Source organism: Mauremys mutica, chromosome 14 (genome assembly GCF_020497125.1).
Source record: "Mauremys mutica isolate MM-2020 ecotype Southern chromosome 14, ASM2049712v1, whole genome shotgun sequence".
NCBI classification, from domain to species: domain Eukaryota; kingdom Metazoa; phylum Chordata; order Testudines; family Geoemydidae; genus Mauremys; species Mauremys mutica.
In genome coordinates this window covers 13,034,409-13,177,733 of record NC_059085.1, presented here as the reverse complement: position 1 = coordinate 13,177,733, position 143,325 = coordinate 13,034,409, and the positions used below count along the sequence as shown (strand labels likewise).

Genomic DNA, 143,325 nt, shown 5'->3' with positions numbered 1-143,325 from the left:
ACAAAAATTGGGTGCATGGTAAATAATGAAGAGAACAGGTCACTGGTATAGAGCTATCTGGATTGCTGGGAAGCTGGGCGAAAATAAACAGTATGCATTTTAATATGACCAAACGTAAAGTCATGAATCTAGGAAAAAAGAATGTAGCCCATACTTACAGGATCAACTGAACATGAGCTTACAGTGATATACTATGGCCAAAAGGGCTGATACAATTCTTGGATGTATGAACAGGGAAATCTCAAATAAGAGTATTTAGGGTATGCTACCTCTATATTTGGCACTGGTGTGACAAATTGGAGAGAGTTCAAAGGAAGACACACAAAAGCAATTAAAGGATTGGAAAACATGCTTTATAGCGAGAGAATCAAGGCACTAAATTCACTGACCTTAATTAAGAGAAGATTATGGGCTGACTTGATCACAGTTTATAATACTTACATGAAGAACAATTATTTGATAACAGGCTTGTTAGTAATGATAATATAGTATTTAGGCCTGTTTATTTGCCTGAGATAAAATTTTAGGTTTTGTTTGCCCGTTTGTATTTTGAAGTTTTTAAAATACAACTGTTTGTGTCTTATATTCTTACTGACATAAGTGAACAAAGGCAGTGTGTGTTGCTTCTGCCTACAGCCAGATGGGTTTTTAGTAAAATGAGAAAAGATAAGAAATAGAGTTAAAGTGTTGCTGGGTAGGGTGGGAGTTTAATATACAAATGTACAATTGAAGGAAAGTTCTGCCTCAACTACTCTCCCAAGACAAGGTTAAGCAACCAGTTGGGAGGGGCAAGGAGGATGAGGGGAGAGGTATAAGAAACACAAAAAGTAAAAGAAACGGTCCCCCGGCTGGTACATAATCTCACTCCCTACCCCTCCCCATGGGGTACAAAAGAGGTGATACCAAAGCCCCCATATTCAAGACCCTCCAAAACAGAACATGACCATAAATTGTAAGGGATGAGCACTACAGGTAGAGTTAAGCCTGTTAATGGGGGGGAAGAGCTCTAAGGATGTACAGAGATGTACATATGCTTGCTTGTTAATCCCAATAAACATCACATTGCCTGCACTTTGGTCTATGACCTTCTGCTTTCTTTCTGCGGGACAAGACCCAAGAGAGGGTGTGGGAGCCCTAGTGGGCTCTGCAAGCTAGCAACTTGCCAACTGTCTAATCACACAAACCCAAACACCCTTGCCCCACCCCTACACTGAGGCCCCTTCCCCTGCTACACACTTTCCCCAAGGCTCTGCCCTGCTTACTCCATCCCCTCTTCCTCTGTCGCTCGCTCTACCCCATCCTCACTCACTTTCACCAGGCTGAGGCTGGAGGTTGGGGTATAGAGGGGGTGCAGGGTGCAAGCTCTTGGAGGGAGTTTGGATGCTGGATGGGGCTCAAGGCTCAGGCAGGGGATTGAGGTGCAGGAGGGCATGAGGGGTGCAGGCTCCAGAAGAGAGTTTTGGTGCAGGAGGGGGTGGGGTACAGGAGAGGGTGCAGGCTCTGGAAGGGGGTTAGGGGTGCAGAAGGGGGCTCAGGGCTGGGGGTTGGGGTGCAGGCTCTGGAAGGGAGTTTGGGTACAGGAGAGGACTCAGGGCTGGGGCAGGGGTGCAGGAGGGGGTGGGCTCCAGCCAGGAGGCGCTTACCTCAGGAGGCTCCTGGTTGGCGGCGCAGCAGAGCTAAGGCAGGCTCCCTGCCTACCCTGGCCCTGCGCCGCTCCCGGAAGAGGCTGACATGTCCCTCTGGCAACGGCTCCTAGGTTGCGGGGAGCAGGGGATCTTCCACACACTGTCTATGCTCACAGGCACCACCCCCACAGCTCAAATTGGTTGCAGTTCCCAGCCAATGGGAGCTGTGGAGTCAGCACACAGGACAGGGGCAGTGCATGGAGCCCCAAACCCCCTGTCCCCACCCCTCCTCCCACCTAGGAGCCAGACCCCCCCCTTCCCCTCTGCCCAGACCCCCCTCCCCAATGCACTGTCTCCCTAGACCAGGGGTCAGCAACCTTTCAGAAGTGCTGTGCCAAGTCTTCATTTATTCACTCTCATTTAAGATTTCACATGCCAGTGATACATTTTTAGAAGGTCTCTTTCTATAAGTCTATAATATATAACTACACTATCATTGTATGTAAAGTAAATAAGGTTTGTAAAATATTTAAGAAGCTTTAATTAAAATTAAATTAAATGCAGAGCCCCCCGGACCGGTGGCCTGGACCCAAGCAGTGTGAGTGCCAGTGAAAATCAGCTTGTGTGCTGCCTTCGGCACACGTGCCATAGGTTGCCTACCCCTGCCCTGGACCCTCACTCCCCATATATCCCACACCCTGTCCAGACCTCTCCTTCCCCTCACCCAGACCCTCCTCCTCCACCTATACCCCCTAAAACCAGACCCCTCTACCCAGACCGCCCTTACCCAATCCCGTGTCTCCCTAGACCCTCACTCCCCACATATCCCACACCCTGTCCAGACCCCGCTTCCCCTCACCCAGACCCTCCTCCTCCCCCACACATGCCCCCTTCCCTTGTACCTCCCTCGCCCAGCCCCTGCTGACTCCCCGCCCACACCCCCGTACCTGCGCGCGCGGAGGACAGGGACTGGTCCGGCCTACTTCCAGTGCTCCTCCAGCACCGGCCCCGCCCACTCCCAGACCACCTGACTCCTTGTTGGTAAGGTCCGGGGGCGGGACGCTCCGGACGCCGTTGCTAGAGGGCGCCGCGCGGGGGCTTCTGGGTCCCGCCGTTGAGGTCGCCATGGTTACGGGAGAAGCGGTTGGTAGCGGTTGAGGCGGAGGGAAGCGGGTGAGTCTCCGCTGCGGGAAGGGGGAGGAAATTTGCCTGACCCCCCCCGCGGGGGAGGGTCTGTACCCTACACACACAGGGTGGGGAATCTGTGAGACGCCCATGGGCATCGTTTGATTTCTATGTTTGAGGGGAGCAGCTCCAGTCAGGCCAGTGGGACTGTGCGGGTGGGGGGGGAGGGGGAGCAGTGTATCTAATTCTTATATAAAGAAAGAAAATGAAATATTTAAAAAAAATTCGTCCCACTCAGCTCTAATACTAACATGTTCTGACATCCCCTGGTTAGGTTTAAAATTGTAATGACTATTCTTACTCGGCTACGCGTACTGAAGTCAGACGTTTCAGAGTGGCAGCCCTGTGAGTCCGTATCAGCAAAAAGAACAGGAGCGCTTGTGGCACCTTAGAGACTAACACGTTTATTTAAGCATAAGCTTTCGTGGGCTAAAACCCACTTCATCGGCTGCAAGTCTGTATCTGTATGAGTTTTTTTCATCAAGCTGATGGATTTCCACTTCATATGGCTAAATGCAGTGCCTTGCATGGTGACCGGTTTCAGAGTGGTAGCTGTGTTAGTCTGTATCAGCAAAAAGAACGAGGAGTCCTTGTGGCACCTAAGAGACTAACAAATTTAAGCTTATGCTTAAATAAATGTGTTAGTCTCTAAGGTACCACAAGTACTCCTCGTTCTTTTTGCTGAAATCAGAAGTGACCATCATGATCATCGAGTATGACCGTCTGCACCTTGCAGGCCATAGAACCTCACCCACTCAGTTCTGTAATAGACCCCTAACCTCTGGCTGAGTTACTGAAGTACTCACCTAATGTTTAAAGACTAGACTTACAGATAACTCATCATTTACACTAGTTTAAACCTGCAAGTGACCCATGCTGTAGAGGAAGGGGAAAAAAAACCTTAAGGTCTCTGCCAATCTGACCTGGGGGAAAATTCCTTCCCGACCCCAAATAAAGTTATCAGTTAGATCCTGAGAAAGTGGGCAAGACCCACCAGGAAGATACCTGGGAAAGAATTCTCTGTAGTAACTCAGAGCCCTCCCGCTCTAGTGTTGCGTCTCTATCTGTTGGGGAGTTCTGCTACAGGCATCAATGATGGGCCACATGCCATTGGTAGGCAGTCCTGTCATACCATCCCCTTTATAAAGTTATCAAGCTCAGTTTTGAAGTCAGGTTTTTTGCTCCCACTGCTCCCTTTGGGAGGCTGGTCCAGAACTTCACTCCTCTAATGGTTACAAACCTTCGCCTAATTTAAAGCCTAAACTTGTTGATGACCAGTTTATATCTATTTGTTCTGGGGTCCACATTGGTGCTTAACTTAAAGAACTCCTCTCCCTCCCTGGTATTTATTCCTCTGATGTATTTATAGAAAGCAATCATCTCTCCGCTCAGCCTTCTTTTTGTTAAACTAAACAGGCCAAGCTCTCTGAGTTTCCTGTCATAAGGTAGGTTTTCCATTCCTCAGATCATCCTAGTAGCCCTTCTCTGCAACCAATTTGAATTCATCTTTCTTAAACATGGGAGACCAGAATTGCACACACTACTCCAGATGAGATATCACCAGTGCCTTGTATAATGGTACTAACACTTCCCTGTCTCTACTGGAAATACCTCATCTGGTGTACCCCAGGACCGTGTTGGCCTTTTTCACATCTGTATCACATTGATTGCTCATAGTCATCCTGTGATCAACCAATATACCGAGGTCTTTCTCTTCCTCTGTCACTTCCAACCGATAAATCCCCAGTTTATAGCAAAAATTCTTGTTAGTCCCCAAATGCATGACTTTGCACTATTGAGTTTCATTCCATTTCTGTTACTCCAGTTTACAAGGTCATCCAGATCTTCTTGTATGATATTCCGGTCCTCCTCCATATTGGCAATACCTCCCAACTTTGTGTCATTTGCAGACTTTATTAACACATGCCCATTTTTTGTGCTAAGATCAGTAATAAAAATGTTAAATGAGGAACTCCACTAGTAACCTCCCTTCATTCTGACAGTTCACCTTTCAGTATGACCTGTTGCAGTCTCCCCTTTAATCAGTTCTTTATCCACCTTTTGGTTCTCATATTAATCCAGATCTTCTCCAGTTTAATTAATAATTTCCCATGTGGAACTGTATCAGATGCCTTACTGACATCCAGGTAGATTATATCTACGCATTTCTTTTGTCTAAAAAATCATCTTCTCAAAGAAAGATATTAGTAATTTTGTTACTATCTCTTGAATACAACAATTGAAACAGTTGTAGAAAAATCTACAATTACTTTCTATCATTTAGGCTACTTACTTTTTGCAGTTCACTGAGCTTGGAAGAGATCATTTAACTTTAGGAAACATCCTAACAGCTCTTTCTTATCTTATCTTAATTCCCTATTAATCAATATGTTTATAAACAAAATTCTGACTCCCTGCTTCAGGGGCATAAGCTGGGAGCAGTCTTCTGTCTCCTCTGCAGAACTCGTTATATTGCACACTCAGGCTGCCTTGCCCCACTCCAAATCTGCCCATGATGACACCCCCCATATGTGGATGAAAGCTGTTCATGTGATACCCCTGTATAGGAAGGAAGGTTTGGTACCTCCACCCACAGGGTAGGGAATTTGTGTGACACCTCATATGGGAAGCAGGAGGTTAGGTGATACACCCCACAAGAGAGGGAGATGGATGGAACCCCTACAGAGTAGGGGATCTGTGAGGGACACCCTCTTGAGATGGGCATGTAGTACGTTAGTGTGGGTGAGATTCATATGACACGCCCAGCCTAGCCCAGCTGCTATTAGAAATAAATAAAAATATTAATTTCAGGTTCAAAATGACCCAACAGCCTCTACGCAGGACTCGGACCCATAGTAGTTCATGTCTTCTGATATTGGCGAAACATTACAAGCTCAGAGCTGTGTATGGTTTCCAAGCTTCATATCACCACTGTCTGTTTTATACAGCACTCATCATCATATCTAAGAATTATAATTCAGCCCAGTTTTGATCAAGAAGTCAAAATGAACCTTTGTCATTTAATATTTATACTGTGGTAATGCCCACTGCCACCATTCTGCAGCTGTAGAAGAAGATATGGACCTGCACCAAAGAGTTTACAATCTAAAATGATAAAAGATAAAGAAAGTGGGGGAAAGGATCCACATACAAGCAATGGGTTAAATTGTCCCTGGCATTTACTCAGATACACAGAGGAGTAAGATTCCACCCTCTTACTTCCCCATCTGACTGAGTTCATAGAATCAATCATAGATTATTAGGGTTTGGAAGGGACCTCAGGAGATCATCTAGTCCAGCCCCTGCTCAAAGCTGGACCAATCCCCAAATGGCCCCCTCAAGGATTGAACTCAGAACCCTGGGTTTTTCCTTGCAACTCACTTTGTTGCTCTGGCCCTGGGAGTGTGGTGAGGGGAGAGTAAAGGCTGTTCATCCAGTAATCCCTCCAGCAAGCAAGTGGTCAGGAGAAAGTTGGAGAGGGCTAGAGAAGTGGGAGGAGATTTTGGTTATTCCCCAGCCAGAATAGCCACTCAAGTACATAAGGGGCAGTAAATAACACCCTGAAAAGGGATGAAGAAACTTACTTCCTCTTAGGACAAGAGAGGAATTATGTCTCCTTGAGGCACAATTCTTTCCTGTGCTCCTTTTGCTCTTCAATTATACACCTTTTTCATACCATGAACACATAAACAGTACTGTTATACAGTACAGAAGTATTATCATTCAATGTATGCCACATATACCCTTTCACTAAAATAACCTTATTACAGAACTTTGGAAGAACAAGCCAGGACAAGCACACCCACTTTGAGAAGTTCACTTAATATAACTTCTAGTCCAATAGCTATCCACCATCCCCAGCCCTCTGGCTAAAAGTCTGAGGTAGCCAGAAGGATCCCTCGTACAATATGGGGAGTGGGTTAACTTTTCATGTCCTTGCTTCCAAAGACTGTCAGTATGCAAATTTTAACAACAATTCTCAATTAAAAGATTTGGCCAAATGTTTTCCCATTTATCTGGTTCTGTGGGGAAGATATTTTTGCTGTATCTTTTTGCAGATGCCTTCTACTTTATTCTAAATGTATGTAAATTTCACTACAGTCGTATTTCGGCTACATTTGGCCAATGTAGTTTCTTTCTCTTACTTAAGAAAATGTATTAGACTTTAGTATATCACATTTTTCTGATGTAACCAAACACTTTGTATTCTAAGTTGAACAAAACAAGTATCTGCATCTCAATCAGTTAGTTAATTTGCAGTAACACAGATTATTTCTGGCTTGCTTTTTATTTCTGTTAACTCCTGCTTTTAAACACTGACAGAAAACATCACCTCTTACAGTGCCGTTAGAGCTTAATACAATTCTAATTACATAGCACTGTATCCATTTTTCAGCTAATTCAACAAAAGTGGTCACAGCCAAATTATTACAATCTAAAAATTTATTTGCCTGAATTTATTCACAAACATGTCAAAGACACCAAAAAACTGTTCTCTTTAGCATTTTCACAAAGTTCAACTGCTGTTCCCCCCAGCAAACACAGAGTCAAATTTTCATTTTCCCTTAAAAATCAATTGCTTTTTCCTTTTCAACAGCCACTTTACCAATGCAAATCACCATTCCAAATATCCTTCTGAGTATTTGAAATCCTCATGCTTATATTCACTTACTCCTTCTTTCCACTACACCCTCAAAAGTTTCCAACCTGTTTTCCAATCACTCTGTCTGTTGCCCTCCCGCTTGGGCCCGATCCTTTTTTCCTCACTGAATCGTCCCGTCCATGGACACTAGCTTGTTCCACAACCAGTTCTTAGCTAGGAGGGTGGGCTACTCAACTAGCCCCCGCCCTTCTGGTCTTGTCCCCAAAACATTTCTACTCACAAGACTACCTGAGTCCTTCCTAGTAAGGCTTGCCACCTGGGCAAAAATACATGGCCATTCACTTAACACATAATCCAAACCCCTTTGGGGGTCTACCCAGAGACCCACCCATTTGTCTGCTGACACTTAAACAGAAAAGAAAATTACACAGAGAGCAAAGAAAATTACAGTCTAAGCCAGATTTTTCCTACTTCTGTTACATTGTCCGTTACGGGGGGGGGCGGGACTGTAAAATCTCAGGACAACCTCAGAGCTTCATCGCACACATGGCTTCCACCGTGAGGAATTACGAACGAGAAGTTCAGTTCCGCTCACACACCTAACGCCCAAATGAACAGAGCAGAAAAACAACAGTAACCGGTTAAACAAAACAGAGCCAAAGCTAAATAGTGCACCAAAACCAAATAGTGTTTCCTTATTCTATACACCTTTAATCATGCAATCCTTATCAGATAATACCAACAATACCAAACAAAGCAAACACAAAATAACAAGGGTAAAACAGATAGATGGTGTAAATTCTGCAGGGCCCCCCCATTATTAATTGCTCACCAAACTGTGACAAATTCCTGTTACTAATTTATCCCTCATGTCAGGTGATCAGACCAACAGAGCATATAATCAAATTTTAAAGCTTCATTAAAAATAATAAAACAACAATGGAGAGTATTGGGAATGCTCCCACCTCACACAGGAAAAACATGAATGCCCCAAGCCTTAAACCACTTTAATACTCACACATGTCTCACTGGGAAGTTAAGCTTTGCAAATATAATTCCAATTCTGCAATTTGTACTGCCTTTTGTTTGCCTGTCTCTATTTTCCACAAGCAGCTGGGGCTGAAAGCAGTTTTCCGCACTGATTTTCGACCTTGAACACAAAACAACTTCTCCTATCTCTGGGTGAAGCCGAATTTCAAATTAACCCGTTCCTAGACAAATTGCTCACACTGTGTCAGAGGTTGTTCTTTGTGATTAAAAGCTCCTCTTAGATATATGATCTTATCTAGATTGAAGGTGCCTTCTAATGGGCATTGTTTAAATGAATTTTCACGCGTGTACAGATTCCAATCATTTAAATACCTGCAGGTTTTAGGACCATAATGTACGTACATGTAATATGCTGGGGCACCCTTAGGGGGTGAGGTGGAATATTTAGACAGTCCCTTACCCATTTTCTACTAAGGAGATGATCAGACTGTCAGTAGCCCACACGGAAAGGAAAGGGGAGGGAAGATGGGTTCACACACCCCTAGACCCAGGCAGCTTCCTCGCCGGACTATGCCAGGCTGAGTCAGCCCACCGTGGGTCGGATCTCCTAAAGATCCACTAGTTACCGGGCTAGCCCGGTAACAGCCACTCACACTGGTGTACACACACACACACACCAAGGCCTCTTTTTCTTCCTTTTCCTTTTTTTTAACCCTTTTTTAACCTTTTTTAATTTTTTTTTTGTTTATTTTTTTTTTAACCACGATGCATCTTTACCTGGTCCAGACCAATACCATGAGGCGGTATGACAACCCCTCTTGAGGCGGTAAAAACCCCTCAGCACCGGTGCATTCTAATGCATTTACCTATGCATTACCTTATGCATTACCTTATGCATTTCCTTGGCCAACTCAGCAGTTCCCAGTACTGCTATAAACTAACCTTATTGGGGCCTCTCCCCAATACCACTTTGCATCTGATCCTGCTGCACAGTCAATAAGTTCAGATGGCGTGAGCCCAACAGAGAGACAGACGTCCTCACGGAAAGTCCTCCTCCGATACCCCAATAGAGATTTCAAAAGGTCTCATACCTCTCATGTGGCGCCATGGGGTTCGAAGGGGAATGATCCGTAGTAGTTGTCTGTGGGTCCGTGGGCGTTGCCATCCCGGACGAGCCCCCAAATTGTCGAAGAAAAACTTAGTTCTCGCTTTTTGTTTGGGTGCAGCAAAATTAAATACTTTATTATTTCTCCAGTAATTACAATGGAGGGAGAGAGTGCCATAGGACACAGGGTCCTGGACAGGTCTCTCAACTGGTAAACAATTACATCAAGCCTTTATACCGTTGTTTCAGACAATTTCTAGCAATAATACAGACAGTAAAAAGCAACAACTACATTTTGTTTATACATAAGCTTTTCTGCTATCTTACTAGAAAAAGCAAGACTGCACATTGCAAGGTCGTAATACTTTCACACAGTTCACTCTGTCTTACATTATCTTGCTTCTACAAATCTCACGTCATAAGGGTCACAGTATGGCCTGACTCTTGCTAACTAACATTCATTAAGATCTCTTCAAACCTTGTTAATTATTTACTGGCTTCCACACTCCCATTGAAGCCACTGGAAATTTTGTATGCGTAAAAGTAATAGGATTGGCTAATAGGTCATACCCTAACTTGTCATCCATCTAAATGGCAGAGCTTAAAATGCGACCACCAAATGAAGAGACTGGTCCAGAAAAGGGAATCAAGGAGGAAGTTAATGAGCAAGATATGTCAGAAGAGTCTCCAAGTGATTGCAGAAATGGAGATATCCAGACAAACAATGAAAATAGTCTTGTAAAAACAGGTAATAAAGGAAAAGCTACATTAACACTTGACCATAGTGTTTTCTGCTAGTATGAATTTACTGATCATGTGGCTACTTAATTTTTGTTTTCTTAAGCAGGTGATATTTTACCAATTGAACTCTTAATGTCCAGTCCTGCCCTTACTCACAGGGATACCGCTTGCATTGGGCTATATCCTGCTCTGTTATGCTAGTGTAATTGGGATCAAAATATGGTTCCTGCTCCCACCAAACTCAGTGAGTTTTGCCCTAACTGAGGCCAGAATAGGAACCTTAATGACAGGGTGGATAAAAATCAATGATTTAAAAAAAAAAATCTGATATTTTTTATTTAAATCAGATTTTTTTTGAGAAAATGCTTTTCGAGGGAAAAAAATATCTAAGGATAGTTTTAATTAAGATACCTGATAGCTCAAAGATCTCTCATCATGGGATAGGGATTATAAATTCTAATTCTATAGTATGAGACAATATATTAATGTAATGTTTAAGAAAAGTTTTGTAAATGAGTTCCAATAGTTCATGGATTAGGGACCCATCTTACGGAGTTCCAGGAGCTTCTGTATAGATCAGGGGTCGGCAACCTTTCAGAAGTGGTGTCACTCTGATTTAAGGTTTTGCATGCCAGTAATACATTTTAATGTTTTTAGAAGGTGTCTTTCTATAAGTCTATAATATATATAACTAAATTCTTGTTGTAAGTAAAGAAAATAAGGTTTTTAAAATGTTTAAGAAGTTTCATTTAAAATTAAATTAAAATGCAGAGCCCGCCCCAGACTGGTGGCCAGGACCCTGACGGTGTGAGTGCCACTGAAAATCAGCTCACGTGACGTCTTCGGCACGCGTGCCATATGTTGCCTACCCCGGTATAGATTATTTAGGTTAATCTTTCTATTTATCCAATGGGACTCAGTGCTCAGTCTAGAAGATACCATCAGAGATGCTTAGTTTTGCAGTTCTCAAATTGTGAATTTGTGTCTCCAGAGATAACATGCTTATTGACAGCAAAAATGTTTTAAAATAAATAACTACATAGAGGTGAGAAATAACAGACCTCAACCCTATTGTCCCTCTGCAAATTTGTGTACACAGAGTTAATCCCTTATCTCTCTCTAGAAGTGCAAAGTTTCAAAAAGTTCAATGAATAGAACAGTGGTTCCCAAACTGGGGTTCATGAACCCCTGGGGGTTCGCGAAATGTTACAGGGGGTTCTCGGGAAAAAATTCCCTAATGGTGGACAGAGCTGTCCCTAGGGACCCCAGACAACACAGGGCCAGCAGCCTGGAACCCCTGGACTTCCAAGAGCTAAGCAGATCAAAGCAAGCCTATCTATCACACTGAGGAGATTTCAACTTCAAGACTCTTTATAAGAAATGGAAAGGGAGGTGAATTTTTTTTGCTGTTTTTAAAATGAAATAGGCAGCTAGTATTGTTTTTAAAATTATTATGAAGAACAAGTTTAAGCTTTGTTGTAATGTGCACTATTTGCCTGGACTGCTCAAGACCTGAATGCTTGTGTAGGAGGAACTCTTTTGAGTTGGCGTCTTAAATACCTTCATGCTGTTTCACATCTGATACTCCTTGATGAAACATAGGAGCCTTGTCTTATAACAGGCTTATTCAAAGTGATACAAGCTACGAAAGTGAGATCTTGGAAGAGTGTTGCCATTTTCATAATGTAATAAAAATACTGTAATGATAAATAATAATTAATAATAAATAGTGTGTGATAAGCATGTCATAAAACAAATTTTATATTTCCAAGATCACTGCTTTTATAATTTATACTCGGGTAAAAGAGAAAATCCCCGCAAATATTCATTTTTCAGAGGGGGTTTGCGAGACTTGACTTGCTAATGAAAGGGGTTCACAGGCTGTTAAAGTTTGGGAACCACTGGAATAGAAGATTGTTGGGGCGGAATAGATCTGGACAAGGAGAAGAAGTCTAGAGATAAATGTGAGAAGGGAGGGACAGGCAGTAGAAACAAAAGTAAAACTGTTTGAGCAACATATTCCAGAAGTCTTGAGGTCTTTCTGAGCAGGGGCGGCTCTAGAAATTCCACCGCCCCAAGCAGGGCGGCGTGCAGCGCCGCTCGCGCCGCCCTTCCCCGGTCCCGCGGCCGGGGCAGAAGTGCCTGCGGGCGGTCCCGTGTTCCCGCGGCTCCGGTGGAGCGTCCGCAGGCATGCCTGCGGGAGCTCCGTCCGAGCCGCGGGACCAGCGCACCCGCCGCAGTCATGCCTGCGGGAGCTCAAGCGGAGCCGCGGGAAGAGGGGATCCTCCGCAGTCATGCCTGCGGCAGGTCCGCTCGTCCCGGGGCTCCGGTGGACCTCCCACAGGCATGACTGCGGAAGGTCCGCCGGAGCCAAATGCCGCCCTGCCAGGACAATGCCGCCCCACGCGCCTGCTTGGCGCGCTGGGGTCTGGAGCCGGCCCTGTTTCTGAGTGTAGCCTTCATTGATTTGAGATCTACCATACCATTCTCTCACTAAAAGGGAAAACCTATAATGGCAGCAGACCGTAAAAGATACCCAATTTGGGAATATTTTAATGTAGTTCATCTACCTGTGGGTAAGACAGGCATGCGTGCAAAATGCAAACAAGTGCAACAAAGAAATGCAAGGCCTGGTTGTCTAAATGAAACAACATCATGAGAAGTATTCCTTCTCAGGAGGAAGCTGTGTTGAAGATGATGAAAGGAACATGTCTGAACATGCAAGATCTTCAGGTTGGTAAACTTTTTCATTTCATACTTCTTTCTTAAGGACTGCCTGTCTTCCTTCTGGACTATTCTTGAATTCTCATGTTTGAGCAAAGAATATAGTTGTTACTCTATGGTACTATCATTTTAGATGCAGTTGTGATAAAAAATAAACAGCTGGAATAGGCAGATCTTCCTTTTACAATTTCACCTTTAAAGTAGTACTGAGTGGCAGTGAATGCAATTCTAAATTGTAAGTCATTCTAAATGAACAGTATGGTGGTAATAATTAAATAATTGCATTGACTTATTTTGTTTAGGAGAATCCATCCTCAACATACAGGATTCTGAAGACTATCCACCTTCAAGATCATCATAGTTTTCTATAGTTTCTGAGTTATCTGCCAATGGTAGTGTTTCAGTCACATCATGTATGTCACATAGCCACAGTATATCACCTATAGCAAAAAGAAAAAAAAATCTCCATCATCCAGAAACAACCATAGATAAGTTTGTGATAAAAATCAGCAGTATACAAAAAGAGGTTATTGATGAAAAAATTGCCCGGTTTGTTTATGCAACAAACTCGCCTTTCCATATGATTGAGGACCCACACTTCATTAACATGGTTCAGTCATTAAAACTAGGATACAGTCCACCCAACGGAGCAGATGTTGCAGGCAAATTGCTGGATAAAGTGTATGAAAGAGAAACTGAGTAGTGTGCAAAAGGTCTAGAGGGTAAAATTGTTAACCCGTGTCTTGATGGATGGAGCAGTGTCCACAATGATCCTGTTGTAGTTGCTTGTCTGACAACAGAAGAAGGGAATGTCTTCCTTACAGAAACAATTGATACATCAGGAAACACACACAGCAGAATACTTACAAGAAGTAGCAGTAAAAGCTATAACAAACTGTGAAAAAAAATTCAAATGTCTAGTACACAGCTTGGTCACAGACAATGCTGCAAATATATCCAAGATGAGGAGAAATTATTTAGAAGAGAGTGACAAGAGTCCCAAGCTAATAACATACGGTTGCAGTGCTCATTTGATGCATCTCCTAACCAAATACTTCAGTGTTCCAGAAATAAAGGTTAATGTTGTTGAAATTGCAAAATACTTATGTAACAACCACTTTGCAGCAGCTGCTCTGAAAAAACAAGGGAGGAACCAAGCTAACTCTCCCACAAGATGTGCAATGGAACTCAGTAGTGGACTGTTTTGAGCACTATGTCAAGAACTGGCCTAATCTGATGACAGTTTGTGAACAAAATCGTGAAAAATAGATGGCACTGTCACAACCAAAGTTCTCAACATTGGGCTTAAAAGAAACGTTGAACACATGCTGAGTACCCTGAAGCCTATTACTGTAACCTTGAACAAAATGCAGGGAAATAGCTATTTTATTGCTGACGCTGTTGAAATTTGGAAGGAACCGAGTGAGATCTTAAAAAGAGAAATATGCAATGACAGAGTTAAATTACAAGCATTAAAAACAAGCACTATCTCCAGCTAATTTTCTTGCAAATATTCTCAATACTTGGTACCAGGGTCAAACCTTAACTGCTGAAGAAGAGGAGTTGGCTATGACTTGGACATCCAGAAATCATCCCTCTGTAATGCCAGCTATAATAAACTTCAGAGCTAAGGGTAAAGCATTCAAGAAATATATCTTTGCTGATGATGTTTTAAAGAAAGTCACACCAGTGAACTAGTGGAAGTCACTTAAGCACTTGGATACAGAAGCTGTTGAAGTGAATTAGTCCACTTAATCTCACTTTTAACAGCAGTAGCTTCTTCTGCTAGTCTAGAAAAAAAAATTCTTCCTTTGGACTAATTCATTCCAAACTGAGAAATCGTTTGGGACCTGAAAAAGCAGGAAAGCTTGTTTTTCTTTTCCAGATTATGAACAAAGAGGAAAATGAAGGTGAAGACGACTGAGTTAGCTGCAGAAGCCAATATTTTAAGTTTCTCATGTTGACCTGGCTGACATAGTCAATTTAATTTTTGGGTTTTTTTAAATAGTTCATTTAACTATTTTAGTTAAAAACAATTTTAACAAAAACAAACCTGATTTTAAAAAACTTCAATGTTTAACTAAATTCAAAAATTCATATGCTTGTTTTGTTAAAATATTATATGTTTGCTGATGAAAAAAAATCCAGAATACATAGTGTTGTTGTTTTAGTTAAATAAAACAATTTAAATGTCTGTCTGGTGATGTTCTCCTCCTAATACAGCATGGCAAGAAAATCCTCCAAATATTAATGATTAACCTGTTGAATTGGAGACAGTTCACCTCCCAATGACTTCATAAATATCTTCTTCAGTTACCTTTGGTAAATGAAATAACCAAACAATCATTCATTTTCTGATATAGCTGAAAAGTTTTCAAAATAAATCACTTAAAAAATGTATAGCATGTACCTTCTAAAAATGAAACCTACATCTATCTCTGAGTTGTGAAGAATATGTATTAAGGTTATAACAACTAACAAGAATGAACTTTTATGATCAAATCAAGTCTCCCTGACTAGTGATTTAAATCAAATCCACCCTGCTTAATGACTTTCCAATTTTTACTGTGGAATTAATTCTGCCCTTTGTTATAATCAGACAGCTTCCATGAATTCCCAGCTGGTGTAACTGAAAGCCTAATTTAGCTCTGTACACACCTCTACCCCAATAGAACGCGACCTGATATAACACAAATTCAGATATAATGTGATAAAGCAGCGGGGAGCCCCAGGCCTTTTAAAGTGCCACCCGAGCCCCTCTGCTTTACCGCATTATATCCGAATTCATGTGGAGCCCCGGGCCCTTTAAATCACTGCCCGAGCCCCACTGCCAGAACTCCGGCGGTGATTTAAAGGGCCCAGGGATCCCCACAGCTGCTGTAGCACCAGGCCCTTTAAATCCCTGCTGGGGCTTAGGCAGCCGGGCTCAGGTGGTGATTTAAAGGGCCCGGGGCTCTGGCTGCTGTGAGGAGCCCTGGGCCCTTTAAATCCCCGCCCAAGCTCCGCTGCCAGAGCTCCGGCTTTGATTTAAAGGGCCCAGGGCTCCCTGCAGTGGCTGGAGCACTGGGCCCTTTAAATCCCTACCGGGGCTCTAGCAGCCGGCTTTCCCAGTGTGATTTAAAGGTCCCGGTGCTCCAGCCACTGTGGGGAGCCCTGGGCCCTTTAAATCACTGTCAGAGCTCTGGCAGCAGGGCTCAGGCGGGGATTTAAAAGGCCCGGGGCTCCCCTGCAGTGGCTGGAGCACTGGGCCCTTTAAATCCCCACCTGGGCTCTGGCGGTGATTTAAAGGGCCAGAGGCTCCAGCTGCTGAGGCGAGCTCCAGGCCCTTTAAATCCCCGCACAAGCCCTGCTGCCAGAGCTCCGGCAGTGATTTAAAGGGCTCAAGGCTCCCCGCAGCGGCTGGAGCACCGGGACCTTTAAATCACCGCTGGGGAAGCCAGTCCAGTCTGGCACAGCATACCGGCTCTTGCCGGTACACCGTACCAGACCAAACCCAATATAATGCGGTCTCACCTATAAGGCGGTGAGATTTTTTGGCTCCTGAGGACCATGTTATATCGGGGTAGATGTGTATTTATATATTTGCTGAGGCCATCTTGTTTATCTCTAAATGGCAGAACTACAGTCCCAATCACAAGATGTAGAGCCAGAGCCTGAAGAGGGAATCAAAGATGATGTGACTGTACAAAGGAAGTCAGAAGAGATTTTGAATGATTACAGTACTGGAGATACCATGATAGCTGTAAAAACAGGTAATTGTATGGAAAAGCTACATTAACAATTAAGGTGCTCTGTAATAATATGGATGTACTATTATTTTAGTTTCTTTACATGCAAGGTTGGCAGTCCTATACTAATACCAAATCACCAGTAATTAAGAGGATAGCTGTAATATGCAGCAATCATATATCATTGCAACAAGAAACTACAAGAGCTCTGATACTAATGCTCCCATTGTTACCATTCTTTTTGGAGTCATAGATACTACCATATCAAAGCTCACTTCAAGTTTATCTAGAGGTAAGCAATACATAAAATATTGGAATATTCTTAGTCTGTGATTAATAGCTACTGCTTCTAAAAAAGGTGCAATTTTCTTTAATTAAAAAAAGTTAACAAAAATGTTTTTTTGCAACAGACTACTTTTACTTGAACATTTTTATGGAAATGGACTTTTTAAAAATTAATATTTCTCTTTAGAAAGTAAACAATGTAAATTTCACATTCATACTGTTATATGGCAATATTTTTTCTTACATAAAACAAGAAGATACTAAATCTGAAGAGAAAACCGTGTACACTGTGTCCAAAATATATCAACATAATGAGCAGCAGTCAGGTGGTGATCATAAACCAGTGACCAATTCATCCAGTGTCAAGGCAGAAGAAAACAAAGGTTGCCTTCGGTAATTTATTTTAATGTTATTAATGAGTGAAACTGTGGTTCCATTGAAGTAAATGGAAGTTTTGCCATTGACTTGAGTAGAGCCAAGATCTCGCTGTCTGTGTTTATCTTAAATTATGCAGCAGAATGGTATATAAGATGAACCTGATGCCAATCAAGAAATCAAAAATTGTCCTTGACATTTTACAGAATTCATACTGCTTTTTGATGTCCGTAGTAGCAAACTACATTTTGAATACACCATGAAGGGTTATTTAATGGCTTCAGGGACAATTGCGCAAACTTAATGGTAGCTTTGTCTGTAGGATTGGACCCTTTCTCAGTACCATTTCAGACAATACATTGTTTAGCAACCTGAGTATGAATATTTCAAATTCAGAGAAAATTTTTAACAAAGGAAACGTAGTAAGTGGCTCAAAGGGATGGAATGTAAATCTTTTCTTTTTCTCTAAGGATTCTGGTTCAAATCTGTCCTGAGTTAGTATAGATTTTTACCATCTGAAGGTTATGCAGTGGCAAATGTGAAATGAGCTAGTTTTCTTAGTCCATTTCCCCTCTCTGGACAGATGTGCACATCACAAAATCTGCCACTATAACTAGTACTAATTGGTAACCTTGTTGAAAGTTTCAGCAGGCAGATCAATTACTAAATGGACATGATATATGAATTACAGTTGTTAACGTGTTGGTAGGAGATAATATGGGGAACATTGCATTTCTGTTAGCTCTAACATACCTGTTCTGCAGCGTTTTTTAAAGTGAAAGGAAAGAGTGCAACTGACTTCATCAGGATGTGGATCAGGCTGTAGATATATACAGAATTTCAGTCCCTTGGGTTACCAGCCAACACCTTTCAGAAGAACTGAAGGGAACATATGCTGTATATAGTGGCATTATTTGTGTTTCCAAAGGAAGTAGCATATTTTATTATGAGCCTATACATTGCCTGGAGGTGCCAAGAATTTAATTCAAGAGCTTCAAATAGTGTAGATTCATACCCAAAAGCAGTGAAATGTTACAAATAAATAAAACAAAACACTATGATCTATCATGCATAAAATAGTTTGTATTGTCTACTAACACTAAAGAATGATCTAGATGTAGAGGTTTTGCTCAATGTTTATAAACCCCTTCAGTTCTTATTGAATCTTCAGTCCTTCTGGGATTATTTCAGCCCCATAATGTTTATAGGGACTTAGTTACATTCTGACAGTTGCCCACATTTTATATTGCCTCATGAATTCAAGTGACCAGTCAATTGTGTCAGAACTATTTGTTTCTCAGAAATATTGAATTATTCCAGTGTAATAATTAAACTCTAAATGCAGTTTATTAAGGTCCTGATTCTACCAGTTTTCCTCAGCTTTACTGTGTTAGTTTGGGCCTGCCTTCCTGCCAAGAATATCTTACCATTTTAAGCCCCAATCCTGCAAAAATGTAAGCAATTGAGTAGTGCCATTCAATGTATAAAGTTAAGCACATGCTTAAATCTTTGCAGGACTGGGGCTTTAAGGTTCAACCTGTGCGGTTTTTGTATTAACAGGAATATACAGTAGTAATGCTGAAATATGATTTTGTAATGTCTAATACAGGGGTCCCCAACATGGCGCCCACGGGCGCCATGGCGCCCGTGGGGGCATCTAAATCCGCCTGCGTTCTGGCCAGCGGTGGAGCACCCGCCGAAATGCCGCTGAATTTCTGTGAGAGGCGGCGATGCCAAAATGCCGCAGAAATTCGGCGGGTGCTCCACCGCCGCCATGGTCCTTCGTCTGGCGCCCGCCAGACGAAAAGGTTGGGGACCACTGGTCTAATACTTGTTATAAACTAATCACAACAAAACTAGATACAAGTTTGTACTGTATGTAGGGATAAATTAATAAAGTTTTCTTTTAACCTTTTAGACAGGTTTATTTTAGTAAAATCTAGTCTTCTCAAAGACAAAAATATTTTCAGCTTGTTTCAAATACAGTAACTCTTCACTTAACGTTGTAGTTATGTTCCTGAAAAATGTGACTAAGCAAAACGATGTTAAGTGAATCCAATTTCCCCATAAGAATTAATTATCAGAGGGGTAGCCATGTTAGTCTGGATCTGTAAAAGCAGCAAAGAGTCTTGTGGCACCTTATAGACTAACAGACGTTTGGAAGCATGAGCTTTCGTGGGTGAATACATCCGACGAAGTGGGTATTCACCCACGAAAGCTCATGCTCCCAAACGTCTGTTAGTCTATAAGGTGCCATAAGAATTAATGTAAATGGTGTGGGGGAAGGTTAGGTTCCAGGGAAAAAATTTTCACCAGACAAAAAACTATATAGTATATAGATACACACAGTATATGTTTTAAACAAACAATTTAATACTGTTCACAGCTATGATGATTGTGAAGCTTGGTTGAGGTGGTGAAGTTAGAGGGTAGAAGAGGGAGAGATATTTCCCAGGGAATGCCTTGCTGCTAAATGATGAACTAGCACTCGGCTGAGCCCTCAAGGGTTAACAGGTTGTTGTTAATGTAGCCTCTCACACAAGGCAGCACGAACACAGGGGGAGGGGAGACAGCCTAGCAGACAGAGACAGACACACACCTTGTGTGTGGGAGAGAGGAGAGATGCATACTGCCCCTGTAAGTAAGCTGACCCACTCTTAAGTGCATTGTCTTTTTAATTGGATCATGAAGTTAAGGCACCAGCTGCTGCCCCAAGCTCTCTATGTCTCTCTCCCTCCATGTCCCCTCCCTGCTCTATATGGAGAAGGGGTAAGCGGGGTGCAGGAGCAGGGGGAAGGGGGACACCCTGACATTAGCCCTCCCTTTCTGCCCCTGCAGAGCAAGCAGGAGTCTTTGGGAGAAGCTCCAAGGCAGAGGGCAGGAGCAGCACATGGCAGTGGGGGGAGGGACAGCTGAACTGCCGGTAATTGATAGCCTGCTGGGCAGCTGCAGCATAGGGAACTTAGGGGAGCGGGGAGCTGATGGGGGGCTGCCAGTCCACCCTGGCTACAAGCCGCCACCAGCTAGCTGCTACGGGCTGTTCTTCCTGCAAGCACTGGACAAAGCAGGCAGCTGCCAAACCACGTTAGAGGGGAGCATTGCACAACTTTAAACCAGCATGTTCCCTAATTGATCAGCAATGTAACAATGAAACAACGTTAACAGGGACAACTTTAAGTGAGGAGTTACTGTATATTCTATATATGTTAAATATTTAAGTTTAAAAGCTTACATATTAAAACAGTTCTGTTTTTTATAATACCCAACATGTGTTAGATGATACACAGATTACTAAAAGAGACAGGGGCACTGATCCTGCATGTGGGGCTCCACATGGGTAGATCACTGTGCCCATGCAGAGCCTCGTTTACTTCAATGGGGCTGTACATGGACACTGGGGTCTGCCTGCCAGTAATAGATTCAGGGGCTAAATAACAACAAGACACAACAAATGGAAACAAAAAAATTAAGGGGTGGGTAGAGGAAGAGAAAAAGAAGTTCTAACAAAAAGGATCATGTGGTTGCTTAACTAATTAAATTCATGAGGAAATATTAATAGCCTATGTAATTTCTTGTTTGTTTTCTTTTTTTAGCAGCATAGAAATGATAAGCAAAACATCTGCAATCTAAACAAGCAGAAATGGAAAGCAGTTCTAAAATAACTACTATATGATTCCTCTGAGTAATGTTCCGAAAGGGTAAAGCAGCTAATGAGTTACATGTCGTTGAGGAAGCAGATTGTTCAGCTATATGAAGTCAGGCAGATATTAAAGCTTTCAGAATGTGTTTTATAATTTAAAGGTTTTTTATGTTGTTCATACTTCCTGTTAATAATTTTAGAATGACGAAAAAGCTCCTGCGAGACATCTGCAAACAGCAAAAATTATACATGACCCCAAGTTTGAATGATACACTATATTTACATTATAAAGGTAAGCCACACACACACACACACACAAAAATCACATTTCAGAATTATTGTTCTAACTAGCAATATAGCAGGGGATCTGGATAAGGTTCATTGAGGGAAGGTATCTGAAAATTGTATTAGAAATATAATTTAATTTGATGGGAAAATTTAATTAGGGGTGGAGCTGAGTCAATAGCAATGTACAAAAGTACTTCAGCATCAGTGTTAAGGCCTGATCCTGGAAGATCTTACAGCTTCCATTAAATTCACCGGGAGCTGAGGATGTTCAATGTAGCGTAGGATAAGATTCTAATGACCAAGGCTAGCGGATTCAGCAACAACTTTGATTAATTTTGTGGCATTTGTGTATCAGCCAGTTATGTGATTCTTCATTTAAAGACAACAAATTTAAAATTGATATAAGGAAATGCTCGTTCTTTACACACTGTTTAGTCAGCTGTGATATTCATCATCAGCTGAAATCAATCGGATTTATGGCTTTTTTGGAATTTTGAGAGAGAGTTTATATACATATATGAAAAAAACCCAGCACATGTAGCTACATGAGCTGGCTAGATAGACAAAAAATACTAAGGTTATTATGCCTCATGGTTAAGGTTATACTACTTTCTGTGGGGGTTAGAAAGCAATTTTTTCTGTTATGATAAAATATTGCACTGTTGCCTAGGTGCCTTTTTGGAGTGTTTTCAACTTATTTTGAAACATGCCAGTATTGGAGGCAAGATACTGGAACTGAGGGAGTACTGACATGTTCTGGTTTGACAATTTTGATGTTGCTACAGACAACCAGTTAATCTAAATTTGAATCTTACTCTTTTAAATGTACTTTTAACTTCTATAGAAGCAGCAAAGAATCCTGTGGCACCTTATAGACTAACAGACTTTTGCAGCATGAGCTTTCGTGGCACGGCTACCCCTCTGATACTTTTAACTTCTAAACTGTGACCAACAATATTCATGAAAAACAAGTTACTATAAATTAAGGAGGGATCTAGGTGGCACATTGAATCAAAACACTAGCTTCTCACTTCTAAAGACCTGGTTTAAAATATTGGTCCTGAATATCTCATGAGCAAAAATGAACCTTATTCCTTCTTAAATGTTCTTTTAGAAAAAGACTGTTTTTCAGCTACAGGATCCTATGTACTGATGCATAAAGAATGCCCAGAAAAAAAAATATAAGCACATTGCATTCACATACCATCAGTTTTATTATTAGTGAACAATACCCAAATGTGGATACTTCACTTTCTGCATTCTAGTATTAATAAAGGGAAAAAAGAGTTCCTAGAGCTAATGTGAATGGTGCCCTTTGTTGTCTTTAAGGACATTTTTATGTGGTATAGCCAGGGGCGGCTCTAGGAATTTGGCCGCCCCAAGCACGCCGGCATGCCGCGGGGGGCGCGCTGCCGGTCGCCGGTCCCGCGGCTCCGGGGGACCTCTTGCAGACGTGCCTACAGAGGGTGCGCTGGTCCCGCGGCTCCGGTGGAGCATCCGCAGGCATGCCTGCGGGAGGTCCACCCAAGCCACGGGACCAGCGAACCCTCCGCAGTCATGCCTGCGGGAGGTCCACCGGAGCCGCGGGACCAGCGGACCCTCCGCAGTCATGCCTGGGGGAGGTCTGCTGGTCCGCGGCTCCGGTGGACCTCCCGCAGGCATGACTGCGGAAGGTCCGCTGGAGCTGTCTGCCGCCCTGCCGGCAAAATGCCGCCCCAAGCACGCGCTTGACGCGCTGGGGTCTGGAGCCGGCCCTGGGTATAGCTAGCCTTTCCATAACAGCTTAAAAGTGGTTATATATATATGACATGCTAGTCTCTAGAGAGCCCATCTCCCATTTAGTGGCACTATTTGTGCCATTATGCCAACATATTTTCTTTGACATTTAAAATCATTACCTTTGTAAATCTTTAAGCTTCCTTTCTGATGGGCCTGATTCTTGAAGTCACTGGGAGTTTTGCCATTGACTTCAATGGGAGCAGTTCCTAGATTCCAAAGCCAGAAAAGACCATTGTGATCATCTAGTCTGACCTCCTGTGTAACAAAGGCCATAGGACTTCCCTGAATTAATTCCTGTTTGTTTGATTCTAATCTTGATTTTAAAATTGCCAGTAATGAGAATCCACTACAACCTTTGATAAATTGTACCGGTGGCTAATTACACTTGTAGCAATTAGTTTATTTAATCATTTTATAGAGATTTATTGTTGTGACTAAGTATATAATTAATTATAATGTGTGATGGTCAGGTTTAAGTAGGATAGGATCATAGGAGTATAAGATTGACAAGCCTGCATGAGCGATGAATGTGTATTAGATATATAAGCAAAGTAAAGCTATAATACTAGGCCTACACGCTAAACTGAAATCTTATAGGCCTCAGCCATACTGGGCCTAAAGACAGTTGACATAAGTAGGTGACCCAGAAATAATCCTTAACCAGTAAAGTTACAGGATTACTGTAAAGAATGTGCTAATGGGTAATGTTTGGGAAAACAACCACAACAATAAATCTTCTAAGAAATTATTAAATACACTAATTGACTACAAGCCCCCTTCTTTGATGGGATGAATATTATGGAAAAATAAAAAATTCATCACACACAAATTATATATCAATAGGAAGCAAACACTATAATTCACTACAAATATAATTTAAAACTTGTATATGTTTAATTAAGGGATAGTAGTTTCTTCATATGGAAGCTGGGGGGATTGATACAGTGTTTCTTCAGGCTGTTGGTGATGTACAGAAACATATGGAGGTTCTGGTACTTGATATGGTTTTATGCTATACATATCTTCATAAATACTCTCTACTGTGACTATGGATACTGCTGCTGGATTAATTGTGGCTTGAAGAGGGATAGAAACAGGTTGGACTGAACCAGGCTGGTCTCTGTGCATTTCTTCGCTTAAAGTCCTAATCTTTCCTCCCATATAACATAAGGCAAAAATAATGCCTGTAGTGAGGATACTTTGGACAACAATCCATCCCTTCCATCCCTACAGGGGTGGTTAATACTGCATCCGTTCCATCTAATAATTTGTTCAATGTTTGCTTTGCTTGATCCATATTACTAATTTCAATTAGATGCCAATTTTTCCTTTCTAACACCTGTTTTAGCTGTAAATCTAATGGTCATATGTGCAGGGCCGGCTCCAGAGCCCAGCGGGGCAAGCACCCGCCTGGGGCGGCCCTTTCCCGGGGGGGCGGCAGGCTGGGCCGGCGGACCTGCCGCAGTCATGCTTGCGGGAGGTCCACCGGAGCCCCGGGAGCAGCGGACCTGCCACAGGCATGACTGCGGACGGTTCGCTGGTCCCGCGGCTCGGCTGGACCTCCCGCAGGCATGACTGCAGCAGCTCAACCGGAGCCGCCGGACCAGCGAACCGCCCGCAGCTGCGGGAAGTCCAGCCGAGCCGCGCGACCAGCGGACCCTCCGCAGTCATGCCCGCGGGAGGTCCGCTGCTCCCGCGGCTCGGGGGCGCCTCCCGGGCATGACTGCTTGGGGCAGCCAAATTTGTAGAGCCGCCCCTGCATATGTGTACAGAATACCGTGCTGGGTATTGCATGGGCTCTTTCAGGTTTTGTATATGTGTTGGTGATTGTAACATTGATTATCTGTTTAGTGAAACTTATAATATGGACAAAATTCCTTACTTGTGACTGTGTGGCCATTGTATTAATTCTTTGTGTGCTCCTAGGGAGTCTCCAGACCTAAGAAAATCTCTCAGGGTCACTCTCACCCCGCTGATTTTAAAACTGTAGCTTCACAGGTGACAGACTCACTCACTAGGGACACTGTGGTTTAACACAGAACTATTGATCACTATGTCAATTCAATTGAAATACTGTAAAAGCTATACCCTCACTGTCATGGATCACAGGTTACATCAGCATCATTACTTAATTTTTCTCTATACTCATTTTCAGCCAATCTCTTCTTATTTAAACCCTGTTTTCTGCAGGATTTGACCGCCTTGAGAATCTTGAAGAGTATACAGGATTAAAGTGTCTATGGCTTGAATGCAATGGTTTAACAAAAATTGAGAACCTGGAGGCTCAGACAGAGTTGCGCTGCCTGTACTTGCACCTCAATTTAATTAATAAAATTGAAAACCTGGAACCTCTGCAAAAGCTGGATTCGCTCAACCTCAGTAACAATTATATCAAGATTATTGAAAACCTCTGTAAGTATTTCTAGTGTAGTGTTTCATTTATGTTGTATTCATTTTTCCATGCATCAACTTACTAATTACTAGTGATCATATTTTGCAGGGTTTTTTTAACTGGGTTAAAATATTTGCAAAAAGTGCAGAAGCAATTTCAGGGAGGCTTTTGGATGGAAAGTCAAACCTATGTGTTTAAAATTTAAATTTTGGAGGGGTTAATTGATCAAAAGAACAGGTTTTACAGTTACTGACAGTGATGACTTGAACAATTTATATAAAGTTATTCCTTATCTTGGAATACCTACTGAATCCTTTGGTTTCATTCCTCTTTACCTAGCATTTTTTCATTTGTGTTTTAAGTTGGATGTGCACTAGTGGCCAAGGACATGATAGCCAAATCTTTCCTGACTACAGAGTAATTTATGCCATGTTGAGGTAGCTACACTTGACATGATAAAGAGGGATTTCTGTGCACCACCACTTGTGTGTTTTAGAATTAACTTGAAATAGTGGCTCTTGCTTCTGTGTAATTGACTATTTCAAAAGATAAATATGCATTTAAAACATACTCAGGCATTCTAGGCTTTGTGATAAAGAAACAGAAATGGTGTGGGGGGGAAAGGCTTGAAAATACATTGCCAGACATCAAATATATATGAAACAGTCACAAAGTGAAAAATAGTCATGATATTTAAAGCAGCAGTTTTCTACTCTGTCCAGAAAATTATCCTTGCACAGAAGGCTGTGAATTAATTTTCCGTTCATTGTATTGTTATTGTCCAACAGCTTGTCTGAGTGTTCTGCACACTCTGCAGATTGCTCACAATAAGTTACAAACAGTGGAAGACATACAGCACCTGCAGGAGTGCCCAACCATCTGTGTCCTTGACCTTTCTCACAACAAGTTAGATGATCCAAATATTCTAAATATCCTGGAGACCATGCCTGATTTGGTAAGCAAAATATACATGAGGATTTTGTATATGTTCACCTACATGAGTTAGAGACAATAGCCTCATTAAATTGTCTTATCAGAGAGAACCCAATACACAATAATAGTAGAACTTCATCTTCATTAGACGAAGGTGTTTTAGAGAAAAAGTATATGGTTAGTAGCACTGGGCAAATAATTGAATTTTTGGTTCACTGAAAAAGTCACATATCGTTTTGGGTTGAACAAAATGTTTTGCCCCAAAATGATACATTTAGACATCAGGTGTTTTTGGTTATTTTTAAACACACAGCTCCCCCACCCCCTTTTTTAGTTTTTAGTTAAACCTAGCTAAAATTCAAAATAAAATGTTTCATCTTCTTTGGAATAATTTTTCCTCATCTGAAACTGTTCACTAAATTCAACCCAAATTCATAAACAGTTTCAGTCAACCTGAAGCTGCATTTTTCGGCAAATAAAGTATTTTCCCAAAAAAAATCACCCAGCTCCATTGATTTGTTATAGTCTCTAAATATTTTCTCTGATTCTTCCCCTGAACTTTTAACAGAAGTTCCATAGATTATTTGAATTCTAGGGAAAAAAACTAAGTATTGTACAGTTAGAAAAGCTCCAAATTGTTGTCAAAGACCCTTATTGTAATCTTAATGCTACCTACTGTAGTCTCATGGACATTTTTTTCTCTGTATTGTATGTGCAAGTTTGGTTTCTTTGTAAAAACAAAGATAGCCCTGATGAGATGGAAAATAATTTTTATACTGTAATTTAAACTGAACCTTAACTACCAAAAAACTGCTTGGAGATAGCTAGATTGAATAGGAAATTAGTAAGATTAGGTCTGTGATTATCAGCAAATACTACTGTAGCAATTTTTTTAAAAATTAAATGTTATTATAAATGCAAGTTTGTCCATGATTGGAGGTTTTCCCCATGTTGTTTGCATTCTGGGGTAAATCACTCTTTTTTTTAAAGCCTCTTCGGGTTCACAGATTATAGAGAAAGTGCCTATCAGAAGTTAATTTTTACCTCTTTTTAAAAAACTATGTACCTTGCTTTTATAGCGTGTGCTGAATTTGATGGGAAATGAAGTGATTAAGAAAATTCCTAATTATAGAAGGACACTTACTATTCGACTAAAACAGTTAACATACCTGGATGATAGGCCAGTTTTTCCAAAGGACAGGTGAGAAATAGTGAAGTCTTCTTTACATAGCAATGCAGATTAAATACTAATTACCACACATTCCATTTTTATCAATATTTTTGTCATGCATGGAGAAGAAGAATGTGACCAAAGTAAGGCATCACAGGATAAGAGGGAAGGCCCTTTTGTTTATGAGTAACTGGTTAAAAGGCAGAAAACAAAGAATAGGAATAAATGGTCAGTTTTCAGAATGGAAAGAGGTAAATAGTGGAGTCTCCCAGGAGTCTGTTCTCAGACCAGTGCTGTTCAATATATCCATAAATGATCTGGAAAAAGGGGTAAATCAGTGAGGTGCCAAAATTTAAAAATGATAAAAAATTACTCAAGATAGTTAAGTCAAAAGCAGACCGTGAAGAGTTACAAAGGGATCTCACAAAACTGGGTGACCGGGTAACAAACTGGCAGAAGAAATTCAGTGTTGATAAGTATTGCACATTGGAAAACATATAATCCCAGCTACATGTACAAAATGATGAGGTCTAAATTAGCTCTTAACTGTCAAGAAAGAGATCTTGGAATTCTTGTGGATAGTTCTCTGAAAACTTCTGCTCAATATCCAGCAGCAGTCAAAAAAAGCAAACATGATGTTAGGAACCATTAAGAAAGGGATAGATAATAAGACAGTAAATATCATAATGCCACTATAGAAATCCATGGTATGTCCACACCTTAAATACTGTGTGCCGTTCTGGTCGCTCCATCTCAAAAAAGATACGTTGGAATTGGAAAAGATACAGAGAAGGGCAACAAAAATTATTAGAGATATGGAACAGCTTTTGTATGAAGAGAGATTAAAAAGACTTGGACTGTTCAGCTTGGGAAAGAGATGACCAAGGAGATATGACAGAGGTCTATAAAATTGTGACTGGTGTGAAGAAAATGAATAAGGAAGTGTTATTTAGTCTTTCACATAACACAAGAACTAGGGGGCACCCAATAAAATCAATAGGCAGCAAGTTTAAAACAAAGGGAAGTATTTCATACAATGCAGTCAACCTGTGGAACTCATTGCCAGGGGATGTTGTGAAGGCTAAAACTATAACAGGGTTGAAAAAAGAACTAGATGAGCTCATGGAGGATAGGCTATTAGCCACGATGGTCAGGGATGCAACCCCATGCTCTGAGTGTCCCTAGCCTCTGTTTGCTAAAAGCTGGGAGTGGAAGACAGGGGATGGATCACTCTTTGATTGCCTGTTCTGTTCATTCCCTCTGAAGCACATGGCATTTGCCACTGTTGGAAGACAGGATACAGGGCTAGATGGACCCTTGGTCTGACCCAGTGTGGCCAGTCTTATGTTCTTATGACCATAGGTTATAAGTGGGGATAGGTGGCCTTGTGTACACTAGTATCTTACAGTTAAGAGCTCTGCATTCTAAATTCTTAATATAAGGAAACACAATATCTTCCTCAGAATGTGGTATATTCCTATACACAATTGCCTTTCTCCATAATCAGTAGCCCAAACTCTGCTCATGATGTCAGAGTGCTAGCACAGAAGGCATAAAGATCAGAATTTGGGACTTATTTAAAATTTTACTAACAAAAGATGCAAACTCTGTTGTTGTAATCACTAGCCTTTACAAACTTGTGTTCCTTATCTGTTCTGTTTCACCTACAAAATATCTGTACCTTACATAGCAGTCCTTGCTGCTCAGGGAAGCATTTTTTCTGATGCTCATCTGCTCAGTAACTTTTCTTCTCTTGCAAATAGACATTTGAAGGCTCCCTTCCCTCATGAACACACTGTGCCACTAGTATTTACAAAACTATGTTACAGTGGTCTTGTCTATTGTCATTAGAGCCTGTGCAGAAGCCTGGGCCATGGGTGGGCGTGAAGCAGAGAAGAGTGAAAGGGAAAAATGGGAGACCAGGGAGAGAAAGAAGATCCAAGACAGCATTGATGCGCTAACAGCGATCAGGCGAAAAGCTGAAGAGAAGAAAAGACAAAGAGAAAAGGAAGAAAGAGATGTACTTAGAAAGTGTGAAAATAGAGGCACAACAGAGGCCCAGGAAGGTTTGTGATAAGCTTTTTGATAAAGCTCCTGTTTCTCTCTGCTTTAAGTCTAATTGACATTCTAACTGCCTAATATTACCTTACTTTGACATTACTTTTTATCAAGCAATGATCAGTGCACAAAATTCTCATCTTATTTTCATGAGTGTACATCCAGAGTAATTCTACTGACTTCAGTGGAGTTACAACAGTATATGTCTGTAGAAAATGAGAACAGAATTTGACAAGTTGACTATAGCTTAGAGGATTTAATGCAGCCCTGATGCTGCAATAATAAAGATGATATCTTACACTGATCTAAAAGACAAGGTGGGTTAGGTAATATCTTTTATTGGACTAGCTCCAGTTGGTGAGAGAGAGAAGCTTTGGAGTTACACAGGTCTGGGAAAGACACTCAGAGAGTACCAACACCCACCTTGTATCTCTAATATCCTGGGACTGACACAGCTACACCAACACTGCATAGAAAGTGATTTTAGAAGGAATCAAGCAGTTATTTTCCCCATATATTGATATTTTAAAATAAATCAATATTCCCAAAGATTCCTAAATACATTAAGGTAAAAAGGATCTTTAAAAAAAAACAGTTTTCTGTCCGTGTCTCAGCTATCATTCTCTACTGTATTAATTGACAGTCAGGACTGGCGCCTGTAACTTATCAGCAGTCACTGTTATGCAAGCTGTGTGTGGATGATTTTAACAACTCACTTCACTTTCTGCCATCTCTACACCATGAAATCTCCTTCCACATTACTTCACATAACCAGTGTATGAATAGTAAAACTTCCCAACTGAGACTTCGGGTAACAGCAAATAGGTTGCAAGATGGCCAAAACACAGGTCTGGGAAAGACACTCAGAGAGTACCAACACCCACCTTGTATCTCTAATATCCTGGGACTGACACAGCTACACCAACACTGCATAGAAAGTGATTTTAGAAGGAATCAAGCAGTTATTTTCCCCATATATTGATATTTTAAAATAAATCAATATTCCCAAAGATTCCTAAATACATTAAGGTAAAAAGGATCTTTAAAAAAAAACAGTTTTCTGTCCGTGTCTCAGCTATCATTCTCTACTGTATTAATTGACAGTCAGGACTGGCGCCTGTAACTTATCAGCAGTCACTGTTATGCAAGCTGTGTGTGGATGATTTTAACAACTCACTTCACTTTCTGCCATCTCTACACCATGAAATCTCCTTCCACATTACTTCACATAACCAGTGTATGAATAGTAAAACTTCCCAACTGAGACTTCGGGTAACAGCAAATAGGTTGCAAGATGGCCAAAACACCGCCCACAAGCCAACTGTAGCCAGAGTGTTTGCCTACAAAGCATATTTTCAGGGATCTACCCACTGATTAAAATTTTAGAGATTAGAGGCAGTTTTGCAACAAATAGATGAGATCTCAGAGTTATGAAATTTATGTAAGGAACTCCCTCTTTGGTTCTTATCCAGAAAAATGCTGAACCATGTACTTAATTTCAGGTACATAAGTAATCCTTTTGAAATCATTGGCTTAAATTCAAATACTTAAAGTTAAGCATTTGCTTAAATGCTTTTCCTGGATCAGCTCTTTTGACTGGGCACTGGCAGATGGGCAAACCACTTGCACAACATGTCTATAGCCACCTGAGAGATATTGATTCCTGAATGACAGACCAAATAGAAAAGAGCTTTTTGGTGTGTGTTTGAGAGCTAAGGGTGAAGACCATATATTACAGCCTGAATACTCTTACCCTGCAAGAACTTGCTCTACTGCTTTACTTTTATTGACTTTCCTACTGCTTTAGGAGAGGTTCCACCCACAAGTTACAGCAGCGATGTGACTAACAATACTTCAGGGATTTCAAATGCTTCTGAAGAGACAGAAACTCAGAAGATTAAGAAATTTGTAAATGAAAGCGTGGAGGCCCATGATGAAGTTTTAGCTGAAACATCAAGTAAAGAAGAGCTGGATCGCCTGCATACTAACGTTACCGGTAACATTCAGAAGGATGGGCAAGAAGCTAATTCTCACAAATACCCAAATTTCAGTACTAATGAAGAAGGTAATGTATGCTGTAAAGAGCCACACAGAAGTGAAAAGAGCAGGGCCGGCTCCAGACCCCAGCACGCCAAGCACGCGCGTGGGGCGGCATTTTAACGGGAGGGCGGCAGGCGGGTCCGGCGGACCTTCTGCAGTCATGCCTGCAGGAGGTCCAACGGAGCCACGGGACGACCGGACCTCCCGCAGGCATGACTGCGGCGGGTGCGCTGGTCCCGCGGCTCGGGTGGACCTCCCGCAGGCATGACTGCGGAAGCTCCACCGTAGGCGCAGGACCAGCGGCACGTCTGCGGGAGGTCCCGCGAAGGCGCGGGACCGGCGCCCGGCAGCGCGAGCGGTGCAGCGCGCCGCCCTGCTTGGGGCGGCGGAATTCGTAGAGCCGCCCCTGGAAAAGAGAAACAGATGATGAGCCAAACTTTTTGCTGATATACATCCCCAGTGACCTGATTGAATTCATTGGGGTTGCCTGGGATGTAAGAATGAGGAACTTGGCTTAGCATCTTTCCACAGTATGAAACTGAGGAAAATGGAGTTTTGGGTAACATGGCATTAAACACCAATAAAGTTTTTTTTAAAAAGGGGGAAGGGGGCTGATACTTTGGTGCCTTTATAAGTGAAACAATTACGTTGACCTACATTTCAATTTCTTTCTTTCAAAATGCAAAAATCAACTTATATAATTCAAAGGTGTTCACTGGTATGATGTAAAGACAGAAAAGTGAGATACGGCTGGATTGGGTGCAAAACTTTGGAAATCTATAATGAAAGAAAAGATTCATCATGTCGGGTCTAATAACACTTTCCTAATCTTAAAAATTTCTCATGTACTTTGGACCTAATTCTGCAAGTTAGACATACCCTTATATTTTCTAACACATTGAGTTTCATGAATGCAGAAAAATCCAAATTTCCTTAGCATAGACAAGGCCAGAGCCTGGAGATAAGATGAATTTAGATCAGTGATAGCTTTGAATATCGGAAGGGAGACAGACCTGAATTAGGGACTTAACAGACAAATAACTGACTAAATATTTTTCCTTTTTCCTTAGCGATACTAGTAGGGAATATGGCTACCGAAGGTGCCCTGGTTACTGAACTGGATGAGTCTGCAGAAACAGAGCAAATTAAACTGGAGATACCAGAGAAGCTTTTCATTGATGTATGTATTAGGGCTGAGTATATAATCATTTGTTTTGTATTTTGAGGGATCCAAATTTAAATCACATCTGTTGCCCACAAATTCACTCCTCTTATATACTAGCTAAACAATTGTGTGAGGCCCAGGTTTTGTAGAAACTTTTCACTGCCAACAAAAATTCCCTGGAAAAAAATATGAAGGATAATGCAACATCTCCTGCTAGGAACTTCATGGCATCTGGCGAGGTTTTCTGAAGTTCCCTTGGTAAATTTCTTGACACATCTTCCACATCTCATCTGCTCTGTTACAAATAGTAGTTCTAAAGTCAAACTCTTTAGAACTCTGAAATCTACTTTCATTTTGTAAAATAAAATAAAAAAAAAGTTTTCAATTTTAAAAACATCTCAATTACAATATAATTATTCTCATTGGGAAAAAATGTATCCAAGAGTTAGCCAAAACTCAAATCTAATGTACAATGAAAAATATAAACTACTGAACAAAAAATTATGAGGAATAAATAGCCACCCAGTCATTTTGTATACATATTATTTGAGTCTAGAGCAATAGGTAATCCTTCAACAATAGTTATATTTAAAAAAAATAAAGAAATATACATTAGCCAGTATATATAATGAAAGATTACCAATCTAATACCCTTTTTCTGTTATTTGGGCCCTGAGTATGTAGATAATTATAGTTCTGTATTTGTTTAACTTTAAGGATATGAGTAATCCCACTGAAAAAAATCTCTCTATATGTAATAGCATAGAGAATCTAAAGTAACCAAAAAAGAAAAAAAAATCATTTTTAAAACTTTAAGGGATGCAGATTCTGCCCCTACTGACAAACCCAGAATTCTGAAATTATTATTTTTCAAAGCACTCTGTCTGTTCTCTTATTTAGAATCAGGATGCAGTGAATTGTGTTTTATTAGCAATGTATCTTTTAATTGTCTTTTAGTTTCTCTTTCCCTAAGGGGGGGGGCACTTTTTGCCTTGGTGGAATGCTCGCTACAATGTACTCCCACTGGTTACTTTATACTTTATCTAGCTGTGAATATTTGCTGGATCAAGCCCTTAATCTGCAATTTGTATGGTATCAGTTTAGAGTGCAGATTTTGAAGCCACTCAAAAACTAGCTTAAAAGCAATCCCAGTATTGTGTGCACCCTCACTGGGAAAATCACCTGGGCTATGAGTCGGGCCCTACCAAATTCATGGCCATGAAAAACACGTCATGAACTGTGAAATCTGGTCTCCCCCCATGAAATCTGGTCTTTTGTGTGTTTTTGCCCTATACTATACAGATTTCATGGGGGAGACCAGCATTTCTCAAATTGGTGGTCCTGACCCAAAAGGGAGTTGCAGGGGGGTCACAAGGTTATTTTAGGGGGGTCATGGTATTGCCACCCTTACTTCTGCACTGACATCAGAGCAGGGCGGCCGGAGAGCAGTGGCTGTTGGCTAGGTGCCCAGCTCTGAAGGCAGTGCCACACCACCAGCAGCACAGAAGTAAGGGTGGCAATACCATACCATGCCATCCTTACTTCTTCGCTGCAGCTGGCAGTGGTTCTGCCTTCAGAGCTGGGCTCCCAGCCAGCAGCCGCTGCTGCTCTCCAGCTGTCCAGCACTGAAGGCAGTGCCTCCACCAGCTGCAGCACAGAAGTAAGGGTAGCAGTTCTGCACCGCCCCCTACAATAACCTTGCAAAAAAAAAACCAAAAAACTTCTTTTTGGGTCAGGACCCCTACAATTACACCACAGTGACACTTCAGTTTTAAATAGCTATAATAATGAAATTTACCATTTTTTAAATCTCATGACCATGAAATTGCCCAAAATGGACCATGAATTTGGTAGGGCCCTAGCTATGAAGGATTTCTTTTCATGGGGCTACCTGTCCGCAGATCAAGCCCCTTTGCTGTTGCCCTCATAGTTGGTTAAAAAGTATTCAATACCATTCTCTTGAATTTGTTTCATTCAGATTGAGAAAGATATGTTTAAAAGAACTCAGTGATGCATGGAAAATAAAAATAGGTACTATATCTTCCTCCTAAAAAAAGAGTATAACAACGTCTTATTGCATGAGTTTCCTTTTGACTCTTAGGAGACATTCATCTCTGAGCTATACAGACAAAGAAACAAGACCGAGATAAAATGCTAACAAATGCCAGTGCCCTACAGTACTCTATTCTGCAGCTGTTTTCAGAATTGCTCAACAGTAGAGACGCATTCTGGCAGCAACATCCAATACTCGTGCTACTGCACTCAACAGTGACATCAATAGGAAGGACAGTGATGAGATCAGTGTTGAGAAGCTCTACCAATAGTACAATACCCAGCACTCCTGCCATGGTGTTTACAGTGGTACTTAGAAGTGACTTAAGTAGGAAGGATAGAGGGAACCCTTTGGAAAGGGGCTGTGCCAGTGCCAGCCAGCAGATCCCTTTATCCTGCAGCAGTTCCACATCATTTTATCAACCAGTAACAAGCAGGAAGAGCAGGGAGTGTGGGAGCCTAGAAGCTCCAGCAGCAACCCCCTTCATTTTTAAAAATTAATCTGTGCGTTCTATTGCTTCAGTATTGCCAACCTCAAGAGATCAAAAATCACGAGTTGGACCCAAAAATCATGAGATTTAAAAAAAATCAAATCAAGTTTTTTGGTCAGTCTTTGGATTTTTAAACTCCCCTCTACTACTCTGCCAATGTGTGTGAGATAATGTGAGGTTGAAGAGTTAACCTTGAACTTACGTAAAAATGCATGCCTCTCCCTGGGTGCTCAGATGGAGACTCCACTTACCCTTTCCTGATCTCTATGCAAGGGGAACTGCCATCCATTTCCTATTATTGTGTTGGCTCTCTCCTCTCTTAGTTTATTTCCTTTGATAAAAGAAGGGCTGAATGGTAAATCGTTTGAGAACACTCACATGTAGAATTTATATTACTTTTTCACGTTGCTGAGTCATGGATATACATATTACAGACCTTTCCATTGACTTCTGCTTTCTGAATTTAGCTGAGCAGGGTGCAGAGGAGTGTCAGGAGATGGGGGGCTCCATTCTGTTATCTCTGTTGTCTACTGGCTTGTAAATTCCTTTGGGTCACTTATCCCTCTTGTGTAGTACCTTTATATGACCTGGGTACCACTGTGCTTTAACGTTGGCTGCATAGGGGCTGGTACCGGCGGCCTCGTCTTACCAGTACGCCATACCGGCCCACTTTCACCCCTGCATAGTACTGCAATAAAAGAACAGGTGACTAATCAATATTAGCTAATGGGCAGCTAACGAGTAACCAGCATCTTTAGGGAGCACAGTGTTATGAAAATATTTGTAAATGATCTTATATAACGGCAGTGTTTGTGTGCAAAAATGTAGGTCAGTCATTCATATAAGCAATAATTTCATAGTAAAAGCAATACGGGATTGGGTGAGCCTTTTGCAAGAAGCTACACTTCCCTCACTCCCACCTGCCTTCCATTCCTCATAGAGCTTACCCAGAAGCCATGCTGCTATTACATCCCCCCACTGTAGTTGCAGATGACTACCTCTGAGAAGAATAGATGTCACAAAAGGGGAGTTGAGTAGGAAGCAGCATTAACATTTCTATCTAGAAATCTCTTGGGTTTGAGTGGCACATACACAGTGCAGATATTCCCTGGAGAGCCCCAAATCAGCCTATGCCCTAGAGATCCCCCCATACCTGACAGTGGGCATGTAGATGGGTTTCTGTGGGCTGACATGCAGGAGTGAACACTGCTGCTTCTTCTTCTTCTTCACTATCTTTTTAGAGCTGGCCTATCCTTTTCTCTTTCCTTCCTCCTGCATGGTAGTAGAGTGGATTTGGCACTCTAAACTATTGCTAGCCTGATTTTGGAAGCAGATATTCTATTCCATACTAGGCATGCATTTGAAAGACAAGGCTGCCATTTTGGAGGGGGGACACAATTGTGGGGAGTTCTAATTCAAGTGTCAGTTTTAAAAGTTTTGCTTCAGAGCTCAGGTTTCAAATAGGGTTTTGCTTTTTCGGAGTTAGAAATTGCCTATACGGTTGATAAGCTATTTTGTGATCTTCTTCAGGAACTGCCTGATTTAGAAGATGTGGATGTTAGTGAATTCTCACCAGTAGAGGAAAACTCAATCAGAAAGGTGAGCTTCTTGCTAATTATTCTTATCAGGCTGGTGCTCTTCTACTCACATTTACTAATACGTTATAATATGTACAATAAAGTACAAATGGTGCATTTCTGTTTGAGAGGTGAAATAGTGATTTAATTTATAAAATGTGATTGGCAAAATTTACCAGCACATTTTCTATACATTAAAACGATGAATTGCATGTTACCTTTCAATTTGAATTGCCATATTATCACACTGTAACAATAAAAGGATAGTAATGTGAAACCTAAATAAGATGAACCTCTTAAGAGTGTATTGTATTTCATTTTTACTTATAAAATGTAAAAGAATGATATACATTTACTGTAATGAACTGGTTTGATTGACAAACTGCCCTCTACCGAATAAAAGTGCTCAAGAAGTGCTCAATTGGATTTCGTAGGCCCAATGCTGCGAACAGCCATAAGATATAGTCTTATTCTGCTCTGTTGGTAGGAGCCTGCAGTTAGTTTTAAACCCACAGTTGCCAATGAGATTCCAAATGAGCAAAATGTGCAGCATAGTGGCAGCTGTCAAGTCCCAGGTGAATGTCAGTTTTTATAGCATTACATATAAATGATACAATATGGTATTTTTCTGTCCTGGTGTTATATAGAAGCTATTAATATTGGCTTAATTGGATACACTGTATAACTAGATACATTACAATTGGAAAGCTACCTAAGAAAATATTTCTCATCACTAGTCACCTCCCCATTCGTCAGTCACATATACCCAGGGGATGGCAACAATAGAAGCACCTTCAGAAACTTTCCAGAATTTTTAGTCCCCCTTCACATGAGGCAGGAGTCTGCTTTATGCAATCTTAAAAGGACCTTTGATTCGCCTACAACAGAAAAATCCATGTGGTTTTTTCTTCTCCTCTGGACATGAATCTGGAAACATAGAAACAATTTATTTGGGAATGCTCTAATCCTCAATTAATAATTTGTTCTGATATACTGTATGCAAATACTTGACCAGATCTACTATTTGGTCAGCTTGCACTGCATTTTAATCTGTTAGAATAGTGCCATCTTGTGAAAGAAAGACTCAGTACACATTTGTACAGGCAGTGCTGGGGAATGAGACACGATCATTTACGCATAGTTATTGAGGTTAACAGCTGACAGAAAATCAAATAGGGAGAAAAACTAGCAAGATAGCAGCCTTATACTCTAACTAGTCCCATGTGTAATTTTCCATGCTGGCCTCATCCCTTCCTTCTTTACATGGACCGTTGGGAGTAAGCCCACTCCCCAAAATTTTCCCTCCTGCAAAAAACAAACGTCCATCGAAAGGATGTCCAGTTTGTATTTAGCTTAATAGCCCTCCATCCATAGAAATCAAAACTGCGGTTCTAAGCCCAAATTTACCCCCATTCTTGTATGTGGGACTGGCATAGGTAAATGGCTCTTTCAGGGCCCCCCACTGCACTGTATTGATCCCACATCACCTGTCCCTCCAGGGGAAGAGGAGGAGAATCAGGAGCTGGAGGGATCCTTGGGCACCTGCTTCCCACAGCACACTGTAACTCACCCACAGGTGCTAATGAAGGGTCCCTACCAGGATCATCCTCAATTTGTCCACCCTCTCTCACTTGTCCCTGGATTAGGGGAAGCCAACCAGCACTCTGACTCCAGCAGAGCTGAAGCCAAGTGCAAGATAAAGGCTGTCATTCAGACACAAACCCCAATGGAGAGCACTTCCAGGAGGGCCCCACAGGGTCACCCTGGGGCTGCCGCAGTACCCTAGCTCTGATCAAAAGTCCCAATGGAGATCCCATGCTGCTGCTCTGCCTGTAGCCCCAAGTGTATCCTGGTCTTGTTCCATGTCATCTCTGCCCCCTGACATCATGTGACTGCTGAGCTTTGATGCAAATGACCTGACATAGAGCAGGCTGAATCCCTGGGGAGCTGGGATCAGGGAGCCAGCCAACTTCCCCGTGGCCCAGGAATGGGCCAATCAGAACCACTGGAGACAGGCAAGAGAGCCTGACAAGACAGCCAGAAATACTGCATGAGAACCTCTCCCCTAAGGCTGGAAAAAAGCACAGGGCCCAAGAAGTCCCACTCCATAAGTGGGACAGGCACAAGTAACCTCAACTGCTTTGCCATTTATACAGCTTTGATTTGTTTTGATTGTTTTAATTAAAAAATCTGAAAGACATAATCTATTGGTACTTCAATTTGGTGACTGATTCCTGGCATACATTAGAAATTTATATTCTTTAAAAACAAAAAAACAAATAGTTTTTTATGAATAGTTTCTGATCATTTTAGTTAGTGGCGGCATCTAGAAAGTTTTATAGGCTGTAGATCCTCCAACATTGAAAACTGCTTAATCAAGTGTGCCTCCTGAACTGTAATTAATTTATGACATGCCAGTTAAGACTGATGTCTGATAACTGATTGGGGGAAAAATCAGCTCTTTTCTACCAGGCAACCCTGATATTTCTACTTTCCTTGATCTCTGTATGAAGTGGATGTTGCGTGGGGAAGCAGGGTATTAAAACTGAGAACTGTCTCCTGGATCTAAGAGCAGAAGTTTCCCTTTGAATTGTAATAGTCCATCCCTTAGTGGCTACTTCAGTAGTAACAGATTATTTTCAATTATGTTGTCTACCTTTATAGCAAGCATGTCATCCAAAGATTGAAATCATTTCTGAAGTGAGTGATGACAAGGACTCTGCTTCAGAGGAAAACAAAACCTTATTTGGGGTCTCAATAACAGAAGAGATCCCAACAGCCATATTTTCAAATATATGTAAGATACCTGAAGACAGTCAAAGGGAAACCACAAAACTCCTTGTAGAAGGTTTAGCAGAGCCTTGGAGTCCAGAGAGAGACTTAGAGATCAAAGTCAAACAAGCCAAACCTTTGAAACCATTGATACAAGAGATTATTGCTGAACCAATAGATGAGATACTGACATCAGCAGCCTACAGTAAAGTGGATGACCTAACCCCAGAGGAATTGGACAACAAAGACAGTCACATCAAACCCTCCTGCCCTGGTAAGATTATAACAGAATTTAAAAGGGGGGACAAAGCAGGTAAACAAGGGGGGAAATGGGAGATGATGGCTGTATTTTGAAAGAAGGCGTTTGTTCACCCATTGTCAGTGACTTTAGCTAGTTAGGACTGGGGGGAAGAAGGGACTGAGGAAATCCCTGAGTGCTCTCTTCCCCCCAGTTTGTTGTACCCTACAGTAGGTTGATATAGAGTATTTTTCTGTGACTATTTCCATGCAAATATTCATAGTAGGTTTCAATAACTGGGATTTGTTTCTTTTTCCAGTAATAAAGATGATTAATCACAATTTCACTTGTCTTCATGCTTTAACAGAGAATAGCACTGAGGACAAAATGGTGCAGTGCCTGGCAGAAAATGGAGGATCCCAACATAAACCACAACAAGATAACGAGGACATCGAGTATGGGTTAGATTAAGTGATGAATAAAAATGGACCAAATATGGAATACACCATCCGGCCCACTATTTGTGGTTACTCCTACTGTGGGTCCCTCAGTAAAACACCTGAAAATACACTTTGTGTGATGTCATTCATCAAATGACTGCCTTAATATAGGAACTTTGGTTCTATCACAAAGTCAGCCAGTCATGGCCAACATAACAGTATAGCCCTCAGCAGCACTACATTAAAATCAAGTATTTCTGTGAATGATGCCAGACAAAACTGTGCCACACTGCTATGCAGAAGAGAGGGGCTAATTGCCAGCTTACCCACCAGTATCAAGTGCATTGTGGTCTGATTTTCAAAGGTGCTGAGCACCTATAGCGCCCATTGCAGTCAATCACTTGTGAGCGCTCCGTACCTTTAAAAATCAGGTCAGTAATGTTTAAAGGTTGAATTCAGGTTTCTTTTGAGAAGTTATTTCTTTCAAAAAATAGGGACGTTAAATGTTTCATTTATTGCTGTAGTTTTAATCCACTGTTACATTTATTTTTGTTCGGTCTAAAGAAAATCCTGTTATTAAGGTGTTGCATTGTTAATTTGTACAATTTCCATGTGTGTATATTCCAGCAAATACTTATCAAACATGCTCACTGAAAATAAAGTTAGTTTGCTTCTTAGTAAGATATGTTAAGACTGTAAAGCTCTGATATTCATAATTATATGCAGAAAGTGTACAGAAATACTGTGTTCCTGCATGCAAATTATGGGTGGACATTTTTGCACACAGAGTTAGGGCCACTTGAACCTAACTTATCAAAGAACTGTGGGCTAGTCTACACTTACCGTCCGGGTCGACGCGGTGAGTTCGACTTCTCGGAGTTCGAACTATCGCGTCTGATCTAGACGCGATAGTTCGAACTCCGGAAGCGCCGCGGTCGACTCCGGTACTCCACCACTGAAAAAGGCGGTGGCGGAGTCGACCTTGGAGCCGCAGACTTCGATCCCGCGGCGTCTGGACGGGTAAGTAGTTCGAACTAGGGTACTTCGAGTTCAGCTACGCTATTCACATAGCTGAACTTGCGTACCCTAGTTCGACCCCCGCCCTTAGTGTAGACCTGCCCTGTGATGAAGATGCACCCCCACATCACACTTCTATACATGGAACAAGTCTCAGCTCCGAGAATTAAGACTTTTCAGTTCATTTTAAAAAAATTAAAATAGATTAAAATATTTACCTGCTAGGGACATCTGAGATGAAGAGAGCACACAATGTTGTTGGGCTCTCTCTAAACTGCCCAAATTCTGGGACTAGCTCCACAAATCTTTTAGGGAAATAAGTCAGTCAGCAACAACAGGCCTGAAGTTTCTGCTATTATGTTGGAGGCCAGAAGAAAGCTGTACCGAGGGGAACCATTTCTTCTGTTCTAGGCTTCTCTTTTACCCTGTAGTGGCAGCCTTGTGCCAAAATTAAGTGTGGGCTCAGCTGAGACTCTGAGTTCTGGCCCCTCCTCATTCAGTACTGCTGAACAATAAGACAGGATTGCAGGAATTTATGCAAGGGGTTCACTCTAGTGCTTTGCTTCCCTTGTGCCACTGTAGAGGGGAAGTTTGGGAGAACAACCAGTGGAAACACAATATCATGGATCCACTTAGCTCATGGCCTCCAAAATCTATGTGGTTAAATTCCTTCTTCACCCCCACACTCCCTCTGTACCTCACCACACACATTGAATTGCTGCATAAGGTGATTCCCTTGCAAATCCCAATCTGATGAAGCACTACACCCAGCTAATCAGAAACAGCTAAGTTCCTCTCATGAGTGGAGGTGGCAGGGCACCTAGAAATCCTGTAGTAGGAAATTAAAAAAGAGGGAGAGGGAGAGATTGCTAGAAACTCCAACCAATTCCTCACATACCACCCTGTGAAAAGCATTCCCACTGCTTCTTTCAGTGATTGCACATGTCCCATCCACTTCAGGTGTGTGTGCACTTCCAGTTCACCCAAACTGGCTAGTTTTTCCTCATAATGGTAGCCATTGGAGCATCCATGAATTCCCCACTTGCTTGTGCTTCTAAGCTGGTGGTATAAAGGGGAGGGGCCTCCCTGACCTTCTCTCAGTTCCATCTCACGACCTGTGGCCGGTAGAGTGTGTGTACCTGCTCACACAAATTCCTGAATCGGGTGTCCTCAAGTAGTATTTGCAAGGCTGCAACCTGTTCATTGGTACATACTTGCACTAGTCATTATGCTATTTCCCAAGCATCAAGGGCTGATGCTGCTAGATTTGGAAATTGTGTTGCAGTTCTTGTTCAGCCTTCGAAACCCTCCTCTTTATCATATTGCTCGTGAGTTGCCTGAAGTGGGATGGACATGTGCAGTCATTTGAAATCTAGCAAACTATCTTTCTGTGGAGTCTTCTCCCTGTGGGGTTAGCCTCTGGATGGTTTTTTGTCTTTCCATTCTGTTATGATCTCTGTAGGCTCTCTGGGTCTTGTCTGCTGGCTCGTAAGTGTCTCCTGTTCCTTTGGGTCACTATCCCTCTTGTGTAGTTCCCTTGTATGACCTGGGTGCCACTGCATCCCTCATGACTCCTTCTGCCCACTCCTGGTGACTCTAATGGCTGGATTCTCACAGGAGTGCCTGTGTCCAGGGCCAGTATCGCCTTGGCTGAACTTTCATCTAGCTAGGAACACTATGTGAAGCGCCCAGTAGTCCTGGATTTTTCCAGACACACACATCTAGCCCAGCAAGGGACCTGGTGGCAGGAGGCATTCGAGGTGTTCACTAACCTAACCCTTCAGGAACATGACAACACTGGAAAGTAAAACTGCTATTTTACCTTATTGGGGAGGAAGCCAGAGCAGTCTGCACCACTGCCTCAAGTATCACAGTAATTCTAGGAGCCCTGGATACCTATTGCTCCCCAAAGCAGAATGAAACTGGAGTGACACAGGTTTTTCACTAGATACCAATCTGAAGCGGAGGGGATAAACCCCTATGTTACTGCCTTATGCCCATTGGTTGTTACATGCAATATTTGGGGACTTGACAGACTCCTTAATTTCAGACAGGATCATTTGCAGAACTTGGGACCACCACACACGAGCCGCTGCTCTAGGAATGCACCCTCACATTAGACAGATGTTTAGTCATGGGGCATGCAGTGGAAGCCTCAAGAGAGAAGGCCTAGGAGGCACAACTCCCGTACGTGCCATGAAACAATAGCAAAGGAGAGCAAATGGCCAGGTTTCCATAGATTGCAAGGCCAGAAAGGGACCGTTATGATCATCTAGTCTGACCACCCTGCATAGCACAGGCCATAGAACTTCTAAAAAATAATGTCTAGACTTCATCTTTCAGGAAAACATCCAATCTTGAGTTAAAAATGGTCAGAAATGGAGAATCCAACATTAACCATTGGAACAATTTACCAAGGGTCATTTCCAATCTGAACTTCCTTAGCTTCAACTTCCAGCCATTGGATCAAGTTATAACTTTCTATGCTAGATTGAAGAGGCCATTATTAAATATTTGTTCCCTGTGTAGATACGTCTAGACTGTAATCAAGTCACCCCTTGACCTTCTCTTTATTAAGCTAAACAGATTGAGCACTTTGAGTCTATCACTATAACCATGCTTTTTAATCCTGTAATCATTCTCGTGGTTCTTCTCTGTATTGTCTCCAATTCATCAACGTCCTTCTTGAATTGTTGGCACCAAAACTGAACATGGTATTTCAGCAGTGGGTAGCACATGTTCAGCTGATTATCCATCACAACCTCCATTTCAGAGTCATTGCTTCCCAGAATAGTATTCCAGCCTGTAAGTATGGTCTGCTTTCTTTGTTCCTAGATGTACATTTAGCTGTATTAAAAGCCATATTTGTTGGCTGTGGCCAGTTTACCAATCAATCCAAATCACTGTGAATCAGTGACCTGTCCTCTTCACTGCATACCACTCCCCCACTTTTTGTGTCATCTGCAAACTTTATCTGTGATGATTTTATGTTTCTTCCAGGATATTGATTAAAAATGTTAAATAGCATAGGGCCAAGAACCAATCCCTGTGGGACCCCACTGAAAATACACTAGCTCAATGACTATTCCCCGTTTACAGTTACATTTTGAGACCTATCACTTAGCCAGTTTTAAGCCCTTTAATATGTCATGTTAATTTTATATCATTCTAGGTTTTTTAATCAAAACGCCATGCAGTCCCAAAGTAAAATGCCTTACAGAAGTCTAAGGGTTTGGCTACACTTGCAGCTGTACAGCGCTGGGAGTTACAGCTGTCTTCGTACAGCTGTGTAGGGAAAGCGCTGCAGTGTGGCCACACTGACAGCTACCAGTGCTGCAGTGTGGCCACATTTGCAGCATTTGCAGCGGTGTGGTGCATTATGGGCAGCTATCCCACAGAGCACCTCTTCCCATTCTGGCGCCGTGGGTTGTGGGAAGGAGTCGGAGGGTGCGGGTCATTCTGGTTCCTGTCCCAATGCCCCGTGATGCATCGCTTCACATTCCAGCAATCCCTGTGTTTCCGTCCACACTTGGCGCCACCTTTGCACGGTTTCAGTGCAGCGCGATTCTGTGTTCCGTTTTAGTCTGTGGGAAACGGAGCCCGACCTGCTGAGGCGTATGCTGACGAATCTCGCCAGCACATCACGTTTGGCAGTTGAGCTATTCCTTAAGATCCAAAGTGACAGTGAGGAGTCCGACGATGATAGCGAGTCGCGTAATGCGTACGACACGAAATTGCTTGTGGCATTCACAGACATGCTCAGCACCGTGGAACACCGCTTTTGGGCTCGGGAAACAAGCACTGAGTGGTGGGATCACATCGTCATGCAAGTCTGGGATGATGAGCAGTGGCTGCAGAACTTTCAGATGAGAAAAGCCACTTTCATGGGACTGTGTGAGGAGCTCGCCCCCACCCTGTGGCGCAAAGACACGAGATTGAGAGCTGCCCTGCCGGTGGAGAAGCGGGTGGCTATTGCAATCTGGAAGCTGGCAACTCCAGACAGCTACCGATCGGTCGCAAACCAGTTTGGAGTGGGAAAGTCGACCGTTGGAATTGTGTTGATGCAAGTTTGCAGGGCCATTAATCGCATCCTGCTAAGAAGAACCTTGACTCTGGGGAAGGTGCAGGACATTGTGGATGGCTTTGCACAAATGGGTTTCCCTAACTGTGGAGGGGCGATAGATGGGATGCATATTCCTATTCTGGCACCACCCCACCTAGAATCCGAGTACGTTAATCGGAAGGGGTATTTCTCTATGGTTCTCCAGGCGCTTGTGGATCATCGTGGGCATTTCATTGACATTAACGCAGACTGGCCCGGAAAGGTGCATGACGCATGCATCTTTCGGAACCCTGGCCTCTTCAGGAAGCTGCAGGCAGGGACTTTTTTCCCAGACCGGAAGATCACATTAGGGGACGTCGAAATGCCCATTGTGATCCTTGGAGACCCCACTTACCCGTTAATGCCGTGGCTCATGAAACCGTACACAGGGAGACTTGACAGCAGCAAGGAACGGTTCAACTACAGCCTGAGCCGGTGCCGAATGACTGTGGAGTGTGCTTTTGGCCATTTAAAGGGGCGCTGGTGATCTCAGTATGGGAAGCTGGACTTGGGGGAAAGCAGCATCCTCGCGGTTATATCCGCGTGCTGTACCCTCCATAATATTTGTGAAGGGAAGGGTGAAAGATTCAGTCAGGCATGGACCTCCGAGGTTCAACGCCTGGAGGCTGAATTTGCACAGCCAGAGAGCAGAGCTACTAGAGAAGTCCAGCATATGGCTGCAAGGATTAGGGATGCCTTGAGGGAGGAATTTGAGGCTGAAAACCAACAGCAATGTTTGCTGCCTTGCATGGGAGTGAAGTGCAGTGGTTACAATGTTAGTAGGAATCTGTGTTTCCGAAGCTGATTTGCAGTGCCTGTTTCTTTCCTGGGCTAAGGTATCTTTAACTTTCTGCAATAATAAAGACAGTTTTCAAAGCCAAAAATTCATTTATTGAAGACACACAACTTTTCTGGAATCTGACAGGGCAAGGGGGTGGGGTGGGGAACTGTACAATCATAGGTTTGCATATATCCTGTCTGGAGTGCTGTGCAATGACTGCTGCACTTCAGGATGGCTATACTGCATGGTGATGGGGTTTGAGTGCAGAGGGTAAGGGTCGTAGTTCTCAGGGCTGGTTGGTGAATGTACAGGTGTTGGAGGCAGCTGGTGGTGGTAAGAACCCGGATGCTGGGGTAGGGGGTGTGGAGCTAGCATGGGGGCACAAGGGAAAGAGCTTTGGGACAAGGGCGGCGGGGGGGGGGGCGGTGGCGGTAGTGCTCCGCCTGCATGGCTACAAGCGCTTGGAAAGAGTCCGCTTGGCGCTCCAGGATGCTTATCAGCTGCTCCGTGCTTTGCTTCTTTTGCGCTGCGTTTTCCTTGCGGATCCTGCTTTCCCTCTCCCTCCACTCCTGCGCTTTTTGATTCTCTGTGAGAGATTGGTGCATCACTTCTTGCAGCATGTCCTCTTCTCTTTTTCGCGGCCTCTTCTGGAGGTTTTGTAGTCTCTCAGCCGGTGATAACACAGACAGCCGAGATCTCAAGGTTGCATCTGTAAAGGCAAAATGCAACACTTAACAGAGGCAGCATTGTTTATACCAGACAGAGTAATTCCCCCGCATTGAAGCAGGGCACATTAACAGTCTTCACAATAGCATAATTTTCCCATCCCAAAGAGAGCGCACATAACCCACGGGAGCCCCGAAATGGTGAGTAAGGGGGACTGATTGGTTCAGGGCTGTACTGGGGTTTCTGTGCGTTGGGGAAAGCAAACAGCTGCAAGGGGCACCTACACTGAACACTATCCCAACAGTTTCCACAGGAGTTGATCCTGGAAGATATCTCGCTGCTGTGGGTCACCTGGGAAGCACGGGAGGGTCTTCTACTGCAATGCAGATTCCACCCTGGCCCCTATGCAGCTTTCCTGTGTGCAGCAATGGTCCCCCCACCCCTCGCGGCACAGTGGTGCAGACGCATTAGTTTGACTGGGACAAGGACCACAGTGGCTCTCCCAATAAACCTGTGCAAGCGCATTGCCCACGCTCTGACTGAAACTTTTGAAGAGATTACCGAGGCCGATTACTGCAACGTGATAGACCACATCAATGCACTATTCTGCATCTAGGCATGCATGCATGCAGCCCTAACCCTCCCTCCTCTCCTGAAAAATTTCCATCCTGAAAATAAAAGCCGCTTACCAGGAACCCACTCCTCTGTTTGTCCTCCACCAAGTACCGGCTGCTGCGACTGGCTACCTTCCTCCTGGCTTGAGAAGAGCTCCTGGCTGCATGCCTCCAGGGACTCCAAGGTGTCTCCCCCACCCCAGTACCCTCACTCTCGCTTTCCTCCTCCTCCTCATCCTCCCCCTGCTCTGAAGTGTCCATGGTGGTCCTCAGAGTGGAGGTGGGGTCACCCCCAAGTATCGCGTCCAGCTCTTTGTAGAAACGGCAGGTCATGGGGGCAGCGCCGGAGCAGCGGTTTCCCTCGCGGGTTTTGCAGTAGGCACTCCGCAGCTCCTTCACTTTAACCCTGCACTGCAGCGCGTCCCGGTCATGGTCCCTTTCCAGCATGGCCCTTGATATCTGCCCATAGGTATCGTAATTCCTATGGCTGGAGTGCAGCTGGGACTGCACAGCTTCCTCCCCCCAAACACTGATGAGGTCCAGCAACTCACCATTGCTCCATGCTGGGACTCGTTTGGAGCATGGAGGCATGATCACCTGGAAAGATTCACTGATTGCACTCCACACCTGGCTGAGCAAACAGGAAGGGGATTTTCCAAATTCCTGGGGAATTTAAAGGGCGGGTCTGATGATTGGTCACCTGAGGCCAGGGCAGTAGAGGTCGAACTGATGAGCAGAGTGGCTAGAACAGGCATTCTGGGATACCTCCGAACACTTCTGGAGGCCAATAACAGTGCTTTTGGTGGCCACACTGGCCGGGCAGCGCTGCATCAGCAGCGCTATAGTCTTTATTCCTCTTGTCGAGGTGGAGTACAGCCAGCGCTGTAGCCAGGGAGATACAGCGCTGTATGTGCCTTGCAAGTGTGGACGGTGATTCAGTTGCAGCGCTGTAAAGCCACCACCAGCGCTGCAACTCTCCAGTGTAGCCAAGCCCCAAGTATATTACATCAACAGTATTATCAACCAAACTTGTAATCTCATTAAAAAAATATCAAGTTAGTTTGACAGGATCTATTTTCCATACACCCATGTTGATTAGCATTAATTACATTACCCTTCTTTAGTTCTTTATTACTTGAGTCCCGTATCAGCCACTCCATTACTTTGCCCAGGATCAATGTCAGGCTGACAGGCCTATAATTACACAGGTCATTGTCTTTACCCTTTTTAAAAATTAGCATCACATTAGCTTTCTTCCAGTTTTCTGGAACTTCCCCAGTCCTCCAAGATTTATTGTAAATCAGCATTAATGTTGAGTGTGGTCCCAGCCAGCTCCATATCCAAAGCAAGATGAATTTATTGTGGGAGATAGCTTGAGCAGGTAAAGGAGATGTGCCCCACATTAGGACAGCATTGCAAGGAATGTGACAAGTTGAACCATTTTAGCCATGTGTGCAAGAGCAGTGGAAGATCTCAGAAAGACTGCTGCAGACTTGCACAAGAGTGGGATTCCATGTCAGACAGTAGTGATGACATCATGACTCCCCTTGAGTGCAAGAGCATATCAAGTTAAAGCTGGACAGGAAAACAACAAGTGATAGTACCAACCTCCGTGCATGTGACAATGTTAATAGGGAAACCGCCCTGTGCAATTTCAGCAGGATAGCAATCTAATAATGTACAAAGAGAGCTTAATGCAGCCCATAAGAAAATATGATCTCTTAGTAACTAACCCAAAAAAATAACAGTCCCCCCAGGGAACATGGGCGTCTGACTAATTCCACAGATCAAGATATAATGTCCATTCCACTGTGCCCCAGGTGAGATGACAACAGATTGAGAGACAGGAATAGTTTTAAGCCAGTGGAGTTTTGTCTTGAAGCTAAACCCCCCCACATGCTAATGTGGGTTAGGCCTGGTCATTATTTGGATGGAGGACCTCCCGGGAAAACCCAGTAGTTGCAGAAAATGGACTTGGTGATTCAGCACATGGCCTTGTTCCTTGTGAACTGGTACTGGAGCAGCCTGGTGTTGGGGGTGCTGCTATCCTTTGGCTCAGATGTCAGTCATGGTCAAAGAGAGCAAATCATGGCAATTACAGATCCCATAGAACCATTCTTACACCCAGGGATGTTAATCCCAATGTCCTTGCTACAGTCCACATTCCACCTCCCTAAACTGGCAAAATGCCACTGGGACCTGCTGACTTGAACTCCCTAAGGGCTAGTCTACACTTACCTGCCGGGTCGACGCGGTGAGTTCGACTTCTCGGAGTTCGAACTATCGCGTCTAATCTAGACGCAATAGTTCGAACTCTCCGCGCGCTCCGGTCGACCCTGGAACTCCACCACTGCAAACGGCGGTGGCGGAGTCGACCTTGGAGCCGCGGACTTCGATCTCGCCGCGTCTGGACGGGTAAGTCAGTCGAACTAGGGTACTTCGAGTTCAGCTACGCTATTCCCGTAGCTGAACTTGCGTACCCTAGTTCGACCCCCGCCCTTAGTGTAGACCTGCCCTAAGAGTCCAGGAGGCATTGTGCCTACTGGATGCTTCTTCCCACCCTTGCATACCACAGGGAGGGTTGAGTCCTCATGGTATAAAGTATATAAGGTCAAGTTGGGGCGAAGTCTGCCCTGAGGGCTGGGAACAGGTTGAACAACTCTGGTGATATTGTTCTGTTCCTTTCCTGTGTGATGGGAACTTAATGGAAACCTGCCACTCCCTTTAAGTAGACAGGTCTGAGGAAGACAGCAAAGAAAAATCCAGTGTTAGATCAGTACAGGAGCTGATCAGGCACTTAGTGCCTACAGTCTATGCAACAACTATGACAAAATGGCTTATATTTATACTGGTCAATTACGTGGCATTAGGTAAGTCTTGGACTTAAACCTTCATTTGAAATTGAGCACAAAGCCTTAGAAACCGGACTGAGTAAAGGCCTGTCTGTCTCTTTTCATGCTTCTGTTATCATACATTTATGAAAACAGTCAGAGGGAAAGACATTTATGAAAACAGTCAGAGGGAAAGGCGTACATTTTGATATAGACAGGGGCATCCCTTCTCCAGAAGGGGACTATGTCAGCAGTGTCAGCCCAGTTCAAAACAGGTCTGGGATAATTTTTCTTGGATCTGGTTTGCATGTTTGTTCCTGCTGCGTTTGCTTAAATGGTTCAGTGAAATGAAACTTAGCTTGAAGTTGACACATTTTGTTACATTCTCTGCGTGAAACTGTTTAGTTTGGATCAATGTCAGAAGTAGAATAGCGGCCATTGTGGGAAGTGTTTTTTTATGGGTTGATGTTCGGTAGGGAGCCTTGACTTCCATCCTGTGGCTTGTTCTACTGAACATGGCTCAAACTCAAAACACAGCTACAAAGCACAGCCCCAGAAAGCTGTGGATATCCAAACAGAGCAAAGCATTTGCATCTAGTTTCAAAGAATGGATGAAAATTTCACATTAACCACTGGTGATTCATGAATGCAGACAAAACACAACCCTAGGTTGATTAGGAAGGAGATCAAGGGTTAGATTGTTCTGTTATTTACAATATTATTTTCTGTCAAGTTCTGACTGGAGCCTGTGATGGAGGATAGTCACTTCCATGAGCGTCACTTGTCAGCTGGATGCAAACCTGCACTCTTCTCTGCTCCCAGTTCCCCCTGTTGGCTGTTTCCCTTGCTGGGTGGGACTTCATTGGCTCAGCCCTCCAGCTAAGTCACCTGGTTAATAGGTGACTGGATGACCCCTTCTGGGGTAACAAAGTTCAACATATGGTTGGCCCTCAACAGGGTCTTTGGCCCCAATTCTGGGCCTGTTTAAACTCCAGCCCCTTTCTCAGGCTTTCAGCAGAGTCTTGTCCCCTTTTGGGACTTAGGTCACTTTCTCCATGGCCAGTCGGGGAACTCAGCCCACTCCAGGTCCCAACCCAGGGGCCCTATAACAGCAGCCATGTACTGCTTCCCTTAATAGTTGCTGCTGCTATTCTCCCTGGGCTGCTTCCCACTCAGTCCCGTCACTTCACCAGTTACCTTAGGGTTACAGTCCTTGGGTTCTCTCTGTCTAATCCCTGGTCGATCAGGGTCTCTCCCAGGTCTCCTTGCCTAGAGAGTTTCTCTGTTTTCCAGCCCTTCCTCACCCTTCTGGTTCCAGCCAGCAACTCATGTACTCAAGCGCTGCAGCTCCTTTTAACTGAGCCTGCTGCACTCTGAGTGGCCACTTCCCTGCAGACTTTCTCGGCAGGCCTGGAGGACCCACCTTCAATGCTCCTTTCTTGGGGTGGGGTGCAATAGGACCACCAGGCCTCCAGCAGGGCCCCTCAAAGGGCTTGGTACACCCCATCACACAGGCTAACTAATGACTAGCATTCTTCAGGAAATACAATGGCTGTTTTTCTTGTTTGATCCATTGTAGCCCCATATATAAGAAATATTAACTTAATACGTATGTACATAAATAAATAGGTAAAGTAGGGAGATAACTTTCCTTTGGAGAACAAGGCTAGGATGAAGATTTTGCAGGGTTAGGAATGATCGAAGTGTTGTAAATAATTATAATTATGCTTCTTTCAGGGGGTATTTTGCAAGTGCATCCATTTGATTGCCCACTTTGCTGGTAATACAGAATTCTCTAGGTCTGGGTTATTACCAGCTGAAGGCTGTTGGGTGCCTTATGTGAAATGAGTTGGTGATCTCAGTCTAGGATTTATTGCAGCAGTTAGTGGTGGCAAAGTGATTTGAAGATGGAAATGCCATATAAGTGCAAACTATGAATATAGGTTCCTCCTGGGGCAAGTGTCTTCGCCCCAAAACTCCCCATCACAGCTGGTGCGAGTTAGTACCCTTCTTCACAGACTAAGCAGAGAGGCCAAGCATGGAGTTGAGACTGTGGAGTGAATTATCCTCATACCCTCTCAGGAGTTGAGGGCCGAGTCCCACTGCAGGGGAGATGTGATGGTGTTTGCCCTACTGCTCCCTGTGCTGCATTGTACATTACCTGGCCTACGCACAGAGAGAGGGTGTCCGTTTTCAAGGGTCTCAAATCAGGACCATCAACAGCACTAAATTTACCCACAACTTCTAAAACAATAAGAGAAGAGCTAGTCCTAGAACTAGATGCATGCAGTCCATTTGAGAGCTCCAGGATGAGAGCCCAGCCACCCTCACCAGTAGCACTCAAGGCCCCTCTCGGTTTCTCTGGGAACAGGTCTGACAGCCAGCCAGGAGACCTGCAGTTATTGGGATGTGATGAACAACCTGAGTATTGCAGATGCTAATCCTCGCCTGATGAGCGTGCGCCCAGTGACTGACTGGAGAGAGCCCTCCATCGTCAGAATTGATGTCACCTTACACGCCACCCTGGACTTGGTGAGGGACTCTACCAGTGCATGGGTGAAAATTCTTGCATCTTCTTGTCTCAACTCAGGGACCTGCACTGACGCAGCTACACCGCTTGTTGGCCACTGATAAAGCACCAGTGCTATTCCCAAGTGCAGAAGTGGCCTTAATTTCTCTGTGCAACAGATCCTTCTTCCTTCTTTTCACCAGCCTGTAATCGGGTGTGAACACTCATAACTTTTTCTCTAACACCACTCAGCCACTCCCATTAGCTGCTGGTATCTCAACTTCCTTCCAGGTCTCACTAGCCTGTATCTAGCAGTCACTACCCATGCAGGAAATTTTCTGCATCTTTATTAAAGACACAAATAGATATGAACTCATTTTGTTTCTCTTCTTCTAGGATGAGAAGTTACAAATCCTTACGTCTCTAGTGAAATTCCAGATGGTGAGGATCATGTTCTTAACTTACTATGTCACTTTATCACACTCACTAAATGTGAATCTTCCCCTAACAATCCATTTTTTTTTCAGAGCTGGAAAAATCAGTTCCTCACTTGGGATCCCCAAAGCTTCTGTGGAATCTCTAAGATCTCCATCCCTGTGGACTCTGTATGGAAGCCTGACCTCTTTGTCTCTGAAATGTAAATTCTCAGTATTAAGTTGAGGAGAGGGGTCTCCTTTTTTTCAGTGTCAAAATTGGGGATGAGGCTATGAATGGCTGGTGAATAACGTGTGTGAGTAACATGCAGTAATTTATTGGGACTCTTGTCAGCTTTTGTATGAATGAAACTACACAAAAATAAACTGCATGGCATTGATCTTCTCAACCAGTATTACACACTGCAACTTACCACAGGGCATTATTTAACAGAACACAACAAATTAATCCTTTCCCCTCTTCCTTCAGTTGCTAGTTGCTATCATTTTAGGCTGCAAAATCGATTATTTGATATGAATCAAGGAAGGATCTAAACACCCATCATTATTACATATGCATGGACCAAAGGCTGTGTTAACAGTCTAGAAGCCCAATGATCTATTCCTTCCTACCTCTCTGTCTCCATTGGCAGTGCATTGGCAAAGACCTCTGCGTTCTTCAAGGAGCCAATGTTGATATTTCCAATGCATTTTTTTCCTTCTTTAGGACTGAAGATCCTCAATCCCCCACAGTTCCTTTCATGTCCCTCTCCAGTGATGGCACCATCAACCAATGGAAACCAATCAGGATAGTGAGCACTTGCAGCTTGGATATCTACAAGTTTCCATTTGACACCCAGAAGTGCAATCTGACCTTTGGTCCCTATGTGCATACAGGTACGTGGGTTGGTGCAGGATGGTGGGGGCTCCATTTAGCATTAATAATATGGGAAGGGCTGGTGAACAAAGTTGTCACCCTTGGAGACTATTTAGCAGAAATCTGACTGCCCATCGGGCACTTATAGATAGCTCCCTGGAGACGTTGTAGACAATTCCTAAAAGGGGTGAGGACTTCGTTCAGTCCTCTCCCAACCAACCCAGAGGATGCTCTTCTTGAAGACACAAAAATGCTTTGCCCAAACTGAAAATTAATGATGGGCTGACTCAATAGGCGTGGGGCATCCATTGACATACACATGCAGCCTGATAAAATGTTCTGCATGAGTCAGCTTTCAGCTAGCTCCTTAATTGCCACCTTCTCATTCTTCTGCTAATGGTTTAGGGCTAGATGGTGTCCAATCCTTGCATGAATGTGTGTGTGGGAAAATGTGCAATGGGCTCCTGTGTGAGTGCCAGGCACAACTGCATGCCACACTGAAGAAAGCATAGGGACTTCTCCTTCCTGGCACCCTCCAAGGGTGAAGGGCCCTCAAAGATGGAGAGGAGGAGCCATTCCCCTCCCTACCAACATGCAGACTCTGGGACCATCGTATTGTACTGTCCTAAGTGTTCCAACATCTCCTTCATGCTGGGGAACTCTGGGATCCCAACTGGAGCTCCCCCCAGCAGTGCTGCTCCTCCCTGTCCAGCACGGCCCTGTGACTCTGGCCCGATCTGCCCATTAATCTCGCAGTGCCATGCTGACTGTGAGAGAGCAGGATGGTGCCAATGCTCTAAGGCTATTTGAGGAGTGACTGCTGGGTGATCAAGCCCTCCACTCATTGACTGAACATGCCATCTTGGACACCTGCCCATCACGATCCCTGTGGAATATCCCTGCAGGAATGTGCAATGAGATTTTAACTCACACACCTAGGTGATCACGGACCACCTGCCTGTAACAGTTTTTGTCATTGGAAGAAGCCCTTCCAAATGCATCAAAGAGGAAATGAATCATATTCCCTGGGAATGGATTAACCCGTATCATTCTCCTTTCTAACTTAAAACAGTTCAGGACATAGTGGTGGTGCCAAAGTCCAACTCCTCTGCAGTTACACAAGCTTCCCAGGAGAATTATGCAAAAAGCGAATGGCTCCTTGGGAAAGTGGATGTTCTGAGCAATAACGTATCCACTGAGGAGAAAGAATGGAGTCAAGTCACATATCAGGTGGGACTGGAAACAATACACACCGCACCCCTACAGCTAGGGGATTTGATCCCAGATTATAATATATATTTAATAATCCAGTTAGCACAACTGTTGTCTATCCATCCCTAGTCTACTCAAAATCCATCCTACTCCTAAATCTAGCCTTTCCACTCGACTTTCTTCTTATAGAAGGAGGAGCTAGGGGAAATCTGTGTATCACAATCACTTTGGAACACAAAGCCGTGAAAAGGAAACTACACAGCTTTCCTTATATCATGTTGTATTTCCTTTCTTGGCTCGCTGATGTTAGAAAACATCTTATTGCAATAGATTTTTTTATAACTTGCTGGCTTGATGCAAGAATAGGACTGTTTGGCCTTAAAGTCCCACCACGATGATACACACAATTTTATAAATAAAGTTTTTTCAAACTTGTCACCCAAGAAATATTTTTGCCAAATCCCTTGTCCAACCTTGATCATCCTTCATCTTGACCAGGGGGTGGGCAAACTTTTTGGCCTGAGCGCCACATCGAGGAATAGAAATTGTATGGCGGGCCATGAATGCTCTCAAAATTGGGGTTCGGGTGCGGAAGGGGGTGCGGGCTCTGGTTGGGGGGTGTAGGCTCTGGGGTGGGGCTGAGGTGTTTGGGATGTAGGAGGGTGCTTTAGGCTGGGACCGAGGGGTTCGGAGGGCAGGAGGGGGATGAGGGCTGTGGCAGGGTTGCGGGAAGAGGAGCAGGTTCCATCTGGGGGTGTGGGCTCTGGGGTGGGGCTGGGGATGAGAGGTTTGGGGTGCAGGAGGGTGCTCCGTGCTGGGATCAAGGGGTTTGGAGAGTGGTAGGGGGATCAGGGCTGGGACAGAGGGTTGGAACATGGGGAGAAGCTCAGGGGTGCAGGCTCCGGGCGGTGCTTACCTCACGCAGCTCCCGGAAGCAGTGTCATGTCCCTTCTTCAGGTCCTACGCATGGAGCAGCCCCTGACCCTCGGAAAGGGGCCATGTTGTACTGGAGCGGGGCCGAGCCCCGTGATGTGGCCCCCGACCTGGCTCCCCAGAGGGAGCTTGCGGGCTGGCTTAAAATGGCTCGCAGGCTGTAGTTTGCCCACCCCCACCTTGACTGTTCCAGGCACCTAATCCCTGGCCTTCCACCTCTTGCCTCACCATCTCCAGTCTCTGCTTGAAGTTTCCAGCCTCTTTCACTTCTCCAGTCACAGCAATGATCATTGGTTCCCTTTAGTTGACTGCCTGTCTTTCACTGCATCAAGTTTGAGCCACTCACTCTTTCCTTCAAGGCCTCGTATTATTGTCTCCCTCTGGTTTAACCTACATCTCTGCTTTCGTTACGGTATAGTCTTCCTCTCTTTTTGTTTACTGCATCGCCTGCTTCTGCTCTCAGCTTTGGGCCTACTGTGTTGCTGTGCCTCACTCTGGGAATAACATTGCACCTCCTTTCGTCCCATGTCTCTTCTCCTTCAGACACTCCTTTATACTCACTTTGCCCAGGAATCCTTCCTAAACCGATGACCTCACATCATCTCCACAGCTTCTTGTGCTGAACTGTTCCTTTGTGGTTTGTTTTTGTCTATTAGATAATACATTCTCCAGGGCAGGAATCCTCCCTTATTCGCCTTCTAAAGCACAAGGTAAAAAAAGGTACATTTCTGGGGCTATATAAATAAATAACAACCACCAAGCGAGAGACCCAAGCAAAGTCCCATTCAGGTAGACTGTGTCCATCTTTCCGTTAGAATAGTGAGGTGGAACGTTTTAGTGCACTGCTCACAAGTGTTGCTCTTTAACAGATAACCATACGGAGGGTACCAATCCTATATGTCATCAATCTCATCGTCCCTGCCGGTTTCCTGGTGCTTGTGGATGTTGCCAGCATGTTCATACCGATGGAAGGAGGCGAGCGGCTGGGGTTTAAAATAACAGTTGTTCTAGGATTCTCTGTGCTCCTGCTGATATTGAACGATTTGCTTCCCAATTCAGAAGTCACGCCAATCTTGGGTAAGAGCTGCACAGTCTGTCATTACTATTGTGGTTTTTATACTGAAATAGCACCTAAAGCCGCCAACGGAGCTCAGGCCCCTATTAGACTATGCAACTGTACAAACACATTGTAAGAAACAGCCCCTGACCCCCAAGTTTACAATCTCAAGCCAGGCAAAGAGGGCGGGGGCACAGAGGCACAGAGCAGAGACATGACTTGCCCCAGGTCACACAGTAGCTTGGTGCCAAAGACAGGATTTGAATTCAGGGTTCTGGAATCCCAGTCCAGTGTCCTATCAACTGGCCCCCCCACAAAAGACTTCACGAAGTGCCCGAGGGATCTGGCAGTGCAGATCTAGTTTACCATTCAGATTTTTTGATGGCCACTATATAAAACTCTAAGATACACAGATACATTAGGTGGGATCCAAGAAGGGAGGTTGCAACACTGAGCGTCGCAGGGCCTAACCTTCAGGTGCCTAGCAAAATCACCGGAACAGCACTAAGGTCCACACAGGTGAGGCTCCTGATGCAGTGAATGGGGAGAGATAGGCACCTAAGAGTGCATTTCTCAAAAGCCAGCACACTAGATGTGGAGCCACGTAAGCCAGCCAATGGGAGATCATGCTGACAGGAGTGTGTGCTAAGCCCCACCCCTCTCTCAGAGATCAGCACCTTCCTGCAGCCCAGTTTTAGGTGCCTAGCTCTACGTAGCCATCCACACCCAGGAAGCAGCTTCCTGGAGCCAGACAGCTTAGGCACCTAAGGAGTTTCTTGCAGGAATGAGTTAGGCACCTGCCTTGTGCCATACAAAGTGGTCAGAGACAGAGGAGATGAGGCTGATGAACATTACAACTTTTAGCCCAGTGGTTATTGCATGCACTTGGGATGTGGGAGACCCAGGTTCCAATCCCCCCTCTTTGCCAAAGGTGGAGAAAGGATTTGAGCTATGGGATATTGTGAGGTGGGACGCCTGCCATCTCTCTGCTGCAGCTGTTCCACAGTGGCTAAATTATTAAATAATGACAGCATGATTGCAGCAGGGGCCTGGACCTGGGCTCTCCCATCTCCCAAGTGGTGCCTTACCTCTGGACTACAGAGTCATCCCTCCACACATTCTCTCTCTCTCTCTGGCCCACTGTGCATACATACATAAATAGTCACTGGGCTAGAAAGACAGAGAGTAAGTGACTCCATAGCTCAGTGATTAGAGCACTCTAAGAGGTGAGACCCCCCACTGTTCAGATCCTTTCTCCTCCTTAAAAAGGTGCGGGATTGAATCTGGGTTTTCCACATCCCAGGAGATAAAAGTTATAGGGTGGGCTGCTCCTCTTCTCCCCCTCCCCTTGGATTTTAAATAGAACCTGATCTGGTATGCACTCTCTGACCACACCTACTGGATCAGGCCCCACATGCATGTTAGGCAGAGGACCACCCGTCTTTAACTGGTTCATGGATCGCTCTGGGGCTTTGCTGGGAGATAGGCATCAGGATGCCTAGAGGGAGGCAGCAGTGCACAAGCTCAGAGGCAGAACCATAGGTGCTTAGGGAACTTTTATCCTGAAAACATAAGTGCCAAGTGGATTAGGCACCTACAGGCTTTGGTGGGAGTTTTGTGAATCACAACGGCGCCAATGCTGGGACTTTGGCAGTTAAGTGCCTTTGTGGATCTGGGCCATTGTGGGTAGGTGACATTCATGATCAAGGAGATGTGCTTTTTCTATTGCAATTATTTCCAGGTGTCTTCTGCGCCGTGTGCCTGGTGATCATGATAATCAGCATTGTCGATTCCATCTTTATCTCCTACATGCTGCATCTCTCAGCAGTGCGACCGGATGTGCCCCAGTGGCTGAAGATCTGGGTGCTGAAGCATTTGGCTTTCATACTTCGCATTAACACAGCAGAAGTTAGTGAAAGCAATGCTGCTGGAGTCAGGAACACAAACAAAGGTATCCACTGGTGTTAATCCAACAAGGCCAAGCTGGGCACCTAACTCCCTTAGGCTCCTTTGTGCAGCTCAGCCACTGACCAGGACCCTCCCCCTCCCAGGATGACTGTGGACTTCAGCTAGTTGTAGATAAGGTTTTTTTGAATGAGGGAAATGTGTGTTTCCTGCCATGGGCCGGGAGTGGGGGGGCTATTCGTTACTTTCCGTCATTACTAGGATCAATTCTCCCAACCCCTAGATGGCAGCAGAATCTAGCACATTAAATAACCAAAATTGGTTTTAGCAACAGTATGTTATTTTCACAAAGAACATGCCCAGAGATCCCATCTGGTGAGCTCTTGCTGATTTTGTATAGAAAAGAAACAGTGAGATCCAGGTAAGAAGTGACTTGCATGAAATGAGTGAACTCACCTCAGTAGGCAGGCTTTGAAATGGGAGGCTGATTTCATTCACCAGTAACCCACTGCATCAATGCAGGTGATTAATTGATTAGTTGATTTTGTTCATCAAAAACAACTGGTGGCTGTGTAGACTAATGGTTAGAGCACAGGCCTGGGCTGGGGGAGGGGTCCATTCCTTACTCTGCCACTGTCCTGCTGAGGGCAAGTCACTGAACCACTCTTCTTTGGAAGAATGAGGGGGGATTTGATAGCTGCTTTCAACTACCTGAAAGGGGGTTCCAAAGAGGATGGATCTAGACTGTTCTCAGTGGTACCTGGTGACAGAACAAGGAGTAATGGTCTCAAGTTGCAGTGGAGGAGGTTTAGGTTGGATATTAGGAAAAACTTTTTCACTAGGAAGGTGGTGAAGCACTGGAATGGGTTACCTAGGGAGGTGGTGGAATCTCCTTCCTTAGAGGTTTTTACGGTCAGGCTTGACAAAGCCCTGGCTGGGATGATTTAGTTGGTGTTGGTCCTGCTTTGAGCAGGGGGTTGGACTAGATGACCTCCTGAGGTCCCTTCCAACCCTGATATTCTATGATTCTAAGAGAATCAACATTTCTCAAACCATCTCTAATATATTGGAAATAATTGTCCCCCCCATCAATACCTTAACATACAAATTATTTTTCTGGTTGTGATTGTAGCTACTTCTGTGGTGGGAGAAGCAGCAGACATACAAACCAGGAGATGCTTACAAAAAGAACATGACAGTGCGGAAATTAAACTGTTGAAGAAGGTGCTCCTGGAGCTCTTAATGATCCGTCGTCACATGATCATGAGTAAGAGAGAAGAGGAGGCCAAATCAGAGTGGAATATGGTGGCGTTTGTCCTTGACAGATTCATCCTGATTTGCTACCTTCTAACAGTGTTCATTATTTTGATAACAGTTGTGGTAGTTTGGGCTTTCTAAGCTGTTTAACAGGCCATACTTGTAATTTGGGAAAGACGCTTCTTTTTCTGTGATGTGTCTACAAATCGAAAGTAGATAAGCAAATCTGAGATGAACTTTGTAAACAGAAGGGTGATAGCTCAATAGCTCTGATTACTGCCCGGAGCTTCCTGTGGGTCACTCTCACAGGTTTCCATTCCGGTTTCTAGAGGGTCTTACTATAACAGGCCATAACAACATCCTCTTGTCTGCTGTGCACCTGGGAAAACACAGCTCCTGTTCCAGTCTAGCTTGAGTTACTACCCAGCACAATTAAGTAACCTGGCAGAGGATATCCCAACACTGGCACAGCATTCAAAGCCAACTTCAGCTCTTGGAATGCCTAGCTCAGCCTGGCTCTCCACAAGAATGGTGACTTCTTCTCTGTTAGTCTATGTAATGGGGCAGCTATCCCAGCAAAGCTGGTGCATTATGTCATCCAAACAGCATGACACTGAACTCCCACAAGCCCTGTCCCTTGGTAAAGGTGGTCTTCACATGGGGTGACTTTCCCCCCTCACCTTGCCAGCACCCACTCTGTTGGGCCAGGGAAGAGAACCATTTGGATTCTGCTCACGTCTCCAGCATATTGTCAGTGTGGGGCATAAGATCTGAGTCCTTGTGAATCACCTCATTCAAATGTGGGTAATCGACACAGATCTGTGTTGTGCTGTCTTTCTTGCCCACCAGTGCCATGGGGGATAGTCAAGGACTTCTGGATGGTTCAAGTATCAGGGGGTAGCCATGTTAGCCTGTATCTACAAAAAAAACAAGGAGTCCAGTGGCACCTTAAAGACTAACAGATTTATTTGGGCATAAGCTTTCGTGGGTAAAAAACTTCACTTTTATCTGAAGAAGTGGGTTTTTTACCCACGAAAGCTTACGCCCAAATAAATCTGTTAGTCTTTAAGGTGCCACCAGACTCCTTGCTGTTTTTTGTGGATGGTTCAGTAATTCCTGCAGTTGCCATCTCATGAATCTTCCATTCAGTTTCCTCTCGGTGGACCAGACGCAAGTGATGTGGGCCTTCCTTAATAGGCCAGGCATTACCTGTATTGATCTCATGCTTAACTAGGTTGGTTTGACCCAAATCGTCTGACCCCTTGGAGAATACTCCCTATAATTTCACACCTACTGCCATAAAATCACCCTCTGACTTCATGTCAGTCGGGCTCCTGCACACTGATGCATCTCCTCTAACACACCTGTCAGAACCCCCAGGGCCTCTGTTCCTGGATAACACCTACCCTTCTTCCCAACTGTATTAAACCCACATGAAATAGGTGACCCTCAGTTCCAACAGTCAGATACCCAACTAGACCTGCAAAGAGACTGTTAAAGTTTCAGACAGTCCAAACCCGAACTGCAGCTATCCAGCTTTCCTGGGCCACCTTCATCTCTCCAATTCTAGTTTTCAGCAAGGCCTGTCCAAGTACTGGGGCCACCTCCCCCCATTTCATTCTTCCACTGCCAACTGGATGGGCCCAATCTTCTTCTTCAGGAAGTATCCCCATTTGTCCAAAACTGGAGGCTAAACGATAGTCACAGATGACCCTGTATCAATTAACCTGCTACAGTAAACACCAGTATACCCTGCTTCTATTGGCCTGCATAGGGGGTCGTTTCATCACCATCCCATCCTCACATCAATGGAGCAACACAGGATCCCAAATAAATGAGGTGAGATCGTATTATCAAAAATCCAATAAACATTTTAATGCAGGCAGTGTCCCCTCGAGACACTTGGAAGCTCCCCCCCAAAAGAACGCTTTGTTACCCTTTGCATTCCCCAGCCTCTCTCAAACCACACCCACCTATTCGCCCAACCAGCAGGGGAGGTGAAGCCCTGTACAATACCTTTTGAGTTTTATGTTCCATTGACATCTCTGCTCCAATTTCCATAAAACCGATGACAGCTTTAAAAAGAGAGGACGTGTGATTCCATGAACAGAGCGAGGAGGGGCCTGGAGCTAAGTCCCACAGGTTTTATTCCCTATGGTCTTTGTCTGAATTGTTGTATGTTGTTGGGCAAAGCACCTAGAGTAAAATTTTCAAGTGTGGCTAAGTGACTTTAGAGCTTAAGGGTTTCAGACCATTCAAAATTTATGTCTTTGCCTCCAAATCCCCATCGGTAGCAAAGGCACTAATGATACTTATCTAATTAAAGGTTTTTAACATGGATTATGATCATTGGAAGCGATGTAAATTGTAAATGCAAAGTAGTGTTGTGGTTGTGAAGGGGAACACTCACTGCTAGTGCCACCCAGGGGTCAGGTTGGGGGTGGCAGGTTGTCTTCCTCCAGAGCATTCCCCTTTCTTACTACAATTCCACCTTGCCATGGTCTGTCCTTTCAGTGACTCAGCCCTCCGGCCTGGTCATATTTTCAAGTTCACCCTTTTCGGGGTACATAAAAAGAGTCTGATAATAGGGAATGCTTCAGAATTCAGTGAGAGTTCAGGGATTCCTTCTTGGATTGGGGTCTTGTGGTCCATAACCCTTGTACTTTCAGGATCTTCTCCCAGTTAGGTTCCCCACCGAGGGATAGACTTATGTCATTGTCCATCTTCGGGTCTGGTAGGGGAGCCTGGGCCCATCCGCTCCATCAAGCTCCGATCCAGGGCCCAATGATAGGTAGCTAAATCCTGCACCTTGGGGTCCTATACTGCTACCTCACTGATCACTTCTACATCTCAGGTCCATTTTTTGTAGGCTAGGTCACATCACTATAGCCTGGCCTCAGGCAGCACAAGCCCCTTGTGGTGCTCCTTCTCAGTAGCTCATAGTGCAAGTCAGTTTATCTTCACTGTCTGCTACCCTCCTGAGCTGGACTGTTCTTCTTTTGAGCTCCTCCAAGACATGCATGCTTTGCAGGTGTGCAGGGTTGGGCTGCTTGGGCCCAGAGCAGCTACTGAACCCCTTCCTTACTGGGGTGGGGTTTGTATACCTAGTCACAGTGGCATTTTCACAAAAGAAATTTGGGATTAAATAGTTTCCCACTCTGTTTCGCTATAAAATTCATTCTTGGTCAGAGGAACCAAACAATATAGGCCTCAAATAAACCAAAACCTTTAAGTCCATTTGTATTCAGTAAAGCATTGAAATAATTATTTAACTTAAAGACTGAAGTCTATGTGACTTGAACACATGTTTAAAGTGTATTTCAGACCCATTGATTTAAGTGTGTGCTTAACTGCTTTGCTTCTCTCTCTCTCACCAACAGAAATTGGTCTAATTAAAGATATTACTTCAGCCACTTTGTCTTGCTAAACAGGAATGGATTTAAGCATGTGATTGAAATTAAATATGAGCATAAGTGTTTTGCTAATTCAGGGCAATACTTGTTACTGTCGCTCACGCTGTAGCACAAGGATAAGGCATTCCTTCAGAATATGAAATTGGCAAAGATGTAACCCTGAAACTAAATGTGAAATACTAGCCAACTGGAATTTTTAAGCCATAGACACTGCACACTGAGCATGCTCAGTTCATTTCTTGTTCCTTAAGCTGTTGATTATTTATGATCACTCCCACACTTCCCTTAGTTTTCTGCAGTTTATGCACCTCCCATCAAAATAAGCAGCAATTGACTGAACTCTGAGGGACTTCTGGCCAAAGTAACAGAACCAATACAAAGTCATTGAGAAACATATCGAGGACTCACTATGTATTATAATTGTCAGAGTAAAGATCTATATTGTAGCATGACTTTGGGGTGAAGAGAGCCTGCTGGAAAGGAGAGCTGCATATGATCAGCATATAATCTAGGTATGGCCCCAAAATAAAATTAATACTTTGATTTGATTTTCAGTAAGGATGATAATATGGAACAAAGGCATGAAGGCAGGATGGCTGATGGAAATGAATGTATAATAATGGAAATTATTACGTGAGGTAGAAGTAAACTCAAAGAGTTTAATATGCTCAAATCAGGGGGAATGGATAATTTCCATCTCAGAATACTGAAAGAACTGGCACATGAGATTGCTAGTCCAGTAGCAAGGATTTTTAATATATCCATGTATTTGGGTGTACCACCATATGACCAAAGAATGGTTAACATCATACCTATATTTAAGAAAAGGGGGAAAAAAGGGATCTCGGCAATTACAGATCTGTTTAACTTCAGCAGTATGCAAGACTTTGGAACACATTATGAAGAAAAGAATAATTAAATTCATGGACGTAAACGGAAAAGGGGATGTAATGCAACAAGGGTTTATCAAAGATAGATTGTGCCAGACTAACCTGATTTCCTTCTTTGAGAAAATAACTGATTTCTTTAGATAAGGGAAATGTGGTAGATCTGATATACTTGGATTTCAGTAAAGCATTTGACACAGTACAACATGGGAAATTATTAGTTAAATTAGATAAGATAGGGCTTAGTACAAGAATTGTAAGGTGAATGAGGAACTACAAAAGGAGAGACGGCAACAGGTTTTGCTGAAAGGTGAATATCAGACTGGAGGGAGATTACTAGAGGAGTTCCTAAAGAATTGGTCCTGGGACCAATCTTATTCAACAGTTTATTAATATCATTGGCACAAAAAGTAGGAGCGCGCTAATGAAATTTACTGATGATACAAAGTTGGGAGGCATCGTCAATACAGAGGAGGATCTGAATATTGTACAGGAAGATCTGGATGATCTTGAAGATGAGAATAAAAGAAATGGAATGAAATTCAATAGTACAAAGTGTAAGTGTTTTTAGGGTCTAATAATAAGAATTTCTGCTATAAGCTGGGGGCTCATCAGTTGTAAGTGACAGAGGAGGAGAAAGAACTAGGTATGTTGGTCGATCGCAGGATGATAAGGAGGCATGAACCACCAATGTGATAGCAGCAAAGAGTCTTGTGGCACCTTATAGACTAACAGACGTTTGGGAGCATGAGCTTTCGTGGGTGAATACTCACTTCGTCGGATGTATTCACCCACAAAAGCTCATGCTCCCAAATGTCTGTTAGTCTATAAGGTGCCACAAGACTCTTTGCTGCTTTTACAGATCCAGACTAACACGGCTACCCCTCTGATACTTGACACCAATGTGATGTGGCTGCAAAAAAGGCAAATGCAATCCTAGGATGCATCAGGCAAGGCATTTCCACTAGAGAGAGAGGAAGTATTAATCCCATTTTACAAGACCTCATCTGGAATACGGTGTACAGTTCTGATCACCTGTTTTCAAGAAACATGAATTCAAACTGGACCAGGTGCAGAGAAGAGTTACTAGGATGATCAGGAGAATAGAGTGTGTATCTTATGACAGGAGACTAGAAGAGCTTGGCTTGTTTAGTCTAGCAAAAAGAAGGCTGAGAGAGGATATGATTACTTTCTATAAAGAAATTGGGGGAGAGGAGGGAGCGAGTAAACACCAGGGAAGATGAAGGATGTTGGTCTAATTTTCGATGTTGGATTTAGGATGTGAGTGTTGGGTGGTGTTGGTGGCCTGTGATACATGAGAGGTCAGATTGGATGATTTGGTGGTCCCTTCTGGCCTTAAACTTATGACTAACCAAAGCAACAGCCCAAAATAGTGTGCCATCTATTGGTCAAACCTCACAATTACAATATTTTAATGTTCCAAACAGGCAGTAGGCCTTTTTTCAAGTAGGATATCCCTTTACTAATAAGTATTATTTCCCATCTTCCCTCCACACCACCACAGTAAAAGGTGTTGACTGTGAATATCAAATAGAAGAGAAAATGGGAAGATGAGAAAAATTTAGTCTAAAAAAATCCTACTGGCATAGAGCTGGTTAAAAACTACAAAAGTTATTCATGTGAATTTCAGCAAAATTCATCATGTTTTATAACAGTCCAATTTTTTTGAATTTTGCATAAAATTGTTTAATTAGAAATTAGAATTTTTAGAAAACTATTGCTGCACAAAAAAACCCCACCATCTGACTAAACCGACTAATCAAAATTTTCAGTGCAAAAAACAAAACAAAACACCCCCCAAAAAAACAAAAATCTACTGATGATAAATGAACCAAAAAACAACCCCTCCTCTAAAAATGACAAAGAGGCAACATGATTCCCTAAAAGTTTTTGTCAAAAAAAATTTGAAAAGTGAAGAATTTTGAAGCAACTGGAATGTTTCCACAGAAAAAGTGTTTAACTGTTTAAAGAACAAAAAACAGCCATATTTCAGTAACTAAACAGATTTAGACACTGATTTTCACTTTAATGGAGCTATTCACAGTGCATAAAGTTAAACATGTGTATAAGGCTTTGCAAGAAAAGGGTCTTAGTTTGAAAAATTCATCCAGATTTACTAGCTTTGTGTTAATATTCTTTTCTCATTTATTTATTATTTAAAGATTTGTGGAGCCAGCTGCCTGTTTGAAAAATAACAATTAGACTTCAGTGCAGTTGGTCCTATCCCACACGCAAGCCCCTTGAAACAGGAAGTCATAACCACTTATAAATTAAGAGGGAAAGGAGAATGGAGAGATGCCAAAGCAGGACTAAATGAGAAAAAGGAAATGTATTTAATTAGTGTTCTCTGTAAAACTTTACAAATGTACAGCATAGTGCAAAAATGCAGTCTCAATGCATCAACTTCAAGTAAAGTTAACAAAGTGTAAAAAGCCAGGAAATACAGTCACACTTCCTTGCAGGGGAGATTTCAGAAAAATGTCCCTAGGGGTTCCTTTCTACCGTGAATTTCCAATCTAATGCCTAGAATAGAGAGAGAGGGCTAAAGAAAAAGAGGGACTCTTCCCAGAGTAGCAGCTGGCAGTGGTCGCAGTATAATGTTTGGCAGTATGAAGGCTGGAATCTAACTGTTTATATAAGGGCTGTTTGGAATTGCTCATTCTTTTGGATTGTGTTTAGTCTATTCCTATTTGCAAGTAGCTATCCTAATATGGTTCATTTTCCTACCACAAATGGATTCTGGTTCAGAAAGGTGCTTAAGCACATGCCTAACTTTAAGCATGTGATAGTCCCATCAACTTCATTGGGATTACTCAGGTGGTTTAAATAAAAAATGTGCTTAATTACCTCACTGAATAAGGGCTGTAGACTGCCACACAAAGACCAATTTCAATGGAAGTTGTGTGTAAAGATCCAGGCAATTAAATAGTCCTTGAATAAGGAAACCAGAAGTTTGTCAGGTGGAACAAGCCTCCAGCTTATTTTAAGTTTTCTAATAAAAGAAAATAAGTAAATGGAATAAAAATCAACTCAATAAATTTCAGCTCAGTTCATTGCTGAAAATGATACACAGATAATCAAAGAACCATCTTTACTTGAATCATATAGGGATACCAGGTCCAACTGGGGTATATTTTCTAAATACCAAACCGGTGGGGACTGCCATGGGCTTCCCTTAGTCACAAGCATAGAAATACTGGATGGAATTTATGGAAATGCTGCTACATTATCATTTCTTAAAGGATTGTACCTTGTGGGATAGTGGATAGAGGCACTCAGTGAAACTCACAATGGTAGCACCCACAGTATTAAATCAGATGGCCAAAATTTGTTAACCAGCACAATGTTTCTCAACTCTTTTAGCTCTTTATTTATTGATAAATAGATGGAGGAAATGGCTCTGAGAGGAAGTCCATTTAAATTTTGAGGTGTTTTTCCCATTAATTTGACTGCAGTTATACCTTATCTCAATAAATATTTTGGGATGGATGCCACTTGACCATTCAAATTGCTCAGAAACATGGTTCAATACCATGGATCGTCATGGCAGTAAGAGTAGGCAGGGTTCTTCTTTCATTTGACATTGGCATGGCTTATGCCTTTCCTTTCTGTTTCAGCTTGAAGGCCTAAGTTAAGTCTGAATTGCTAGGTATTTGGGTTAGTAATTTCTCTAGGGAAACGCAACTTATTTAGAAAATTCTGAAATAACTGATACACAGTAAATTTCTGATTCTCCGTACTAAATCCCTTGTGTAACACTAGAACTACAGTATAAAAAACAAAGCTCTGCTTTGTTGAGAAACATAGTCTTCAGAAACCACACGAAAGAGAAGGTTGATTCAAGGTTTGGAGGCTGGTTTAGGTTGCACAAAGAATAGAAGAAAAGCTAGTGGGCAGAGTACACTGTACCTCTCAGCCCTCCTCTCCCGCAAGCAGGTATTTGCACTGAAAGTCTCACTCAATCAGGATCCCATTAAAGAAATCTGGGTCCTCTCATTTGTGTATATGAATAAAGCAACAGGCTAGCGAAATCTTATTCAGGGGACTCAGAATAACCTCCAGGTCAATGCGAACACACAGCAGATTAGACTGGATAAGGTATTGAAACGCCACTGAAAACCAAAATTATATCCAGCCCTTTGTCCTATTTTATCTACTATTCTATATAGGTTATTATACACCCCTCATCACAGTAGCATCTGAGTGCCTTCCAGAATTGCATTAAGTGATGTGACTAACATTCGTCACATTTGGTTCATTCTTTCTCATCCTTTTCCAGGGGGGAGAATTCTGTATGCAGTGGAGTGTTGTGGTTTGGTAGGTTTTTTTTTTTTAATTTAAATGTCCATGCTGCTCAGTGTTGATGTTGGAGAAGGCAGGTCAAAGAAGTGTATCTTGCACTTTGAACGGAAGGTGGTATGGTTTATGATGGTCCTTAGTTTCTATGGGAGTTTCTTTCACAGTCTAGGATGGGCCTTCAGAAAAAGTTCTATCTCCTGCACAGACTGACGTCAACTGAGGAATGTGCAAATTCAGGATATCCTGCTTAAACTGTGAGGATAAGGGAGAGATACAAGTATATATCATCATATCAAAAGAAAGAAATGGGTAAAAAAGAAAACACTTTTAGGGGGTGGACCAGTTGCAGAACTGATTTCCTGTAACTAGGCATTCACAAGACCCCATCCCATGCACATACACACTGTTCTTTGCTGCTCCATTGGAATCCATGCATCTGTCTTTATATTACATTAGCCAGTGCAGATTTATTTTCCAATGTCCATGACATAGTTTTATCATTTACTCTACTGTTAAAATCTTAGACTCTTTTCTTACAGAGTATAAAAAATTAAGAAAATGTACTGCTTTTGTGATTAAAGGAAATAACAAACCCTTGCTCTCCACGGGAGTGAGCAATGATTGCAGTTTGTTTCTTGAAAGAAGACTACCCATTGTAAAATTTGTCCTGGGTAAACATTGGAAAACATTGGGCAGTGCAAACAGTTATGGTGGCTGAGTTTTCCATCAATTCAAAAAAAAGCAACAACCACTCTTTCGTGTGTTTCTAAGTCACTGTTGTTTCTTTACATTCAAAACTGTAGATGTTTTGTAAGGGAGTAAAATGCACAATTGTCTTGTAAAGCTAAATAGATCACTAGTTACTTTCAGTTGGAGAGTTCAGGTTTAATGGAATATCTCCTTGGAGACCCACAGAGGACAGATAGGAAGCCATATTTTCAGATGGAATATAAAGAGCTGAACTTTCAGGTAGGTTTACAATGTTGCTCCCGAAGCCTGCTTCACGCTCAATGGGAAACTGCTGGGTGCATTCAAGAATGACATCTTTCCCTAGGAGTGCAGACAGAAAATGGAAAACATGGTGACCGACAGGCAAACTACTGGTCTTTATTAACTAAGCGCTGGATCCTAGGACGTGCTGAACTCCAATAGGACTTGAGGGAGTTCAGGACTTTGCCGGAAGTACTTGGAAACTTTCAGGATTGGAACTGGGACAGTCCAAAAGCCCATTAAAGTCAGTGGGAGTCTTTCCATTGGCTTCAGCTGACTTTGGATCATACTTCAATAGCTGAGATGTGTGGGAATAAGGAAATGGAAAAAGAGGCAAATGGCCTGAGGCCTTTGAGGACTGGGGAAGAGCAGCTGCTCTTCCTCACTTATACATGCGCTTTCAGCTTTTTTCCACCTCTGCTGCTGGAGGCACCCACCAGTTCCAATTTCTCCCTTATTTCACCCCTACTATCCTCACACTGCTACTTGTATAATAGGGACCTTGCAAAGAAGAGACTCGAATCACCAGGCCTTACCAGTACAGACATGCATGTTTCATGCAACATCACCTACAGTGCCAAGGAATTCTGTCTTCAATACATCTGCTTTTTAATGAATTTGTTGCTCATGGAAGCTCCTTGGCTGAGACTAAAGTCATTGGTCTATACACGACAGCTTTGATACATGGTGGGGGACACTACCAGAAAGCCGGAAGGCTCAGTTTAGAGCAAGGAAACAGATGGTTTTAAAACACGTTAGCTAACGTATTCCAATTAACATATTTCACGCACCACTGGGCACCTAGCATGGTCTCATGGCTGACCAGCTAATACATTTTTAAAACCCTGTCTACTCTAGGTCCTAAGTGGTGTTTTAAACACATTTTAAAAACCTCTTTCTACTCTAGACAGAGCGTAAGGCCTTGTTTACACGGGGAAGATTTTTCAATATAACATAAGGTGTGAATTTAAACCAATATAGTTATACTGGTATAGCCGCTCTATGTGGACACCGATTCTGTTCGAAGACCGCCTTTATTTTGGTTTAACTTATGATATTAGGGAAGGAATTTAAACTACACTGAAAAAAAAACGCCACTCTAATTCCAGAATATGAGTGTCCACATGAGGGGGTTATACTGGTATAATTATATGAATATACTTTCCCAGGCAGACAAGACCAATGGTACAGCACAGACAGCAGTAATGCAAGAATCATGACACTGCTGAACCAATGTGACTCAATCGTAGTTTGAAAAGACCAGCTCCAGGGGTAAAACAGAACTTAATTTCCATACCCATTCAGATGTCAGCCTCTCTGCTGAGACTGCTAACAAGGGTTTAAATGAGTGTTATTTATTTTAAAAATAGGGACATATCTCTAGTAGATCAAGAGGACAAGGGAGATTGAGACTATCAACATTTCACCTAGGTCACCACATAGCAATTAGATGCCAATGAACAATCGAAAAGAGACTGGCTACATTCTGATAGACACCACAGATGTTTGCAGTGTTATTGTCGCCTTGTTGGTTCCAGGATGCTAGAGAGACAAGATGGGTGATATCTTTTCTTGGACCAAATCTGTTGGTGAGAGAGACAAGCTTACACAGAACTCTTCTTCAGTTGGTCCAACAAAAGACATTAGCTCACCCATCTTGTCTCACCATAGATGCTAGCAGGAATAGATAGAGGTTGGTCATATTTAAATCTTGGCACATCTCCAATACAGCCTGCTCCATATAGAAACTATCTTAAACAGTTACTCTTAAAAAGATCATTGAGTAACAATCACTAAACTGAAACACAAAAGTTGCACTACTACAATAAGCCTGTGGTCTGCTAAAGGATCAGTACTGGACATTTCATCTAGCCATTAAAAATGCTTAACCATTAGTTTCATTACTGAATTCCCATTCCTTTGTTTGCATGAACAGCTATTGCTGGTACCTGAGCAGGTGGTGTTAAAGTGAGGATTTAACACTTTGGGAGACAGCTCATTTACATTCTTCTCCAGATCCACTGTGAGTTGCTGCATCTTGATGCAAAAATACAAACTACAATGTACAATTATACAAAGACAGGGAGATGGTTAGAACTAGGCTGTTTGTGAAGATCAGTGCTTTATTCATATAGCAAATGATAACACATAGAATTTATCATCACTGTCCTCCTAGTCCATTGAGCTGGCCTCTGTTCTAGTAAGCAAAATTATGAACACAAGAGGAATTGTTAGTAAATTGCCATGCTCCAGTCTATGTCAATCTTAGGTTATCTCAGGCTTGGCTTCTGCACCTGGAGAGCTACCCAGCACCAAATATGAGATGTCCTTGAGGAAGCTTTAAATAAAAAAAATTACCTGTGGTTGCTTTCTCTCTCCTCTGCCTCTCTATTCCATGTGGAATATGGGGCCAACCTGTGATTGCTACTTACAGCCAATTGGGGTGGGAAGGTGGGATTACTTTGCCCAATCCCACTCTTTTCAGGCTAACTTTGGAAGGTGAAAAATGAGGGGTTAAAATTCTTGTGCAACCAAGCATGACTAGCTGGGTTCATAGAGCCAGCAGCTAAGATAACAGGAATATTTCTCTTAATCACACTATACCATCTAACTAAGGGTCCTCATCGAAAGCCAAATACAACATGCCATCAAACAGAGGTTTTTCAAATTTCTAACCAAAAAAAAAAACCAACCATTTCTAGGAGTCCTCTCACATTTTCTAAGTTGCAAAGCTGGAAGGTGCCAAGAGAAGACTTAAAGTTGTTGTTGGAGGCCTAACTTTGAATTTCTTCTCTTTTGGAGCTATCCTGTGAGGTGAATAATGCCCTGTCAACTCCTACTGACTTCACTGCTCAGCAGCCCACAGAACAGTAGATCGGGGGGGTTGATGTATCCCCGGACCCCTTTTATGTGCTTGAAGGTACTTTGACTAGATTTTGTACTTGCTTGCACTGTCACTTTGGCATAAAGCTGGTCATATGACTATATGCTCTTTTGTATGCTCAGGGCGTCACCCTAGAAGGCTGCCTGAGGTACTGGAAAATCCTGTTGAGCGGAAGGATTGAATTACTAAGTACACAGCCTTCTTCTGCGTTTGGCCGAATGGGGAAAGCAACCTAGGAGTATGTTGGCCTTTGCTTTTATACAGAGTCCTCCATTTTGAAAGCAAGCTCCCACTCCTGTTGAGCCTTTGCATTATCAACTGGGCCTTCAGAGGCTCTATTTCCCTCCTGACAGCCAGGGGAAAAAAATTTACCTCAGAAAATGGCCAATTATGAAAGAAAAAACAAAAGTCAGCCAACAACGTTGATGTTATGATAATGGAATATTGCCACCTTAGCAGCACTGACACAGAGGAGCGAAATCCTGCCCTCTGGCTCTCTGAGGAGACAAAACAACCTGACTTGCAACTCTGCAGATAAAACTTGTCTGGAGGGTGATATTGTAGCTCTGAAATGCTGCCCCTGGTCTCAAGTAGGAGAAGAAACCCCAGTAGTGAAACCTAACATCCTCTGACTGTTACATTTCTACCTGTGTGTAATATTACTTTAGTGATATTAGTCCCAGTGTCAAATTCCAGTGTCACCCTGCCTAATCACATTCCCCCACAGTTTCAACTGTATATATACTCTTCATTTTCTTTCCTAAATGGTTGTGTTACATGGCTGTGTGCTTTTAAACAATGGCATTATTACACCCCAGGGAGGGTGGCATTTCACACACATATTTTGTAAAGCACTTTCACATACATGGCACTCTATGCATTTGAGATATTATTTTTTTTCCTTTTAGAATATGTTGTAATTAAATCAGTTTTCCAAACTAAAAGTTAATTAACAGTGGATGAAGGGTCAACTCAAAGACTGGTACTTGGGCAGCTGGTTTCAACTGAAGACCACATAAAAAGCAACTCAGATTCCAGCACACTGCATTTTCATTATCCCAACCAGTCCTCCAAATAAGCTCAGGTTTCTTTTGAGTGGGAAATAGAGGTCCCAAGTCTAGTTTGAGTCACATGTGAAGAGTATTGATGCTCTCAGTTTCATCCCTGGTGAATGCTTATCCACTGTAAAATTCTCCTCCTGCTCCCCATAAAACAATTATTCATTCTCCACTAATGTACCAGCTCTGTTCATAAGAAATGCTGTTTCATATCTATAGTATTGTTTTCACACAGACACAAATATGCATCCCTTACCGGTGAAAAATTGGCTTCCATGTCAGTCAGATTCCACTCACTCACTGAAAGATTTGGATTAAAGACCTATTGGAAAAGAGACATTTATTTTCCTGGTAGAAAGTAAAAGGATTCTATAATGGCTTTATGATTCATATTCTTTTGTGAAGAACTGTCTTAAGACTTTGTAGCTGAGGGCAAGATTTTCAGAAGAGGCCAGCATCCAGCTGCTCCCGATGTGACACTCAATTTAGGATGCTAAGCTTTTTTGAAAATCAGGCCATTAATACTACGTTCTGATTCACCCAGAGAGAGAAGAAAGAAGTTGTATTATTAGCAGAAAAACTCCTACCAAGGAACAATAAGAAGAATAAACAATGATCACTGAATCTTTCCATTAAAGTCAAAGGAAGTCACAGGTTCTAGCACCTCTCAAGATTTGGCCGTGAGAGAATAAAGATGTCCTATTTTCATCTCCCATTCATAATTATCCAAACATGTTTATTATAAGGATAAATATGAAGCATCTAAGAGATCAACTCTCTTCTGACAAATATATTCTTTCCCTATATATGGAGCTATTTGAACACTGGAATAAAACATAAAATATACAAGGTATGGATGAAACCCTATTGCCAATTTGCAATTTAAAATGTCCCAGGAGTCCCAGACAGGTGAAGACCTTGGTAGGTACAACGTGGCCTCAGCAGCACTTCTAAGAACTGGAGGAAAAGGTGAAGATTTAATAGGTCCAGACATAATCTAATTGGATGAGGCAGGACCATATAGGATGCAGAATACTATGAAAAATATTAACTGGACCACTAGAGAATAGTATTAAAACTATTTTATGTAAGAGTGAGAGTGTTAAAACTATTTTAGATCTTATGACCTTGTCTTAGCCAAATGGATTGTGTTGTGTGATCCTAGGGTATAAGACCTAAGTATATTTGCCTTCACAAGAAATGAAAATGCTTGACAAAGTCTGAAGCTGCTCAAACTTACTGTTACAAGAATACTCTGCAGAGGAGATGTCTGTATATACATAGATAGTTAATAGATAAGATGCCAGTAGATGGTGCACAAGAATATGCTACATTGTTCACAGGTTTTTTTTTAGGAGCAATCAAAGTGATTGTCACACTCAAAAGTGTGCTCTTAACACTCACATCCAAAACGCTGGCAGGTTCCAGATTATACTGCTGGCTCCTCAGCAGCAGCTGCAGGCCTTCTAAACTCAAATCAGGGCCATCCATTGGGTCAGAAACTTCTGTTCTGAGGAAAGAGAAAAGGAAAATGTGTCATCGACATGAAATAGACACATTTATATAGAAAATACAATTTATTAACTTCCCAAGGTAAAGCATATGCCCAAATTTTACCTAGCCACCCTACGGGCCATACTCAGCCCTAGGTTATACCAGCTTTTATGGACTAACCTCAGGAGCATGACCCACCAGAATGGGGAGAAGACTATTGTGACACTAAGCAGTGGAGCCTGCTGTATGCCTTCTAAGGGGCCCATGTGTCTGGTCACATCCTCTCTGTGGCTACCAAAGACTGGCTCCTATGGAGTCTCTGGCAGAATTAAAGCTACCCTCCCTGGAGGAAATTCTGAGGGAGGAGCAGGTGGTTATACCTCCCTCCCTCCCTCCCCATCCCCCCAGATGGATCCCCTCTCGATCTGAAGTCGGAACATTGCACACCTTTCTATACCAGGCTCAGTTAATCTGATCCAAGAAGCTTTAACTCCTGTGATTAAATGGGAAGAGAGCCCATTATAGAAAGAGTTTTACAAGCTAACAGAAGAGTGACACCCTGCTAGGGAGGGAATCGTAAAAAGCAGCCAAAATCAGGGACTGCTTCACTCCATACCTGCCCTCCTATCTTCTCTTTCCCTGCCCCATCCTCCCTTCTCTTTCCTTTTAGCTGATCCCCCTCCTAATTATCCTCTCCCTCCAAAAAAAATCATGTCATTTACATGACATTGGCCACCATCACATTGTTCACTCTGCTGGTGTCTTCTACTTCCCCTACCGTGTGTGCCTGTCTTGTCTGTTTAGACTGTAAGCTCTTCAGGGCAGAGATCATCTGTGTTTGAACAGGGCCTACCAGAATAGAGCCCCATTCTCGGTCAGCTCTCAGGCACCAATAAACACGATTTGTAAGAATAGTATTACAGCTGATGAATTATTATGAACCCTTATGCAAAAATTCTGTAGAATACAATAGGGTTTAAAATCAACAGGATTCTAGAGAAACCACTCTACAAACCTACAACGTGTAAAAGAAAATTAGTTCTTTTTATAGACATTTGTAATTATCCTATAGAATTCTATAGCAGGGATTTGATTTTCTATTAAATTCTATAAAATTGTGTTCCCCCCACCATTTTCTCTTAAATTCTATCAGACTTTTCCATAAGAGACCATACAGAAAGGTCCAGGTTTGCAGCCATTCCTGCCCTGTCAGCAGGCGCCATAAATGAGATTTCCATACAAGGACAGGGTGAGTGCCCTCAGATTTTATGTAGACCCTTGTTTGCAGCAGTGGATCCAATTTCTCTCTCTGTGGCTCCACTGAAGTCAGCAAGTTACAACCGGGATTCACTTAACCTTCTCTCTTCCCCTTTCCCATGAGAGTTTTCATCCAGCCCAAGATGTGGTAAGAACTTCCTTCTCTGGGGCTGCCCAAGTCTTCTCAGATTCACTCAAAACCCTTGCGCCTTTCTGTTCATTTCTTACTGCTCTGTCTACCATGTGGTGGTCAGATGTGACAGGCAGGGCGGTTCTCCTTCTGCTGGTTGAACATGCTGTGTGTTTCCCGACATATCATCCTTGCAGCTGAGATTCAAGCCAGAGATGCTTATGGACCATATACAGCAGCTCTTTCAAGGGAGCGACGCAGGATGTCCCCTCTGGCTGAGCCAGGAAGAGCTGTACTAAAATGCCTTCTCAGCAGGGTACCAGTCTCTGTGTATCTTACAGGTCCTAGTATATTTATCTGCAATGGCGCCAAGATTCTCAGTGATCCTTCAGAGTTCAGGAGCAGAACTGTATTCATCTATACCTGGACCTCGTGGGTTCATTAACACACAGCTCTTTGTTCTCCATCCCCATTAACAATTTGGCTCGACACTTCATTGTTTCAAAATGTGTTTCAAAACCCAGTTATTTATAATGTAAAAACTATTTTTGAGTAACAGTGCCTAGATTTTAATTATCTCTTCCAAATAAAGGATAAAAGACCAATGAATAAATCTTTGGTCCTTTGCATGACAGGCTTGAGCTTTAGTCAAAGATGGTCAGGAATTAAAACATTCAGTCTGCCTGAAGGCTTGTGGCTACCCACACACACACTCTGAGGCAAGAGTCAGTGGATGAAGTGATCTTCCCAAAAACATGTGGGCTGAGAGCATGGTCTCTAAAGGAATAACCTGAATAATGACCTAGGGTTGGATCAGTTATTGGCTTGTGAGCATTGACTTGTGTGCCAGAGCATGGAGAGATGTTCCCGGCCATCAGGAATGTGATAGATGAGGAGATGAAAGGAGTGCAAACTGAAGGGGGAAGAACCCACATGCGTTCACAGAGCTGGAGAAGGGAGGAAAAAAGAGGAAGACATAACTGGCAGCTCTTTGCTAATGAAACATTCTTCCCGTGATCTAAACCTGTGTCTGATGGAGGTTTCTTGTCATCTCTTATCAGATATATTCCCTAGTATGACACAAGAGGATACAATGGGCACAGCATGCTATGTGCAGCCAGTGCCATGTTCCACTGGTTTTAGCACTGTACGCTGGCCCTTAAGCCCTTTGCAGCATGGAACTTGCATCACTACAGATGTTATTAGCAGACAAGATGTTAGCCAGCCACAAGCCATTCTGTGTAATTGGGTTGCCACCTCCAAGGTACAAAAAAAACAGGACATCCGGGATAATCCTGAGCCCATCAAACTGGACAGCTGGCAGCGTGTACTGAGCTGCTGTACAGTTCTCCCAGGATAATCCTGGGAAAACCTGGACAGGTGGCAACCCTCATGTGCAATGCGGTTGAATGTGCATAGCTGCTGTCCTCCCCTCACCTGTCTAGAGGTCCCCTTCTGCCTCTTCTTTCGGGTTGCTGTGAACTCGCAGACTGTGGCGCCCCGCAGCTCCCTTTGCCTTCTAAAACAGACTGAACCATTGCAACTGGTAACACAGGGGGTTCAGCACAGGCAGTACAGCCAGGCAGAGAGACATCTGGCTCAGATGTGGCTTTCACTCCAGGGCTAACTGGTTCTTCCTTGATCAGCATGTGGCATTTTTCCCTGAACCAAAGAAAAGTTTCAGCACCACACTCACACATACGTGCACCAACGGCTTTGCTATTCGCATGAATGGGAAGGGCAGTAGTGGCAAAGGGGCTGTTTCTGCTTTTGACCCAACTGCCATGCAGTGTTTATCCCCCACTGCGGCCAGCTGCACACGTGCATTCTGTCTACACCCAAGTTTAATATTTTAATTTTGGGCCTACTGAAGTCAGTAGAAAGACTCCCATTGACTTCAGTGGGCTTCGGAATAAGGACCGGCTTTTCTCAGAGATTTTTCCTTCTTGTGCATGCACATGGCTCTTCTTATTTCCTCTGCCAGGAGAAAATGAGGTGGCCTCTTTTAATCAGCAAGAACTGTCAAAGGCACAACCACATACAACACGTGCTGTGCCAGAAGGAAAACACCAACTGGGAAGTCTTAGATTTCAACTGTCAGATCAAGGGAAGGGCATTGACATTTCATGTAACCTCTCACACATGTGGGAAATACTACAGGGCATCCACCCTGGTGGTCCTGACCAGTGCTGCCACCCTGTCTATGTGTCTCTTTCTGTGAGACTGTGTGTTTTACATTTCAGTTCTATATCAGACACTGAGACCACACCGCTAAATGGATTAAAGGAATCCTGGAGTCTGCCGCGTTATTGATACTGTGTTAACCTCCCAACTGGAATGCTGCTGCTATTGCAAGCAAGTGGGATCAAGGTGCAGCACATTTCCTGGAGATGTAGGACCAGCTAGAAGGAATTCTTGGTTCAAGGTGCACGAGAGGGTCATTAACATCAGTGGGTCATTAATCTCCAGGGAGTGTCCTGCATTAAGATTGTTATTAATTATAATTATTATTCTTATTATAGTTGAAAATAGGAATATTGGGCCAAATTTTCTGCTGGTATAATTCCATTCACTTCAACAGAGTTATGCCAGAGGTGAATATGTCCCATCAGGTATTTTACATATGCAGAGAAGGTGGCATCCACATGGTACATCTATTTATCATGCTCTTTGGACCACCTCACCTGCACTCTGCCCATATCCTCAGCACTCAATCTAACATTCCAACCCCCTGGGAAGCTTCAAACAATAGCCCTGTTTCTTTAAATTAACCTGCCCGAGAAATATTTCCCTCTTCTCCTCCCTACTGTGTAGCTTCCTCCAATCTAACCCCTGTCTGAGGCCCAGGATGTGGGCAAGATTCGGACACAGACCAAAGACAGGTTTTCTATTAGTAAAAGTGGCCCTGTTCGTTATCTTGCGGCCCTGCAAGATTAGAAATGGAGATGTAGGTTTTCAAAACTGACTAAAGGATTGAGACACCCATCCTCATTAAAATTCCCACTAGGTCATCTAAATCCCATAGCTGCCTTGAAAGTCTCAGACAGAAACGTTATCCTATTGGGAATGGAAGATTTCCCCTTTTCCAATGGGACCAGCCTCCAATTCTAGCCCTTAAAGGATATGAGCCATTAGATTTTCAAATAGTGACATTTTTATGAGTAAAAAACTGCTACGTGCCATTTTTAGAAGTTTTTTATAAGCCCTGCACAGCTAGACTCAAAGTAACTAAGGCAACTAGCTCTACAGGCAGAGGGATACAAAAATGAACACTAAGAAAAAGTGATCAGACTCCACAACTTGCTGTTGTAACACACCTGGCACCTACGACATATGTGATGGGGTGGGATGTTACAAAGGATTCATCAACACAAATGTGGGATCGTCTGCAGAACTCATGAATGGCGAGCACCCATCAAAAGCTCATGCTAATAAAATCTTTACCATGCACCACACCATCATGTATTCATTATATCTCTGCCTTGTTATGAGACTTCTCTACAAAAGAGCTGTCCCTATATACGTAGATACTTTATTAATAAAGTGCCAGTAGATGGCACTCAAGAATAAGCAGCATTGTTATATACTGAAAACTGGTTTTAGGGAGCAGATCTTACCTGGAGCACATGGTTCTAACTAATTTTAGGGATAACACAGTTTAATCAGCATGCATAGGTCTTTTCTAGAGAGTAGCTGCCTTGTCTATTAGCTAGAGAGATTGATTATAGAGCTTTCACCATTCCATTCAGTTTGCATGGACATAATTATAGCTTATAATTTCGTCACTGTAATATAAAGCCTCTGAATGTCTAAAATGGACAATAGGAAGAGAGGAGCTACATAGTCTAACTCTGAAATATCTCTGTGTACTTGAATGTTGTAACTTTCTGGAATCTTTGCACATTGACCTAAAAGTTCTAGAGCACTTATGGCAGTCTTCTCTATTTTCTGGTTATAAGGACGATGTTCAGTTTAGTTCTTCCTCATTTAGTTCTTCCTCATCAAAACCAAATAGAAGCTCTCGCTTTCTTTTTCTCTGTGTCTCAAAATAAAACAAACAAATCCAGATCTCTTACTCTCTGATAAAGATTGAGACTTCCATTTTCTTGAGGAGAAAGTATCAGTAAAATGTTCTGGATAACTTTTCAAGGAAGTGCGTGGTAGCTCCCAGCACAAAATCTATGACTGATTATTGCAATCTGTGCGCATGCAAGGTCACAACCTGTTTTTTAAAATTACCCACATATGGCAAGTTGCAAACCAGATAAAATACACAGCTACTCTGTAAATACGTGAGGCATGTAGTATTGACTGAGGTGCATATGCCATAGTAGAATTAGGCCTACACAATATTCTGATGTAGTTATTTGTAGCCTGGCACAGATCTCTAAGGGTGTCTCTATCTTTTGAGCTAGGTATGTAATTCTCAGCTCAAGGAGACATACCCACTCTAGCTTTCATGGAGCTAGTGTGCTAAAAAGAGAGTGCAGCCACAGTGGTGAGAGGGGCTAGCCACCCGAGTATGTGTCTAGTGTCCTGGATGGGTCACGTTGCCATGGCTAGACTATTTTTAAACACACTAGCTAGCGTGGGTATGTCTCCCTGAGCTAGGAATTACACCCAGAGCCCAAAGTAGAGACACACTCTTAGTTTACGATCACAATAACGTTATTTACCTGTCACCCTCTGGAGGAGATTGAAGTGGCACGACATTCGGTGGTGATGCTTCAGTAACATCCGATATGACTGGCCCTCCAGCAATAGCAGGACTGGTTAAGCACGAGGCAGGTTCTGTAGATGGCTGCAAAAGAAAATACAAAATGATCAGTTTGTGATACAGCAAGAAGAATTAAAGACGTTTGTTAGGTCAGTTATACATTGGCTCAGCAAGGGGCAGAGATGGGTTACTTCCTTATGACAGGGATTCTGGCTCGTCTCCACCAAACTCCTTGAACTTCCACACATTGCCTTGCGGGACTCAGCAGCATTCGATCTCCTGGAGCACTCCCTGAGGTGGTGCAGCTACACCACTCCTACGGAGGGGCAGGGGGGAGGAGACACAGACTAAGTGGCAAAATCTAGTCCCTACTACTAGGCATATCCCCATTGAATTCAATGGAACTACATTTGGTACTAAGCACTCTCTCTGGTAGTAAGAGTTTACAGGATTGGGCCCTATGGGCAAATCCCTGCTTCTGTCACTCATGGTGCAATTCTCTTGCAGTCAATGAGGTAGATGGTGGAATACTCACATGAGGAAAGTGCATACAGCATCGTAATCCCCTCAATCCCCTCCCCCACCCACAGGCCTACTACAATACACCCTTTGCCAATTGGAATGACAGCTCCAGAGGGACTTTCATGTAGGCAGAATGAGATTAGAACATATTTAAATTTTCCAAGACCCCTTAACTTCCTCTTGGTTGAAGGATCCATGAGACCTTTAAATCACTGCAAGCAACCAGGACCTTATTTTTATGTCCCAACAACTCAGCGTAACCCTTTCTCTCTCCAGTTACGTACAGTCTTTGCTTACAGCACCCAGTGCCTGGGAATTCACCTTGTTTAAACAAATGGCATCTATGGCATCTGTTCTGCACTGGGCAGGGTAACCAAAGCAATCACAGGAGTTATGATGCTATGGATTACGCAGGGCTGTTGTCTTCTCATCTGGCCAGGAGAGCCTCTGTTTCTAGCTGCTCTCTGAACTTCTCCTGCCTTGGAGAGCTAGGAAGAGGCTATAGGCTGAATGTCTATATTTAGGGACGTTTTAGGTGAGATTTTTATACTCAGAGTCCAGAGGTGGGATTTTGGGACTTGTGCTCCTTAGTCATTTAGGTGCAACCCCAGGTTGTTAAGGATAGATTCCCAGCTGGGAGGACCCTAACCATAGAGATGTAGCCCAGAATATAGTCCCCCCCAGGCCACCCATGGCCAAACACCTGGCTAGAATGACACCGGGTTGTGCTCCAGTTGTATCTCCCTCCCTGACCACATGGGCCTGTGAGTAGTAACCAGGAAACAGAGGCCAGAATCTCTCTCCCCTACTCCAGCCAGAGCCCCTTCGCACTCTCATCCAGTCAGAGAACAGCAGGGAAGGGCAGCCAGAGAGCGGGATGGGCCCTCTTTCACTGCGGAGTAGTACATTTTCAGATAAAGAAAATGTAACTTTGCAAATCTCTCTCTCCACAATGCATTTTTGCCACATTGGGTCACTTTTAAACATTTGCTCTCATTTAAAAGAGTTACCTGTGCTAATAGGTCATGCACAGAAATGTCGCCTTTCTCACAGTGACACCATGACAAAAGAAGGAATGAAACAAGGGTCCGTGTTTGAAAGTGAACCTACCGACTGAATGAAATAGGAATCATGAAGAGGGTCCACAGACAAATGTCGGCTGAACTTGGGCACTTGCGGCGCTGAACTTCCATCATCTAACATCAGAGGTCTGTGGAGAGAAGGAGAAAAGATATTTTATCTCAGCCTTGTATTAACTGTCTGTCCCCTAAGTATGAGTGTAAGAAACATCTGAATCAGTGGCTGGCATCAGCTGGCAGCTTCTCAATGTGTGTGTCTTATTTTCTTTTGCTGTCAGGTGCTTTCCTGTCTTGTGTCATGGATGGTAAAGTGAAAAGATACAGTGTCAGAGCAGCTTTGGATAGATCACCAAGCACACGGGACCTTTCATGTCCATGCAGAGGATGCAGGATCTTGGTTTTCCAGGTCTTGGCTGAAAGATCCACACACGGTAAATGACGCAGAACTCTATAGCCCACAGAAGACAGAAAATCTGAAACACTCCCACCAGGATTAGAAGTTGCAGTTCCCAGTACTTCAAACCTGAGGCTTGGAACACCAAAGCATCCATCCCATTGATTTTCCTTTGCAGAGGCTGCAATATTTATTCTTTTAATAATTTAAATTAAGCGCTGGGAGGGGTTATATGACTAATACTAGAGAAAACCTATTACCTCAGCCACACTATTAAAGGGAAGTTCATTCTTAGCGAAAGCCCTGTCAAGCTACCAGATTCCAGTGAGACCCAATTATCCAGTAGAGACCTACCCAAGAGCAGCTTTCGCCTTTTCACCAGAGGTTTGAAAAGAAAATCTTTTCTCCATTCATCTTTGTGTGAATTTTTGCAATTTGCCTATTAGATCCAGTTGTCTCTTCTACATTCTGTGCTCTGTTTTGGAGTCTCATCCGCATTCTGCCCAAACATGCAACATAATCCAATGCCCAAGTATTTCAATAAACCAAATTTCAGCTCAGTTAGACTGGAGTCTACATTTCCTGGCAATCCAATCAGTATTACATACACATTTCACTAGAAAGGTAGAAGTCTGATGAGAAATAAAGTATTTATTAATGAATGGAATACAGAAAATGAATAGAATATATGGGAATGCAACTTTCCAGGTAAATCGCAACCTTAATTTTGGAGGACTGGGTGTTAATGCCAATTGCTGTTCCTCCATCCTCAGTGAAGCTTCCATTTTATACGATCCACAGTACCTAGCCCCCGAGTCCAGATGACACTCAGGAATGATTTAAAAAGTGACAAGTGATTATGGAGCTCTCGATTTTGCAAGGGGTGGGGGAAATGCAATACCTTAACAGGGCTTAATTAGTACAAAATGCTAAGCCCCCATTGTCTGAAAATCAGGTCCCTTTAAGGGGTCTCAAGCTGGGACCTTGAAAACTGAGGCAAACAAAACCACGAGACCCTTTTGAAAATTTTGGCCATAATTGATCTCTCTTGGGTACTAAGATACGGCCTTCATCACCATAACACTTGAGCACCCCACACTTATTTAGCATCACATTACCACTGTGAAATGGAGAAGTAGCACCCTCATTTTGCAGATCGGGAACTGAGGCACAGAGAAATTAAGTAACTTGCTTAAGGCCACACAGGATGTTTGTGGCAGAGCTAGAAACCAAGTCCCTGTCCACTAACCTAACAACAAGGCCGTCCATCCTTCCTCTCCTAAGAGCCTCTGTGCCTTTCTTTAGATCGCAAGTGCCATGGGGCAGGGAATGTCTTTGTTCTGTCTTATATGGTGTTGGCCGCATTGCAGGGCTTGATAATAGTAACAAATAATAAATGAGAAAGAGGGCAATGGACAGCTGGAAGTCCGAGTGGAAAGATTTCTTAGGTGGAGCCCAGCTGTTTTACTCTGGAAAGAACAATGGGGAACATTTCGAATTAGTATCCGGGAAACTGACTATTTCAGGAAACCTTAGCACGTTATTTTTTAAAAAGCAGCCAAGCATATTAATCTCCTCGAAAAACAGAACCTGATGCCAAATGGCAGACAGCTGAGCTTGCAAGGGGTTACAAATCCTCCTAACAATGAACTGACCTATAGGTCTAACTTTATAGGTTAGCCCATGATTACTGCATCCTCTTTTCATTGAGTTTCCTCATCACTGCTAATATTTAAAACAAAAACTAATAGACAAACAGCAAAACCCAACATTTGCCTGGCTTCTCCCTCTCATTTTCTTGTTTTAAAGAGAAATTGGCTCTAGTTCTCCTAGATCAGCTGATTGGTTAGTCAAGTAGAGCTCAGAAACACAGGAGGCCTAGAGGCTTATACCCATTCCATCTAGCAATAACAAGTGTGTCTTTATCTTTGTGCATTTCCACGCACTATCTACACTTTGTACGTTTTGTAAGTAGAATTATTTTCAAACCAGAGAGGACTTCCATCTTCTAGAGGTTATGGTCAGTGCCTGACTTTAATGATGCTACAGCCTCTGTGCTTTGCCTAGGCTTGGCGTAGAACAGGCAATTAGCTTCCCAGACCTGAAGAAGAGCTCTGGGCAAGTTTGAAAGCTTGTCTCCCTCTCACCAATAGAAGTTGTCCAATAAAAGACATTACCTCACCCATCTCGTCCCTCTAATATCCCGGGACCAACATGCCCACCGCTACACTGCATACAACATGGAAGCAGGCAGACAGTGCTTACCTCAGGGCTCAATATTTTATTAATTCTTAGACTCCATGAGCTTACTGCTAGCTAACTGCAGCTCGAACCCTTCATCGGAGAGACTGCCTGAGTGGCTGGGCTGCATTGCCAGGACTTGGGCAGCAGGTGTCCAATGCTTATGCCTACATCTGCCATCATTCCTGTGCCTGCCTTGTTCCCAGCTTGCTCCACCACTGTTCCTGCTTTGTTCTCAGTCCTGTGGCTTCCTTGCTCCTGCTCTGCTCCAGCCCTGCTTCCCAACTTGGCTCCGGACTTTTGAGTCCTGATCCTCGGCTCTGGATCCTGGATCTTGGCTCTAACCACAAGGCCAGTCCATGACACATTCAAAGACAATGTCTTTTTTTAACAAGATGCTTTCATTTAAGAACCACAGCAAGCTACAAAGCAGAGAGCAGAGCCCCTTCCCATGTGCTTGGTATTCTCCTTGCCATGAGCCAGAAAAGATCATTCCTAGTTCCTTCAATTCGTCCTGTGTGACGTTATTGATATGAACTGGGACCATATAGAACATGGTTTGCAACCAAGGTCCTGTAGTGGCACCAAATCTTAGGTAAAGGGGGTCAGATAAGGTGTCTAAGACCAGGTTATGGGTTGCTGGTTATGATTATGCTGTCTGTATGTCTGTATCATTTTGTAGTTGAAGTTATAAGTATTGGCTCTATACTGTCTGTATTTTGTATTTGTGCTGTGCTTTTGGGTGACACCGCAGACAAGTTGGTGTTAGCTCGGCCTAGCCTGCTTGATGGCCCATTAAGGACCATCAGCTACACAATTGACCCATGGAGAGAAGGCAGACACGCCTTGTGACTCAGCAAAGTATGCAGGGACTTGCCCATGTGACTCCAGACTCCATTTTGCTGTAATTTTCCACAGTAAGGACAAAGAGGTTCTTACACCTGGAAAAGCCTATATAAGGCTGATGCCTCATCTCCATCTTGTCTTCAATCCTGCTTCTTACCTCTGGAGGGACTTTGCTACAAGCTGAAGCTCTACACAAGGGACTGATGACCCATCCCAGCGGGGGATGTTCTCCAGAGACTTGGTTTGAATCTGCAGTTTACTCCATCACTGCTACAAGCCTGAACTAAGAACTTTGCCATTACTGTATGTAATTGATTCCATTTAACCAATTCTAGCTCTCATCCCTACCTTTTTCCCTTTATGAATAAACCTTTAGATTTTAGATTCTAAAGGATTGGCAACAGTGTGATTTGTGGGTAAGATCTGATGTGTATATTGACCTGGGTCTAGGGCTTGATTCTTTGGGATCGAGAGAACCTTTTTCTTTTATTGGGGTGTTGGTTTTTATAACCATTCATCCCCAGGACGAGTGGGACTGGTGGTGATACTGGGAGACTGGTATCAGAGGGGTAGCCGTGTTAGTCTGGTTCTGTAGAAGCAGCAAAGAATCCTGTGGCACCTTATAGACTAACAGACGTTTTGCAGCATGAGCTTTCGTGGGTGAATACCCACTTCTTCAGATGGGAGACTGGAGTGTCTAAGGAAATTGCTTGTGTGACTTGTGGTTAGCCAGTGGGGTGAAACCAAAGTCATTTTTGTCTGGCTGGTTTGGTTTGCCTTAGAGGTGGAAAAACCCCAGCCTTGGGCTGTGACTGCCCTGTTTGAGCAATTGGTCCTGAATTGGCACTCTCAGTTGGGTCCCGCCAAAACCTCATCGTCACATCCTGATACATGGAAGTGCTTCCTCTTGTGTCTGAATACTGTCACTGCAGCTACCATAGATCATAAATAGAGATGAGCTCAAACTGGAAGACAGGATCCACCTACCCATGAACTTGGAGAAGTTTGTATTTGGGTCTGGATCCAAACTTGACAACTCAGGCCCATCTCTAATCTTACACAGTCTTTACATTGAGGCAGAGAGCACAGACATGCAAGTTACAGAAGCTCTCAATAAGGGGTGAGTTCTCATCTAACACTCAGAGCCAAGAATCAATACACCAGGTTCTCCTCTCACTTACTCCCCCGATACGGTGGTGTACCTTAACTGACTTCAGTGGAGCTACTCCAGATTTATACCGGTTTAATTTAGAGCGAAATCAGGCCACATCTATCATATCAGCCCATCACTGTGGTAGCCAAGCACTTTGAATGAAGTTCACCCTTTGTGCCGAGGGCCAGCACACAGCCCGTTTCAAACCTCAAGATAAAGCCCGAATCTGACGCTCTGCACAGGGGCGAATTTTACCCTAACATAGGCTTATTCCCAAACATCAGAGCATGTCTCACAAGATGTACATGCCATCAATGACTTCCACACAACAGTAATTTACCCTTAAGATTATAGTTGTAGAAGCAGCATCCTAAGTGCAACCTGAACTATTTTATATGCATCCAAGTCCAGTGACCCTATTTTAATTAACTGATTATTTTAGTTAGCTAGGGCCCAATTCTGCTCCTGTTGATTTCAAATGGGAAAACGTCCATAGGCTTCAAAGGGAGCCAGATCAGGCCCGCAGTTAGTTCAGTGGTCCCTCTTTCCGCTCACTCTGTATTACTAAAATAAAGGTCAGAGCAAGCTGACATGCTGGTTCTCTAAAGGCCACTGAATGAGGAGTGTCAGCAGGTCTGACTCAGCAGTTCTGCCCCATTCATTTGTTATCACCATGGTGCCCGAGTCAGGTGACTTCCCACCCCACTCTGAGCTGAGCTGGTGTTTTTAATGAAGCGTGAGCATTATCTGTCCGTGTGCGTGCCACACCAGGGTACGTACAGTTTTCTCTTTATCCCAGCGCCGCTGGGGTTTGATTGGAGCTGGCCGAACAGAAACTGAATCAGCTGTTAGGGGAGATCAAAGTCAGGTGTTAATCAGCAGTGGTCCAGCATTCCACACTCCAGAGCACCTTTCTTATCATGTACATTCCCCCGTTTTACCGAAACCCCAAAGACATGGGATCTGCCATGCAGAATATAGAATCATAGAAATGGTGGGCTGGAAGGGTCCTGTGCTGAGGTAGGACCAAGCAGACCATTCCTGACAGGTGTTGTCAAACCTGTTCTCTAAAACCTCCAATGACGACGATTCCCCAGCCTCCCTATTCCAGAACTGAAACTACCCTTAGAGTTAGAAAGTTTTTCCTACTATGGAGTGGAATATCTGAATCAGAATGTATGAAATTACCTAGCTTGAAAAGGTTCAGGAGCAATTTGCGTAGTTAACACTCACGGGTTTGATTTTCAGGTAGTGCTTCCGTGAACGGAACCGTGCACATTCTTTCACTGCCAGGTGCGCATGAACAGGACTAGCTAGTGCAGCATGTGCATACGCAGTCCCCAACTAGCCCCATTATATCTGGAGGTATGTGTGCAAACAAGCACATAATTCCGTGTGCATCAATGCACACAGATCTGCTTGACCAGACTCAATCTCTATATAAGGTAACAGGCTATTTACACACCTACGGATGGTCCTGGACTGAGTGTCTCAGCCATTTCTGCTGAATTTTTAACCCTGTTTTGCTCAGGACACCAACCATAACGCAAGAATGCGTTCGTAGTGAGAAATCCTTCATCAGAGGACAGTTGACTCAAGCCTAATGCAACACTTTCACCACAGACCAGGTGCAAACTGTGTATTAGCATCATGTCTTGCATCCATCGCTTGCCTGTTTCTTGCAGTACAAGAAAGAGAGCAGCGAAAATGCAACCACAGTGTGTGTGGAGCTTCTACCTTGCCATCGTGTTAGAATCAGAATGTGTCTCCTCTTTGTTGGAAAGGGAATCACCGTGGGCTTCGCTGAGCCATTTACATGCAGCCCCATGGTGGGGGCTTTGTGGAGCCTCCCCTCCCCTGGGGAAGCTCCAGGAGGAATTCATAGATTTTTAAGGCCAGATGGGACTATTGTGATCATCCAGTTTGACCTCCTCAATAACTCAGACTCTAGAATTTCACCCAATAATTCCCCCTACCAGCCAGATAACTCTGGAGAACTCATCATGGAGCTGCCTGGCAGACTGGGGAACAGCCACCCGTACACTCCCTGGTATAACGGGCCAGTTCTGCTGTCCAGCATGGAGGAGGGACAGCTGGTCAATGCACTCAGAAATCACACTGAGAGACACAGAGACTGCAGCTGTGTCTGCATGCACAAGGGATGGGGAGGCTCTTTGCATCCTTTCACAGCCTTCTCACTGATGCATCAGGGCTCCATCTGGGCCTGGATTCTTTGAAATCTATGGAAAAACGCGACCTTCCCATCTCTTGAACTGTGCATAAAACAGAATGTGAACCACTCAACAGAAAGGCTGATGCAGTTTTTAACTGAGAAGGCCGAGAAGGACAAGCACAGCATTGCAGTGCAGTGACTGTAGTTGGAAACCATACAGTTCGGCCTATCCAAGGAGATAACATTGCTGCAGTATCTGTCATATTCCCTGTTCTTAGCATTGACTTCAGCGGGGGCAGGCTCAAGGATCTTATGCTTCGGGCTAGGTAGTGCAACCTTTTCTCCCTTGGTGAGTCCCGCCTCGCTCGCTGACCTCAGTGGCACCGCTTGTGTGCGTGAGCACTCACCGATGGGAGGAAGGGCTGCACGATCTAGGGAATGTACAGGCTTCGTGACCATTTTACTGCGACTTGCACAAAGAGCTAGGGAGAAATCTGGGCAAGCCCAAAAGTCTGTAGTCGACACCCATAGCCCAAGGCATTAATGGTGAGGACTATCTCCATAGAAAATAGAAAATGCATAAAATGATCCATCTTGCTCCCATTGAAACCAGTGAGAGCTTTGCCCCCGATTTCAATGTAAGCTGGATCAGGCTCAAAGCGCCCATGACTCCCCTACATACAGTGCAGCCTAAAGTCACTGTGGAGCAATACAAATTCATCTGCTTAAGGATTTTACCCTTCTTTATACATGGGCACAGAGCTAGATGCTGAGTCTGAGCTCCCCTAATGCTATCCTAGGGCTGCATGGCTGTAAAACCAGATATGGCCAAAGGTGATACAATTCTCCGCCTATCACGCAGAGCTCCTATTAGCACTCAGGAGAGCCATGTGCAATGCAATTAGGAAAGAGGGAAAATACATACATGGCAATGACAAAGACTGAACAAAATGTAATGAAGGCTCTGGACAGGAATAGTGAGACTTAACTACATCTTTCTGATAGTCTGCATAACACCGTTCAATACAACTTTACGGTTATCTGAGCCCGAGCTGGTCTGATCGCTACCTTGTTGATCACTTTCTGTTGTTGAGAATGATTCTGCCTGAGAGATACAACTTCCCGCCACAGGACTTCATTCTGTCTGAAAGGGAAACAGAAACATCCCCTAAGCACACAGACATCCCCACCCACAGGCCTGACGTTCGCTGCCGTGGCCGACTGTGTGAGATTTTTATCTTTTCTTAAAACCCCAGATACTGGAGACGTGATTATCTGAGCGTCTCAACCTTCATATTATATATATTTAAAATAAGTAGTTGGCCTTCCTGGTTGCAGAGAAAGCTTGAAAATACAACCCCCCAAAAGGTTCAACAAACGTAAGGCAAATAAAAAGAATCCAAAATCATTTTGTGATTTCTGACTGGTTTGGCTTGGCAATACTATACTTCTTTCCACTTCAACTGAAATGGTACTCCTGTAAATTCAATCCCTCCCAACCCCAATGAGACGATATTATTGAAGGGTCATATTTCAAAGGGACGTCTCCAATTGTGTCTGCAAATCAAATTGTCCACATACACACATAGCTTGTATGCAAACACAGGTTTTATGTGAGCAGTTTTACAGGGTTTCTTGAAAATTTGGCCTCAAAGGTCTTCATTTTAACACTAAGAACTAGTGAATACAGCATGGAGGCTCCACCCTTAGAGGATGCTTCTGTGCCTTCATTGTGCAGTGGTCTCAGAACAGCCATAATTCTCAGTGCCTTAGAACTTGGCACAAGTTATAGACAGAGCTGGTCGAGTAATTCATTGGGAAAAAAGAGCCAGCGAATACAGCCCTATTGCCCACCACTCATTTGTGACTGTATTCTGATACCATTATTTGTAGGTATTTGTGGAATAGTTTGGAAGTACAATTTTTCAGCCTGTGGGCTGTTTGCAGTCTGTTAATGTTGACTATTCACTTCTCATTATTTGTGGAATGTGATTTTAATTCATTGAATGCAATTTTTAAATTCCTTTTATAAATTCAAACTGGAAAGGAAGACCAAAACCCAGTACTTCATTGGACATAAAACAAATGTTTATAGCACAGAAGGGATTCATTTTAAAGATCGTATTGGATGTGCATGATACAATTCCCAGAGGTCTTACAAATACTCCCCAGGGTTTGCAACAATGTCATGAAGCAGACCCGTAGGAGCAATGTGAATGCGATCAACTCACTGCTTCATGTCCTGCATCTGACACTCCATGTTCTCCTGCTGACTTCTCAGAATCTGGACTTCGTAGAGCAACCTGCTGAGATCCTCCTGGCGCATCTTCGTTTCCTCGCTTTTCACAATAGATACCTGAGAAGAGCACATGAGGCAGAATTTACTACCGCAAGACGTTATGCACAGGGATAAGAGCTTTGCAATGGTTTCTAAGCAGGAGTATCAGCTACAGCCTGGGATTTTAAGTGATGATATATTGGAACAGGAGACACAGTTTTAAGAGTCTCGGGTGGCCCCAAAGGGTCATAGCTAGGGGCACTGTAAAGTAAACAGAGGCTGAAGAGCATGAAAAATTCTTTAATAGTGAGGTCTATTAGGCTAGGGACTAGCATCCTAGTAGCTGTGGTGAAAGACCCATCACTGGAGTTATTTAAAACTGAACTGGACAAAAATGGTACTTTAAGGATCAATCCAACACTAGCACTAAGGAGATGAACTAGATGGTCTACCCAGGCCTTCTACATCCCTAATGTCAGCGATTCTAGGAAGTGAGGTTAGCTAATGATGCAAGCTTTCTAGCAGCCTTCCATCATCCTGCCCATTCCTCTAATGACACCATTAGACCCCATGCACATCAGCACCCCAAGAGAAGAGGTGCAGCTCTCATTCAATTCCCACCTTCCTTTTGATGTGTTCCAAGAGGTGTTCGTGGCCTTGTAGGAAATAAAGATGCTGGAACTCAGTGTCATCACGTTCAGGCTTGACAAGGCCACCCTGCTCTATATTTACCACTTTCCTGAAGCCATCTAAACGTAAACAGAACTGGTGAGAACCATGTATAGCATATAGATTGGGAAGAACAAAGAAGCCCAATGTTTGAATTAACCTTCCCCACATTACCCACTGATTTTCAAGTGTCGTTTCCTTTTCCCTGCTCCTAATTTCTGCCTGACTGTTGTCCTAGACATTGCAAATATGCTGCAAGGAGCGAATCCTTCACTGGTTAGCTCACATGGTCCTTAACACGCCAATGGCAGAGATGGGCCAGAGATGCTAATTTGTCTAGCCAAATATGCCTCAAACCCCAAACCGGAGGCACCTGATGCTGAAATGGTAGTACAGTCTCTACTACCAATTCAACCCGGCACCTCTCTGCTGACTGGGGCTGCTAATCAGTGCCAGTTGTAATGATGGGGACCCTTGTTTGTGACCGACTTGCCCATTAGCACTCACTCCACATTGGCTACAGAAGAGATCTTGGATAGAAACAATTTTTTAACCGAGGCTGCATTTAAACTGCTGGCCTACAGCTGAAAGGGCCATTTCTAATCCTCATGTAAACATCCACAGCCCACCTTTACTTTGTAACGCTTTTGTGAAAAATAAAAATGTAATTAAGGCTGGAGTTCATCACCAGGCAGAGGACGAAGCACCTCTGACATTCTATGTAAGCCCTTAAAATAGGACAAACGCAGTGCTGAGGTGTTGTGCTGGCCTCTGCACAGGGGTGAATTTCACCCCCTAAATCCAGCACCTACTACTGGGATATTTTGTTACCCAAAAAACACTCTAACGACACAGATCACACGTTCTGTAGTTGCGTGAGGATTTTTAGGAATGGGACATGTGAAGTGCTGTTGAAACTTCAACCGGTGCTTCAAAATATTAATATCTTTCCGATGTATTAAAAATAAAGAAAGCACGTGATAGCGTGCTAGCAGCTAGTCACTGTTTGAGGCTCTGTGGGTGTTGCAGCTGGAAGTTGCAATTGAAGGTAAGCTGGTGCAGTTTTATTTACACAGAATGTGCAAAGTCCCATGTCTCCAAATGCAGCAGGAATCAAATGGCAGGACACAGCTTCTTTTACTCACAGTACCAAGAGCACCCATTTCAGCCTGCACCCCAGACCTATAAACCTCTCTCCAGGCTTCTTCCAGGGTCAACTTTCAGCTGGTCCTTTTGGATCTCTCTCTCTCTCGCTCTCTCTTTTGTGCCTGTTCTCAGTTTCTTTGTTTTCTGCCTTCCCTCACTTCCCCCTCCCTCTGCCATATACCCAGTGCTTAATTTGGGCCAGGGCTTTCCGGGGCTGAGCCCTGGCACCTTTACGCTTGGCAGTTCATAGCCCTGGCACCTCGGGGCTTGCTTAGTCACTTATGAAAGCAGGGCCGCCCAGAGGATTCAGGGGGCCTGGGGTCTTCCCGCCGCCGAATTGCCACCGAAGACTCGGCACTTCGGCGGTGGGTCCCAGGATGGAAGGACCCCCTGCCGTGGGTCTTCGGGGCACTTCAGCGGCGGGTCCTGGAGTGGAAGGACTCCCGCCGCCGAATTGCTAAGAAGACCCGCAGCAGAAAAAGCTCTGAGGGCCCGGGCCCCACGAGAGTTTTCCAGGGCCCCCACAGCGAGTGAAGGACCCCGCTCCAGGGCCCCCGAAAAATTCTCGTGGGGGCCCCTGCAGGGCCCGGGGCAAATTGCCCCACTTGCCCCCGCCTCTGGGCGGCCCTGTATGAAAGTAAAAAAATTGCTTGAGCCCTGGCACCTAATTGCTTGAGCAATTTTCATTGCAAATTAAGCACTGCATATACCCTTCCCCAAAATGATATTCAGCAAAGCTCCTGGGCAGGTTCATGCACTCCTTTTGCCTTAGGTCAACCTTATGCTTACAGATATGTAAGCTATAGGGTGAGTTCACACTAGAGAGTTTGAATCCCATGACAAGGTTTCACCCAGCTGATAACAATAGTTTACCTGCCATAGCGAAAAATACTCAATAAATCTTAAAATCTGTTTTTCGTTTCCTGCCCTGAACTGTTCTTCATAGTTTTGGCAAGCCTGGAAGTACCAAACTACTAGGAAGGGCTAGACCACTTCTCACAAAATCTCCACTCTGATTTTTTGACCAGAGAGATTTAGTAGGAGATTTTCAAAAGGTCAAAATCAGGTAGGTGCCATGGCCTTTCAGCCAAAGTTGGGCACCTAGCTGCCCTTTGTGCCTCTGAAAATCTTTCCTTGGATGCTTGTGTTCACTGATCTAAAGCATACCTGGGTCTCTCGGATATTGGCCTAAACTATGAGGTAGGCCAGAATATGCTATATAACATAGGGGAAAATGCATTAAGTGACCAGTCAAGGGGCATATAAAAACTGGTTTTCTAACAAAAATGACCTCCTACTAATTACGGAGGAGAACTGTTCTCAGTACAACCAAACCCTGGGCATGGGTGAAGATTGTGCTTTTAAGATTCTGTTGCAGGGCAAGAATATCAATAGGGTTTGTGAAGATTCTGATACAACATGATATATAAAGCAAATGACAAATTATGTGTCATCAGACTGACTGTAAGCCGAAAACGTTGGAATGGAAACTTTGTTTGTTTACAACGAAAGTAATCTGTGTGCTCGAATATGAATACAGCACAAGGAAATCTCACTCCTGTGTTCTGGTAACAAGCCTTTCTCATGACCTATGAATTCATCAGAAGCTTTTAATCAATCTGCAGCCTTCTATAACAATTCTTTATCCATATTGCACAACCTTCTGTCTTGACAAGGGAAGGCCTTCGTTTAGACACATAATTCAGGCCACACACCATTTCATTTATATTATTGTACATTAGTTGCTGCAGAAATGCTAAATCTTAATATGAAGGCAAAATTATTTAAGAAAAAGAATTTAATCCGTATCATTTTTCTTGTGTCCTTCACTTTGAGCCTCTGTGGAATGCTGAGTCTCATATCTGGGTCTTGGCTCTTATACTTAAATTTATTTGTTATTCTTATGCTTATTTTATTCTCTTCTTTCCCAGAGGATGTCTCCATTATAGTGCACTCCAGTACTGGAGTTTTACTTACACATGTTCAGCTGCCGGACAAAGCTGGCCATGTTGTTGTGTTTGAAATACTTAGGGAGCACCTCCTTGGCAAACTGACCTTGATCGAAAACGTGGAAGCTGGTGCCATTCTGCAGAAAAGATAGGAAAAAAAGAAAAAATTCACATGGTAGTTCTGGAATCCCCAGAGGCAAGTGCAAGCCAGTGAAATGGGAGATGGCCAGATGGAGTTAATTACTTAGAGCCATGACTGTCAAGGTGATCAGATACAATGAGGTTGAGATGCAATGGTGGGCGAGTATGGGGTAGCAGTGTGATCCAAGGGGTAGGATACTGAACTCAGGAAACCTGAGCTCTATTCTGGGCTCTGCCACTAGCTTGCAGGGTGACCCTGGGCAAGTCACTTCCCTGCTCCGTGCCTCAGTTTCCCCAACTGCAAAATGGAGATAATGATATGGACTTCCTTTCTAGGGTACTTTGAGATGGACTGAGGAAAAGTTGTATATTATTATTGCATGGTAGTTAAACCTAGACAGATTGCTTCCATGGGACTTTGACTTTAAGGCTCCCTTTCTGCACAGATGTGAGTATGGCAAAGCCATGCATGCTGGGACGCAAAGTTGAGTGTATGTGCCAGCCAGCCAGAAGGTGGAGGAATTAACCAGGGTGCCATTTTGGACTTGATTCTGACTCACAGAGGAACTGGTTGCAAATCAGAAGGTTGAAGTCAGCTTGGGTGAAAGTGATCATGAAATGATAAATGTCATGATTTTTAGGAAAGGAGCAGCAGGATAGGGACAATAGATTTCCAAAAGGCAGATTTAAACAAACTCAGAGAACTGGTAGGTAAAGTCCCATGGGAAAAAAATCTAATGGAAAAAGGAGTTCAGGACAGCAGGGAGTTTTTCAAAGAGACAATATTAAAAGTGTAACAGCAAACTATCCCATGCAAAGGAAAGATAGCAAGAATAGTAAGAGGCCAATATGGTTTCATCAGATTATTTAGGTAAATGGGATATATGCAAGTCAGGAGGGTCTGATGAAATTCATCCTAGTGCACTGAAGGGACTAGCTGAAGCGATCTCGGAACCGTTAGAGGTTTACCTTCAAGAACTTGGTGAGGTGTCAAAAGACTGGAGAAAGACAAACATACTGCCTATCTTTAAAAAGGAAAACAAAGAGAACTCAGGGAATTACAGACCAGTCAGCCTAACTTCAATACCTGGAAGGAAACTGGAGCAAATGATTAAACAATCAATTTGTAACGACCTAGAGGATAATAAAGACTGACCAGCATGGATTTGTCAAAAAAAAAAAAATGCAAAACCAACCTAATTTCCTTTTTTTAACAGGGTTACTGGCCTAATGGATGCAGGGAAGCAGTAGACATGATATATATTGATTTCAGTAAGGCATTTGACACAGTCCCACATGACATTCTCATATGCATACTAGGGAAATATGGTATAGATGCAATTACTATAAGGTGGGTGCACAACTGGTTGAAACACCATATTCAAAGTATAGTTATCAATGCTTTGCTACGAAAATAGGGAGACTTATGTAATTGGGTCCTACAAGGGTCTTTCCGGTAATATTCAATAATGACTTGGACAACGGAGTGGAGAGTATTCTTCTAAAATTTGTGGGAGAGGGGTTGCAAGCACTTTGGAAGACGGCATTTGAATTGAAAATGACCTTTACAAATCGGTCTGAAATCAACAAGATTAAAGACAAGTGCAAAGTACTACACTTAGGAAAGACAAATCAAATGCACAGCTACAAAACGGGGACTAACCGGCTGGGCAGCAGTAGCGACAGTAGAGAGCAACAAAAATGATAAAAGATTTAGAAAACCTGACCTGTGAGGAAAGGTTAAAAAACTGGGTATGTTTAGTCTTGAGAAGACGGGGGGCGGGGGGATATTTGATAACAGTCTTTAATGTCTGTCATAAAGAGGATGGGGATCAATTGCTCACCATGTCCACTGAAGGTAGGACAAAAAGCAATGGGCTTAATCTGCGGCAAGGGAGATTTAGGTTAGATATTAAGAAAAACGTTCTAACTACCTGGCTAGTTAAGCTCTGGAATAGGCTTTGAAGGGAGGTTGCGGAATCCTCATCACTGGAGGTTTTTAAGAGCAGGTTGGGCGAACACCTGTCAGGGATGATCTAGGTGTACTTGGTCCTGTCTCAGCGCAGGGGCTGGGCGAGGTGAGCTCCTGAGGTCCCGTCCAGCCCTACATTTCTATGACACTACATCTAACCCTAGATCTCCATGCCCCCATGCTCTTTGTTTAGATTATGCTTCAAGACAACTGTTGATAAGTCACAAATAGTATCCATGCAATGAAGACAGGGGAAGCTAAAACACGGGGAGTGGACTGGGATTCTCTGCTGTGAAAGCAATATGCACACAGCCCTTCGTGCTGATGTGGCTGCAGTTTTCCACTGCTGTGTTCAGTGTTACCATTCATGGTATCACCTGGGCTTCCTTGTCACAGCCAAACCTATTTTCTACAAAATTAACAACCACCATGATTGGGTATTTTGATTGTTACATAACAACAATATGCAGAAACCATGTGGACACAGTTGGGTTCCAAATAACGTTTTTACTGACATGCAAGGCCTCTAGGGTGACCAGACAGCACATGTGAAAAAAAAAAAGCCTATATAAGAAAAAGACCCCAAAATTGGGACTGTCCCTAAAAAATCGGGACATCTGGTCACCCTAAAGGCCTCTGTACATACACAGTGCTGGCTGGACTGGTTTTTGGCACCTTCTAAAACACAGAACAAGTAAATGCCACTAGAGGGGTCACAAATTATTTGAAGAGATGCTGCCTTATTTTCTTATACGCTCCGTATTGTCAGTCAAGGATGGGATACTGCCAGATCCTACTGCCTTAGTCATTTTCCTTATGATTTCTTTGCTGCAGTGGCAGATCTCGGTGTCTGAATGGGGCCTCTCGACCCAGCCGCTTCCATTAGCTATTGCAGTTAAGTCATAATTACGGCTGATTCAAGACTGCCAAGAAAATGCATGTTCAGAAACATGCAATCAAATTCTGACTGGCGGCTCGGCTCAGCCATGTTTGATCCCCTTATTATTCTCGATTTGCAAATATTTATATAGATGGTTTTTTGTTCAGACAAATATTTGGGAAATCGCTTCCCTTTATTAAAATATAATAGTATTCAAATATGGACAAGTGTATTCGCTAGGCATCATTACTTATTCCCCCTGCTATCCAGTTAGGGACCAGAAGCAATATCATGTGACTTCAGTGAGACATCAGGCACCATGAATGACTAGTCAAAACGAACAATTTGCTAATAATCCATAGGCTGAAAATGATTCATAGCAACTTCTCTGTTGATACTTACTAATAGGTTAGCAGAAGCCAGAATTCGCTAACATACGCAAAGGTGAAAATTGCAATTTCACTCATTCACGTGCTTAATAAAACACACCCCATTTAAAATCCTCTTGATGCTCTTACAGGCTGTAATCATTGACGTGATTGCGATATCACGGATTCAGCACTCTGATGTCACCGTACAATAGGTGGGCTAGAAAGAAGCAGGGGGAAGATCAAAAATAATAATGCACCATATGCAAGCGGGTCTGGAAAATTACAAAAAAAAAGTGTCAAGAAAAAGGGACTATTTCTAGATTAAAAATGTCTCCCCATTATGAAAGCTCTTCTTTAAAGTGAATTATGTATAAACCCCATGATAAAATGAAGTAAGGAAATGAGCCTATAACACAGGATTCATGTGGTGGTTAATGAACAAAATATAACTTTCTGTTTAGAGACAGAAATGCAACTTACATCCCATCCCATGCATTTGGAATGAAAACTGTGCTGAACAATGCTCCCGTGGCTAAAAACATGACAAAGAGGCTGGCATCAAAATATTTTTTTGTAAAGTATGCTTTAATTATAGTTCCTTTTGTGGAAAGTGAGTTTATAAACAACATACTGGATAATTCTCTGCTGAAAAATAAATCATGTCTATTTGAAACAACTGTTAATAAAGTCAAGTGCACAATATGATTTCAAAATGCTAGAGTCAAACAACGTTAGTCCTTTAATTGCACTTAGCGTTTAAAAGCCCCAAATGATAAACAGTAAGAAACATCACAAAAATAAAACAAACAAACCTATTAAAAATAAAAATAACCAAACTGCCAATAGATATGCATGTCACCGTGTCCACATACATACTAGTTCAAGTGCTTAGTAAAAGCGACTAGTGATTTGAGGGCCCAACCTGAGACCCTTTAAAGGAGCTTGATTTTCAGAGGGTTGGCACTTATTTTCAGAAAATCAGGCCCATTTAAGGTGTCAAGCTGGACACACAAAAAAACCCCAAAAAAACCCAAAACCAAGAATCCCCCCCCACCACCACCACAATCATTAGTCACTTGGAAAACCTTGGCCTGTCTAACACAAACAAGCATAATATTCCAGTATCTATAAAAGTCTCTCTAAAGAACATTCACTCTTTTCCAGCTAACGCTGGCAAGGTACTTTGAAAATGTAAAGTGCTAGATAAAGCTACAGAATATCATCTTTTAGATGCTTTAGACTTGTTTTTGTCCTTCTGTCCCGTGCAGTTTAAGTGACCTCCGGTATTAGCTTTACTTACAGTGCTCCAGCAAATTAGATGGTTTGTTTCAGGATCTTCCACCAGTGTCCACAGTTTAGTCAGGAATGCTGGCACATTACTGGAGTATCCATCCATTGCCAGGGAACTGGGTGAATCTTGCATTGTTTTTCAATGTTTTAGTTACACTAACTCCATCTCTTTCAATATGCCTGTCTTGCCGTGCGTGTGGGTCACAGGAAGACTGAACCATTTAGTTTCATCCAGGTCCAGCTGAGAGTAGGCCCCCACTCAGTCACATCAGCAGTGCTGTTCACACTCTTAAAAACTCAGCACAATGCAACGGCATCACCAGCCCCAGAGAACAATGCACAGAATTAAAATGCACTGCAGCCGATCGCACAATGCTGTGAATAAACATGCAGCGTCATGCAAAGAGAACACACGCTGTACACCTTAGGCTGGGAGGTTAACAAATCACTTAAATGAATTAAGAAAATACCTGGCTGGCATGTTTGCAGGATGGCAGGAAGCACCGACAATCGATTGTGAAGGTACTGAGTTTAAACATTAGTTAGGAGCTCCCTGTTCTGAACATTGGCAGCCCCAGATGGGCAAAATCAAGGCTGGTTTTAAGCATGCCAAACCTTAGTCAGGCTGGGCAAAACCAAAGCCGAGTCCCACATTATCTGAATCCCAGAGTTCAGTGAACTTTGGATAAACAGCTCTGGATTGGGTGAAAATAGATGATGAAAATAGATAGGCCCTGGGTGCCACAATCTGCTTTATTATTATTCCAGGTGTTTCACCCACTGCTAGTTATGAGCAGCTGGATTCATTTGCCCCAGACTCTGAAGCCCTTATTCATGTTGGTGAGCACTTACTCATGCGAGTACTCTCGTTGGCTTCCATGGGACATGACTTGTTGCTCACTCGGGTAAGTAAACGCACCACAATCTCGCCCTTTATTTGTTGTGTTAACACAGTCCACTACATGTTGTTTCCTGGGCACTTGATGACAATGTAATCAGAGCCCAGGATCATTTCAAACCAAATCAAGCTTTAAAAATCTCTCTCCAATATACACCAGGGATCTCTGACACATTCGACTGATGAACACACACATCATCTCACATAGAAGTGGGATTGTGGGATATTTTGTTGAAGTGAGAAGTAACTATCACTCCTGAAAGAGTGAAAGCTCCCTTGTGAAAAGACTGAGGAGAACGTGAGTGTCATTAGCATTCGTGCTTTTCCAAAGTGATGCCAGGGATAACAAAGGCACAGTTAGCTCGGAAATGGTTTTCTTTGAGGTCTTCGCATGAGATACTCAAACCATCATCTGGAAATTGCATTTTGCTGCAAGGAAAAGAATGCTCAGCCAGGAAGATTAATAGGGCATATGCGTTACTATTTTAAGGGTTGTTTCCCTGCCTTTATTTTACACTAGAAATTCAGGCCCTATCTAGGATGGAAGGTTTGCTGACTGGAGAACTAGTGAAGTGCTGGCACAAGAGCCAAGACAAGGAACATTGGGAATGGGTTTTTAGTCACACTCTTTAAAACGCTTTGGTTTTTGTACATTTTTGCTAGCACCTATTTAACTCAAATGACTAATTAACATTCTGGATAAATAAAGTCTTTGTTAATGTTTCAACAGCCTCACCCCTTCATTTAAGGTGTTCTACGGCACCTAATACTATGAGGCCGCAACCTGGTTGTCCTGTGGATGTTATCACAATGTAAGTGGTAAATAAATAAATCATCATCACCACCCCCGAGGTCCTCCAGAAATACCAAGAGCAAACATGACATTCCTGATGTTTCTAAGCTAATTAAAAAGCCGGGGAGGGTGGGGGGGAACCCATAAATATCATGCTTTCTTTATATGTAATAAACAAACAAACAAACAAAGCACTAGCCCCTTTCTTTTAAAACCCTTTGCTGATTGTCTTTAAGTGCTCCATTTCTACCGCAAAGCAAGAGAAATTGTGCTTTCTACAGCAGTCGGGCTGGGGTTGGAGAGAGAACGTTCCTGTGTGTGTCTGAATGTGAGTGTGTAAGTAGTATGGAAGCAACAGAAAGAGTCTGCGATAGCCCGAACCAATACCCCAGGTTCACCCGTCCTGCTCGGAAACACGTCTGTAATGTGGCAGAGTCTGTGGCTCCAGAATAGGCCTTATCAGCCATCAGCAGACCCACAGATAATTTGAAAGGGACAATCCGTGAAAAGACAATCATCCTCGACTGTGAGGGATTCCTGATGATGATGATGATGTAGTATGGGATGTGGTTTTTGAGGCATTACCCTAAAATCTCTGAAACTCCATTCACTTGGAATCTTTGTATCCGCATATTATTATTTTTTTTCAAACTGGCTTCAGTCGAAACAGGTACGTCACTGAACTACTGTCGGTTTCCAGGGGTGACGTTCTTTGGTAATCTTGAGAGTGTATCGTTTCAGACTGGGGCAGTGTACGAGGAAGGTATCTACCACTTCCTGACTAACCACACAGTAACAGTGAATCTCTGTTAGATTGACACACTTCCTCGCCAGGTCTATTAGCGAGGCGTTCAAATCGTCCGAGGGGGTCGTGTGGAGCACCAGCCTGGTTAAGGTCCTGCTGTAACTGCTGGTGACAAACCTCACCTGGTGCACCATGTATGTAAAAGTATTCAGTTGTAAAGTACCCACGGGTATATTGGGCTTTAGGATGCGTGGTATCTTCCAGGCAGGGACTGTGTGATCAAACTCCAGGTCTACACAGAGTTGAGGATGCTTCTGGATCACGGCAGCCCAAAGCTCTTCAGAGATGACTGGAATATATTTGTCCAAGCGCTCACAAAAAATATCTAAGCGTGTGAAAGCCCCTCTCTCTGGCTTGATCAGTTCCGCAAACACATCATTAGACAGGCTGGCATAGTAGACTCCCAAGGTAGACAACTTAGGACATACATTCAGAACCTCTTGGATGGTTTCTGGCTTCACGTTGCAAACCAGAGTGCGGTTGTTGATGAACAAGCTGCGCAGGTTTGGGCTGCTGGTGGCTATGAGTCCAACAAGCCCGTCATCCAGAGTGAACGGCATTCTCCGGAAATCAATATGCTGAAGGTCTATTTGGTTTTCTCTCTGGCATATCTTTCGTATGCTCTGCAGGATGTCCTGGCCAGAGTAGAAATAAGGGTTCTCCCCTTTGCACATGATGCACAGCTTCTGCAGCTTGTGGTTCTGTCCGGCCAACATGTCTAGAATGTGGGTGACATTCTTCCGATTTATCTCCTTGGACTGATCAAACACAATCCTCAGGTGTTTGATCTGGCTCAGGAACTGGTGTAAACTCTGCAGCATGCCCTCCTCGTTCTCCGAATCACAGCTGGAAGAGCATTATGAACACAATTAGCTGTTTTGCTGGAGCTGCAACAAGTGAACACAATGTCTATAGTTTGGCTCACTGTCCTTTATTATTAATTTATTTATTATCTATCTCCTCCACTGCCTTAGAGATCTGTTCTCACTTGGTTTAGAGGATCAGGCACCGGTCTGGGAGTCAGGGGACCTGGGGTTTACTCCCAAGCCAGCCACTGACTTGCTGTGTGATGCTGGACAAGTGACTTCCATGCTCTTTGCCTCTGTTTCTCCTCTCAACCCTTATCTGTCTGTTCTATTTAGATTATACGATCTTCAGGACGGACTCTCTCTATGTGTTTATACCGTGTATGGCACAACAGAGCCCCATCTCTGGTTGGTCCACTAGGTCCTATTGTAATACAAATAATAGATAACAACAATACAATTAGTTACGGGGCTCGATTACTATGTACAGACCGAGGTGAGTTCCAGTCCCATGGAGCTTACATTCAAACTCTCTTTTCACTCCGTCTCATACACTAGAGCTTGGATCACCAGCTTCAACAGCACCATGACAATCATTCCAGTGACCGTGGCTGAAGCTTTCCCTTTGCACCTGAATGTGGCCTAGTGTTACAGAGCACAGGAGTGGAATTCAGGGGCTATTCCCTGCTCTGCCTGCTGTCCCGGGGCAAGTCTCTTCCCCTTTCTGGGCTTCTGCTTCCCACTCTTTAAAATGGGGGTAACGACGCTGGCCGCCTTTGTAAATCCGTGGACGAAAAGCGCTATATCAAAGCTAGGTGAGGATTATGCTGATGGCATCTCCTTGACACTTTTCAAAGCACATTTAATGCCATGACTTATCCCTTTCCTTGACTTATGATTCTTAATGTGTTCTTTAAAAAACAACAATGGTCTAACCCTATTTTCTCTACCGCATACACAACCGCTACTTGTAGAGATACTGTTACTTACATAGTTGCATAGATTAGAAAGCCCGAAGGGACCACTGTGACCATCTAGCCCAGTGGTTCTCCTTTCGGGAGTCTGCTTTGTCTTGCGTACCCCCAAGTTTCACCTCACTTCAAAACTACTTACTTACAAAGTCAGACATAAAAATACAAGTGTCACAACCACACTGTTACTGAAAAACTGCTGACTCGCTCACTTTTACCATATAATTATAAACTAAATCAATTGGAATATAAATATTGTACTTGCATTTCAACGTGTGGTATATAGAACAGTATAAACAAGCAGGGGTGCTGGAACAATTTGTATAGTGGGGGTGCTGAGAGCCATTAAACCAAACTGTAAACCCCGTATACAATGGAAACCACTTCAAGCGAGGGAGTGCGGCAGCAACCCCAATACCACTAGTTCCACCACCTCTGTAAACAGGGCTAGCTCAGTGGTTTGAGCATTGGCCTGCTAAACCCAGGGTTGTGAGCTCAATCCTTGAGGGGGCCACTTAGGGATCTGGGGCAAAAATCAATACTGGGTCCTGCTAGTGAAGGCAGGGGGGTAGACTTGATGACCTTTCGGGGTCCCTTCCAGTTCTATGAGATCGGTATATCTCCATATATTTAAACAAGTCATTGTCCATATGAAATTTTAGTTTGTACTGACTTCGCTAATGCTTTCTATGTAGCCGGTTGCAAAACTAGGCAAATATCTAGATGAGTTGATGCACTCCCTGGAAGACCTCTGCATACCCTTGGTTGAGAACCACTGATCTAGTCTGACCTGTATAACACAGGCCATAGGACTTCCCTGTATTAATTCCTAATTAAACTAGAGCAGATCTTTTCGAAAAACATCCAATCTTGATTTTAAAATTGCTAGTGTTGTTCCAATGGTTTATAAGTATTCACATCTATAGGCTGTAATCAGCAATGCGGTTTTTGAATGAAGAACAGTGCTTTAAGATAAATAAGTTGTACTGCAAGATTTATACGAGATGCTGTATGCTTGACTGCACAGACACCTACAAACAGTAGAAACTACCTCCTCTCACCTGATCTCTGTGAAATGCCACACGGAGCTCGCGGAAACAGCTGCGGCCCAATGTTTGCACACTTGGAAGGCTGTGTATCTATCTCGGAGAGACAGGTAGTAAAATATATGGACAAGGATTTCTTCCGGGACGTAGTTCCAAAATTCTGATCTTGGAGCAGGCATCTTTCTGACCCAACAAGCGGCAGCACCGAGAACCACCTTCCAGACTGCAAATAATTCCCTAGATTACCTGGTGCAGAAAAAGAAAACACATTAACCCAACCCTAGTTTGATATAATGCTATTACAGCGGGTCAGAATTTTTTCTTACATTTTGAAAATTTCACCATAATTTTGACATGTGTAAAACAAACATTGAGGTGGCAAAGTTTGCAGACAATACAAAATTACTCAAGACAGTTAAGTTCAAAGCAGACTGCAAAGAGTTACAAAGGGAGCTCACAAAACTGGGTGACTGGGAAACAAAATGACGGATGAAATTCAGTATTGATAAATGGAAAGTACATTGGAAAACATAATCACAACTATACATATAAAATGATGGATTCTAAATTAGCCGCTACCGCTCAAGAAAGAGATCTTGGGAGACATTGTGGATAGTTCTCTGAAAACTTCCACTCAATTTGCAGCAGCAGTCAAAAAAATCTAACAATGTTAAGACCCATTAGGAAAGGGATAGATAAGGCAGCAAATATCATAATGCCACTATATAAATCCATGGTACGCCCATACCTGGAACACTGCTTGCAGTTCTGGTCACTTCACCTCAAAAATATATATTGGAATTGGAAAAGGTACAGAGAAGGGCAACAAAAATTATTAGGGGGATGGAACGGCTTCCATACGAGGAGAGGTTAAAAAGACTGGGGCTGTTCAGCTTGGAAAAGAGATGACTAAAGGGGCACATGAGAGGTCTATAAAATCAGGAACGGTGTGGAGAAATAGTGTTATGTACCTCTTCGTGTAACAGAAGACCCAGGGGTCACCCAATTAATAGGCAGCAGGCTTAAACAAACAAAAGGAAGTACTTCTTCACACAACGCACAGCCTGGGGATGCTGTAAAGAACAAAAGTATATCTGGGTTCCAAAAACAATTAGATGAGTTTATGGAGGATAGGCCCATCAATGGTTATTAGCCAAGATAGTCAGGGATGCCAACCCATGATCTGGTAAAGCCTCTGACTTCCAGAAGCTGGGACTGGATGGCAGGGGAGGGATCATTCGATAAATTGCCCTGTTCTGTTCATTCCCTATGAAGCATCTGGCACTGGCCACCATTGGAAGGCAGGGTACTGGGCTAGATACCTTTGTGGTCTTACCCAATATGGCCATTCTCATGTTCTTAAACACAAAAAAGTAAGTTTAGACAAACTTTGGCCAATTTCCTTTCCCCATCCACTCCATTTTTTGACCAAACATAGAAGCTGGCGGAAATTTTTTGTCAATTCCAAATTTCAAAATTCTGGGAAAAAAAGTTTCCCAGAAACTACCAGCTCTAAACACGATTAACTTTATATAATGCATTATTTAAAAATAACAATTTTCTACACTGATATTCAAACAGATGTAGGGATTTAGCTCAAACTGGGTGGGGGGGAAGAATCCCTCATTTTGGGGACAAAGGCCAAGCATGAAAAATTTAACCCAAAAGTTGAATTATCCAGTGTATGGCAAAACAAGGAGTTATAATGAAAACTAATTTGTGATTTTGACCACAGCAATTATTAGCTGCAATTGCTAATATAAGAAATGGCAGTTTGGTATAAGGATTTTATTGTGATGATCACACTAATCATACATTCATGTACGTGTGTTGCATATTGACATAGGACCTTTTCATTTAATTATGCTTCTGTGTAAATTATGATGCAAGAGAATGAATGCATGGGAAGTATACTGAAATGTAAAGCACAAAACCACACGTACATCTCTGCAATATTATTTCTCAGTGCTGCTTGGAGTATGCTCTGTGTCCAGCCACTGTACTGCTACACAAATAAAATTACCAGCGGTAAGTTTTTATTTGACTCTTTTCAACTTTCTTAACAACATAGTGGTGGACTTTAAAATGAAAGGCTAAAATCTTTAAAATCTGCAGGTTCTTTCCCTTTCAGATTACAGCAGCAGAATTGCCAATTCTCATGATTTTATTGTGAGTCTTGTGATATTTGGTTCTTTTCTTGATGCTCCAGCTCCTGGAGTCATGTTATTATTTTGTGAGCAATTCAGCTTTCATGTGAATAAAAAGGGAAATTTCTAGTTTTAAAAATTCAAAAATCAGAAGCCAGAGAAAGATCCCAATATATATATATATATATATATACTTTAAAAAAAATCTTGTAATTTTTAAGCCACTCATGATTGCTTTATGCTTGAGGGTGACAATACTGCAGCAACCATGCTCTCTTGTCAGATATCCCACCTGCTTATGCCCTGCCTCTCACCCCCTTACTGACTGCCCAGCAATGCGCTCCTGCTTCCTGCCTGGGAGATGCCTTCTTGCTTCCCCTGTTTCCTGCATATGTCCTCTTCATTATCTCCGACAGCTCACCCTCAGCAATCCTACTTCGAGCTCAGATGTAATAAACTCTCTCATTATTCCAGCACTTGCCTAAGTACTAAACTACTCATCATCACTCCTCCCCTATACACAACTGTTGTGATTTTATCATGAGCAGTGGTTTTCTTAAAGCCCCAGTTCCTGGAGTCATGTGAAAATCTCAGCTTTCATTCACAACATTTCCCCTCCTCCCCACCAGGATTGCACAGAAAAGCTTGAAAGCCTGATCTAAGTGCCTCCTAGAGACTCAGAAACCAGAAAGCAAAGGGAAAAAACCCCACGTATATTCCTTTTCTATAATCTCATTATCTTGGGACTGGCAATACTGGCTACTCGTTACTTTCCTGCAGAGTCTGAGGAGTTAATGGCCTGTTCTCGGGAAGGCTCAGCCGGATGGATGCGCCGCTCCCCCAGGCTTTGCTCCCCGCACATGCCCCCGAGAGGCGCCCAGGTCTGGGCTGTGCGGCGGTCCCAGCTGCCCCGCACCCCAGGGCGGCAGGGGGGGTAGGAGGAGCCGATCAGAGGGGCGGGTCGCCCCGGCCCAGCCGGCCCCGGGAAGCGGGCGCTGCGGCGCTGCCTTAGCGAAACACGGAGCAGCTTTTCCCCCCTGACGAGCTCTCCCCGCCGGGCAGGGACCGGCGCCGCGGCAGCGTCTCCGGGCCGCCCCCCCCCCCATTTGTTCCACCCCCCGGGCGCGGGGAGGGGGTGGGTGCAGCTTCCCGCGGGGGCACGGAGCGGCTACGGGACACCCCGGCTTTAGTGCCTCCCTCCCCGGGGAAGGGGCACCGCCTACCCGGCCAAGCGCAGCTGTTCTTCCCCCTCCCCGGCCTCGCTCACCGCTGCTCCGGGGCCCGGGCGGATCCGCCTGGCCGCCCCCGCCGGCCGGTTCCCGGGCGGAGCGGAGGGCGGGCTCCTGGCGTGGGAAGGAAATGGCCCTTCCCTGGCCTGGCCCCGCGGCGAGAGCCCGGCTGGGTTTGCAGCCGGTGCCCGCCCACCAGCGCACCGCCGCCCGGGGAGTCACCCGCCGGCTCCCCGGGAGATCCCTGGCTGGGCCGCTTCACTGGCGAAGGAAAGAGTTGCCAGGACCAGAACCGCACCCCTCTCAGCTGTTCTGTGAATCAGAGACTATCGGGGTTGGAAGGGACCTCAGGAGGTCATCTCGTCCCACCCCCCTGCTCAAAGAGAAGCGCTCTGGGGCTTTTCACCCCCAGAAACGGAGCCAACAAAAGATATTCCCTCACCCACCTGGTGTCGCTCATCATCTGGCACATACGTGACTTCATCGCTGTGTGCCTCAGTTCCCCCCTCTGAAAAACAGTCATTCACTAAACCAGCCAGCTGAAGCTCTGCTATCTGAGCCTCCTTTTTCAAGGAGCTGCCTGGTCCTCTTAACCCCTATCTGAAGTCACACGACAGACATTGCACAAGCCGTTTTAGAACTGGGGTACTGCTGTATTGCTGCCTTCACAGGGCTGCTATACAAGAATAGGTTTCAGAGTGGTAGCCGCATTAGTCTGTATCAGCAAAAAGAACAAGGAGTCCTTGTGGCACCTTAGAGACTAACAAATTTATTTGGGCATAAGCTTTTGTGGGCTAACGCCTACTTCATCAGATAATCTCAAAGTGCTTAACAGACGCTATCAGACAGAAGGTACTCGAAAAAGACAAATCATAATTGTAGTTCTGAAAAGGAAGTGGCAAGCTCTGGATCAACTAATTAAAGACTCAAAGGGCTGGTCTACACGGGGGGGGGGAGGTAATCGATCTAAGATATGCAACTTCAGCTACGTGAATAGCGTAGCTGAAGTCGAAGTATCTTAGATCAATTTACCTCGGTCCTCACGGCGCGGGATCGACATCCGCGGCTCCCCATGTCGATTCCGCTACCGCCGCTTGCTCCGGTGGAGTTCCAGAGTCGACGGGAGCGCGTTTGGGGATCGATATATCGCGTCTAGATGAGACGTGATATATCGATCCCCGAAAAATCAATCGCTACCCGCCGATACAGCGGGTAGTCTGGACGTACTTAAACATTAACTAGTGTCTTCTTTCTTTTTTTTTCCTTGTCTTTTCACACAGAATTTTACCTGCTCAGCAGAACTCTCTGGAGAGAAAGTTGATGTTTGACATTTGTCACCAATACTCCTGTTGAAAATTCACCCTTGAGTTATCAGGTGGAAATAATAGGCTAGCCGAGTAGTCTGCACTTATTCATGATCCCAGCTGTCTTCGTTTCTTATGCATAAAGCACAGAACTCCTGGGTTCTCTATCCAGCTGTGACACTCGCTGCTTGACCATTGTTAAATCATTAGACCCATATTTTCAGAAGTGCCCAATAAGTTTGGGTGTCCAGCTTCAATGCCTAGGGACCTGATCTTCAGAAATGCTAAGCACCCACAATTCTTCCCAATAGGCGTGTAGGATGCTCAGCATTTGAAAACTCAGATCCAAGATCTCTAAAATTGGGGCATCCAAACCTGAGGCACCCGGAAAAGGTGGCCACTTTTGAAAGTGGGGGCCCTACAAGGCTGTGCCGTAATGCCCCCACAGGGCCGGCTCCAGGCACCAGCATAGGAAGCAGGTGCTTGGGGTGGCCAATTCAAAGGGGCGGCACGTCCGGGTCCCTCATTCCCTCTCTTTCTCTTTGAGCTGCCGCCCAACTGCCGAAGAGGAAGCAAGGGAGGACCCGCCACCGAAGAAGCGGCGCGATTTAGCTGCCGCCGAAGTGCCGCCGCTCATCTTTTTGTTTTGAGGCAGCAGAAAAGCTGGAGCCGGCCCTGTGCCCCCATCTGTGAAACAGGGATAATAATACTTACCCACCCCTCATACGAAGCTCAGGCCCCAATTCTGAAACTGGATCCGCATTTGGCATTCCTCAGTGCCCATATGTAACTTCCAGGATCAGGGCTTTACATTGTGAAGTGCTTTGAGCAACTCGGATGGCAGCTGCTGTAGAACTGCAAGATTCTACTATTCAGTGTCTCCAAATGATCTTTTTGTGCCAAGAGGGAATGTACTTCCTGGGATGGGGTTACTCTATGGAAGGCGGGTCTCAAGAAATCCAGTCAAGGAGTACAGGTATACTAGGAATCCCCTCACCTTGTATTAGCACAATGTCCTACACAACGGGCTTAATCCTTTCAAAAACCAGGTCATTTTTGTGTTTAGTCTTAATCTCCAAACCAAGGCTGCTGCTGCTGCCAGGCTAACCTACCCTATGGACAGAAAGTTCTGAGACAAGAATTTGCACCATCTTTCTATGATCTGAGGCTAATTAATGTAGTTGCCGCCTATCCTTCAAGTACAGTTAGGTTTTAAAAAGATAGACGTGTGAAGAAAAGATCAGACCGGACTGCTACATCATATCAGACAGCAGCCGAGGAGCCATCTATGAGCCAGAGAAGATGGGAGTGTACCTGGGCTCACTTTTACAAGGTTCCCTCATGGGCTTAATTGGGGTAGATTAAGAGGAGGGCGTAGTTCACCTGTGGGATGTTTGGACTCTGCTTGCAGGAGCTCAGGATGTTTTCCCTTGCAGAATTTTTGTCTGGCAGGCTGTTTCCAACAAGCTCCTTTTCCTTAGCAGAGAAATCTGTTAGTTCTTCTGTTGTTTATTTGAAGGTATGTTTCATCAGGGGGAGGGATAGCTCACTGGTTTGAGCATTGGCCTGCTAAACCCAGGGATATGAGTTCAATCCTTGAGGGGGCCATTTGGGGATTGGTCCTGCTTTGAGCAGGGGGTTGGACTAGATATCATTTGAGGTCCCTTCCAACCCTAATATTCTATGATTAGGTGTGCTTTGTGACAGATTGTATGAAAGAACTTCACTGCAGCACAGGCTGGTTACAATCTTGGCACTAATGAGCTCAAAATAAGGTTGCTCTGATCCTGCAATGAGCTCTGTGTTTGTACAGCTTTGTTCCAAGATCGGGACCTTATTTCCCTGCCAGTCAATAGCTATTATGAGTAGGGCACTCCAGGCTTGGAAGCCAAAAGATTCCTCCACATTCTACGTGAATTCTCTGCATTTTACTTTGCAATCGTGCATTTTAAGAGATCTCCTCCTCCTCTATTTCTGCCCACTTCATCTTAAGCAATGCTGACGTTCGTCTCTTCCCAAGAAGTTTAACAAATACCTAAAGTAGAGCTGGTCAAAAATTCTCCATCAAAACTGTTTTTACTGATGGAAAATTGGGATTTTGATTAAAGTAGATTTTTGGTTAAAGTGCTTTCTGGAGGAAATTGATTTTTTTCTCAAGAACATGAACAAAAACTTTTCAATTTTTTGACTGAACTATTTCAAGGTTTATAAAAGATTTTGCCAAAAAGGCAAGATTTTCAGTGGAACCTGCCCCCCATTTTCTGACCAGCTCTACTTACAAGCAAACATGACTTCTAAAGTTCAACCATTCAACCATCACTTCAGCGATATGAATACATGCTGTGAGGCCCCCTGAATGTTGTATGTTCCAGTGCGACTCAGATCAGTGTAGCAACAGTACCAAGTGTCTCCTACAATGGGTAATTTGAAAAACATGCTTATGATCAACATACGGTTAAACCCTTTTCCTAGGCACTTAGCCTCAAGACAGCTAGTAAGTAATTTGCACACTGCTTTTAAAATAAATGCTGCACATTTCTATAGGAGAAATATGAACATATTAATATATCATGCACCTAGGAAAGCACTCCAGTTAGGAAGAGGTTAGATCGTAGCACCCTAATCACTGAACAATCACACTTTAAATTGAAGCATAGATGTACCCTAAGTGATTAATCCAACACCGCCTGGGAGGTCTGTGGCAGAGCAAGGAACACTGGAGACCCAACTTTGGTTCCTTGCTTTGCCACAAACCTCCTTTGTGATGTTAAGTGAATCTAGGGTGACCAGATGTCCCGATCTTATAGGGACAGTCCTGATTTTGGGGTCTTTTTCTTATATAGGCTCCTATTACACACACACCCCCCCCCCCGCCGCCCTCAATCCCCATCCATATTTTTCACATTTGCTGTCTGGTCACCCTAAGTGAATCACTTGGGTTTCAGGTGTGATTAGAGCAGGTACTCCCATTAGCTTTAATCCAGCTAATGAGGGGGAAATAGCGGAGAAGATATGGCAGCATGGGGTTCAGCGCAGGCTACCTGCCTGATTACAAGACTGGGGTTCCTGGCCTGTATCAGGATCAGTGCTGCCATGTCTTCACTGCTATTATTACCTACACTCACTCGATTAAAGTACACCTCCCTGTGCTACAGTTACATCTTAACCTGCATCCTCGGGGTATGCCCAGACGGCAGTCTCTGGGCATATCGGAGCTATGTGGCACAGCTGAGCTTTAATCTAGCTAGCTCAGGCCCCAGACTTGGCAGCGGGGGTGGCCCCGTGAGTATTACATAGGGATCCGAGTGAGTTTGAACAGCCTGCGCTGAAGCTCGCGCTGCCACAGCTTCACCAGTTCGGGACCTGAGCTAGCGAGGCTAAAGCGAGCTCCGGTACGTTGCAGTCGCACCCTGTGACAGCAGCCTGGATGGACACGCACGTCTCAGTTCCCCATCTGTACACTGGGGATAATAGTACTTCCCAGCCACACAGGGTGTTGTGAGGTGCTCAGTAAGGGGGCGGGGGATAAATACCTGAGATAAAAGTCATAGTCAACAGGCATGAGCTTTTCTCCTTGTCAGTTACATGGACACATTTAAACAGCTGCTAGCTTACCCGGCCTTTATCCTTCAAAAGGAGCCCAAGCAGCGCATTCTTACCAGCTCCTCAGGCTTTGCACTACGGGGCTTTCCCGTCACTAGGGCTGGTTCAAAATGTTCCCTGTTCCTTTGCTCCCCTCCACTGGCAACTGTTTTTATACGTGGATTGCTGAGTCTCACAGCTCTTTTCCTGGGGCTGTCTCTCTGGGTTGTCTCTCTTTCACTACGCTCCCGGTCTGCACAGATCTGCCAAGCCGCCCTCTTCTTTCAGAAAGAAAAGATGAGATCCCTGACCGCCACCAGATTAATTTCTCTGACTTCCTGGGTTCAGGGAAGTCTGTCTTCATCTCCGTTAGCAGATGTTTCGCAGATACTGAATCCCTGCTAGACATCTTGATGTCTTGGGCAGTCATTGTTTATATGATATCTAGGGCAAGGAAAAGTATTCAAACAGAACTTCCTGCCTCAGTCACTATGCGATCAGTATCTTGCCTGCCAAGTTCCCTGATATCTTTTCAGTCTGTACGAACAGTCTTATTCCTACAGGGGCGAGTTCTCTGCAAAAGCCAACCTGCTGGCCAGAAACTGTTGCCCTTATCACACAAGTATCCGAAGGCTGGACTAGTCGGGGGGCCTGATCTTGCAAGGTACTGAGCCCCCTCTGCCCCCGTTCAAGCCACCAGGCAATAGGAGCTGAAGGCACTTTGCAAGAGGCGCTCCATGCCTTATCGGATTTGGAGCCTAGTAAGGCAACAAGAATTTAGCCCCACCTTAGCAAACTATTCTCTTGTATCCTGTCATCACCTCGGGCTGGAGTTCTCATAAAGACCCAGATTTAAGGTCAGAAAGGATCGTCATGATCAGCTACTCTGACCTCCTGCACATCACAGGCCACAGAACCTCGCCCAGTCCCTCCTGTCATAGACCCCTAACCTCTTTCGTTGTAAATCAAGTGCTGCCAACTGGTGATTTTATCCTGTCTCTTGAGGTATTTGGTGCTGCTCTGAAAGCAAAGACCCAGCTGCTGAGGTTATATGAGGACATTAGACTCCCAGCTTTCATGCTAAAAGAAGAGGAAGCTACTAGTCCTTGTGATCTTAGGGAAAAGCCCAACAACCAGCAAGCAAATAACCCAACATGTATTTTTTTAAAAAAACCTCATGATTTTTAAGCCACTCCTGATTTTTTAGGGTCTGACTCTCAATTTTTGAATCATGGTGTTGGCACTACAGCAACACCACAGCCTTACCTTCGAATGAAGAGGCCAACAAAGCTCCTTTATCATGACATTGAGAACAATCCATCAGGTGTTCAAAACCCATCTTCTGCTGCCTGGTTCCTTAGTTCTCCAATGTGTGTGTGTTGGCGGAGAAGACAGGGGGGACTACTTAAAACAATTGTATGCAGAGAGAGAGATTACAGGATTCTCTCCTGAATCCCAAGTGCACTCCTATCCCACGGTGACTGGACCCCCAAGGGAGCCAACTGAGGTTACTCAATTAGGGTGAAGTGCAAAGAATGGGGAATACAATCCACAAAACAGCTTCTATAATACCTCACTGGTTACCCAGAAGCCAACAACACAGTCCCCTTAAAGTAACCCAGCCTCAGGCCTCCACCCCGACACCAAAGTCAAATATGCTGAGGATTACTGAAAATCTTATTCATTATATGAAAAAGTTCTACCAATCCCAAAGGATCGGACACATTACCTCCCAGGTTAATGAATACTCCAGATTTTACCCAAATACACGCTTACAGCCAATTCTCATTAACTAAACTAAAATTTATAAAAAGGAAAAGAGAGAGAATTGGTTAAAAGATCCGTATACATACAGACATGAGTACAGCTCTTGAGATTAGATTCATAGTAGAGATGGTGAGCTTTGTAGTTGCAAAGAGTTCTTTCAGAAATAGTCCATAGTTTATAGTTCAATGTTCATAGTCATGGTGATTCCAGATTAGAACTAGAGATCTCAATCTTGGGTTTAATCTTCCCCTGCATGAAGCATCAAGCAGATATGAGATCAAAAGGATCAGGACCCTAGACATTCTTATACAGTTTCAGGTCTTCTTTGGCAACTCGGAGTCCTCTGGCGAACAATAGGCAATTTTGGAGATTTTGAAGTAGACCTATTTCCTAAGCATCACCAGTAATTAGCTGCACAGATTAACATATGGAAATATATCTATTAGGCAGTCTGTCACAAATTTTAAAGAAACATCTAGACAATGATATTATTTCACCCAAGATTCATCTAAATGTTAATACTCCTTTTTGATCTCTGAATCAATAGATACAGTGACAGACAGGAACTGTCTGTTTACATGGCTAACATTTTGCTGACAAATCACTTTTTAGTGAAAATGTTCATTTAAAATAGGTGTGAACCTTTTTCAATATTTTCCCCAAAACATCATTAAAAAAATCTTCAATTTACCAAAACCCAAGTTTTGAGCAAATGAAAAATGTTAATAACCAGTTTAATACAAAAATTGTGGGAGAATTAAAATAAAAAAACTCAAGAAAAATTAAAACAAAAATAAGGGGTCAGTGTCAAACCCTTTGAAACTAAAACAACTTCAACGCCTGGAATTTCTTTCCCCCAAATAGGCTTGCATTTCTCACAATCCTGGTCATTTTTTGTGGCTCTTCAAAGAGGACATGATTGGGCCCAAGAGCAGGACTAGGGGATGCACTTTTCTACAGTTCCCTGGTGTGATGTGTATGTTCTATTTTTATGAGGAACATAAATGAGTATACGTTGGTGCACACCGTTCTGCATTCACTGTGAGGCATGGAAAGCCATTTCACATCAGAGCAAAGAGATCTCCTTAAACTCACAACCCTAAACCCACTTGATTGGTTCACTGAGTCATCTGATGACAGCAGACAATTCCTTCTTTCGCAGTCAGTTACAGCCGTCTACTGCTAACCTAGGCACATAGGACTGGCAAGTGCTCTGGCCAATAACATTGATGCCTAAACCCGAAGGGGAGGTACAACCCCAGCACACAGGGAAATGCACTTTCTCAGACATACAGTTTGATCTGAGCCTCAGTGCCCTACCATCATGCCAGATTTTACCCTTTTCTGTCTTAAAGTCCTTAAAGTCCTTGCTACTGGTGTTAGGATTACAGCACTGCCAAATTGGGGGGCTGGTTTCTCACCTTCAGCTGCTTCTCAGTAAAGCCACATGACCAGGAGGAATTTTTAGTGACTCTTTCCCTGCTGCTGTGCTCAGAGGCGGAAGTGAAGGGCATCTGAAAGCGTGAGAAGGGGTGTCTGGACAAGGTAAATTACTATGAGTTCTAGGAGGGTGTTTTTTGGTGGGCGTGACATTTAATGTGGTTTTGCTCTGATCAATCAGCTGTGCTTGCTGCAAAGAAAAATCTGCTGCCAAGAAAGTTGTCGCTTCAGAGAGCTTTCCCTTTCGCCCCCCAAATTCCATCAACGCGAAACTTGTCACGAGACCCAAACCAAATGGGGAATTTGTTTTGACAAACTCGTTTAATTTAAAATTAGCTCCATTTCCCCCCTATGAAATCATAAGTTAAAAAATAAAACCCAAACCAAATCAAAACAAGGAAGCAGTTTTCCAGGGTCACCCGCCCGTCGGCTAACTTTCTGGCCTTGGAAAAAAAAAGAGAGTTTCATCTTTTGGAACAAATATTTTGTGATCTATCAGTCTGACACAGGGGCTTGAGTCTTTCTGGTGCTGTGTCTGTTGTCCGTAAAATATAGGGCCAAATTAGCTGCTGGTGTAAGTGGGTGAAATGCTGTTGAAGTCAATTGAGTGGCACTCATTTACAGCCGCAGGGAATTTGGCCCAGAGATTTTTAAGCGGGACAGGCAGATATTGCACATGTGTGATATTTACCCAACTGACCTTTTCAGTCAAGGAAAATCAATGCTGGTGAAAATGGGCCAACTTAACAGCCCCGGATCTTGCCCATTCTACAGAACTGGCATTGAATGAGCAAATCCAGTGCAAACTTCTCGGAGCAGCCCCAGAACCTGTTTAATGTGTGTCCACCAGCTGTTTGTAGCAAGAGGTGAGGCTCAGTCTCCATGAATCATTTCTTTGCTTCCTGCTGGCAGGCCAGCAATGCTAGCGGTGGGGTGGCTTTCTGTAGGGTGACCAGGCAGCAAATGTGAAAAATCAGGACAGGGTGTGGGGGGAATAGGAGCCTATATAAGAAAAAGACCCCAGAATCAGGACTGTCCCTATACAGTCGGGCCATCTGGTCACCCTAGCTTTCTGAGACAGGCATTTGTTTACTAGGAACTAAGCTGAGACTCCCAACACTCATTTCACATGGGCCACTGAATTCATGGAGATTTTTTTAAAGTCAAGATGTGTTGCTGAAGGAAGTCTCCACCCTATTTCCACACTATATTTTTTCACATATTAGTAAACCAAATCCCACTGATTTTAATAAGCCAATCTGCACTGTATCGCTGATCCTAACAGGTTTGCTGGAACTGTTACTATGGCTACCTTTCCCTGCCTGAATCTGTGTATTAACAAGCCAGGATTAAAAATATTTTCATTGGCGGAGCTCCTAGAAAATGAAATGCCACTCACTGTTTATACCAGCTGTTGGGATACTATGCTGTTTGCTGGGATTATGGAAAGCTAGGATTATTACACTGTGCAAAAGCTATTAACAGAGCATCCTGCTACAGGGAATATTATGCCGCATAGCAGGAATATTACCCCAAGTGAATGGCCTCACTCTCAGATCAAAGGGAGAACTATGATGTTTCTGTTTGCATTTTAATCAGGGACCATCTTTTTGTTCTGTTTGTACAGCGCCTAGCACAGTGGGGTCCTGGTCCAGGACTAGGACTCCTAGATGTTACAATAGTACAACAGATATGTAAAATGATAGTAAAGGGAAATAAGCTAGTTTGATACATAATTTACTGTCCTGAAACACAGTGTGACAAAATTCAGGTAAAAAATCTTCTGTTATAACAACTGGAATGGGTCTCTATTGAAACTGACTATAGCAAAGAACTGAGTCCCTGCTTTTCAATTTGGTAACTAACTTGGATATTTAAACTAAAAATGACAGCCTGTGTTAGTTTTTTTCTTAAGTATGAACTGACAGGTGACAGATGCAAAAGGTAAGAGATGAGGCAGGAAAGATGATGAATTACATATTGTACAGGTGTACCTACCGGGTGGGATTTTCAGAGCGCTCAGCTTTGGCGTGACTTCTGTTTGAGCTCAGTGGCGGAAGTCAAAATGACTTTACTGAGAGTAGGCCAACACGGAATGCTTTTGAGAAACCCACCCATTGTTGCTAATAAGTTTTGTGGTCATGGAAGTGTGTTCTGTGAAAAAGATGCAAGGGGATGACAAAGTGCTGCTTACCTTCAGAGTTGCTTTTCGCATGTACAGTGTAATTCCCAGATTCCCCTGTGGAACTTCCAATCTTTCAACCTAGGAGAAAGTTTAAAAATCCCACCAGCTGACTTGTGCTGAGAGCCAACATAAAGAAAACTGGGCACGTGCTCTCTCAGTGACAGCAGAGAGCGCCAGGATTAGAGCTGAGGGAATATTTTTGACTAACTGTAAAACTGCTGAAAAATGGAAAAAATATATGATTCAAAAAAGAAAGTCAGCAGATCTGGTTTCAACCATTTCAAATGAAATGTTTTGACTTTTTGTTTTTAAAGAGTGGTTCATTAAAATGGGTTTCATTTTTAAAAGCGAAACCAAAAAGTAAAACACACCCAGAAAGAAACACCAAACTGATTTTTTTGGGGAGTTGAACTAAATTGGTTGACTCAAAATGATTTTTTTTTCCAATTTGGAAACCCCAAACAACTTCAGTTTCAGTTTAAATGGAACCATTCACTCTCTCCCCCCCACTCCCAGTTCAGCCCTGAACCAAAAAATCTATTGCTTGTTCAGTTCTAGTCAGGATACCACTCAACCCTTCTGCACCTTGTTTTTGTTTGGGTGTTTTGGGTTTTTTTAGTTTTTTTTTTGTTCATGTGGAAGTAGCGTGACCAGATGTCCTGATTTCATAGGGACAGTCCCGATTTTTGAGTCTTTTTCTTATATAGGCTCCTATTACCCCCTACCCCTGTCCCGAGTTTTCACTTTTGCTGTCTGGTCACTCTATGTGGAAGGTGACCTATTTCTTTGCAATTTAAATCACACTCTTCTTTTCTCTCCCCTTCCATATACCTAGTTTCCTAAGAAACTCTCTTTGGGTGACATTTTCAAAAGCACCTAAGTGACTTAGGGACACAAGTCCTTGGGATTTAGACTCCTAAATCACTCTGGCAGTTCTGAAATTTCCATCCTACATACACACAGATAAGCACCTCTAGACAGATCAATAGATATTTCAGCACAGATCTCAGGACTGGTTGTTATTTATATTTCAGCAGTGTCTGAATGCCCCAGTTGGGGACCCCTTGTACAAACACATGCTGAGAGATGGTCCTTGCCTTGGAGAGCTTATGTACCCTACTGATTAGTGTGTGGTACATTCCCCATGCACCCAAGCCAGCGAGAAGATGCTGTTCCAGCCCCCAGCTAGCAAGCCTGGCTCTTTAGCTCCTAGCTCTGGGGTCCCAGGTTCTATCCCTGGTGTGTTAGAAAAAGTTAAACTAGTAGCTACAGAAAACAAAAAGTGCAGTGTGCCTCGATCAGGTTATTATTAGATACACGCTCTCCAGTAGCTGAGGCTTCCTTTCTGCATTGGCAGGGGCTGGACTAGATGATCCGATAGGAATTTTCCATCCCTAGCACCTATGATTTGCAGATTGTTTTGCCTGGAAGTTTTGGTACATGTTTGTGTAGTTGGTATTAATGTTAGAATTAGCCAACCAAGCTATAGTAGTGATATGAATAAGATGGGAGACTAAACAGTCTTATCATTTGAAAATATACGAGATCTACCAGCCATCTCTTGGGGAAGGCTGATAGAATGCAATGCAAAAGGAACGTTTCTAAGTATCCTGGTGATGCTGATCAAAACGCACCAGTGTGGAAACAGGATCCCGAACTGCAACTACATCCATTTATAAAACGGTCTGTGCAAAAGGAGGGAGCCTGTTGTGTCATTCGGGATTGATCTAAACCCCTGCTGATGTGGAGGCAGTATTTCCAGTGACCTCAGTTGGGGTTGGAGCAGGCCTCAGCATGCCAATACTTGGAACATCCAAATCTGCCAGGTGTCATGCATCTCACACCAGACTGATGTGATGAAGCTATGAACTGGCCACTTTATCTACTCTTCTGACTGCCAAGTTTTCTTCATCTCAACTGAAACAGGTTCACTTAGGAAACTGTGCCTGACAATGATGGAGAGATGTTATCAAATTTCCTCTCTGCATGGGGTTGATATTATCTGATTGGTGTTAATAAAAACATTGCTGATAGTTGTGGTTTGTTCTTCAGCAGTTAAGCCATACAGTCTGCAGCTGGTTCCTATTCCAGGTCATGCAGTTGTTCATGGCTTAAATTGGTTTTGCTTTGGAGATGATTCCTTTGTATTTATATTTAAGAAGCACCTTCACAGAAGCCCACCTTCCGAGAGCTTGCCTGACTCCTGGGCCACCCACCACAGCTTGCTGCCATTGAATGGCTTTCCCAGCAACGCACACTGTAAAGCTAGGACTGTGGCAAGAAGCATATGGAGGGTTACAAAATGCACCTAGTGACAGTCTCACAGGGAATTTCAGGATTATTTTAAGTGGATTTTTTGCACGACCTTTTATCAGACATTTCTCTGATTGAAACTGTTCGGGGGTAAATGGTTTAAGATATAAGAATGTCACAACAGAGGAGCAGGGGAATTTAGAGATTGGAAAGTAGTAAATTCCCGTCCTCCTCCCATTCCAGGAGTTCAGCCATGCTGAAAGAGAACTCAGTTCAGTTTCATCCCCTGGGCAAAGCTGACTTGGGCTCTCCAAACTGGCTGACTTGGTGAGTTAGCCAAGCCGGGCAGTGTTTGCCTTCAGGACCCAGTGTGCTATATTCACTGAGCCAGGCTCCACCAGCGTGAGCTCAAGACACTGTATGACACTGATGAAGGTTTCTCATGGTGGAGATGAGAGTACAAAGAACCAAATCCAGCCTCCTCTTTGCATTATCTAAAGCCTTGAAGTGAAATCTTGGTTCCAATAAAATCAATGACCGTCCTGCCCAGTGCCTTTAATGGAGCCAGGATTTTACGTTTGGATTTTTATTTTTTTATGCAGAAGAAAGGAGCTGGGTTTAACCACCTCTCATGCTCATTAGACCTGATCATTAGAGGCCTGATTGGTGAATTCTCAGCAGGTTCTCACCTTTGAACTCAGGGTGTCTCTGAACTAGAAATCTATCCCATCAGGGGGACTTCAGTGTAGGGTATTGAATGACTCTTTCTTTGGTGCACAGTGTTCAGTCTTTGCTTTAAGAGATAATGATTATAAATCCCTTAAACGCTACACTTGCTTTGCCAATAAGAATCTCATGATTGTTAGTGTTTTTGCTTTTATAACAAGTTTTCAGCTAGAACAACAAAACCACCTCCAACTAACAGACTTATTACAAACTTTGCTGTGCTTTGTGTGTGTCGTGACTGCCTCCAGAACAGACCGTGCTCACATACCTGGCATTTTAGGTGCTGAGGATGGCAGACAACTCTGATCTCTGGATTGGCAGCGCTTATCTATTCCTCCAGTCGACATCTGAGAAGATTGTCCTGCCCTCTGTTTATGGAAGCTCCCACCAGAAATCTAGCGTGTTCAAGGCCCTCAAGTTGGCTTTAGCAGGTACGTGTCATTGGAATACAAATGGAAACGTCACAATGTCTTATTTCTTTACTTGCTACATTCATTTTTAAGGGATTTGGTGCTTGGGGAAAGGTGACAGATTCACAATGCAGGGAATTTTTTAGGAATCTAACTGCAATTTCATGGGTCATATCCCATCCTTTCCTATTCATTTCATTGAAGACTGTAGACTTCTCAGGGCTTTTACAGAGAAATTCAAGCCATGATTCTCCAAGGCTTGAATTCAAGCACTGAGGCAATCAGAATCCTTGCACCTGCTGGATGACTTACTGTCCTATAGTAAAGTGAATCCTTCTCTCTCCTTTTCATTGCAGCACCAGGTAAAACTGAGGTCACACACTGGTTAAATCAGAACTCTGCATTGATAGCACCAGACATAGACACAGATATGTGCACTCCATATATATTATTCATAAATTATTTGTGCTACAACAGCACCCAGAGGGCCCAAACGAGACTGGTTGCCATTGCGTTATGTTTTGTGTAGACACATAGGAAAAGATTGTAAACTCTTCAGGGAAGGGACTGTCTAAATAGACAAGAGACAATGGGTGGGAGAAAGGACGCATTAGTCCCATGTCACAGATGGGAAATTAGTGCACTGAGGGATTAGGACTCCAGTGGGGCTACTCACATGCTTAAAATTAAGCATCTGCTCAAGTGTTTTGCTGGAGCAGGATCAGAAAGCTGAGCACCCTGCAGGATTGAGCCCTAAGGGTTGTGGCTGAGGGGGGAATGGAACCCAGTTCTTCTAAAACCAGCTCCAATCCAGTGCCTAAGCCACAAAACCATCCTTCCTTTCTCATGACCATCCTTCCCAGTATCTTAGGTGTTGATATACCGGAGGGAAGAGATCGCCACTATTCTCAGGTTCCCAATCATTATCTTTTACACTTGGATCACAAAGTTAGCAAATTGCTTAGAGTCCAGATTTTTTTTTTTTAAACAATCATTGAAACCAAGACAGGACAATTTTAGCCCCGTCCAATGTCAGTGGCGTTTCAACAGAGAGGAATTTGGTCCAGTCTGACTTTTCCTTGCAGTAGACCAGAGCAGCTGGCTACAACACTGACCTGACTTTTTATTCCTGGGTTCACAATTGCAGCCCAGTGATGAACCTCACTTACCCTGCATTAGAAACCGAGACTTGTCAAGTGTGGGAAATTGTGGGTATGGGAAAAATTACCAGTGAAAAAATACCCGGGGCAAATGACCGATGATTTCTATTGGCTTCCTTTTATCAAACATATTGAGCCAAATCCTTTCCTGGTGTAAATGGGCACAGTGTACATTGGCTTCGGTGGAGTTGAGCCCATTTACACCATCACAGGACTGGAGCTACAAACAGCAGAAGCATCTCAGCTGTGATCCTTTGCAGCCTATTGAGTCCCTGGGTAACAGTTTAAACCAGCGATCACATTTCATGAGTATCTTAGTGTCAATCATTTACTGTACAACCCACTCTGCAGTGTCTCCTTTAACTGGGTTTCTAGAACTGCAACCTGCCTTTTCTTACCAATCTAACAATATCGGGCCAGATTCATTGGCACGCTCCAAATGCTTTGTGCTCCTCCAGCGATACGGAGCAGCAAACAACCTGGCTCGATTGCCTGGTTAGGCCAGGTTTATGGATTAGCTAAGGTGGTGCAAAGCAGCCAGATTGTACTGGTGAATCTGGCCATAGATGGGAACAAGAGCTCTGCCCATTTCTGTATGAACAGCACTGCATTCTGCACTGTACAGCCTGACTTAAACAGGGCATGAGGCCTGGGTATTCAGAGCAGATAATCCCAAAGTCATCTCCTAAACAACAGCCATAAAGATAACTTGTACGCAGCTCATTACAACTTTCCGGGTTTGTACACTACGTGCTTTACCCAGATCAAACTCTTGTGCAAACTTCAGTTGAATCAACCTCTTTATACTCCTGATAAATGGAATGAGAAGGCAGAGATACAGGGCAAAGGGCATTTATTAGTAATAACAGAAAATTCGAATGCCTCTCTCCCCAGATGTCCCAGTCTTACATCCGTTCCAAACTTGACCTTGTGATGCAACCTGAAATGCATAAAGGATCTCTGTGGTACATCACAGCAGGGCAAAAGCCTCATCGTTCACGTAAAACAAAGAGATCCTAGAGGTGCCAGGGCTGAACTCGAGTGCTCTGGACTAACGGGGCACAAACAGATCCACTTTGACATAGGCTGCTGACCGGAGACTTGGCACAGATATTTGTTACCTTGATGTAGCTGATTGAAATCAACCCTACATTGAGAGGTGGGTGAGGGAGGGGGTTGACTTTGGCTAACTACATTGAAGTAAAAAATATCCTTGCCTTGTCTGCATTAGGATTTTACATCGAGTTAGCTATCTCTGTGCAACAGACACATCTGTTTGCAGTAAAGACAAAGCCTCAGACAGAGAGGTTTTAGATATAGGGTTTATTTACACTGGCTGAGATTTTCAGAGCTGCCTCAGGGATCTGGATATGGACACAGTTCCAAAATCTCAGCCACTATGTATGAAGCCAAACACAAGAGAGAGAACAAGAGGATAAAAGGATGATTTCACAGAAGGTGCACGACTTAAACCTTACTAAGGGTTGGTCTACACTAGAAACTTTTGCCAGTACAGCAGTGTCGCTTCAGTGGGTGATTTTTAATGACATTTCTATACCAGCAATAGCCCTAGAGAAGACAAAGTCTTTTTGCTGGTATAGCTTATTTTGTTCAGGGAACTGGTATACACTAGACTGGTGATGGCAGTCATATCGAATAGCAATACTGGCAAACCCTTTCTAGTGTAGACAAAGCTGAAGGAGGATTGGGGTTGCAAGCAGGAAGCTGACAGGTAAAATGCTCTGTGGGATCTCACCTATACCTTTATCTCGACAGCAATCTGGCCAGGTGGGAGAGGAACACTCCCTCTTTAATCTCCTCTGAGGTAAAGTCTACCTGCCCCGTAGTTAGATTTTAAAGTTAATTCATCTGTTTAGCATAGTTAGTTTCTCCTGTTGGGCTTGTGACACCAGTAGAATTACCTGTTGCTGACACCCGGTGCAGCTGTACGTGGATGGTTTAACTGCAAATAGGACAAACTGAGCACACTGGATTTCCTGGCTGATTGCAGCGCCTCTGTTTTCAGCAAATGTATTTCTCCCACTGCTGACCCCTGCTGTTAGTACTGGGTAATTGTGCTGGTGCCCAGAGTGCACCCTGCATTGTACATTAGATATAATGAACGGTCTCTCCCTGTTGCAGGGAGTCAACTAACCCCACTGTCTGTGAACTGCAATATTAATGGAGCTCTAACAGATTTAGATGTGAGATAATTTGGACTTAATACTTCAGTTCAAATGGGTTGCATGCATAGTACATGGCCAGTTAAAGCTTACCTCTTTTCTCCCACTTTCAAATACAAGCTCCCCAACCCAGAATAATTTATAATACAGTAAAAAAACCAACCAAACACACACAGAGAAAGGCTATCCAGGCACAGGTCTGTCACCAAACGTTCGAGGAGACATACAGTGAGTCACCACCCAGGCAGGGTTCATGTTGACAGTCTGTTTCATGGCAAGAAACTGACTCTGCCCGCCATTCTGTGCCAGATTCCACAGGCAGCCTGCATGGCGTCGACATGCTCAAAGTGCACTGCAGTGAGCCGCACCTGATTATCCAGCTTAAATTCTGCATGCGAGAGAACTGCCGCAAATTCCTTCGGAGCTACCGGACCGGGTTGTTCCGGGAGTCTCTCCAGAATCATCTCCAAGTCACCCTGTCAATGACAGCCGTACCTGTTCAAGTGGAGCTGAAGGCTGGCAGCGACCAGCTGGACCGCATGCTGAACGAGGAGGAGCGCTGTTTGGACTGTATCTACAAAGAAAAGGTACATTCGAAGGAAGGATGGTCCGGGGGTTAGGGCCCTAAGCTTGGACATAGAAGACCTGGCTTCAAGTCCCTGGTTTGCCGTGTATTTCCTGTGTGATCCTGGGCAAGTCACTTAAGGCCAAATAGATAAAGATACTTAGGACCTAAAGATGCAGGTAGGTGCCTAGTGGGATTTTCAACAGTGCCTAGGTGCCTAACTCCCATTGAAATCCATGGGAGTTTAGTGACATTTTCAAGTTAGGTGCTTTTGAAAATGCTGCGAGGCACTTAAATACCTTTAAAAATCTAGCTGTTAGCCTCTCTTGTGCCTCAGTTTCCCATCTGGACAATAGGGATAATAGCACTGCCCAACCACACAGGGGAGCCGTGAGGTAAATATATGAAAGGATGTGAGTAGCTCAGACGTTATGGCAATGAGAGCCAGGTAAGGACCGAAGATAGATAAATGAATATTAAATATTTTGCATGTAATACTTGACACTTCTCCAGATCCTGGGGTCTCAAAGTGCTGAACAAGCATCTATTAAAGCGCAGCACTGCTGTAAGGCAGGAAATTCTATTATACCTGTGTATGAAGGGTAAACTGAGGCACAAACAAGGCTGAATTGCCACATATGTGAACCAGGAAGAAAGCCCAGCAGTGCCGTGTTACACTCGTGAGACCATCTTCCCCGATGTTGCTTTTGCCTCCCCTACATCCCCTTTGAAAGTAGCATTTGGAACAACTCCTAAAAACTGGGGCAAGTACAACCACTATGAATCACAGGTTGGCAGCATGGTTTGAACTGGGACCTTCAGCACCAGGACACAGACCTCTAAAAACCTGGGCTGGTAACAGTAGTAGGCTGCTATCCTTGATGTGGATCCCATCCAGTTGAGAGAGATGCAAGTTTTGCATGTGTCATACCAGCAACTGGCTTTAATGGTCTGGCAAATGATTGCTCAGCGTTCCTGAATGGTTTCCAAACTTTGCTAATGATAATAGAGGCTGCTGTCTTGGGATCTTCTTAGCTCACTAGAGCATAGGGCCTCTGAACTAGATTAAATAATTGTATTCTGTCTCCTGTTCCTTGCCTCTGTGCTGCCTTTAGATGCTTGTTTCACCTGGAATTTAATGTGGACTAGCTCAAAATGGTAGCTACTAAACATCTTCACTATCCCCAAAACCAGATACCTATTGTACCTACGAGGGGTGGGGGAGGAGGGCGTGGGATACATCTCTGGATTGCTTTTTTGCAAGGAAATGAAAGGCAAACATGTCATTATGGGAGATAACAAGAGGCTATATTATGCATCCTGTCAGTTTTTGCCTGCTGCTCCTTTCCTAGTCTTTTTGCTGAATTAGCAGATAAGCCAAGAAAAGATGGACTCATTCTCTGCTCGCAAACCTGACTCAAACGGTGTAAATCTGAAAACCCCAGCAACAGAGCATGCTCTCACCTGTGTGTTTGTACCTACGTGGTACTAAGGACCATTAGCTGAAAGGAAAGACTCATCTTCACTCTAATGTGTAAACTAGTGGTCAAAGCAGGGCACTGAGAGTCCGAACTCCTGGTTAACTAAAATAAAATAAAATAGAATATTTCAGCCATTATGACATGAGACACGGTGGTTGAGGTTCTGAAGAAAACGAAAGAGAACTGAAGAACAGTTCTGCAGAGTACAAAAGCTTGTTTCTCCCACCAACAGAAGTTGGTCCAATAAAAGATATTACCTCACCCACCTTGTCTCTCTATATCCTGGGACCAACATGGCTACTATCACACTGCAAACGACGTATCATGACATGTCAGTAGTAGTAGTGACTTCTGACATGGTATGAAATAATGGAAAATTAACAAAAAATAATATACAAATGAAAAAAATAAATTAAAATAAATTTGGAAATGAAATTTTGCCATTTTGAAACAAAAGTTTTCCTCAAACACAATTATTTGGAAATTCTGTTTCATGACAAATTTAAAAAAAATGTTTGTTTCATTCCGGTTCAGAACAAAAAATAAATTTTGAAGTGTCGACATCACCCATGAAACAAATTCCGAGATGCAGCCCGCTCTATTCCTCGCCTGTTTTCCCAGGTCTGCCACTTATCCTTTGAGCCAGATCCTCAGCTGGTGCAAGTCAACATAGCTTCATTGACCTCAGTGGGGACTGGAGTTCTGGTACTATCAGTAATGAGCTTCCCTCCTCTTTATGATTTATTTATTGAACCTGTGTGGGTGGAAAAATAGTATAGGGGAAAGTTTGGGGAGAAAAGAGCCTTTTAAAAATGAAGATTATTTAGAGCAAATTCATAGACTGTAAACCCATAAGGGACTATTAGATCATCTAGTCTGTCCTCCAGTATATCAGGCCATAGATTTCATCCAGTTACAACTGTATTGAGCCCAGTAACTTGTGTTAGGCAAAGCATATCTTTCAGAAAGGCATCTGGTGTTGATTTGACAACTTCATGAGAAGGAGAATGCACCACCAATGACTGGCACTGTTTGCCTTACAGCCCGACCGCCTGAGGGACGAGGAAATTGCAGAGCTGGAGGAATCTTTCAGGAGCCTGACTTGTCGACAGCAGAGCAACAACACGACCCCTTCAAACAACTGCAACTCTTTGAACTCCTCATCTCTGTCTTATTGTTCAGGGGGGAGCTCTCTGCCCCCAGGAGCCACCTTCATCTTTCAGGAACAACAATTTGGTGAGTGCTTAGAACCGAGCTGTCAGAATCTTAAAGCCCTGGGTCTTCCGCTTTTCAAACCCCATAAAGGAAAAAGCTTAGGGAACCAAGGACTGGTTCCGGATGAGTCAAGAATAGAATTTCCCAGATTATGAGCATAGGAACATACCGTATTTTCCGGCGTATAAGACGACTTTTTAAACTAAAAAACAACCCCCAAAAATCGGGGGTCGTCTTATACGCCGGGTATAAACAGCTTTGGCTGAGCCAATCCTGGGAGGGGTCTCACTGGTGTATTCTATTAATGCATACAAAGCCTGCTCGGATTGGCAAAGGTTGTAATAGCCCGCCTCTCTGACTCAGCCAATCCGAGCAGGCTTAATAGATGACACCGCTCCCGTGAACGCTCCGCCCTCCTTCTCCTCCCCTTCCCCGGCTTCCCGCGAACCAAATGTTCGCGGGAAGCCTGAAAAAAGGAGCGGGCAGGTAAGCCGGGCGTGTGGGGGAGGGGGCAGGATGGCTCCTCCTGGCCCTGGCCGAGCGCCCCAGCCCGGTCCCAGCCAAGCACCCCCGGCTTGGGCTGGTCCCGCCTGTGCGGCTCGGGCCCGGCCAGGGGAGTCGGGCCCCGCGGCTGCGGCTCGGGCCCGGCCAGGGGAGTCGGGCCCCGCGGCTGCGGCTCCGGTGTTGGCCGGGCCCGGGGAGTCGGGCCCCGCGGCTGCGGCGCCGGTCCCGGTGTCGGCCCGGGGAGCCGGGCCCCGCGGCTGCGGCTCCGGTCCCGGTGTCGGCCCGGGGAGCCGGGCCCCGCGGCTGGGGCGCCGGCTCCGGTCCCGGTGTCGGCCCGGGGAGCCGGGCCCCGCGGCTGGGGCGCCGGCTCCGGTCCCGGTGTCGGCCCGGGGAGCCGGGCCCCGCGGCTGGGGCGCCGGCTCCGGTCCCGGTGTCGGCCCGGGGAGCCGGGCCCCGCGGCTGGGGCGCCGGCTCCGGTCCCGGTGTCGGCCCGGGGAGCCGGGCCCCGCGGCTGGGGCGCCGGCTCCGGTCCCGGTGTCGGCCCGGGGAGCCGGGCCCCGCAGCTGGGGCGCCGGTCCCGGTGTCGGCCTGGGGAGCCGGGCCCCGCGGCTGCGGCGCCGACCCTGGCCCCCGGCAGGGGTAAGAGGCCAGGGCCAGGGCTGGGACTGGGGTGGGGGAGGAGGGGTTGGATCGGGCAGAGGGTCTGGGGGGGCAGACAGAGGATGGGGAAGGAGGGGTTGGGTAGGCGCCGCGTGGGAGTTCCTGGGGTCTGTTGGGATGGTGGTGGATGGAGTCGGGGCAGTCAGGGGACAGGGAGCGGGGCAAGTTTGGCAGGGGGTGGGGTCCTGGCGGGGAGTTAGGGTTGGGGGTCTTGGGAAGGAGTGGTCAGGGGACAAGGAGCAGGGCAGGGGGGGTTACGGGTTGTGGTTTCTGAGGGGGGGCAGGACGTGGGTGGGGGGTGTACTCACTGGGCGGTTCCCTACCGGGTCTTCGGTGGTGGGTCCTTCAGCCTCGGAAGGGGGGGTAGTCTTATACGGCGAGTATAGGCCAAAACCTATGTTTTAACTCAAAAATTAGGGGGTCGTCTTATACGCCCAGTCGTCTTATACGCCGGAAAATACAGTATGTTGCCATACTGGGTCAGACCAAGGCAGTCCCCCGTTTCTGACTGTGGCCAGCACCAGGGGCCGCAGGGTATGGCTACATTGTAGTCAGGTGGTATGGCTGTAGCCAAACCCAGCGAGCTTTGATGGAGCTAGTTTGTTAAAAACAGCATGGGCCGGCCACTCAAGGACAGTCCAACCCAGGACATATTGGGCAGCTAGCTTGTGCCACCGCATCTACACAGCTCTTGTTATTTCAGCTAACTCATGCTGCAGTCACAGCTCCTGACTGCTGCCTAGACATACGCTCAGAGGAAGGCGCAAGAAACCCCACAGTAGGCAGTTGTGGGATATAATTTACCCTGAGGGAAAGGTTCTTCCCAATCCCATTAATGAGAGGCTGGTTTATAGTCATAGCGTTAAAGGCCAGAAGAGACCACTAGGTCATCTAACCTGGCCTCCTGCGTACCACGTCAGCACCCGCACACTAAATCCAATAACTGCAATGAGACCAAAGTATCACAACCCACAGGAGACCAGACGATTACGTGCTACAGGCAGAGAACAGAAGGGACCCAGATGCATCAGTGCCCAAGGCCCCCACAATAGGAGGGAAATGATTCAGTGAGAGGTACCCAGATAATCCTGGCAAATGACCTGCACATCCACACTGCAGAGGAAGGTGAAAATCCACCAGTCACTGTCCGTCTGAGTTGGGGGGCAATTCCTTCCCAGGCTCCCAGATAGTGATCAGCTGGACCCTGAGCAAATGCACCGGAATCAGGCAGCCAAGCACCTGAGAGAGAGAGAGAGAGAGAGAATGCTTGGTGCCACCTTGGAGCTCTGGCCCGTGCCAGCCAGTGTCCCATCTCCAGCCCTGGCCTTCCCTGATGCTTATGCCCTGAAGCAAGAGGGTTTATATCCCACCCAGACTCTTGGGTGCTTTAAACTCCTCACTGCTGTAACTCCGGGTCACACTTGCAGCAGCAGAAAAAGACTGAACGAAAAACAGACGGGGGGTTTCCTCTGCAACACGCAAGTTTGGTCAGTCAGTGGCCTGGCTTAGCTCTGGGAATAGGAATAAATCACCCCCGTGAGCGACATAAGTTACCCTGACATAAGCGCCAGTGTGGACAGCTTCTCCCGCCATCATAGCTACTGCCGCTCACACGGGCTGGAGTAGTTTACCCAACGGGAGACGCTCTCTCCCATCGGCTTAGAGCAGCTACACTGGAGAGCTTACGAGGCGCAGCTGCATTGGTGCAGCTGTAAACACGCTAGTGTAGCCATGCCCTGAATGGAAAAGTAAGAGGAAGAGGCTTCCATTTTCAGAGACAAACCCATGGCTGAAGTTGGGGCCCCTGAAAATGAAGGGCTAATGGCACTGATTGGGCAGATAACCATCCAGGTCTCCTCTCCCAGCTCTGCCACTGGATCCCAACTGTGAGCTGCTGGACCCCTGCTGAGCAGAGAGATTTTTGAATGGTCTCAAACTGCAATATGGGTTTGTGGAGTGCACAGCAGAGCCCACCTGGGTCATTGCTGAGTATGATTTAGCCCCATATAAGGCTTTTACAGGTAAAAAACAGGGTGGGATCTGCCCTCCCTGATTCACTATTTCAGGAGTCAACAGCTATAGAAGGAAGCTGAGAGTGTTTAGAAAAGGAACAGAGAAAAAGATCAGAAATAAGAGCCTGAGGGTTTTAAAAGGGCCAGGGCTGACAGCATACGGTAAAGGGGAACAGCTAAGAGAAAAGTAAACCCCATCAAACAAATGTATAGTTCCGCCCCAGTGTGAGACAGCTTAACAATATGTGTACCCAGGACTGGCCTCATGGGGGCGCTCTAAACACATGGCTGCCTTGGACATCAAGCTGGAAAGGTCTTTACCAAGTACAAATAGGGTGACCAGATGTCCTGATTTTGGGGTCTTTTTCTTATATAGGCTCCTATTACCCCCCACCCCCTGTCCCAATTTTTCACATTTGCTGTCTGGTCACCCTACGTACGAACTCTCTCCCGTACATAGGTCACCATCCTCTAATCTTGATAGCGGGTGCTAGATGCTCGAAACCAGAAGATGGCACATTTTAACAGTCACAAATCATTATTAAAAATTGCCACTTAGTGAAGATAGCACTGTCCTTTGGAATGAATGGATGCAGAATGTTCATTAGTATAAATGGTGGACTCAAACCCTTCCCTGCTCAGCAGTCTTTGTAAAACATGCACCCTGCTCTCCTCACATAGTCACTACCTGTAGATCTAAGTTACCATGGACATGACCTCTGATATTCCCAGCCAGGGCGAGGGGAGAAGCGATTCTCAGTGGTAATGACTCGTCTGCTGATAGCGAAACACTTATCCTCCATTTAAAATCAACATTCAGGATGAATCCGAAACACATACAAATTATATCAGGTCTGCTAATAATGCCACAGACGGCAGCATCCCTTTGTATTTTCTATTCCAACCAAAGGTACAAATGAAAGGCTGCTAGGAAATTCTAAGAGCAATTCTACACCGTGCTTGTAGAGATCCCCATGATCACAGATACTGAATGGTGGATTAGCACTAATGTAAGAATCTGTTATGAACAAATTTCTCTGTCAATGATTTCAAAATCTGAAATGTGTAACTGGAATCAGCTGGCTTTTTACCCTGGAGGGTGTGGGGAAGTTGGTCACAGTATCAGCATTGCTGATTGATTAATGCAGATCAGTTCAGTTGTCATGACTTCCCTTTCTGCATATATGCTGATGTGGATGTATTTCCAGCGAGCACAGATCTCTGTGCATAACTCCCTCTTCATGCAGAATTAATCCTTTAAATTTAACACTGGCACTGTGTGGTACGAGATGCACAGTGCTGTCCCGGGAGTGAGTGAAAACTCCAGCTAACAAAGGGTGGGTGCAACTCCAGGATAGAGTTTAATACATTACACACATGCTAAGTTTTGTCCTTTGGGGGCCTTCACCATACTGAGGTCTCTGCTCCACAAATATTATGTAGACTTTAACATGGCCTTGTGTTGTGCCAGTGCACTGATGAACTGGGACCCCAGCGTGTTAAGCACTTTGTGTTCCCTTTAAGCCGACAGAACACTCACGCCAGATGACCATCAAAAATTTGCCAAGCTCGTGTCGAAGAAATGGAAGCAGGTGGGCAGGTCTTTGCAGAAGAACTGCCGAGCCCTTCGGGATCCCGTCATCGACAACTTGGCCCACGAATATGACCGAGAGGGATTGTATGAGCAAGCGTACCAGCTCCTTCTCAAGTTCATCCAGTCAGAGGGCAAGAGAGCCACGTTAGAGAGGCTGATTGCAGCCCTGGAGGAAAACAGTCTCATAACCTTAGCAGAGGAACTCCTGGGCCTCCACCCTAGTGAAAACGACACGTCATAGACCAGGGATGGAGAAGCCAGTGGAACTTGGATCTTGCCTGTTTCAGACAGTTTCCAAGACTCTTGCCGGCCTCCCAGGCATGCCAAGCTCAGTTAACCACCATGGTATCCTGCTAGCGGAGAATGCCCAAGGAAAAGCTGCTGTGCATTTACAGAGTCAGCCTGGGTACTGAATTATTACAGCACTGACACACTTCATTGCCAGGAGACGGTGCTGTTTCCGGGCTGGGGAGAGTGGCTTCCAACTGGCTCCCAGTCACTACCCCCTGGGGTGACGTGTTGCAGTGCATCTACCAATGCCACAGCCCATGCCTACGGACCGTGCCAACATGGGGAGTGTTAAAGAGCAACTGCGGTCTCAGGAAAGTCCTTTGGGAAACATTCTACAGGTGCTTAGAAATAATTCTGCTCATTGAATATAGTACACGCTTGGAGGGGTATCCCCCCCCCCCCTTTATTCTTCACAAATAAGGACATTTCATGAAAATAGTAACTCCCCCGCTGAAAAGCTTGTCTGCTGTTTCCTTTCTCTTCCCACCTGCAGGCATCTTCGTTACTCTAAGAAAGTTTCAATTCTCCATGCAGCAAACAGCTGCAATGGAACAAACTGCAGGTGGTAAATAAGCGGGAAGATCAGGCGAACTCTTCTTAAAGGTGTACTGCGACATCAAAACCAACGCAAGCCCCTACCCACATGCTGAGTGATGCCGCCAAGTAGGCTGCAAGGTCCATTCATCGCATCACCGGCTCTCTTTAAAAACTGGCCTTGGCTTGGCTAGAGATGCCGCAGAATGCAGCAGTCTGGGACATCACATACCAGGAGAGTCAGGACTTGCACGGCATTTTTCTTGGGCATGCTGAGATTCTGAGACAGCCAGGAACCTGGGGTGCCCGGTTCACATACTCCGGATTTCAAGTGTCAAGTTTGGGAAAGTACAAAAAAAGAAGTAGGGTCAACTTCTGCTCTCACTTAGATCATGACAACCCCACTGGCTTCAGTAGGTGTACCCAGGCTGTAACAAGAGCAGAGTTTGTGCCTTAGCCTATAAGGAAATACACAGCAACATACAAGTGAGCATAAGGAGACATGTATCATGTAAACGTCGTCATCCAGCTTGCTTTCCTGCGGCATGTTTCTTGTGGCATCCTGGCCAGTTTTTACTTATCTGTAGGCCCTTTATTGACTCCATCTAGCCTCCCCCTCTGTAAATGATCACAGAATAGCAGACAGTCCTTGGGGGACATTTCAGATTTGGGGGGAGGGTGGATCTGCCAGTGCATGTACTCATGTAAAGTTGCTCGCTCTACCTCTCAAGGCAGCGGTTCTCCAATGGGCAAGAGCGGATGTCCTTTTAAACCATTTCATGTTTTATCCTATTCCTATAAAGCACTTCTGTAACCTTTGGCTGAGACAGAGAAATTCCCTGATCAGGAAGAGCTCAGCCCTGAGATTCAGATGTAGGTTCAAATCAGAGTTCACAGGAATACCGCTCCCCGCCTGCTAGAATGATACTATGTTGGTCACGGTGGCAGCTGAGTGCCTAGAACAGGGGGGTGGCCAACCTGAGCCTGAGAAGGAGCCAGAGTTTACCACTGTACATTGCCAAAGAGCCACAGTAATACATCAGCAGCCCCCCATCAGCTCCCCCCACCCCGCTGCCAGCGTCTCCCACCTACCGGCAGCCCCACCAATCAGTGCCTCCCCCTCCCTCCCGCACCTCCCGATCAGCTGTTTTGTGGCGTGCAGGAGGCTCTGTGGGGGGAGGAGGGCGGCTCAGTGGAGGGTGTGGGAAGGGATGGAGTGGGGGGGCCTGTGGCAGAGCCAGGGGGGTGAGCAGTGAGCACCCCCTGGCCCATTGGAAAGTTGGCGCCTGTAGCTCCAGCCCCGGAGTCGGTGCCTATACAAGGAGCCGCATGTTAACTTCTGAAGAACCACGTGTGGCTCCGGAGCCCCAGGTTGGCCACCCCTGGCCTAGAACAAACAGCCTGACCATTCAACTGGAACCTGAGACAGTTTGCGTTTGGATCCGATTCCGAATCCCCAAGGTCATGAGCGTTCACGGGCAGGGTCTGTTAATCCCAAAGGGGATGTGTGAAGTAGAAAATTTGGATATGGGATTTTAGGGTACGATGCTGCTCCCATTATTTTGTGATTGGCTTCAAAGGGAGCAGGATTGGAACCTCATTTTGGGCCCATCTCCACTAAGACCGTCAGTGTTGCTGCCGGTCCCTGGCAGGAGAACTGATGTTACAACAAGCCATTTGACGAAGGGCATTTTAACTAGCACAAACTGGAAATTCTTTTTTTAATATCTATTTTGCAATTGCATTTTCCAGTAATGGTTCTTAGAATACAAGATGATATACATGCTGTCCTGTCACTGTTTAATCTAACATTCCTAAGCTATTAGGCTGTAGTCTTACTTAAGTGCCTGCACAGTTTTCTACTCAGATCAGTGCGAGCCATTCTGGGGAGAAAAACCTGCCAACACTCTGCAGTCAAAAAATCTACCATTCTATTCCTCAGAGTCTACCTTAAGTCTGATTTTTTTCATTGCTCTTGCCATTTTACATCCGTGGATGGAGCATGCATGAATTTACCATCCCTGTGCTTTTTATTCCTCTGCCAGTGCTAGTCATGTGTGTTCCCTCTTACTCACACATTTCCTCTCAAAATTGCATTAAGTGTTAGAGTTCTTGGCAGCGCATACAGGATAACATCATTTTTAATAGCATTCACAGGTATCCTCTTTCAGAGAGGTGAAGTAAGAGGGTTTTCCAGTGGCATGACATAATGGTGCTGTCAGGAGTATGCACAGTGGGTTAGGATCACTGGGAATGGCGGTATGTCCTAGCATCTTTTCATCAATCATTCCTTCTAGAATCAGCTGACGTGCCCTAGAAATGGTGAATTCTGGCCTCAAACCAACACCTGCTTAACCTCCTATCCCACAGCTCTGACTATATGACTTTTAGTATCATCCAGCACTTTGAGCCAAATTCAGACCTAGTGTCAGCAGGTGCAACTCTCATGGAAGTCTCTAGGACAAATTCAGCATGTGATGTAATGGTACAGAGTAAGCTGCATTAATTTAGCATTCAGTAGCGGTCCGGTTCTGATCTCACCTCTGTTTTATACCAGTGTGACTTCACTGAAGTCTGTGGACTTACTCCTGATTTACACGGATGTGCAAAAAGAGTGTAACTTACACAAAGAAGGGGAAGAGAAGGTGGCAGAAGGAAAAGAAATGACCAGAAATGTGTAGAATACAAGAGTGGGGCTGCTTTACCTCACTCTACAGTATGATGAGTGGAACTGGAGGACGAGGGTCCGGTATCAGGAGGGACCTAGTTTGGTGAGGCTCCAGGGGCTCAGTAATATAAGCGGGGGCCAGGCTGCTACTGCACGCACACACACTAGATCCTCAGCATGGAAGGGTGGCCTGTCAGCAAGGGTAGTTAAGTTCTGTTTCTTGTAACTCTGCTTGTCTGCCATGTCACTTATTGCTAATGAGACACACATCTTCCTGCAAGTTGTTTTTCCTGGTGAACTTCTTTCTTCCTCTTTGGTGTGTTAGGTACACACATTTTTTTGCACACACTTAAAATACCAATTAGGCATAAGTGGGATGCTTCTTTACCACTTACACCAGTCATCTAATGCCCACTTGTGCGATGTACTACACCATAGTTGGCATCACTACTTAATTTTTCCCTGCACCTTGATACTGGTCCTATATCTTAATGGGAATCTGTGAAGATGTACCTGCAGTTTCCTTCAAGGTCAAACATGCTATTATTTTGAATGCCACAGAATGTAATACAGAAATAAAGGCACTAATCAGCTACACAACAACTAAATAAATGGACAAAATATTAAGCAAACAACAGAGATGAAAGGCCAAAGTAAATTCCCAGGGAAAACTCCAATAGGGCTTTTTTTGTGATACAGATTGTTTTTGTAGCGTTTGCAATGTCTCGAATTTGAAACAGGCTCTTTTCAGTCTGGCAGAGGGAAGAAGAGATTGATCCAAACTGGGCTTTAAATGACTTGTTTTGGCATAACTGAGCTAAAGTGTTTATATGGCTGTTAAAGAGGAGGATGAAGTTTTAAATGGCCACCATGTCCACTTTGGCATAAAAATGTAACTTTTATATGCAGTGTTGTTGAAGCCGTGTGGGTCCTACAATATTAGACAGGTGTAACGAAAGAGAATATCAATCGGGGAGACAAGGAGGATGAGGTAATATCTTTTATTGGACCTGCTGCTGGTGAAAGAGACAAGCTTTCAAGCTTACAGAGATCTGAAGAGCTTAATGTAAGCTCAAAAGATTGTCTCTCTAGTATCCTGGGACCTACACAGCTACAACACCACTGCAAATATCAAATTGGTCATCAGAGGTGTGATTTTCAAAAATCAGTGAGAGTTTGGCATTCAGCACTGCTGAAAAAAATCTCACCCTAGATTAATTCTTCCACTTGGAGGAGAACAGACACTACGGTGGGTGCTTTAGAAACCATGGTAGATGACAGAAAGATACTTCGTTCCAGCCTCAGTCCGAGCCCATGCCACGTACTCATGATGGACTGATGTATAATCCAAGAGCTGTGAAGAATTCCAAGAATAATGAAAAGTTTTCAATGTTGCCAGTCCCAAGTATTCAGAAATCATGAGTCAGGACCCAGAAATCATGGGATTTTAAAAATAATAAATTTGGAGCTCTTTTTATTTGACATCTGGTATGTGCATTTTTAGGGTTTTATATTTTCAACCTTATCTCTGCAGTCATGAGAGCTAGAAACTCAAGGTTTGGAGGTTGTGTTTCCCCCCTCCGCAATGTATGCTGAAATTCTGGTATAGTCATATGATCCTGGGTCTGGGGCTTTAAGAAAAACACCAAATATGAGACTTGTGATAAAATTGAGAGAGTTGGCAACACTGAGTTTTATAGCCAGGGAGTCATAGAACCATGTAAAAATAATACTGAAGTCAGAGGAAAACATGGCTGAGAACAAGGCTCTTGCACTGTTACTGAGCGGTAGGTTTACAGTTGAGGGCTTATTCAAACAATCAAAATCAGGATGCGCAGATTTTGAACTACCCGGAGCTGAGGCCCTGTTAGAAAGAGGTAAGGGGATTATCTCTTAGACATTACCTGTGCCACTCACCTCAGAGCTGCCTCCCGCATCAGCATTTAGGTGACAGAAATTGGAAGGGTCACCTTGAGATTCCATGGGTCTCCTTGCTAGGATGGACTAGTCTCTCTCCAGCTTCAAAGGGGAGCCCAGAATATTTGAACCTCAATCCCCACCCCATCAACACCCTCACACACATTTCACTTAAAATTTGAGAAAAAAAATAGATACCATGAACGTGGCAATGAAAAGCATTTGAATTCTCTCAAACCACTTGTTTACTTGGATTGGAAACTCTCTTATAAAAATGTGTCTTTGAAAGGGTTGGAATGTTCTGTGCATCAACCCACTAAGACATTAGAAAGACACTGGAAAAGGAAAGAACAGGGTTTCTTCACCGTGAGCCAAGCCCTCAGAAGTTATGACTTCAGTGGAGCTACTGCTTTAGGATCTGCCCTTGTCTCTTTTGTTTAAAAATGGGCCCAAATTTTGGGCAAGTTGAGGTCTGGAGCCAAGCTTTGTTGGTTTTCCCTGTCTATACTAAGGGCTAAACCATGGTTGAGGTTTCCAAGCCAACTAGGTGAATGAGTCACGCAACACGTAGTCATTTCAATAAGAGCTGCGTGGCTCAATCCCCTCGTCAGGTTTGAAAAATCTCAAGCTGAAACTCCAGCTCTGGATTCCCCGCAAGTTCAGCTCCAGATCAAGATTAACAGTTTGCAGCTCCAGCGCTGCGGGATTTCAGCGCTGCAGCATGTGCTCCCAACTTACAGCCTTTAACCTCAATAGTATTTGTCTTTTATATCGGAAATCATTCTGTTCTATTTTTTCTGACTTCTTCTATAAAGAAACATGTATTTTTGGTGAATATTGATTGCATATATCAGATAATATTTTTACAATGTCTTTAGAAAAAGAAATAAATTAGTTTGGCTTTCTTTGCCTCCGCTTTCATTTCTTACTCAATAAAACTTATTAAAAAGAGGAATATAATCGAGTATGGGATGTTGCAACGGTAAAAAGAAATGAGGGCACCATGCGAAGCTCTGAGCGAATAACTGCCTTCACCAGCTCTGACAACTTATCCACCTGAAAGATCCTGGAGATACTTAGATTGTCAGCTCTTTGGGGCAGGGACTTTTTGTTGTGTTAGCACCGCACCTAGTACAATAGGGTCCTGGTCCGTGACAAGGGCTCCTAAGCACTGTGGTAAAACAAATAATAATAATAATAACGAGAATCCTGCTGTCCAGAAACAGGGACGTGCAAAGCCCATGTGGTTTGGATTCTGGTGACAGCTGTGCAAACGTCAATGAGTTTTGGTTTGCAGGGTTGCTTCCTCCCCAGTTAAATGCTCTGGTTTCCCATCACAACCAAGCTTCAGCACCAAGTTCCATAGAGGTTCCACCTATAACTCTGATGGGCCTGTCAGCAAATATGACCAGAAATTGAGGTTTGTTACAAAGCTTGAAGACAGGCAACGTTCCCTTAGTTTCAATGCCATGATGTAAGTTGGCCACATAAATAGCTCACCTAATTAACCACAGTATCTGAGCACTTCACAAACATTAGTGAACTTGTCCTCATAACATCCCTGAGAGGTAGGGAATGATCATCTTGGTTTTACAGATGAGAAACTGAGGCATGAGGGGATTCAGTGGCTTCCCCAAGGTCACACAGGAAGTCTTGGCAGAACCAGAAACTGAACCCAGGAATGAAATCCTGTTCCCGCTCAAGTCAACGGGAGTTTACCATTGACTTAAGTGGAGTCAGGATTTTTCCACAGTCCAATACCTTAGCCACTAGACCATCCTTCTTCCATGTATCACCCTGTTCTAATTCTAACCCCATGGATCATTGTATCAGGGTAGGCTCTCAGAGTGCAGTACTCTCTGCCCTAGTGATGGACAAGAGTGACGTTTGACACATCAGCTGTTATGCTCATACAAAGCACATGGGATCTTTATAGAGGAAGGTAAATACACAGCATATATTGAGAATACAACAGGTAGCATATGCTTTTTAGTCACACACACATACACAGACAGTCCTGCCAGTGATGTTCATAGTTACCAGTCTGTTGTAGCTCGAGTCAATCTAATGGCCAGTTAGATTGAGCACGAGTGTGGAACTGGGCTCTTGTCGGTCATGATCCGATGCTCCTGGAGTGTGGCAGGACGAACCCAAGATCCCATGGCCAAGCATCCTGGTTCTTATAGGTTTTTTTCCTTTGTTGAAGTCTATGGATTTTGCTGTGTCAGTTTGTGATCGGTTACTTCCTAATTGGTGTAAACATTTCAATACACCTCTGAGAGGGTCATCCTGTCCTTTGTTCTGATTTAATCAATTGTGCTCAGGGGTGCCAGCCTTTACCTCAGGGTCGTCAATCTGCCCTTTATTATGGATGCGTGTTGATGATTCTTTGATGTCCTTTAAGTCTCTTTACTTTTTCTTCCTTGACTCTGGCTATAACAATGGCCTTCACACCTTATCTTGTCCTGATGAATACATTCTGATTCACACAAACAGACTGAGAATACAAACAGTAATATTTTATATCGAGCAAAAAGGCATCGCAAATTAAACCTTGCCTTCGATGTTTCTCTAATCTACTTAACATAGACACAATAGAGAATCCTGTCTTTTACTTACTAAACCTTAAAACAAAGAAATGTATATTTAACTAGAGTGCCTAATTTGTAATACATATAAGAAACCATAGTAGACATTATAACTTATCCTAAAACAAAAGGTGACCATAATCAGTCAGAAGGATTGTTCTGGTCTGTCATTCCTTTCTGCTATTCAAAAAGGGTGGCTGACAGGATGAAATCAAATCATACATTAATTCTCATAGTACATTATAAAATCCAGCTCCTACACAGCCAAATCTGATCATGAGCAGTTCCAGTTCTCTTTTGGCGGGGTAGGTCTTTGCTCATTTAAAAACTTCACATGCAAGACTGAGCCTTCTGCCCAACCTTGTCCAGTGACCCTTAAGGGACAAGATGCCATCCAGTGGGTTGGAGAACCAGTGCCAGCTCGAAGAATACCCTGGACAGCCCAACACACGTGAGGGGAAACAGTAAATCTGCGAACAGCTAATAAAACCAAATTCTCCTAATTCATTCCAGTGAGGCCTCTAAACAAGTCCAGCAGTGTGTCAATGTTAGCACGCTCGCCATGTGCTGAGTAACTGAGCTCCGCAAAGGCTATCAAAAGCTCTGGGTGGATCTATTGCCTTTGGCCAACAGGCAGTGCTCCTCTGGGTCTTCCATCTGCAGGACGCCTCGGAAAAGCCACGTACTATTAATTATCTGTACCACAGTAGCACTGAGATCCCCTAGCTGAGATTGAGGCCCCCATGCTGCTAGAAGCTATATGCTC

At 44.0% G+C, this 143,325-nt stretch overlaps 6 protein-coding genes across 18 annotated transcripts in view; 3 read left to right on the top strand and 3 right to left on the bottom strand.

Annotated features, from left to right (window-relative positions):
• HSDL1 (hydroxysteroid dehydrogenase like 1) overlaps window positions 1-2,691 on the bottom strand; it is a 20,727-nt gene extending 18,036 nt beyond the window's left edge. The window contains exon 1 of one of the 2 annotated variants that reach the window (XM_044987241.1): window positions 2,573-2,691. The gene's annotated coding sequence lies outside the window, so the exon portion shown is untranslated. Of the gene's footprint in view, window positions 1-1,643; window positions 1,894-2,572 lie in introns of those variants that run through there. The other variant, XM_044987240.1, reaches the window with a different exon arrangement.
• Window positions 2,683-41,043, top strand: DNAAF1 (dynein axonemal assembly factor 1). Of its 4 annotated transcripts, none has more exons than XM_044987238.1 (14): window positions 2,683-2,798; window positions 10,107-10,256; window positions 16,591-16,725; window positions 17,244-17,379; window positions 21,202-21,293; window positions 25,259-25,480; window positions 26,249-26,415; window positions 27,473-27,594; window positions 29,416-29,630; window positions 31,430-31,687; window positions 32,733-32,842; window positions 36,901-36,969; window positions 39,612-39,993; window positions 40,325-41,043. In XM_044987238.1, the coding sequence occupies exons 2-14, from the start codon at window positions 10,115-10,117 to the stop codon at window positions 40,426-40,428; spliced, it is 2,154 nt and encodes a 717-aa protein (XP_044843173.1). In that variant the 5' UTR covers window positions 2,683-2,798; window positions 10,107-10,114; the 3' UTR covers window positions 40,429-41,043. The 4 variants fall into 4 exon arrangements, with proteins under 4 accessions (XP_044843173.1, XP_044843174.1, XP_044843172.1 ...); XM_044987239.1 differs by having other exon boundaries at window positions 17,241-17,379; window positions 31,430-31,618; XM_044987237.1 differs by having other exon boundaries at window positions 17,241-17,379.
• An 11,777-nt stretch (window positions 41,044-52,820) lies between these two features.
• On the top strand, window positions 52,821-60,712 carry LOC123349525 (5-hydroxytryptamine receptor 3A-like). The gene is made up of 8 exons (XM_044987677.1): window positions 52,821-52,940; window positions 53,314-53,358; window positions 53,445-53,554; window positions 54,058-54,227; window positions 55,280-55,437; window positions 57,222-57,429; window positions 59,151-59,360; window positions 60,447-60,712. Exons 1-8 carry the CDS (start codon window positions 52,821-52,823, stop codon window positions 60,710-60,712), a joined length of 1,287 nt encoding a protein of 428 aa, XP_044843612.1.
• A 9,335-nt stretch (window positions 60,713-70,047) lies between these two features.
• HSF4 (heat shock transcription factor 4) lies at window positions 70,048-100,958 on the bottom strand. Its single transcript, XM_044986963.1, has 13 exons — window positions 100,836-100,958; window positions 96,200-96,308; window positions 93,029-93,156; window positions 92,361-92,485; window positions 91,198-91,273; window positions 88,737-88,801; window positions 83,354-83,453; window positions 81,681-81,805; window positions 78,442-78,666; window positions 75,528-75,633; window positions 74,380-74,445; window positions 72,131-72,218; window positions 70,048-70,241 (listed from the first exon to the last, which is right to left on the bottom strand). Exons 1-13 carry the CDS (start codon window positions 100,956-100,958, stop codon window positions 70,048-70,050), a joined length of 1,530 nt encoding a protein of 509 aa, XP_044842898.1.
• FBXL8 (F-box and leucine rich repeat protein 8) lies at window positions 100,100-110,070 on the bottom strand. Of its 7 annotated transcripts, none has more exons than XM_044986954.1 (3): window positions 109,967-110,070; window positions 106,160-106,390; window positions 100,100-104,167 (listed from the first exon to the last, which is right to left on the bottom strand). In XM_044986954.1, the coding sequence occupies exons 2-3, from the start codon at window positions 106,321-106,323 to the stop codon at window positions 103,192-103,194; spliced, it is 1,140 nt and encodes a 379-aa protein (XP_044842889.1). In that variant the 5' UTR covers window positions 106,324-106,390; window positions 109,967-110,070; the 3' UTR covers window positions 100,100-103,191. The 7 variants fall into 7 exon arrangements, with proteins under 7 accessions (XP_044842889.1, XP_044842888.1, XP_044842887.1 ...); XM_044986953.1 differs by lacking the exon at window positions 109,967-110,070 and adding an exon at window positions 109,515-109,723; XM_044986952.1 differs by lacking the exon at window positions 109,967-110,070 and adding an exon at window positions 109,559-109,723.
• Window positions 110,071-117,557: 7,487 nt separating this feature from the next.
• Window positions 117,558-136,445, top strand: TRADD (TNFRSF1A associated via death domain). Of its 3 annotated transcripts, none has more exons than XM_044986960.1 (5): window positions 117,558-117,718; window positions 123,058-123,208; window positions 126,840-127,117; window positions 129,620-129,812; window positions 134,492-136,445. In XM_044986960.1, exons 2-5 carry the CDS (start codon window positions 123,067-123,069, stop codon window positions 134,800-134,802), a joined length of 924 nt encoding a protein of 307 aa, XP_044842895.1. In that variant the 5' UTR covers window positions 117,558-117,718; window positions 123,058-123,066; the 3' UTR covers window positions 134,803-136,445. The 3 variants fall into 3 exon arrangements, with proteins under 3 accessions (XP_044842895.1, XP_044842896.1, XP_044842897.1); XM_044986961.1 differs by having other exon boundaries at window positions 123,026-123,208; XM_044986962.1 differs by lacking the exon at window positions 117,558-117,718 and adding an exon at window positions 126,124-126,172 and having other exon boundaries at window positions 123,146-123,208.
• Window positions 136,446-143,325: the final 6,880 nt, after the last annotated feature.

Excerpts from the sequence above, each read along its gene's own strand:
- DNAAF1 (XM_044987236.1), top strand. The coding sequence starts at position 10,100 with ATGGCAGAGCTTAAAATGCGACCACCAAATGAAGAGACTGGTCCAGAA. Across the intron at positions 10,257-16,590 it reads AAATAGTCTTGTAAAAACAG|AACTACAGTCCCAATCACAA; the intron begins GTAATAAAGGAA and ends TCTAAATGGCAG. Across the intron at positions 31,688-32,732 it reads TTTCAGTACTAATGAAGAAG|CGATACTAGTAGGGAATATG; the intron begins GTAATGTATGCT and ends CTTTTTCCTTAG.
- LOC123349525 (XM_044987677.1), top strand. The coding sequence starts at position 52,821 with ATGAACAACCTGAGTATTGCAGATGCTAATCCTCGCCTGATGAGCGTG. Across the intron at positions 54,228-55,279 it reads TGGTCCCTATGTGCATACAG|TTCAGGACATAGTGGTGGTG; the intron begins GTACGTGGGTTG and ends AACTTAAAACAG. Across the intron at positions 57,430-59,150 it reads AGAAGTCACGCCAATCTTGG|GTGTCTTCTGCGCCGTGTGC; the intron begins GTAAGAGCTGCA and ends AATTATTTCCAG.
- HSF4 (XM_044986963.1), bottom strand. The coding sequence starts at position 100,958 with ATGCAAGATTCACCCAGTTCCCTGGCAATGGATGGATACTCCAGTAAT. Across the intron at positions 92,486-93,028 it reads TGGAACACATCAAAAGGAAG|GTATCTATTGTGAAAAGCGA; the intron begins GTGGGAATTGAA and ends TGCTCTTCTCAG. Across the intron at positions 91,274-92,360 it reads CAGATGCAGGACATGAAGCA|ACAGAATGAAGTCCTGTGGC; the intron begins GTGAGTTGATCG and ends TTTCCCTTTCAG.
- FBXL8 (XM_044986954.1), bottom strand. The coding sequence starts at position 106,323 with ATGCCTGCTCCAAGATCAGAATTTTGGAACTACGTCCCGGAAGAAATC. Across the intron at positions 104,168-106,159 it reads TGGCATTTCACAGAGATCAG|CTGTGATTCGGAGAACGAGG; the intron begins GTGAGAGGAGGT and ends ATGCTCTTCCAG.
- TRADD (XM_044986960.1), top strand. The coding sequence starts at position 123,067 with ATGGCAGACAACTCTGATCTCTGGATTGGCAGCGCTTATCTATTCCTC. Across the intron at positions 123,209-126,839 it reads CCTCAAGTTGGCTTTAGCAG|ATTCCACAGGCAGCCTGCAT; the intron begins GTACGTGTCATT and ends ATTCTGTGCCAG. Across the intron at positions 129,813-134,491 it reads CTTTCAGGAACAACAATTTG|CCGACAGAACACTCACGCCA; the intron begins GTGAGTGCTTAG and ends GTTCCCTTTAAG.